This window comes from Notolepis coatsorum (assembly GCF_963971535.1).
Source record: "Notolepis coatsorum genome assembly, chromosome: 5".
Taxonomy (NCBI): Eukaryota; Metazoa; Chordata; class Actinopteri; order Aulopiformes; family Paralepididae; genus Notolepis; species Notolepis coatsorum.
The window spans coordinates 184562587-184686919 of record NC_140169.1 but is presented as its reverse complement, the minus strand read 5'-3'; the positions used below and the strand labels follow the sequence as shown (position 1 = coordinate 184686919).

The 124333-nt window shown below is 43.8% G+C and overlaps 3 protein-coding genes across 7 annotated transcripts; 1 reads left to right on the top strand and 2 right to left on the bottom strand.

Moving 5' to 3' along the window:
• Positions 1-6237: 6237 nt before the first annotated feature.
• On the top strand, positions 6238-21748 carry LOC311228562 (protein-lysine methyltransferase METTL21C-like; the record flags this gene model as incomplete). The annotated part of the gene is made up of 3 exons (XM_084314467.1): positions 6238-6378; positions 6471-6588; positions 21351-21748. The coding sequence occupies 3 exons, from the start codon at positions 6238-6240 to the stop codon at positions 21746-21748; spliced, it is 657 nt and encodes a 218-aa protein (XP_084170593.1).
• A 1087-nt stretch (positions 21749-22835) lies between these two features.
• Positions 22836-35062, bottom strand: LOC311228821 (rhodopsin kinase GRK1-like; the record flags this gene model as incomplete). The annotated part of the gene is made up of 7 exons (XM_084314775.1): positions 34358-35062; positions 33503-33630; positions 32435-32592; positions 32241-32324; positions 31645-31769; positions 30614-30824; positions 22836-23125 (listed from the first exon to the last, which is right to left on the bottom strand). Exons 1-7 carry the CDS (start codon positions 35054-35056, stop codon positions 22836-22838), a joined length of 1695 nt encoding a protein of 564 aa, XP_084170901.1. The 5' UTR covers positions 35057-35062.
• Positions 35063-36681: 1619 nt separating this feature from the next.
• LOC311227896 (transcription factor Dp-1-like) lies at positions 36682-113959 on the bottom strand. 5 transcript variants are annotated; one of them, XM_084313746.1, is made up of 12 exons: positions 113890-113959; positions 111767-111873; positions 111085-111151; positions 110184-110305; positions 81148-81269; positions 78318-78483; positions 49043-49189; positions 46409-46477; positions 44479-44630; positions 42998-43164; positions 38376-38454; positions 36682-37918 (listed from the first exon to the last, which is right to left on the bottom strand). In XM_084313746.1, the coding sequence occupies exons 2-12, from the start codon at positions 111794-111796 to the stop codon at positions 37780-37782; spliced, it is 1260 nt and encodes a 419-aa protein (XP_084169872.1). In that variant the 5' UTR covers positions 111797-111873; positions 113890-113959; the 3' UTR covers positions 36682-37779. The 5 variants fall into 5 exon arrangements, with proteins under 5 accessions (XP_084169872.1, XP_084169871.1, XP_084169873.1 ...); XM_084313745.1 differs by lacking the exon at positions 113890-113959 and adding an exon at positions 112710-112774; XM_084313747.1 differs by lacking the exon at positions 113890-113959 and adding an exon at positions 112491-112684.
• Positions 113960-124333: the final 10374 nt, after the last annotated feature.

The window sequence follows — 124333 nt, the reverse complement described above, 5'->3', positions numbered from 1 at the left end:
TGTCTATGGGATACACACACAGGACTCTGAACACTCTGAACATTCTGAACACTATACTTACATTGCATTCTTGTGGACCCAAACTAATCATTCAAATGACACGATAATCCCTACTCCTGAGAAGTCAACAAATGTCAATAGAATTTCTCATATAAATGGTAAATGGTAAATGGACTGCATTTACGTATATAGCGCTTTTATCCAAAGCGCTTTACAACTTATGCCTCACATTCGCACACCGACAGCAGGTGGGTTAACCCACCAAAAGGTTAACCTTCTGTAGTGTGGTAGTGAAAGGTTAACCTTCTGTACTGTGGTGGTGAAAGGGTTAACCTTCTGTAGTGTGGTAGTGAAAGGTTACCCTTCTGTACTGTGGTAGTGAAAGGTTAACATTCTGTAGTGTGGTAGTGAAAGGGTTAACCTTCTGTAGTGTGGTAGTGAAAGGGTTGACCTTCTGTAGTGTGGTAGTGAAAGGGTCAAGAAGAAACGTACACTGAAACGGGCTAATATCTCTATCATGCTCCATGCGGAGAACAGGGTGGTGGGAAGCAGGGGTCAGGCCTGGGTCAGCAATACTTGACCACACCACAGCTAATTTCATCCATCCATGGAAGATTGCATAACTGCCTCCTGAGACCTTGTCCACAAGTAGGATACACAGATCGGACTGCGCTGGGATCTGCATGGTCGACTAACATGATGCAATAGTGGAGCTCAGCATACTTAGCATTCATGCTCACTAGTGTACAGGTGTCATACAATTTATAGCTCGGCATGCGTGCTGATCAAAGGAGATTGGTGGAACAATGAGCTGGTATGCCTGGACTATGAAAGACAAAGGACCGCAGACTGTCTGTCCACATAGTGTATGTGCCCTGTACTTCTAGACTACTGTATGTGAGAGCCTTAACCCTAACCCTGTACTTCTAGACTATGTGAGAGCATGAAATATCATGGGATTTCCAAAAAAGTACGATGGTATTTGACCAAAAGATGATAGAAATGCCATGATATTACCATTGGTATCATGCGTATTATATCATGGTAAATTATTCATACAATGGCCGGGACTATGGTAAAAAATGTAAATGACCATCAAACTACCATGATACTTTTTTTTTGTAAGGGTGACATCAGGGGCAGTTTAAAACCCTGTTGTGTCATCAAACCCAAGATCAAACATTCACTAGCAACTAATAAACACATCTCCGTAATAATAACAGGGACTTGTACTGGCATTTATTTATCTTATGGGTGAGATCTGGGATATCTGAATGTGTGAATATGTAGCTATGGGGACGTCTGGTTTAAGCTCAGGGTCTCTACTGTTGCTTTGGTCCGTCTCTCTGGCTGTCGGTGCCAGCTCCATATTTGAACCCCTTCTCCTCCAGGGGTGTGTCATGACACAATATTGACTTTATAAACGCAATACCAGAACAGAGAGACATGAGACAAACGGAAACGAAGCAGCGAGTGACAAGAGACCACTTTGCACAGGTATGTTTCATATCCTCTGAACATTGATATTAAATACGTTATTCAATACGTTAGGAGGCCGTGCAGTTTAGTTTAGTTTAGTTTAGTTTAGTTTAGTAGGATCCCCAATTAGCTACCATACAGCATTGCAGTAGCTATTCTTCCTGGGGTCCACAAAAAACGTACATTGTGACCGTGCAACATAATACTTACATCATAACATATAACATTACAAGTAAACATGACAAAGGACTAGAGACTTGGACTAGTACACACCAGGCCACGTGAGCGGATCGGCGCGGCCGAGAAATCCGCTCTTCGCTCTTTAAAGCTTGGTCCGCTCCGCTAATCGATCATGTTGACCCCGCCCCCAAGTCGCTCTCCGCTCGCTCCCCGCTCACCTTGAATCGAGCCCCGCGCCAGATCGCTCGGCAGATTTTTTTTTTTTTTTAGAGCATGGTGTAAATCAGCTCAAACTACAACAGTCTACACCCCCTGGGCCCCTTAACAATTGTTTGTATTGAGCCGCATTGTAATTGTACCCATTCTGCAATGTTAAATAACGTTGTTTATCCATCCACTAGCTCTATTAAGCGATGATAGGCTAGCCGAGCCACAATGCTATGGTCGCTGCCATTAACGTTAGCATGTAAGCTAACGTCAACAACAATGGCGTCGATACGTTTTCTATCAGGAGTGAGTGTGGGCGTCTCTACAGTGACAAAGCCTGAACCGGATATCACAGGTTCACCCTTCTCATTGGTTGAAAATGGCCTTCATGTTTGTACATCGCCATCTGTTGCTTTGGCATTGTACTGCATGTATATTACATCAACAGTGTTAAACCACTGTGAGCGACCTGGAGTGGATTGGAGCGGAGGAGAACTCTCGCTCCGGACGTCGCGCCGACCCATTTTAAAACCCACTCCTCGCTCACGTCAAAACCGCCCGCTCCGCGCCCCGCGCCGCTCACGCTCCGATCCGCTCACATGGCCTGGTACACACACACAAGACAAACTCCAATATACAATAATGCAATATGTAATAATCAAACTATGTGAAATAGCTAAGGATACTTAACTGTACACAACTATATGCCCACACGTTTTTTCATACATGCGTAATTTAACAGCTAACTTAATTTATGTTGATAACATAATGATGTTGTTGCAATGCATAAGTCCCAGTTCAGAGTATTTTACCTCATAATTGTAACTCACCTTTACAATCATATTTGAAAAACAATAATAAAAAAAAACATTCATACATTTCTATAGATTCTACATTTGTTTAAAAAAAAATATGTAATGGTATTTTACTGTTTTATTGTGTGATATGTCTAGGGAGTGAATTCCATTCATGCATAGCTCGGTATAACCATTGTTTGGTTGAGTTGTAGTCAGTAATGTAGTTACTATACTTGTAATTTAGAAGAAGAAAAGAAGGGGGGGCTTTGTAATGTTTGAATAACGTCACAAATGTTAGAAATAGAAGTGTGATATGAATGAGAGATGTTCTAATGGCTTGTTGGCCGAGGTACCAGTTATGAATAGTCTCGCTGGGTTCTGACCCAGAGACTCAGATGGATTCCAACGTAACCCTCTGAGACCCACGTACACAATATTTTTTCTTGTTTAGGGGGTTGACCTTTAGGGAGAGATAGCAGGTCAACAGTAGATGCCACATAGAGGTGATATACATCATCTGAACGCTGGAAACCTGAAGATTAATTTGAGATGAAGCTCAGCACTCTGTTTCAAGTTTTTCTAATCATGAATCTGTAATAAACACTGTGTTTTGGTTAGGCGGCCATTCAAATTGGGAACGTTTAGAGTGTATAAGGGCTTAGAACATTATGATCGAAGCGTATGATGGCCATTCTCAGTTATGTCTCGTAAATTACACAGATTTTGTGAAAAATTTTACACAAAAATCCCTTCAGAATACCACAATAAGACACTTGGACCTTGAGGAATACCATAGAAATGCATGCTGTGATTTGGTATCAAAAACGTTTGACATTAGGAGATTTCTGTAAAAATTGCATTTTTCTGTGATTGGATGGAGCACTTCTGTTCTAAAGTATCAGAGGCTCCCCCTTCGAACCAATCAGACAAGCTCAAAGGGAATTTCATTGGAAGCACAGGAAACATGTTAGAAACAGGTTCCAACCACGAACAGGGCGGGGCTTATTTCAATGGACAATGATGGAAAAATGGATGCATAGGTATAGCAATGACAATAGGTTAATTTCCTGAGCTTAACCTTTCGGGAACTTACTTGAACGTTTCTGACCCTTTGCAGCAGGGGCGGGGCTAGGGGGTGGCTACTTGGGCTCAAGCCCCGAATGTTTTCTGAAAAGCCCCGAATCTATTTAAAAAATAAAAATAAAAAAAATAAAAAATAATTATTTTTTTTTCTTTTTTTTTGTGACAATTCATCATTGTTACATGAAAATATGTTTGCACCAGATTTAGCAGAAGCTAATTTCCATCTGTGGTCTATCCAGCTGCTAACTGTATTTGAGTGAGTTAAGTCTTGGTGTCATGGTCAGTGATGCCACAGATTACTTGTAAAAGTAATATGATTACTGATTACTGATTACTCCTTTAAAAAGTAATCTTAGTTACTTTACTGATTACTTGATTATCAGAGTAACTTAGTTACTTTGAAAGTAACTAGGTTACGAAGTCGTCCCCCCTGCTGCTGCCACAACATAAGAATGACAAAACATTTTTAGTAAAATGTACTCAATTTGAGTAAAATGTACTAATAGGGCAGGTATGCCTATCTTGCTATCTATAGATCTATAGATTTCACAAAAGATAAATGGTCAATAACACCACATGTAGGCTGATATGTAGCCTACCTTTGAGGCCTGCCCCATTCAGATATGGTTCTACGTTATTATTATTTATTATTGTGTGAATGAATGAATGAATGAATGAATGAATGAATGAATGAAAACTTTATTTAACAGATTGCAGAATGGGTACAATACAGTACGGCTCAATACACACAATTGTTAAGGGGATGCAGACCAGAGAAAGACGTTTGTCTTGTTTCCATCAGGGTCCCCCATTTTCAATTCATATAGACATTTATGACATACACAACATACATGACATTTATGGCATAGGGACATATAGGTATTTAGTACTGATACATTTGTGACATAAGCGGTATTCAAATATACAGTACTGTTACCCCTAGATCCTGACAGAGTATATACATATGATGGGGAGGGGACTGTACATTAGGAGGGGGTGGGTGGGTGGGAGGGAAATATATATACGGCGGGGAGGGAATATATATACTGCAGTGTTGTCAGTGTGCTACTGACAACCTACATACTGCAGTATGGTGTTCCATGTTCATGGAATAGTGCAATGCAAAATATGTTTAACACAAAGGTGGAACATACTGTTTGGCTGGTGGTGCAGCTCCGAGTCCTGTAGAAGTCGATGGTCGTGCTGTGCAGCTGCTGTATATTCCATATGCGGTAGACAGTATTTTGTTTCCTCCGCAAAGTGAATGTTTTTTTCACCCGGCTTAACAAACGTTAAGTAGACTAGTGAACTTCCAGTGCTGCAAGAAAGCGTTACGAGCGCGAGCTTCTCCCTGCTAGCGCGCAGTTTAGGTCAGGCTGAAAATAACAATAACAGCCGCGCCCACCAGCATGGATCAACACGCGAGGTTACGTGCTCAGACACGCTTTGAAAACGTGACATGTGACGTCACTCCCAAAGAGAAGTAAACAGCTCTAAGCGTATTTTTGACTGTCGAAAACGAAATAAAATACTGTATTCCGCCTGCATTATGAATTTATGATGAGATAGTAACGAAATAGTAATGCACAGCCACTTGGACAAGTAACTGCAATTAGATTACTGGCTTTTAAAGATTAACGCGTTAGATTACCATTTTCGCGGAAAAGTAATCAGATTACAATAACGCGTTACTTAGTAACGCGTTAGTGGCATCACTGGTCATGGTAGACTCAGACCTAAGCTTTAAATCACAATCAACAAGTTGACAAAAACATAATTCTTCCACCTTAGAAACATAGCTAAAGTACGGCCATTTATAAATCAAAAGGACGCTGAAAACCAGATCCATGCCTTTATCTCAAGCCAACTTGACTACTGTAATGCACTCCTTACCGGCCTCCCGAAAAAATACGATGATAACTATTTTATTGCAATGTACTATTGCATTATTTTACTAACTATTTTATTGCACTGCACTATTTTACGTGAATCATAGACGCCTGGCCATAAGAGCATTCGGAGCATCTCTGCTCTCCCACTATTGAACTTGGGGGAGCAAAGGTATGCTCTTGCTCCACCACTTTTTGAACATATGAAGAATATGATATACCCCCCCCCCAATATATAAATCTGGTTAACTGAGTTTTATAGTGAAAAGAGCAGCTTTATTGGTCAAGATTGAAGGCTCTATATTGCAGGAAATTGCACGTACAGGTTAATTAAATTAAAAAAAAATCTGCTGTGGAGGGGCTCGTGCCTGACCCCTCCAAACCACACCTTGCCTGCAAAAAAAAAAAAAAAAAAAAGAAAAAAAAAAAGGGGCACCTATCTGGGCTAAGCCCCGGATCTCCTATAATCCTAAATCCGCCCCTGCTTTGCAGCCCTTGTCCTGACTCAGAGCTATATGGAGGTCATCGCTGTAAGGCCTCTAAAGGTGTGTGGTTATAACTCAATCTTCTCCTCTGTAGTGGTGACTGACTGTAACCTGATGATGGCAGGAGAGACATTGGATAGGCGGAACGCGAAACCTATTGTTTACTTCAGACTGGGAAACGAGTCCTTCTTCTTCGCTGGTCACAATATTAGCATCCGCGAGTCCCTGGACACGTACGGCGCTCTCATCTGGCCCGGGGTGAGTTCAGCCATGGCTGTGTCCACTGGACTAAAATTCAGATATTCGCGAAACTAGAGATGGTACCAAAGATATTAATTTTGTTCGTGCAGGCAGTGGCTTTGTGCCAGTTCTTGGAGAATAACCAGCAGGAGGTGAACTTCATGGACAAAGCTGTGCTGGAGATCGGAGCTGGGACTGGTTTGCTGTCCATTGTAGCCAGTCTACTAGGTGAGTCCGCAAATCAAGTCATCCTGTTGATCAACAGCCTTATCACCTTCAAAGCCCTCAACAACCTGGCCTCCTCCTATACCTCTCTGACCTCCTTCTCCACCACACTCCTGTGTGACAGATCGTAAGTGACTCCTCTGCGTTGTGTATTAAATGTCGATGCCCCGAAGGAGAGTCGAACACGGGTCTCCCACGCCGTGGGCGACAACATAGACCGCTGCACTAAGAGATGAATTCACTCCTGGCTGCCGTATCTGTGTCCTGTTATCACTTTGGTTGCCTTGGGTTAAATTAATGATATACCATAGATTGCCAGCGCTATTTGTCTATGGAGAAAGTCCCCTTCTTTGCAGGGCTATAACTTTTTAAATTCTATTGCTACATTGCCATTATTAGGGCCCATTCAAAGTCCTATATGTATTGTTCATTGTGTAGCAACGTTAAACTTTTTCATTCACATATTCATAGTAAAGTATGGTCTAATGTATAAGTATGTTTTCATCTCTTTCTGCAACTTTCTCCAGAACGTGATATATAGCCCCAAATGCATTATATTGATGATGAAATACAGTTTGATGGCAATCAGCGCGATATAAAAAATTCCAACTAGACGTACTTCTAGAAGTTACTACACGTCATCTGATGTTGACCGGATGGGCGAGGGGGCGTTTATAATTCCGTGGGCAGCGTTATACCAATCATCTAATGTGGGTCAAATGTTGATAAAAGCAGTTAGTATCGAAGATGGTAACGTTACACGCTGAAACTCACCCCAGTCTCCGCGCGCCGTTGGGCGATCATCGTCGAGTAGAAATTGTATCATTATGGGATATATTATTACCCGGTCCATCTCCAGCTTGTATAATGGTATATACGTCCAAATCATGTTGTTTATCGAGTTATTGGCAATCGATCGCTATGTAGAGTGACGAGCTAGAGTGCCGGAACCTATACCGAGTGGCCGGAAGTAATAGGGCCGACCAGCAAAACCTCTACTGCGCTTCCTGTTAAGCGGTTGCGCCGATCGGCCACCAGATGGCGCTCCTGAACCGCCAGAGAGCTCAGTGGGTCCTGCTGGTGGATATCAGGCCAGCGGAGGGGGAATATGAATCCGATTCCAGATTTTTGAAATATTGATATAAGGACGCTGTACAGCGTCCCCCGGCAACTTTAGCATGGCCAGCAATGACGCTGTAAAGCGTTTTTAGGCAGTCAAAGTGTTATGGGGAAGTGAGTAACTCGCAGCCCGCTTAATGCCACAGTCACTTCTCAACACACGCGTTTATCGTGACTGTGGATATTACTCACGGACAGTGTTCATTTTGGCAGCTATTTTCATTTTAGTTTTAGTCTTAGTCATGTGTCAAGTGCTCCTTTTTCGTTTTCATCATATTTAGTCATCTTCATTTATTTTTCGTTTAGTCAGTTTTAGTCAACTAAATGTCTGAGCATTTTAGTCTTAGTCAGTTTTTGTCTAAATTTTGTCTTTTTTGTTTTAGTCTAGATTTTGTAGACGAAAACGGATGACATTTTTGTCTATTTTTAGTTAATGTACTAAATAAATTTATATTATATAAATTATTAAACCTTTTTTTTCCTTTTCTTTTTTTTACAGCTACTGTTTTATATATACTGTTTTTTAGTAATAACTAGAAAGTAATGGCATTATTTATTCAACAACAGGTGATTGTATAGATTAGTATTAGTATCATTAAATGACAACTAGCTCAACTATGCTTCACCCACGGAAAGGTTGTTGGCACATTGGTTCCACATGGACATTATACGTTGTTGCGCACATCCTCCTATCCAGAAGGCGTGTATACCAAACCCAGCCAGACCCGGCGCCATGAGCGGGCATTAGGGGTCCGGGCCCGCCCACAGAGTCAGCTGTGCCTACCCTGGTAAACATTATTTTTTTTTTTTGGTCAATCAAAGTCAACTAGTGTTACGACCCTGGCTCAAAGGCACGCAACCTATGTGCAAACCGACACCAAAACCCGTGTTTAACTCAAAATACTACTCTAACAAGGAATTACTGGTACAAACTAAAGAACAAAGAATAAGAGAACGTGACAACTCTCTGCTTCCACACTATTCTCCAGCCACCGTCAGGCTGCATGTGTGACTGAGAGACTAGCTTTAAGCTGCCAGGCATGTTTCCAATCAGCAGCAATCAGCTAATTAGCAGCCATCACCTGCCTGCAGTGACACAGGAGTAATCAAGCTCATGGTACATAACACCTCCCACACCAAAATGGTTGCCCAAGAGGCAACCACTACACACCAAACCCGTAAACAAAACAAAAAAAATATATACCGTGACCCATTAGTTGTCAGGGCCCCTACCACAACAGCGATAACGGGCACCACAATCACCGGTACTATGACCGTGAGAGGGCGTCTGCCAGCACGTTGTCCCTCCCACGAATGTGGCGAATATCCAAGTTATACGCTTGGAGGAACAAACTCCATCGCATCAAATGATGGTTCGAGTTCACCATGCTGCGAAGAAAAACCAAAGGGTCTGTATACACAACAAGGGGCAAACTGGACGATCCAACGTAAACATCAAAATGGTTCAAGGCAAGAACCAAAGCGCGCGCCTCCTTCTTTATAGTAGAGTAGTGCAGTTGATGCTTGTCAAACTTTTTAGAAAAGTAGCACACTGGATGCTCTACCTCTAATGCATCCTCTTGCAGGAGGATGGCTCCAGCACCGAGGTCACTAGCATCTACTGCTAACTTGAAAATCAGGAGCTGACAGAACTGGAGCACTAATCAGAATGCCCTTGATGCTCTCAAAAGACAGGTCTCAGTCCACACGAAAGGTACCTTAGGACTGAGCAGATTAGTCAGAGGGGCAGCAACAGAAGCGAAGTTCCTACAGAAACTCCTATAATACCCTGCCATACCTAGGAAGCGCTTCAACTCCCACCTGGTGATGGGAGCCGGGAAGCCCACTATAGCCTCCACCTTAGCTGCAATGGGGCACACATGCCCACGTCCAACCACCTTACCCAGGTAGGTAACCGTGGCTTGTCCAAACTCACATTTTGCAAGGTTAACTGTCAAGTTAGCTTCACCCAACCGCTTGAACACTTCCGCCAGATGCTCGCGGAGTAAGCGGAACCTGCCAGTATCCCTTTAGCAAATCCAATTTACTTACAAAGGCTGCTGAACCCACCCGATCGATACAGTCATCCATCCGAGGAAGAGGGTACGAGTCCGGCTTGGTTACTGCATTAACTTTACGGAAGTCAGTACAGAACCGATGAGTGCAGTCTGGCTTATCAACAAGCAGGCAGGGGGAGCTCCATGCACTAGAACTAGGCTCCGCAATGCCATGTCTCACCATATAGTCTACTTCCTTACTCAAGATCCGTCATTTTTCCGGATTCACCCTGTAGGCATGTTGCTTAATTGGCCCTGCACTACCAACATCAATGTCATGCTCGAGCACATTAGTACGACTAGGGACATCAGAAAACAAATGTATATGCTGTCTAAGTAGGCGCACCACATCCGTACGCTCAGGAAGTGGCAAGTACGACAGGTGGGAGTCCAAGTCACCTAGTATCTGAGTGTTTGGCAACCTGCCCTGAGAAATCTCCTTCGACACAGAACAGTCGGCTACAATAGGAGATGCAGAAATCGTTAGAACAGCCACAGGCTTGACCTCTGACTGGTCAATCTGAGCCCTATCATTGTACACCTTCAACATATTGACGTGACATAATCTACTCTTGCGCCTGCGGTCGGGAGTCTTAATGAAGTAGTCGACCTCACCAACTTTGCGCTCAATTGAGTATGGCCCACTGTATTTAGCCTGTAATGCAGAACCAAGAATAGGCGAGAGAACCAACACCTTGTCTCCCGGTGAGAACACCCTATGATGGGCTTTTTCAAACTCTGTACAATATGCCCGCAGCATTGTTTTGATAGTCTGGTGGAATCTCTCCAGCGCCCCCTGGGATGGTAGGCAGAGGAAGGGCAATGCTGGATGGACAACTGTTGGAGGACCTGAGCAAAGAGACGGGACATGAAATTAGACTCTTGATCTGACTGAATAACTTTCGGTAGGCCAAAAGTCGAAAAAAACCTAACCAGAGCCTTGGATATAGCTGGGGCTGTGATCTTGCATAGAGGAATGGCTTCAGGGAAACGGGTCGCTGCACACAAAATAGTCAAAAGGTACTGGTTTCCTGTCTTAGTTCGAGGGAGGGGACCAACACAGTCAATGAGGATCCGCTCAAAAGGTTCCCCAACAGCAGGGATAGGCTGCAGAGGAGCCTGAGGAATCTTCTGGTTTGGTTTACCAACAACCTGACACACATGGCACAAGCGGCAATATTGTGCCATATCTGACTTTAAACCAGGCCAACAAAAATGTCTTAGCACACGATCATAAGTCTTCCTGACTCCCATGTGACCAGCAAGATCATGATCATGTGCTAGATGCAGTATATCAGGACGATACACGGCTGGAACAACAATCTGAAACACACTGCCCCAGTCATCCAGACTGGACAGGTTAGGTGGTGTCCACTTTCTCATGAGCACGTCATTGCTAACAAAGTATCCTTGAGACGTATCTATCATTGCATCCTCTAAAACCGCCTCTTCAAAGAGGGACGACAAGGAGACATCCTTGTTTTGCTCTAGTACTAGCTGCTCATGAGACGGTATCACCTTACCAAAACCCTCATCAGGGCCACTTTTCAACTCAACAAAGAACGTGTCACTAAGTGTCATATCACAATCTGAGTTACCAACATCATGGTTGTCACATTTGACCTTTGACATTGCACGTGTTACAGCACACACAGGGAACACTCCTGGATGTTTCTGTGCCAGCTCATCAGGAACCTCAGAAACTACAGGGATGGGAATTACAACTGGAGTAGCCAGCACTTTGCCACCGGCCAAATCGTTCCCTAGAATAAAGGACACACTTTTTATGGGGATGTGAGAACACACTCCTACAACAACATTGCCTGATACCAAGGGAGAGTTTAGCGAGACCTCATGCAAAGGGGTATTCACAAAGCCTCCTCCAAAGCCCTGAACAATGGCACCAGAATGCAATGAAGAATCTTCCGAAAATGGCAAAATCCCATCCAGAATGAGAGACTGAAAAGCTCCTGTATCTCTCCATATTGTAATAGCCTGCTTTGACCCTAGTGCACCAGCCAGGGAAACAAATCCATTCATCATAAATGTTGAGGAGCCCTCTAGCTCCCTGTCTGCACCTTTGATACTTCGCACCCCACCCTCTAATGCCGGCATAGGTGTCCTGCCGATGGCTTCTACCAGAGCCACAGTTTTTACATTTTTCTGCTTAAGCACAGGGCACCCAGCAACGATATGACCAGGCTCCTTACAGTAAAAACATATAACCCCATCTGGGAATGCACTAGCAGAACCACCTTGCCTAGGAGTCGAAGTAAACCGACCAGCAGACACGGGTGCCGGGAAACGGCTCCCCTGAAAAGGACGCCTACCCCTGGACTCAACACGGCCCTCCTCTACAAAGACAGATTTGTGTGTCAATACAAACTCATCAGCCAAGACAGCAGCGTCGCCTATCTTCAATACCTTACGCTCATTTAGATGCGTGGAAACGGTATCAGGAACACATCTTTTAAATTCCTCTAGGAGAATCAACTGTCTAAGCTGCTCCCTTGACTCTGCTTTCTGAGAGGTGCACCACCTGTCAAACAGGTTCTCCTTCTCTTTTCCAAATTCAACATACGACTGTCCCTCCGACCTGCGATAGCCTCTAAAACGCTGACGATAGGCCTCGGGGACTAACTCATAAGCCCTCAATATGGAAGCTTTAACAAGCTCATAGTCAGCACTTTGTTCAAGGGACAGAGCAGTATAGGCTTCTTGCGTGCCTTACCAACAAGAACACACTGCAGCAGCAGCGTCCAGGCCGTATCAGGCCACTTCAACGTGGTTGCCACCCGTTCAAAAAGGGGAAAATACGTTTCCACATCCTTCTCAACAAAAGGAGGCACCATCCTAATATTTTGCCGACATCAAAACCGAAACGCGACTCTGAAGATAGATCACCCGCCTGCAAGCATGCTTATATTCAAGCTCCTTCTGCGCACGCTCGTGCTCCAGCAACATTTGTTTCTCCTTAAGCTCACGCTCATCTCTCCTCTCTTTAAGCTCACGCTCCTCTCTCCTCTCTTTAAGCTCACGCTCCTCTCTCCTCTCCTCACGCTCTTGTAGTAGCTGTCTTTCCTTAAACTCCAACTCTCTAAGCCTCCACTCACCCTCCGCCACATCAGATAGTAGCGGAGACGCGTCAGACAAAAGAGGCTCCTCCACCCTCGCCGCAAGCACCTGCTCCCTAACGAGCAAAGCCCTCAAAGCACCCAAGGCAGTCGGTTTCAAACGCTTCTCACTGGCAGTAAGCTCCACCTTGTAGTGCACAGCAAGCTCCAGAAGCTGTTCCTTGGAAAACCTTTCCAACAACTCATCAGAAGGGTGATCAACAAAATCCTTTATGGAAGCCATCCCTACTGCACCAGCGCTCACTCTAGAGTCACCAAAAACACCCTAGCATACACACAATTTACCTGAGAACCACTGAAGAACCACGAAGAACCACTGAAGAACCACTAAAGAGCCACTAAAGAACCACTGAAGAACCACCAAAGAACCACGAAGAACCACTGAAGAAACACTAAAGAACCACTGAAGACCGCTGAAGCACCGCTGAAGCACCGCTTGATAGCGTTAGCATGCTAATGCCAATACTAATAACTACAACTATAACTACTGAGCGCACCTTTCTAGTTTGCAAAAAATAAATAAAAAAAACAACCACCCTGAAATAAATAGATGTGTCATACGCAGTGTTGGGCAAGTTACTTTTAAAAAGTAACTAGTTACAGTTACTAGTTACTTCTTCCAAAAAGTAACTAAATTACTTACTCAGTTACAAATTATAAAAGTAACTAGTTACTTCAGAAAGTAACTATTGCGTTACTTTCAATATTTTTTTTTTTACATAAACAACATACACAAATCTAAACTATTTTAATGTTGCTGTGGGACAAAGTGAGACTAGCCTCCAATCAAATGCCATGTATGTAGATATTATAATTACTATGTTTATATAGTGGATCATACAAATACAATAGATGTTTTGGAACTTTTGATATGTATTGCCCCTCAACAGGCCACAACTGGGCAACATTAAATTATGCTTGTTAAGCACTATACCAAAAATAAATAACAAATATATACTGATTGATTGAACATTTTAATTAACAGATTGCAGAATGGGTACAGCAGTACGGCTCAATACACACAATTGTTAAGGGGATGCAGATCAGAGAAAGACTTTCGTCTTGTTTACATCAGGGTCCCCCATTTTCAATTCATGACATTTATGACATACACAACATACAGATATAAGAATCTAATCGAATCATTCTAAACCAGGGGTCTCAAACTCAATTTACCTGGGGGCCGCTGGAGGTAGAGTCTGGGTGAGGCTGGGCCGCATCAAATATTCCACAAAAAAAGGGTTTAAAGTATTCAAAAAAAAAGTACAACTGATCCAATCTTCTCACAAACAAACTCACTAAAACCTCACAAACACCAGCAACTGAGCATTCTCAGTGGTGTCAGTGGACTCATCCACAGCTATGGAAATGCATGTGCATTTTTTTAACAATAATTCTGCTTGCAGCTTGATATGATTTCATTCCATTTATTTTTGTGGTTCTTAGCACTGAATTCTGAGGAAAGACTGCATCAAAATAACTGTGTTTTGTTTCATAGTGGCTTCAAATTGCCACTCTTCACAAGAGCTACCGTTTCTTGGTGCTGGGAGGATGCACGCATATTCTTTAGTCCATGCACCATTGAATTGCAGCGATTTTCACTGTCGACTTTTCTTTTACTTTCTTTGAACATGCCACATTTTTCTACTAACTGCCTGCTGGAGAAACTAGGCTACTAGCTACATTTATCTCACGGGGATACAACTGGGAATGAGGTTACTAGCTACAGTACCTGCAGATTAGACAACCTGTCGATGCGCTGTCAACTCGCTCTGACTCGGCCCTGCTGAAAGACAACTTGCATTCCGTGAAGACCCGCCCTACTCTGCTCTGATTCGCAGACTGTGGGTGGGGGGGATACACGCTGACGGGACGCTGAATGTGATTGGACCAGAGTAGACAGACAGAGACAGTGGAGCAGTGCTTGCAGAGATGAGTGGAGAATTTGCGCACTAAACAAGGAAGAACATATTGCCCCTCAGCGCAAATATGTCTGATGAAAGAAACAGGTTCATTCATAGTAACGCGCCGCATTTATTTGCAGTAACGGCAACAGCGTTATTGAGATTGGAAGAGTAATCCGTTAGATTACTCGTTACTTAAAAAAACGAATGCCGTTAGTAACGTCATTACTTATAGCGCCGTTATTCCCATCACTGGTCATACGCGCAGGAGGTCAGGTGCTAACAGGTAGGCTAACCAAACACTCAAAACAAACAAAATAAATACAACAAACAAATTCAAACAGGTGCCCCTTATAACCTGATACGACTACTTACGCTTCTACATCTAAACTGCAGTCAAAACGGCCCACCACATGTCTACCCTAAGAAACACTAAATCAGGCCCTACCACACTACCTGTGTTTTCTGGCCTCCTATTCTACCTACCCTTAAGCTAATGCCCTGTAGACCTAACCCTCTTCAACCACACCTGCTACCAGCCAAAGATCATATTGACCATCCACCCGTCAAGTATATGGTATGGTACAAGACAAGTAGATGGTGCTAATCACTTCTCTGACTGCCCCAGGAGTATGTGGTGCACAGGAAGCTAACAAACAACCAGAAAATAATGTCCCTACCTACATGTGGTGTGCACTAAACTATATATTTTAACAGCATTAAGTAGTCACATCAAATTACAAACAAATAAGGGCATACTCACCTGTTTGATGAACAGTTCAAGCCCCCACGTTACACAACATGTAACGAACACCACCCACACTATAGCACCACGACACACCATGCAAAACAAAAAAAACACCAAACAAATTCTAGGGGTATTTCCAAATTCACTCCCGGACGAGCGCCCAACTGTTACGACACTGGCTCAAAGGCACGCAACCTATGTGCAAACCGACACCAAAACCCGTGTTTAACTCAAAATGCTACTCTAACAAGGAATTACTGGTACAAACTAAAGAACAAAGAATAAGAGAACGTGACAACTCTCTGCTTCCACACTATTCTCCAGCCACCGTCAGGCTGCATGTGTGACTGAGAGACTAGTTTAAGCTGCCAGGCATGTTTCCAATCAGCAGCAATCAGCTAATTAGCAGCCATCACCTGCCTGCAGTGACACAGGAGTTATAAAGCTCATGGTACATAACAACTAGCCAAATCCTTAGTCGGGGACAGCCCTAGTGGGCACTGATGTCAACAACAACACTACTGAAGCTAGCACGGCACTCTGTGAGAATTCGTTTTCTACCCTCAAGAACGTCTTTACAGAACATTGCCTTAGTATGCTTCATCCACGCAAGGCCAATTTAATTCAGTTGGCATTTGAGAAGGACTTAACAAAAAAGTTCAGGAATGAGTGCAGGGACAGTGTTTTAAGAAGATTTCACTCTGTCCCCAAACGCCACTTGCCGCTCTACTAACGATGGTGAGTAGCATGTGGAGAAATTTTGTTTGCTTTTTTATGCACCTTATTTTTGTCAGTTCAGTTCAGTTTGTCAGTGAATTCAGAAGTGTTGAATAAATGGAGACTTTTCAAAGATATAGAATAGAATAGAATAGAAATGTATTATCCTGAGGGAAATTTGACACTGCAAATCACTCAACATTAAACATTTAGACAGAACAAGTCACGAATAAGAATAACAAAACAAATGGCCTAAGAATAGAATAAAATGAAATTGAATAAAAATAGAATAAAAGATACAGTAAATAAATACAGTAAAAATATACTGAAGTCTACAGTAGGTGTAATATTGCACAGTGCTGTTTAAAAAGTAAGAGTCCAGGAAGATGGTAACTGTCACTCTGTGCTCAGTGATGCAGTGAGGCACAGTGATGCATTGTATAGTCTGATGGCTGTCGGAATGAAGGACTTCCTGTGCCGTTCAGTGCTGCATTTAGGTAGTGTGAGCCTATAACATGCTCCTCCTGTCAGCCAAGTCTGTGTATAGTGGGTGGGAGGGGTTTTCCCTGATGGCCTGGAGCTTAGCAAGGTTCCTCCTCTCCGCCACCCTCGCTAGAGTCCAGCTCCACCCCAACCACGCTACTGGCCTTCCTGACCATCTTATCCAGCCTGTTTGTGTCCCCTGCTCTCAGTCCGCTGCCCCAGCAGGTCTGTTATATATATCCGTTCAGTCTGTTTTTGTATAAGTGAATGTTCTTAAGATAGAGAGAAATTAGATTTTTCAATTGCCTCTCTGCTGTTTAGTTCAGCACCGTGGGCAGCGCCAAGCAAGCCACAGCGCGGCTGTCCCAGCTGAAATGTATAAAAGGGAACCTGTGTTGAAAAACCATTGTGCCCCCCCCGAGAACATTTTATGCCCCCCCACTAATTTGTTTCTGCAGCCTGGTCTGAACCCAGCCGCATTTCTCTGAGACGCTCTCTGATTGGCACTGACTGTATCGGGGAAGATACTCCAGTCCTTCTACTCAGGAGCTGTAGAGAGCATCCTGACCGGAAACATCACTGCCTGGTATGGAAACAGCACGGCACAGGACAAGAAGGCCCTACAGAGAGTGGTGCGCTCAGCCGAGCGTACCACAGGTATTGCACTACCCCCCCTGCAGGTTCTATACAACAAGAGGTGCAAATCCAGAGCCTGCAGGATAATGAAAGACCCTCACCACCCCAATAACAGCCTGTTTCAGCTGCTGAGGTCAGGGAGACGCCTGCGAACCCCAGCTACTAGGACAGAGCGGCTTAGGCTCAGCTTCTTCCCCCAGGCCATCAGAGCCATGAACAATGAACATTGAGTGCTCAGAACATTGAACTGTCCACACACAAGCACACATGAACACACACACGACACGCACACTGTGCACGCTCACACACGAGCAGCCACTTAACACTTTAACATGAGCGGGCACACACTCATGTCGCACACACGCACACTTATGGCCAAAGGAAAGGACACTTTAAATTAGAATAACAGGAACAGTGTATTGCACTACCAAAGCTAACTAGCATGTCCCACATGCTCTGTAAATAACTATGTACAGATACCGAGATGTCACTCCATGTTACCTGCTACCTGTTACTGCACAATGTTGTTTCCTTCTTTTGATTCTATTATATGTACCACTGTATTGCACATCGTTGCGGGCAAGACCACCCGCATTTCATTGTATACCTGTATGCCGTGACAATTAAAACTCTTGACTTGACTTGACTTGACTCACGCTCTCTGATTGGCCACTGACGCGTTTGCCCAATCCGTGACGAGCTGTGTCTTTGCCCATTTCCACGTCAAACAGCCTGCAAACTACCTGGCGTTCTATCGCCATGCTCTAGTCTAAGTCTTAGACAAACTCTAACCTTAACCAACTTCGAAAGAGTGCCTAAGCTTAACCGTCGAAAGAACTTGCCGTCACGCTCTAAGACAAACTCTAACCTTAATAGGGCTGTCCCCGACTAAGGATTTGGATGGTCGACTAGGATTGGCCAACATTTGCCGTTAGTCGACTATTGGTCAAAAAAAAAAAAAAAAAAAAAAAAAAAGTATAATATTTTTAAACTTTTCTTTTTTTTTTTACTTTTTTATCATTCCATTTGGGCTGTGGGGGGTGCTTAATGTCTGAAGGAGTCGACTGAAGGCTTCTTGTGCTCTGCAAAAGCATGCAATTGGTCCACTGATGGATACATCTTGATATTTGTATAGTTTGTCTAGTTCATTTATTTGCATTTATTTTAAATTTGTTGGACCTTATGGTGTCCTTGTTCTGTTCTTGACTTATTGTTATGTTTTCTTCTTGACTTGTTTAAAGAAGACCTGTACGGCCCATGGGGACATTAACGTGTGTTGTTTGGCCTTATGCGTGCCATTAGCGTTAGCCACGCTTCTAGGCCTCTTTTCTTTTGGAAAGAATGAAAAAAATAATAATTATTATTATTATATTATATTCGACTAAGAGGTTGGCCAGTCGACTACGGCTCCTTTCGACCGATTAGTCGACTAATAGATTAATAGGGGTCAGCCCTCTTAACCAACTTCGAAGAGTGCCTAAACTTAACCAGTGGAGAAACAGGCGTCGGTCAATCAGAGAGCGTCTCAGAGAAATGCGGCTGGGTTTGGTATTCACGCGTCCCGAAGGCTCCATTTAGGTTAGCTACTGTAGTAGCAGAGGCTCTGTTGTGATTTCAAATGCACAATAAATATTCAACATTCTCTTTTGAGACTCCGCCTCAGACTCTTATCATTTGGCACTAAAAGCTAAACATTGTCACCGGTATGGCTGTCCGCAACATGTCATTAATTGTGTGCGAAAGGTCGATCAGTTAGCCACATTAGCGTGAGCTAAGTTAGCTACTAGCTAACGCGAGCTAGATGGGAATACAAACAATGTAACGTTACTGGTGAAAAAGTGATTTACCTTGGAATACTCCTTTGCCAACATGCTGTACTTTGCTTGCAGATCTGCAGCTGGATTATGAATAGTCCCAACTTTAGCCAAGGTAACGTTAAGCTAAAACTAGCTTTTCAAATAGCTCTTCAGCTAATGCTAATAACACAGAGCTCCCCGTCACACTGCTGTCGGGACGATGGCATTAAGAAAAGTTATAATTATTTTGTCTCGTCTTGTATTAGTCAACAATATCAACATACATGAAGAGAAATTTCGTCCTGGTTTTTGTAAATAACTCAGTTGTGGTCAACGATATTTAATAAACTATTTAGTCTCGTTAGTGTTACATGGATTCAATAACGTGACGTCACGTCTCGTTGTCGTCATGAAAAAACCTTTGTTGACGAAGATCTTTTGTCACCATTTTAGTTGACAAAATTAACACCCGCTGCCTCAGATGCTAACCTCCTCCAACCCATCAGAACTACTAAGCTCCGGACCTGGGGCGACAGGGCCTTCGCTGCAGCTGCCCCCACCCTCTGGAATGCCCTTTCCAACCATAACCGTCATGCAGACACTCTTGCATCATTCAAACAAGCCCTCAAAACCCACCTTTTTACCCTTGCTTTCAACCCATGAACTCCTTACTCTCTCACTTTTTTTTTATCTCTACTAAAACTGCATTGTATTGTATTGTTTGTTTTGTTAAAGTGTCTTGGAGCATTTGGAAAAGCGTTATATATAAATCCGATGTATTATTATTATATATTTCTTTGATCCACTTTTTCTCCTTATTTATTTTTTTTCTCCCATCCCAATTTCATGTATCCAATTCTCCCCTCCCCTGTCTTGAATGTTGCTCGACTATGCCCCCCACTGGTTGGTTGTAGAGAGGATAGAAGCCTTGCATCACGTGTTCGCCTGCCAGCGCGGACTCTCATTGGCGAGGTGTAACGCATGTGAGGCTCACACTACCCCCGCTACTTCCTGTCTCTGCTGTGCAGGCATCGCCCAACCGACCTGTAGGGGTCGCTGTTGATGAAATATGACACGTATCATGTAAATTAATAGCAGAGACATTCTCCCATTATTGTACTATGCAAAGCCTAGTCGGTTCCCTTAGATTCTCTCCCTCTGGCCCAGCCAGAGCACTCACAGATCCTTATCAGTGACCTGTGCTGACCCTTGGTGCAGGCCATACACACACTTACACATAGGACAAGCACACACACACACACACATCTCCCCCACAAACACACACACATACATACACCCTCGCTCTCACCGCGCACACAGTGACTCCTTTGGTGCTGAGATCCCACCAGATTAGCCAGATTGAGTAAATTCAACTCATTATGACAAAATACCACAAGCCAACTAATATACGACCAGGTCATCCAGTGGTCACATATTCCAGTCTCCATTAATCACAGATCGTTAACATAGAGACACACACGCACAAACGCGCATGTAAATGTGCGTTCCACGCACTCATGCACGGCGGACATACAGGCTGACCAATAGACACAGACACACAACGTGCACTCAGGAGAGACACCACGTACACACACTGGACTAGGGGACCAATAAAACACCCTGATAGAGAAACCACTGGACTTCACTTCACTTCTTCTTCTTCTGCTTTGACTTCGACTGGACACTGACTGGACTGGACGGACGAGACATGCTGGACTGACCCACAAAGACTTGACTGTTTCTTCTTTCTTTTATATACTCGACCGGCCGGTTGTAACAATCTAGATTTCAATTGTACCTTGCTATATTCACCTTGTATAAATACTTTGCTTATTCACTTTTATATTACAGTGCTTGTTAACTTTTTATAATAAATACTTTCAAAAGTGTTTCATCTCTTATATTTTTAAATATCTTATTACAACTTTCACGTATGGGTCTAAAACGTGACACTGTCCACAACGTCCAATCCCCACCCATCGACTCCACCCGCTGACTCTGCCAAATGAGCCAGTATGACGGCCGGCCCAAGCCGAAGGCAATGCTGAGACTGGGATTCGATACCCGAGTCTCTTGCATTGGTGACGAGCGCAATCTCCGCTACGCCACCCAGCCGCCTTATTATTATTATTATTATTATAACAGACTGTTGCCATGTGCCCTCTCTCCAGGTGCCTGGGTAACGGCCACCGACCTGCCAGACATCCTCTCTAATCTGACCTATAACCTCTCTCGGAACACCAAGGGCCGCTGCCGCCACGCGCCTCAGGTCGCCGCGCTGACCTGGGGTCAAAGCCTGGAGCGAGACTTCCCCCGCTCCTCCTGCCGCTACGACTATGTGCTGGCGGCGGACGTGGTCTACAACGTCGGCTGCCACGAGGAGCTGCTGGCGACTCTGCGCCACTTCTGTCGACCGGGAAGCGGAACGACCGTGCTGTGGGCCAATAAGGTGCGCTTCCCGTCGGACCTGAGGTTCACGGAGAGCTTCGAGAGCCGCTTCGACGCCACGCTGCTGGCGGAGATGCCGCAGCAGGAGGTCAGGATTTACCGCGCCACCGCCAAGGAGTGAAGGAGGGAGGATGGGAGAAGCGACGGAAGTCGAGAGACACCGAAGAGGATGAATCGAGACGTGCTTGGGAGGAGTAGGAAGGGGGTGTGTTTATATGAGAAGCGGTGGATTGGTATAAATGAAGAAGAGGTTGTCATGTGTGAGAGTGATACAAGGATGAAGAACAAAGGGGAATCAAGCATCCTGATTATAATGAACATATAGATTTTAATCAATTATAGAAATATAGTTGATTTGTTTAACTTGCATTCCTCTGGGCCATACTAGAAACGCAGTCAAGCGGAAATCCACACAATGAAAACAAAACATTTTCAAAAAAGCCATTTTATTTACCAGTATTTCTTCATGCACTTGTTATTTCTGACATTATACTGCTCTTTTATAAATACATTTGCTTTGCTCTAAAACAATGTATGTCAAATGTGTGCATTTCTCCTAAGTTGTCGCCATTAATGGAATAAACTCTATAATTGAAAGACGTTAGGGTAATAAACACTTGCATGGCATGTTGAACCCAGCATAATGTTTGTCACTTAGCACCGCAGTTAACACATAACTACATACTGTACCTGCTACTGTTTCAAGATTCTGAAAGCATGACTATATATAGACAAGTATATGGACATTTATCACCACTGCCTGCCTCACTCACTCACTCACTCTCACACACACACACACACACACACACACACACACACACACACACACACACCTAGATACAGAAGAATGTACATAATTCTCACGTTTCCATAATCTAAGACGACCCACGAAAAGTTGCTCCACGTTGGTAATCCATCTCCATGCATCTTCTGCTCCGCGGTGTCCCCAGAGCCACAAAGCATTTTCTCTTTTCAGTCTGAAATAAATGTTTATATTTTCAAAAGATTTAAAACCTCAGAAAAAACGTCCTGGTGCCCTGAGTATTGAAATGTTTGATTGTTGTAAACACCTGAGTGCCAGTAGAGGGTGGTGTTAAATGTGTTCTAAACACCCTGAGTGCCAGCAGAGGGCGGTGTTGAGTGTGTTCTAAACACCCTGAGTGCAGGCAGAGGGGGCCGAGTGTCGAGTGTCTCCAATGTGTTCCTCTCTATGACATACAGCAGGTGGATGACTTGGGTTGTTCCAATATGGACTCCCTTCGGAGGTCGTCCGGAATGGTGCCTGGAGGACCCCAGACATTGAGTTCCGCGAAGATACCCATTTCAATCATCTCATCCTGCCATGGGATGGGGATGCTCCCTGAAGAGAACTCGTCGAAGAAGATCTTGTCGGGCTCATCCAGGCCCACTCCCCTCACAGAGGAGAACGCCCCGACGTCATCCAGGCTCTTGGCGTAGACCACTCTGGGGTCAGGGACAAAAGGGGGAGGGAGCATGCCTAAAGAAGAGACGGGGATTAAAGACCACCCCAGTCACTGGTAAGAGGATTGTAGGCATCATCCCGGAACGCCTTAAACCTTTCACTACCACACTACAAAGGGTTACCACTTTCACAACCACACTACAAAGGGTTAATGATTTCACTACCACACTACAGGAGGTTAACCCTTTCACTACCACACTACAAAGGGTTAACGCTTTCACTAACACACTACATGGTTAACCCTTTCATTACCACACTACAAAGGGTTAACACTTTCACTACAGGAGGTTAACCCTTTCACTACCACACTACAAAAAGGTTAACGCTTTCACTACCACACTACAAAGGGTTAACACTTTCACTACAGAAGGTTGACCCTTTATCTACCACACTACAAAGGGTTAACACTTTGTAGTGTGCTAACGCTTGTCAGCAATGCTAGTGGAAGTCAAACGGGGAACCCAAACCCAAATCTCTGAAAAATAAATTCACCTTTTTATATAGTTTATCATGTTGTGAATGTTAAGAATGTGTTTGGAAGGTGCTACCTGTGATTTGGTTGGTTGGTCGGTCGATCCACAAAAGTGTCCCCACCTTCTAGCGGACAGTTTTTGCCCTGGGAGGCTGAAATGAGGCGTGGAGGTCAAGTGTTTGTATGAGGGTGTGTTTGCATGGATGCATGTGCGTATGCAGCTATTGCGGATTTGCGCTTCGAAATGGTTTGACCCATTGACTTCCACTAGTATTTACTACTTCCAATGGCCCTGAATGAATGAATGAATGAATGAAAACTTTATTTAACAGATTGCAGAATGGGTACAATACAGTACGGCTCAATACATACAATTGTTAAGGGGATGCAGACCTGAGAAAGACGTTTGTCTTGTTTCCATCAGGGTCCCCCATTTTCAATTCATATAGACATTTATGACATACACAACATACATGACATTTATGGCATAGGGACATATAGGTATTTAGTACTGATACATTTGTGACATAAACGGTATTCAAATATACAGTACTGTTACCCCTAGATCCTGACAGAGTATATACATATGATGGGGAGGGGACTGTACATTAGGAGGGGGTGGGTGGGTGAGAGAGAAATATACATACGGCGGGGAGGGAATATATACATGCGGTGGGGAGGAGACTGTCTATTAGGAGGTGGTGGGGGTTTTGGGCATTTACGGTGGCCAGTTTCGAATTGCAGCCTCCCGTAGGTGCTCTTTAAGAGCGGTTTTGAATGTGGGTAGGGATTCACATTCCTTTACAGCTTTGGGTAGGGCGTTCCACATTGTTGTGGCATAATTGCGAAACGTATTTAGTCCCTTGTTTGAGCCGAATCTGGGTTTAACATGATTTGTTGAGCTTCCTCTGGTGTAGTGGTTGTGGTATTCACTGACCTTTGGGAAGTATTTTGACATGTACATGGGTACCCGGTCGTATAGTGTATCTTGTAGACCAGGCCCATTGCAAGTTGCTGTACTCTGTCGTCTACTCTAAGGGGGCTTTCACACTCAGCCTTTTGTATCGAATCACCGTCCCGGAGCACGGGGGGCAGTGTTCTCACTCACCACTTTTGGGGTGCGAGTCGGTGCTGAATCGTTTCACCCCCCGCTGAACGGGATCAGCTGGCAGAGGTGGTCTCGGGGTCGGTCCCGGGAGAACGGGGGGTGTGGCTTTGCGAGCTTGTACCTTTTCACGGGCGTGGCGCCTGGTGCTGACATAACGTCATAAATTTTGTTTGCCATTGCTATGTCTATACATTGTTTGAATGCATTTATTTCTATTAGACCAGTGGTGCCCAACCAGTCGGCCGTAGTCGACCAGTAGATCGCTCAAAACGCTCAAAAGCGGACTCTACAACACCATCCATTCGTGATAAAATATAACTTCATATTTATTGGCAATTTGTTCATTTTATATCAACATCCAGAGTCCGCAGTTGTGTTAAGACATTCCCGTTTACATTTAATAATAATAATATAATATAATATAATCGATGCGAGCAATGTTACTAGTATGTTGCATGTAGTAACGTTAGCGTTAGCCGTTAGCTTAGCGTTATTGTTAACCCTGCAAAACGATCAAAAGCGGACTCTACAACAGAGTTCCATTCGTGAGAAAAGGGGGGTGGGTTATATTGACAAGGCTTGACAACAGAGGTTCAAATATAACTTCATATTTATTAGTTATTTGTTTCTTTATATCAAGATCCATTCTCCAGTCTCCGTGTTCTGTGTTTACATTTCGAGCGTGACATCATCGACTACGGCAAGCTTACAAGCTCAAAACGCAAACCGTAAACAAAACCCAGAGCGTACCCAGACTGAAGTGTGTACACAAACTAGAGGGGGGAGAGGGGGGGGGGGGGGAGTTCGGCACGGAACTCGGAATGAGGACGGCACGGAGCTGATTTCGACCCCGATGTTGAGTGAGAAAGCCCCCTTAGCCATCCTAGGTTGTCAAAGTGGGCAGGGGTGAGGTGGGTTCTGGGGTTCAGGTCAAGTAGTAGTCTGACCAGTTTGTTTTGTGATGTTTGTCATTTTGTTTTAAGCGCCTTTGAGGTGCTTTGGTACCATGAGGTGCACGCATAGTCGTAGTACCCTTGAATGAGTGCTCCTGCCAGAGTCTTCAGGGTATTCTTGTTTACCAGAGAGGAGATCCGGTACAAGAATCTAGTTCGTTGGTTGACTTTTTTTATTACATTGGATGCCATTTTGTCACAGGAAAGATTTTCCTCTAGGATGGAACCCAGGTAGGTAATTTCGTCTTTCCTTGTGACAATATTGTCACCCACTGTAACTGAGAAGCCGTCGGTCTTGCTGAGTTTGTTATTTGAACCGAAGAGAATGGACTCTGTTTTGCCCATGTGTAATGATAGTTTGTTATCAGCGAGCCATATGCAGATTTTGCCTAGTTCCGAGCTGAGGGTTTTTTCAACCTGCAACTTGTTCTTGTCAGAGACCAGCAGGGCTGAGTCGTCCGCAAACAGGAACAAGTTGCAGTCACAGGCTGACGACATGTCATTTGCATAAATTAGGAAGAGTAGCGGTCCTAGTATGCTTCCTTGTGGAACACCACAGCTCACTGTGAGGGGGGGGGATAGAGTACCGTTTACCTCTACCATCTGTTCTCTCCCCTCCAGGTAGGATTGCATCCAGCTCACTGATAAGCTATCAAAACCAATTGCTTTTAGCTTGTCCATCAGAATGGAGTGATTGACAGTGTCGAAGGCCTTTTGTAGGTCCAGCATGACCATGCCGCAGTATTTGCCTGCGTCCACCTCTTGTTTGATGTGGTCGTTCAAATAGAGGAGGCATGTGTCAGTGGAGTGGGACGTTCTGAAGCCAGATTGGAATTCGTAGATTAGATTTTTTTCCGCCAGGTACTTTTCGACCTGTTCGTAGACTATTTTCTCCATGACTTTCGAGATGGAGGTAAGAATAGAAACAGGGCGGTAGTTGCCTGGGTCTAATTTGCTGCCCTTTTTGTGCAGAGGGGTCACTCTCGCAATTTTGAAGTCCTTGGGGACGTGTCCCTGTTTTATAGAGAGGTTTATTATGTGTGTGATGACTGGGGTGATGGCGGCTGCTGCGTCTCTGAGGAACCAAAACACTGAAGATGGTCTGAAATTATCTCCATTTTGTGATTTTTTTTAATGGGGGTAATATCTCTTTAAAGTCTGGGTAAAGCCAATTCTGAGATTTATTTCTAAACACATTAGAAACATGTTAGAAAATTGTTGCTGAAAACATGTGAAAAGACTGTGAACTATGTAGTAGTGAATTGGGGAGTTTTTTATTGATTGATTGATTGATTGATTGATTGATTGATTGATTGATTGATTGATTGATTGAACATTTTATTAGCAGATTGCAGAATGGGTACAATACAGTACAGCTCAATACACACAATTGTTAAGGGGATGCAGACCAGAGAAAGACTTTCGTCTTGTTTACATCAGGGTCCCCCATTTTCAATTCATCATAACATATATGACATACATGACATACAGGTAGACAGTACTGTTGCATCTAGACATGTATGACATACCAGATCTACAAAATATACAGTACTGTTTATGTGTACAAAAGGAGTCTAAAAAGAGAGTATATACATTTGAGGGGGAAGAAACTGTACATTGGAGGAGGTTGGGTAGGCGGGGTGGGAAACTGTACATTGGAGGTGGTTGGGTGGGTGGAGTGGGGGGGGGGGGGGGCTGGGTAGGCGGGGTGGGGTGGCGTGAATATTAAAGGCAACCAACTTGTGTTCAGCTTTTTTCTGATTGGCCACGACCCCACGCCGCTAGCCCGCCCCCTTTTGCCGCGAGCGCGGCAGGAACCTTCAAGTTCCCTGGTGCAAAATAAATCTGGTAGTTGGTTTATGATGTTAATTAATAATAAACACTGTTAGGACTCTTAATAATAAACACTGTTAGGACTATCTGACTCTTAATAATAAACACTGTTAGGACTATCTGACTCTTACTAATAAACACTGTTAGGACTATAAACACTGTTAGGACTATCTGACTCTTAATAATAAACACTGTTAGGACTATCTCGATTCACGCGTTACTACTGTAACTAGAAACTCTGGGTGTCACTGTACATCAGTGTGGAGGCTGACGCCTGACTGATTAACACTTTAATCGCCGGAGACGCTGTTCAGCGTCTTTCCCCGCCATGCTTATTCTGCCAAAGACGCTGGACAGCGTCTTTGATATCAATATTTCAAAAATCTGTGATCGAAATCATATTTCTCCCCCGGAGACATTATATGTACTGGTGAGCCCCTCTCAATTCTCCAACGGTTCAAGAGCGCCATCTGGTGGCCGATCGGCCGCTCGCCCAAACGGGAAGTGATGCGGATGAAGTGGTGCTCACCCATATTTCGTCCGGGCACTCGCTATCATTAGCAGGACTCCATCTTGACACAATGGATGTCGATCGGTTGCAAATAACTCGATAAACATGATTTGGACGTATATACTATTATACAACCTGGAAATGGATCGGATATTTCGACATCCCATAATAGAAACATTTCTGTTCCACGCTCATCTCCCAACATCGCGAGGAAGCTACGGTGAGTTTCAGCGTTATTTTTTAATGTCTTCGATACTAACTGCTCTAATGATCATATCACCCACACTAGATGAATGATATAACGTTGCCCACGGAATTATAAACGACCCCCCCCCCCCCCATCCGGTCAACATCAGATCATACGTAGTAACTCCTAGAAGCACGTCCAGTTGAAATTTTTTATCTCGCACAGATTCCTACCAAACTGTATTTGATCATCAATATAATGCATTTAGGGCTATAAATCAAGTTCTGGAGAAAGCTGCAGAAAACGATAAAAACATACTTATACTTTAGACCATATTTTAGTATGAATATGTGAATGAAAAAGTATAACGTTGCTACACCCTGAACAATAGATATAGGACGTTGAATGGGCCATAGTAATGTCAATTTAGCAATACAATTTAAAAAGTTATAGCCCTGCAAAGAAGGGGAACTTCTCCATGTTAAATAGGGCTGGCGAGGGATGGTAAATTATGAATTTAACCCCGGCGATCAAAGTGTTAACTAGAAACTGTACGCTGTAACGTTATATGTTATTTCGCGTTTTTAACGTCAGTCACTGTACATCAGTGTGGAGGCTGACGCCTGACTGATTAACTAGAAACTGTACGCTGCAACGTTATGTTATTTCGCGTTTTTAACGTCAGTCACTCTACATCAGTGTGGAGGCTGACGCCTGACTGATTAACTAGAAACTGTACGCTGTAACGTTATATGTTATTTTGCGTTTTTAACGTCATAAACCAACTACCAGATTCACTCGTCACTGTACATCAGTGGAGGCTGCTGAAGCGCCAGCGGGGCGATGCGGTGGTTTCTCCCCGGCTTCCGTGCGCCGCCGCCGGCTTGACTCGGTCCAGCCCTTTCAATGACGGAGCTCTCATATTTTGCGAATGCATAAACTATATCTTAAATTATGGCTATGTGTCTAATATGGCTGTCGCTTATCAATGACTTCGCGACAGCCATATTAGACACATAGCCATAATTTAAGATATAGTTTATGCATTCACAAATATGAGAGCTCTGTCATTGAAGTGGGTGGTGGCAGCGTAACAGCGTTCACCCTGATGTAAAGTAGCGGTTTTTATTGTTTTGTCATGACAAACCAATTACATAATCCCAACATATGTGTAAAGAAACAACATATTCCAGTTAACGGTATATTTTTTTAATGATTCATTATGGTATAAATTAGGTTAACTGGAGCTGCGTATTGCTGGCTCTCATATTTGCGAATACAACAGCGTTCACCCTGATGTAAACAATTCTACAACGGAAGACGGCCGCTGCCGCGGGCGGCGCAACTCTCTGCCGCGCGGCAGCGCGGTCACGTGGCCAATCAGAGAAACGCTGAACGAAAGGCTGAACACAAGTTGGTTGCCTTTAATATTCACGCGTGGGGTGGGGGAAACTGTAGATGGGAGGGGGTTGGGTTTGGACATTTACAGGGGCCAGTTTCTAATTGCAGTCTCCCGTAGGTGCTCTTTGAGAGTTTTGAAAGTGGGTAGTGATTCACATTCCTGTACAGCTGTGGGTAGGGCGTTCCACATTGATGTGGCATAATTGCAAAACGTGTTTAGTCCCTTGTTTGAGCCGAATCTGGGTTTAACATGATTTGTGGAGCTCCCTCTGGTGTTGTGGTCGTGGTATTCACTGACCTTTGGGAAGTATTTTGACATGTACATGGGTGTTAGACAATTTTCTGCCATTTTTTTGTTCAGGATCTTTTGCCTGAAATCATGGCTCGATGACACACTGCAGCCATCCTTAGCATAACCCCTCCCCTAACACTATATAAAAACTAGAGCGCATTAGCATGGTTCTCCCGGGATAGTAGCTCAAAAGTGGAGCATAGCTAAGCTAATGCTAACAGTTTCATGTATGTGAATGGAAAATGTTAAGACAATTAGCGCCATACTTCGGTATGTTAGGTATAGCTTAATCATTCAAATTTGGCTGGATGGTTAATTAAAATTAATTCTGTGGTGTGACAAACACATTTATTTTCACTTTACCCCAACCTTAAAGCTGCACTGTGGAAAATTGGCACCATTTGGCCGTCAAAAGTAACCTTGTCTAAACATGGTAAATAAAACAAAACGGCAACAGCAACAACAACAAAATTCTTCAAGCAAGGCACTGTGTTACATTTGTGTCGTTCACATTTTATGCTCTAGAAGTGTAATCATAGCCTTGTACAGATTTTGTAGCACTGGTTGTGCCCAACCAGGAGAGCTTGTATGGCCAATGTCACTGTTGGGAGGGTTTTCTCAACCCAACTCCATGATTTTGCCTGGTAGAGTAGCAATATTTCTTCATGAAAGAGTTCCATAGTGCAGGTTTGAGTCAACTACTGAAAGATAATGTGGGGGTAGGTTAATGACTTGGGGCACAGTACCTGCGTTGAGTTTCCTCCAGTTGATGTCATTGAAGAAGGGATGTGCTCTGAGCTCATCACAGCTCTCGTTCTTAAAGCCCATTCTCTTCTCAACCTCTTTGGCCAGCAGCGCATCACAGAGGGACTTTGCATTCTCACTGAAAACCCTCTCCCCTACATCATATTCCACTGTCTTAGTCAGCATTCGTTCCTTTAGCACGTCACGCTCAATCTGGAAAGGAGACAATAAACATGAACCCAAATTTAAAGGGCCACTTCGCAGATTTTCAACTTTTATCCTACCATTCTGTCATGGGAGTGGAAGTGATTATTTGGATGTAAAACTCACCATGTTCTTTTTTTTATCCACTTTTTCTCCTTTTTTTCTCCCATCCCAATTTAGCCGTGCCAATTCTTCCCTCCCCTGTATTGAACGTTGCTCACATATGCCCCCCACTGGCCGGTTGTAGGGAGGATAGAAGCCTTGCATCACGTCTCCTCCGATACATGTGGAGGCAGCCTGTCACATCTTTTCACCTGCCAGCGCGGCCTCTCATTTGGCGAGGAGTAACGTATGGGAGGCTCACACTACCCCCGCCATTTTCCTGTCTCTGCTGTGCAGGCGTCCCCCAACCGACCTGTAGGAGTCGCTGTCCACAAGGACCAGATTACCACCCATCGACTTCCACCCGCTAACTCTGCCAATTGAGTTAGTATGACGGCCGGCCCAAGCCGGAGGCAACACCGACAGCCGGAGTCAAACCCGGTGTCTCATGCATTGGTGACGAGCGCAATGTCCGCTGCGCCACCCAGCCGCAAAACTCACCATGTTCTGTGTCTTGAGAGCTCGGCCGCATCACCCCTTCAAGAAACTCTGCCAGTTGATGGGGGGCTCTCAAGACACAGAACATGTTGGTAGGTTTTATGTTAGATTATCACATGTATCACTCCTCACAACAGAATAGGATTCAAGTTCAAAATCGGCACCTTTAATTGATCAATTCCACTCAATCATTTCACTATTGATTCATGCTAAGCGCTAAGAACAGCACCTTTTCGCCTCGGTTTCTGAAGGGGTTCCTGGCAGCTATGAACTCATACAGCGTCACCCCCAAGGTGAAGTAGTCCACTGAGGTATCGTACTTTTCTCCTTTCAGCATCTCTGGTGACATGTAACCTGGAGGAGGTGAAGTGAGATGTTGTCAAAGTCTGCTATATCGTTTTTCTTTTTTAAACAAATACACCAAACTTTTAAAGATCATCATAAACACCAACTATTGTCAAACCACACCACCAAGAGACTTAAGGAACACACCAACATTTTGGGAAATTAGCTTACCGTCTTCTCCAGAGCGAGACAAGAAGAACCTAGCTCTCTGCATGTTAGCCTAGCTTTGTACAATGAATGGAAGCGGACATGGCCGGTTAGCCTTCGGGAGAGGTGTTAGTTGGACAATGCCTAGGCTAACCGGCCATGTCTGCTTCCATTCATTGTGCTAAGCTAGGCTAACATGCAGCCAGATAGCTTTCTACTGAACACACAGAGAGGAAACTGGTATCTATCTTCTTTTAAGCTAATTTCACAAAATGTTGGCGTGTTATTTTAATATTGACTATTAGCTGAGTGGATGTTGTAAGTGTGATGCACCTGGAGTTCCAGCATAACCTTTGGTCTTCTCTTTGCCTTCCTTCAACTCTATAGCAAGACCCAGGTCCGATATACGCACGTTCCCTGGTGGGAAACCAGGACATCTTCATCAGCGATTATCAGGAGACATACAGTACATTATATACTGTATGAATGCAATGTATATGTTTCTATATTTGCTTCAAGATATGTACCTTCATTATCTAGCAGCACATTTTCTGGTTTGAGATCTCTATAGATGATTCTCTTCTTATGGAGGTGTTCCATGCCTTGAATGATCTGAGCGACGTAGAAACAGGCTCTAGGCTCATCAAATCCTGGGTTATTCTCATTCACCAGGTATACATGGTACCTGAGGAGGTGCAGGGGGAAATAGGATGTGTACATTGGATCTCAAACAGACAGGTTTATAATGTACATAACTACACATGTTGTTTGTGTATGGCCAATACATAGGGGTGACCAGGAACAGTTGGAACATCTCCTGTTTCTCCAAGCTGAAGCTAGCTATAATTCATCTTATTTCATACTTTAGACATGAATTAAGAAGTGAATTCAAATATTGTATAGGGGTTCATATTATGTAGCTTTTCAAAAAAAAATTATACGACTTCTTTGAATCTGAGGAACATGTTTTTTGTTTTTGGTGGAAGTAGCATGTAGTCATTACAAATTATTTACTTCCTTAGAAAATAGCATTCTGCAAGAAAACAAGACGAAAACGGCCATCGGTATGTTATTTGTCCTCAGCGCCTGAGTTAACATGTCAGACTGCCGTACCCATAGAGACTAGGTAAAACATTTGCCTTTAATATCTTTGTTTCCCTGTGTAATGCACATAAGTATGCATGAATTCAAATATGCAGAAAGGCAACTCACAATTTCTCATCATGAATTGTCATGGTTTGGCTGTTAATGCATACCGGTAATTGCACAATAATTACAATCTAATGATGAATTAATGTTGTGAGAGCTCAATTGTTTTGCACTTTTGCCAATGTTTACAATTAGCGCCAAGAGGTACCGCAACTCACAATGGTGGTGGGATAGAATGAAGCTATGAGACTAATGTACATTCTTGGCAATGCAGATGTTTTGTTAACAAAGAGATGAAGGTGCGATGTGGCGAATCTGGAAAGCACTAGGGGGATATGATGACCGACGTGGAAATAAAACAAAAGGTGTTACAACTGTCCCCTATCTCGCTTGCATGGCCCTTTGTGTTTTGAGATGTGTAAGTATGCATCAGACAGTGAAGTTACTTGAGGTCTCCTCCGTTCATGATGGTCATAACCAGACAGACCTCGTCCTTGGTCTGAAAGGCATATGCCAATGTAACAATGAAGCGGCTATGCACCCTGGCAAGGATATCCTTCTCCACCTTTGCCCCCTACAGGAGAAAAGATGGTCACAGCACTAAACACACTGTACTTAGTCAATATGCACTGTTAGCAACTCACAGGTTAGTTGTAAGTGAAAAAACGAATATATGGCCCTTCACTTCCATTGGGTTGGTATGCATATAATTATGTAAAATGCTTGCCCCTTCATTCAGGAAAAAAAACATGCAGAGGTGAGGATTCATTTTGAACGGTGAACCCAGACAAGCCAAGGGCAAGATGCAGCTTTTCCCTAAAGCTCTCAGTAATCGCTCCATCCCTGTCTCAGTGTTTATTTAATACCATGGGCTAAGGCCAGAAGAGACAGAGGCAGGGACAAACATGATTAGCCCCATCACAGGGCTCCTGCTCTGGAAGCATAAAACTAGCTGAACACAGACCAAAACTTTACCAATCAAAACATACTTGCATAGGAGCACTTGCATCCAGGAGAAGACATGACCTATACTTCACTCACATTGCAACAAACTATATAAAACTTCTTCCCACTCCTTGTTTTTGGCTACTTGTTTGTGATCCAATAATTTAATCTTGGCTAAAGGGTACAGTAACCTAGATATCCTCAAATATCAGTGGTGCAAATCCTCTTATGGCAGATAAAGGTACATAGGCACACTGCATGTGGCGAACATAACTACACTCTTTACCAAAGTTTACAACAATCAGCATTTCTGTCAAAATCTAAAATAATTCAGTCAACCCTATCGCTTTCCTCACCTCGTAGCCCTTCCTCTTCTTCAGCCTCTTCTTGTTGAGCTTCTTACTGGCGTAGAGCTTCCCCGTGGCCTTCATCTGACAGGCAGACACCTCCCCAAAGCCCCCTTTCCCCAGCACACGAAAGTCCAGGAACCAGTCTGCATCCATGGGCTGCATCTCCAGCCACTTCCACTGCAGGAACCTCTTCAGATAGATGCTCTCCAGGAAGAAGATGAAGGGGGCCCCCTGGAGGTAATCCAGAACAGAGGCTAATGCCAGGTCGTACAGTCCGTCCCCGGCCTCCTGCATGCCTTGCTTCACCCGAGCTATGATGTCCTCGGACAGGAAGGGGCAGTAGTGCTTGGCGGAGGGCTCCATGTAGCGCTGGACAATCTTGACTGCCTTCCGGGCCCTGTCGGAATCCTCTGCCACATCATAGGTGTTGATATCCTTCCACAGTTGGCAAGGCCCGTGGTATTCTGGACAAGCATCCAGGAACTCCCTGAAGAGGTGAATGCCTATAGGCTGCTCCACACAGATGGAGTCAAAGGTCAAGTCCAGGGTGTTCCTCAGGTCCTCGCACACGGTGATGTGGGGTAGCTTAAGGCGAGAATGGTACTTCTTGTCCCGCGCTCCGGTCGAGGCGGATCCGTCGATGCTCCCGCGGGCATTTATGTAGGCAGAGTTAGCGACCACCGTAGTCAAGCCGCCAATATCCATGTCGAGGGCGGGTAGCGGTCCAAGCGGCTCAGACTGAGAACATGGCGAAAATAGAGCGAGAGAGCGGAGGAAAGGGTGGACTGGTATGTAATGGCAAGGTGGTCCAAGCAGATGGGAGAGTGAGACAACAGAAGCTGCAGCAGGAGGTAGGAGAATACAATGGAGTGACACGTATGGAGCGTGTGAGAGAAATGACACACATGCAACTAGGGTCTGGACTAGATCCCAGCACACATAACTCCCTCCTTCACACATATATGGACACACACACCTGAGTCAACACCTTTCAGTAATCCACTAATACCCTAATGCCCCAGAGACAATAGGCAAGCCTGTGCTGGGATCGGCCCATGTAGCTGATCTCAAAGGCAAAATCACGAAGCTTGTGATAGCACAGGAGTCTAATTAGCATCAGAGCTTGACACGGTGAGAAATCATTTCAACTGGGCAGAAGTGGTGCGGATCCGTTTCATCAGTCTAGAGGCATTTAAAAGGCAGAAGACAGTAGTTATGGACTAAGGATTGGTTAACTTGTGGACATGTAAAATGATCGGCATACACTTTGTACTTTCACACACCTCTCCCCTACCCATTGTGGGATAATGACCCCCTCCCCGCCCTCAATCTCCCAGTCATGTTCCAACCCCCACTCCCATTACCCTCCCCCATCCATTCACCTTTTGTCTCTCACCTTCAACCCTATCCAGCCCCCAACCCGGTCCCCCCTCCTCCTAACTCACCCCCCGCCCCTCGACTCCTCCAATCCAATAGTCTCTCTCACCTAGACACACCCATCTTCTATGACCATGTTCAGCGTTTTCCCTATCCCATGGAGCCCGTTATGAGACCCCCCTGGGCAGGGGTTTCTCAAGCCAATTCTCCTGGGTTGAATAAACCTTGCTAACTACTTCTACTTTTGTCTGAGTACATCCTTACTCATATTATATTCCTCCACACCATTTACATTATTCACCCCATTTCTATTCACCCCATGTTACACACTCTGCACTTTCACACACCTCTCCCCTACCCATCTACATCACTCACCCCATGTTACACACTGCACTTTCACACACCTCTCCCCTAGCCATCTACATCACTCACCCCGTTTTACACTGTACATTCACTCCTCTCCCCTACACATCTACATCAATCACCCCGTTTTACACTGTACATTCACTACTCACCATGTTTTACACTGTACTTCCACCTCTCCCCTACACATCTACATCACTCACCATGTTTTACACACTGTACTTTCACCCCTCCCCTACATCACTCACCCCATATCGGTCATACTTTATCACCTCTCCCTAATCGGTCGACGCCACTCTACCCCGTATCTGTACAACGCACCCACTCAGTTTGGTCTACTCCCCCATGTAAATACATTGTTATTCTAGAGAGCCAGGGTAGCACTGTCATTGCCGTACCCTGAATCTCTCCACGCTGCAACATGTGCTTTCATCAGATTCCACCCTCAACCAAAGACTCTACTCCGCCTCCCGTGAATAATCTGTTTAGGCTTAACAAGATTACTCCCCATCAGTTGCCTTGTTTCACAGTATTTGGCAATAACACAAAGATTATAGAGACAAACTTATTAAAACAATCTATATTTAATTTGCAAACTTATATTAGATTACAGAAAAGGTATTTGGAAGAGTCAGGTCATGTGTTGCCCAGTTTAAAAAGGAGATCTTTGAAGGGAGTACATAAAGACCTATACAACCACATAATTATTTGATACATCAATAATTGTTTAGGTCTATTTTTCACCACTGGCCTCTAAAAGGATACTATAAGCTACAATCATGATGGATCTGTATACGTACGTAACAAACAAAGCTTATTTCCTATAGGGAGCCTGGGTCATGGAGGTCTTTACCTTGCTGGTGTCATTCTTATGTAAACACTACCAAGGCAGGCGGGACAGGGTTGTGAAGGAGAGCTTCCCTAACTCCACAATACGAAAACAAAACAAGCAAACAAACATGATGAGGAAAGCAGCTGCCTACAGAACAGAAGGAAGCCAGCCCAACACAGTGGGGGATAAAAACTGCTTTAAATCATAGTCCAAAACACAAAAACAAAAAATATCCACACATTCGATGGCGCAGCCCCAACAACGAGGGTTGCCGTGGCAACTTTAGAGGCCATTTGGGATCCGTTAAGTCACACCGATGTAGCATGTCAAAGCAGACACTTTGGCGGCCATCTTGGAACATCGGGATCATGGTGAAATATGCCAAATGTAAATCGGAACATAAAACAGGGATAACTATTTCACACACGTTACACTATACATTCTCCAACAGCAGTGGGTTGTACAAAGGGTTGTTTTTGCTTTACTTTTCCAAGTGGGATGGCTTATTGAGAGGCGGAGTAGACACACAGAAGACATCAGCACGGTGCCCAGCCCATAGACTGCAGACACCCCCCCAGAGCTGCGGTACAGGCGCACGTGTGAATCAGGAGCCCCACAGAGAAAGAGAGTGGGTGCAACAGCCTCTTTATACCTCAATATTAATCTACACCCCTGAGAGCCAGGCTGCGAAATCTAGGAGGGGGAATAGAGAAGGTGTGGGAGAGGGCAGAGGGAGCACACACACACACACACACACACACACACCACAAGGGCTTGGAGCCTCTCTGTGATGGTAGTTTGAAGGACTGTGCTTGTTGGAGAGGCACGGGAGGGGGGGGGGGGGGGGGGCAGCAGGTTAATCTTCGTCGTCGTTCTCATCGTAGTCATCCTCGTCGTCCTCGTCGCCCATGTAGGACACAGGCGTCTCCACACGAGAGCCACTGTAGTGAGAGTCATTAGAGCTGGAAGCCATGGTGCCGTCAGCGCCGCTGTCGCTACGCAGAGGAGAGCAGGTGGGGGGGCAGAGACGGGTATTGAATTACATTTACATTTACATTTACATTTAGTCATTTAGCTGACGCTTTTATCCAAAGCGACTTACAAGTTCTGTACGACAAGCCATCAGGAAGGGCACAACTCTATCAGCTGAGCAACAATGTTCATCAAAGTGTTGAGTGCTACAGTGTAGGTTAGTTTATTAGGACAAGTGCATGACAGTACGGTTAGTTAGGGTTAGATTTTTTTTTTTTTTTTTTTTTTTTTTTTAATTCAGATAATGGTTGAAGAAGTGCGTCTTTAGTCGACGGCGAAAGATTGGACGTGATTCGGCTGTCCTAACTGGGGTGGGTAGTTCATTCCACCATTGAATTAATGTGAGGAGATAAAGTTTAAGGCAACGTTTTAACTTAATTTGTGTTTAGTTGGTTACGTTCACTTTCAAAAGCCACTCACCTGCCGACAGGATAACGAGCTCCGTTGGTGGAAGATCCTCCAGTGATGTAGACATTACTGATGGGACCCTTGGCCATCTCTGAAAGGAGAGGTAAGAAAGAGGTCTCAGTTCATCGTCTGAGGGACAGCAAACATGATCACAGCCTCTGCACACAGCCTGGGGTCTAGCAATGTGTCCTGGCACAGATGAATCGCATAGTCCTAGTCAATCAATTAGGAGTTACCGTTGCAAAAAAAAATGTAAAGTCACAATTTTCACATGGCGAGAGCTTGTTTGGGAAACAAGGGTGTTCATGTAAGTATCCCAAAAATACTGAAAACTGCCTCCCCCCCCCAAAATGAGTTCACAAAAAGAAGAAAAAAAAGCCACCTTTAGAAAAGAACATTTCCTTCTGATTCTAGTCAAAATAAAGGATCCATGAGGAGTGTGCAGTTTGCCGGCTAATCACTTATGCTAAATTGCTGCGGCATTGGGACTGCCCACCATTTCTTTTAGATGTCAGCAGTGAGATGCATACCCTAAACCTAGTAATTATTAAACTATTATATAGTCTATGCTGCATACAACATTTTCTTTAATACAAAAATGACAATCGAATCATTCCATCATTCCATTATATTGGTTGGATTGATTTGTGGAAGGCAATGCCATGCGCATTTACACAGGTAGGCTACTCGACGTTACACAGGTAGGCTACGCGACGTTACACAGGTAGGCTACTCGACGTTACACAGGTAGGCTACGCGACGTTACACAGGTAGGCTACGCGACGTTACACAGGTAGGCTACTCGACGTTACACAGGTAGGCTACTCGACGTTACACAGGTAGGCTACGCGACGTTACACAGGTAGGCTATGCGACGTTACACAGGTAGGCTACTCGACGTTACACAGGTAGGCTACGCGACGTTACACAGGTAGGCTACGCGACGTTACACAGGTAGGCTACGCGTACACAGGTAGGCTACTCGACGTTGCCTTGTGCTCTATTAATGGTTCTCATTCCGTCAGTGGCCCAGGAGGTAAAGCATGTTCGTCTGGTAATCTGGAGGTTCCCGGTTCGATTTCCGCTCCTCCCGGGCAGTGTGTCGAAGTGTCCATGAGCAAGACACTTAACCCCTAATTGCTCCTGATGAGCAGGTTGGCACCTTGCACGGCTGCCTCTGCCATCGGTGTGTGAATGTGTGAGTGATGGGGGGAAATGTGTGAGGAACTAATTGTAAAGTGATTTGGATAAAAGCGCTATATAAATCCAGCTATTTACCATGTTTTTGCCCAGATATAACATCGATGGGAATAATATTCATCTAGCGTTATGCTTTGCACCGGCTTGCACTCAAGTCTGTCCCAATATAGACCTATAAAACGTGACGATGCTTCATAACCAGGTCTATGTAATATGTAAAGCATTGTGCTTCAAAACCAGGTCTATGTAATATGTAAAGCATTGTGCTTCAAAACCAGGTCTATGTAATATGCAAAGTATCGTGCTTCATAACCAGGTCTATGTAATATGCAAAGCATCGTGCTTCATAACCAGGTCTATGTCAAGTCAAGTCAGTTTTATTTATATAGCACATTTCCAGGCAGCGGCAGCTGACACCAAAGTGCTTCACAAGCAAGTTGATAAAAACAAAATAGTGTGATGCAAGGCAGGGCTCTACAGTGTGACCATATTGCTCGCATATGCCCCTAAAAATAAGTGTGCGAACCTCAAAAACCAATTACGCGCACGGTGTACGAACTGCTGATGACAGCCTAAAGGCCCTCCCATAGTCGAGCAGACTGTACACAGAGCAGACTCCGCGGAGGTCTGTAGGAAATTGGTCCGCGGAGGTCCGCTCGACTATGAAAGCTCAAAGAGTCCAGTGGACCTCCGCTGAGTCCAGTCCGTGTACAGTCTGCTCGACTATGGGAGGGCCTTAAGTCGTACTTTTTATTTTTCCACTGAGAATAGTTAAAAAACTACAAGTCCCACATTGCACTCAAGCCAACGGTCCAATCACAGTAGAGTGAAGTGACTGGTTTCATGGGAAATAAAGCAAATGACCAATCGGAAGCTCTCATTTTGCTTGTTTACTTCCTGAAACTCCGCCATTGCGACCAGGGCTCTCGTTTTCCGAGACACTAACTTATTATAGTCTCTCTCTTACCAATAGCAATAGATTTTAGAACACCTAGATTTATCGATAGCAATAGTAATATAACGTTAATGCAACAAAACGAATGCCTTGCTTTGTTAATCATAACGTTGATGCAGTAGCGTATGTCGGTGTGTTGGCTGTAACGGACATGACAATAACATAACGTGTACACATTAAAATTGCGATAATCTATTCTAACATTTTCAAATCGATGCAGTTGAATTTCCCCCTTAGGATCGATGCATTGTTACACCCCTACACCAAAGTCACTGGCCCACTGTGTATCTGTGTGTATAATAACTTGGCTAGCGTTATCAACAGCAGAGGTGGGCAATGGGTGCAGCTGCAGCGCCGGAGTGCAAGCGATGTGATGTAATTGGCAGACTCGACTGTCAATCAATGGTCTACCACCTGACCCGCAAACTCAAACAATGTTTCTGTACTGGAGGTGTACAGTATTTCAATAGGCAACCCTGAAAGGATTATTTTTCTAGAAGAGCAACACAGCCTAAACATAAGCATTGTATGCATAAAAGGGGCTAAAGTTAAGTGACTGAACCTTTTGTAGCAGTAGTTTGATTTGATTTGAGTTTATTTGATAGGGACAGCACATGTTAATGAACATCAAGTACAAAATACAAAATGTAAACATGCAGGGTTGTAGCAAGAGCTAATTTACACACATGCACGCACAGTACAAATATACAGTTATTTAAAAAAAAAATAAACTCAGTTACTTGAAATATTTTCACTGTGCTCCTAAATATTTTTGGGTGCTCCTAAATTTCTTTGTCTGCTCCTAAATTTTTTCATTTAGGAGCACATGTGCTCCTTGGGAAAAAGGTTAGCGTAGAGCCCTGCAAGGTATAAGATTAAAAAAAAAACATAGCAAAGCAATGAAAGCCACAAAAACAAAACAATATGGTGCAAGATATAGGATTAAAAACATAATAAAGCAATGAAAGCAATCAAAACTGGTAGGACACAGTAAAACAAAGAGGATAGAAGGGCCAGAGGTCTAGTGGTGATTAAGTAGGGGGGAAGGCCAAGGAGAGCAGGTAGGTTTTCAAGAGTGATTTAAAAGCCTGCACGGTCTGGGCAGTCCGTACGAGGGGGAGGCTGTTCCACAATCTAGGCGCTGCGGTGGAGAAAGCTCCGTCTCCCCTAGTCTTGAGGCTGGTTCTGGGTACCACCAATAGCAGCTGGTCAGCTGATCTGAGGGATCGGTGGGGGGTGTGGCGGTGCAAGAGCTCGGACAGATAGGAGGGAGCCGTGCCATTTAATGATTTAAAAACATTTAGGGCTAATTTAAAATCGATCCTGAAGCTAACAGGCAGCCAGTGGAGCGAGGCCAAAACTGGGCTGATGTGTTCGTGTTTTCTTGTTTTAGTGAGGAGGCGCACGGCTGCGTTCTGCACCAGTTGTAGGCGGCGGAGGAGGGACTCGTCGATGCCCGTGTACAGAGCATTGCAGTAGTTGAGGCGAGTGGTGGCATGTATCACCGTCTCTAGGTTACTTTGGGAGAGGTATGCCTTTGTCTTCGCCAGGAGTCTAAGGTGGTAAAAGCTGTTTTTAACTACGGCGCTGACCTGTTTGTCGAATTTAAAATTGCTGTCGAAGAAGACCCCGAGGTTCCTGACAGAGGTGGAGAGGTTTGGACCCAGGGGACCAAGTGCGTCAATGAGGGGAGCCGGGGGGGCACTATTAAAAACAATGACCTCAGTTTTCCCTTCGTTCAATGTCAGGGAGTTTTCGGACATCCAGCACTTGATTACTGCCAGGCAGTCAAGCAGAAATGTAATATGTAATGTAATATGCAAAGCATCATGCTTCATAACCGGTCTATGTAATATGCAAAGCATCGTGCTTCATAACCAGGTCTATGTAACATGCAAAGCATCGTGCTTCATAACCAGGTCTATGTAACATGCAAAGCATCGTGCTTCATAACCAGGTCTATGTAATATGCAAAGCATCGTGCTTCATAACCAGGTCTATGTAACATGCAAAGCATCGTGCTTCATAACCAGGTCTATGTAATATGCAAAGCATCGTGCTTCATAACCAGGTCTATGTAACATGCAAAGCATTGTGCTTCATAACCAGGTCTTTGTAATATGCAAAGCATCGTGCTTCATAACCAGGTCTATGTAACATGCAAAGCATCGTGCTTCATAACCAGGTCTATGTAATATGCAAAGCATCGTGCTTCATAACCAGGTCTATGTAACATGCAAAGCATTGTGCTTCATAACCAGGTCTATGTAATATGCAGAGCAGTCTGCGTCTCTCGCCATCCTCTCTGTAGCTGGCGTTATGTCTTTGGTTGAGAAACAGGCGCTTGGCCTACTTTCCTCGATGAGTACTAATGGTCATCTCGGTTTTTGCCACACATTCATTTTGCTCGCTCATAGAAGCACTTCAAACACTTTCATTAACATCTCCTAAAATAGAGAAGAATGAGAGGGGCTCGAACCTGTGACGTAGGGCTCCAGGGCTTTAGGCACCAGGCCGCGGGCCACCTTCAGGTCCTCTGGAGAGCACTTGCCCACCTCCAGACCACAGGCCATGCCCATGCGCTTCAGGACCTCTATGTCGTCGTGGATTTCAAACATGCTGTCGAAGTTAAACAAGTACTCAAACCTGCAGGAGAGAAGAGACGTCATAAATAAGAGGTTAGTAAATACAGCCTGGAGGTCCGAGTCCAGTTGCTGTTGTTTTGACATTCGATTTTAAATGGAACAATGACTGAGGTTAAAGTGCCGACTTTCTGCTTTCATTTGAGGGTGTCTGCGTCGATATCGGGTGAACCATGTAGGAATTGTAGCCATTTTTATACATAATCCCCCAATTTTAGGGGACAAAATCTAATTGTGTACATTTAAAAACTTAAATAAAGTAATCTTAAAAAGGTATTAATTGGCTGAATCAGGTGTACCAAGGGTGGAATTCATCAAATCCTTGCACATGGTATGAACTGAGCATGGAACCAAACCAGTGTTCTTCTAGCCCTCTCACAAGGTGAAAAACCCAAACAATTCCTTATTATGGAATTAATGTGCGTTTCCAAGGTAATAAAACAGCCCAGATAAATACAAAAGCTTCAAACCAACATTCCTCAGGATGCCCAAGACGTGTGCAGTGTGCACAGTGCTGTATGTCACAGTGGCATTATGTTGCTTTGGATAACCTAAAAGGGGAACACCACCCAAATGAAGAATAGCAAAGTTACATCCGTGGCACAGGAAAGTTGAATTTAGACTTTTGAACATGAGCTACTCTCTCAAAGACTCAAACCTGTGATGTCATCGGGTATAGTCTTGAGCGGCTCCATTGACGATGAATGAGACAGTATTTGTGGAACCACCGATTTTTTTAAATTTTTAAATACACAAATCAGCTTTATTCTAAATGAGTGTTCTCAGTTCTGAAACGGATCGTTTCATAAATCTACCCATATACTCGGAACCTATTTGGAATCCTTACCCTCGGTGTTCTCATCGCCACCTTTCACTTCCACGGTCTACAGAGCACTTTCAGACTTTATTATATGATGACATCACTAAGTGGAGTTTCAGCACTGGAAGTGGTTTGTGGTCAAGACATTATTGGACCGTCCCAAAAATAAATAAATAAAATGGGAACAACATGTATAAATTCTTAAATTAGAGGTCGATTCCCCTTTAAAGTGATACTTCACCTAGCGCCAGCATTAGTACTATTGAGCACATTTACAGACAGTCCCATGAACGGTGAAAAACAGCGGCAGTGAGGGAACTGTGTCCAGTACCGGTCACTCTCCATTTCACTTCCATTGAATGAGTATCTAGTTTAACAAGCAAACTCAAATAGAGGTAATGTGCTATATACTATAGTGTTAATGTTATGGCTAAGGTGATTTGCGACTTACTACAAAATCTTCCAATAACTATAAAAAATAAACACACCAACACATACTTGTCATCGGAGATGCTACAGTCGATGACAGTCTTCTTGCTGGTGTTGACGATAATGAAGGGGAGGTGGATGACAGAGTTGGGAGGCGGGGGTCTGTTTGTCTGTTGCTCTGTCTGTCTGTTCCTTTGTACCAGGTTCTTGAAGGCTATTTGCTGGAAGAGAACATCGAGGATGGAGAAACGTCATTGGGGCAATTCAGGCAGGGCGATCACACATGGTCAATCATGGTGATGTGGTCACGTTATTTTACAAGCAAAGATCTCATCAAATGCAATTAAAATTCTGCTCGACTATGTAGGTGCAATAAGTTTCACATGATAGAGCCGGCATAGGAAATTGCATTACGGTGATGTCTTAAGCAGCACTCTGGACTTGGAACTAGATACATTTACATTGTCATTTAGACACTTTTAGCCAAAGCGACTTACAAGTTCTGTATGACAAGTCAGCAGGAAGGGTACAACTCTTTCAGCTGAGTAACAATGTTCATCAAACAGTGCTGAAACTTGGGTGCTGCAGTATTGAGTCCATAGAAAAGATATATATTAGTATAGTAGGAGGAGTGCATGGTAGTATATAAGACTGTACGTTTTAAAAACATTTTTATTTAGATATTGATTGAAGAAGGAAGTAGATAATTAACACTTTAATCGCCAAAAACGCTGGGACACGTCTTTCCCCGCCATGCTTATTCTGCCAAAGACGCTGGACCATGTCTTTGATATCAATATTTCAAAAATCTGTGATCGAAATCATATTTCTCCCCCGGAGACCTGAGATCTACTGTTGAGCCCCTCTCAACTCTCCAACGGTTCAAGAGCGCCATCTGGTGGCCGATCGGCGGATCGCCCAAACAGGAAGTGATGCGCCGGATGTGGTGCTCTCCCATATTTCGTCCGGGCACTCGCTATCGTTAGCGGGACTCCATCTTGATACACTGGACATCAATCGGTTGCAAATAACTCGATAAACAACATGATTTGGACGTATATACTATTATACAACCTGGAAATGGATCGCATATTTGTACATCCCATAATAGGAACATTTCTGTTCCACGCTCATCGCCCAATGGATTATAAACGACCCCCCCCCCCCCCCCCATCCGGTCATCATCAGATCATATGTAGTAACTTCTAGAAGCACGTCCATTTGACATTTTTTATCTCGTGCAGATTCCTATCAAACTGTATTTCATCATCAATATAATGCATTTGGAGCTATAAATCACGTTCTGGAGAAAGCTGCAGAAAACGATAAAAACATACTTATACTTTAGACCGTATTTTAGTATGAATATGTGAATGAAAAAGTATAACATTGCTACACCCTGAACAAGATATAGGACGTTGAATGGGCCATAGTAATGTCAATTTAGCAATACAATTTAAAAAGTTATAGCCCTGCAAAGAAGGGGAACTTCTCCATATTAAATAGGGCTGGCGGAGGATGGTAAATTATGAATTTAAGCATGGTGATCAAAGTGTTAATGTGCTCTATTCTCGATTGACTACAATATATGCACATTACCCCAGAATTCTGTCAACAAATTTTGTTTGAAATTAAACGTGCATCTCCAAGCACTCAAACAAGATTTAAAATGGATAAGTAATATTTTTACAGTAAATGCGTACAGTGCCATTTCCAGTCGTCAGACGTTTTCATGCACTGTGGACACATTCTTGATCATCTTGATTTTGTGTCATTTGGACAATCGTAGGACTAGTAGGGTTTGATTCGTTTTGCAGTTAAAAATGTCTAATAAACCAGTGGTGGAGTTTGGCATGGGACGTGCAGTTTTGTGAAATTTGTGAAGGCAGTTTACCTAAACATGAAGAATAACATTGACAACACAAGAGTCTGACCATAATTAAGACTGACATTAAACGGTAAACCCGCAGCCTAATGCACATCGAGGTCCCCTTCTCACCTGTAATATGAGCTCTTGAAGCTGGGACTGTTTCTGTTTGATGCGCTCCAGCCGCCGCTGTCTCTCCACCTGCGGTTGGCGAGATGGAAGTGTGATCGAAAATTTACAAAGACTGAAAAATCTAGGAATCATGTGGGGTACATGTGTGTATACCTCTAGGTGGTGTGTATACCTCTATGTTTTGGGTGGTGTGTGTATACATCTAGGTTTTGGGTGGTGTGTGTATAACACCAGGTTTTGGGTGGTGGCATTTGTGTATATACCTTTATGTTTTAGGTGATTGTGTGTATATCTCTTTGTTTTGGGTGGTGGATACTGTGTGCGTGTGTGTATACCCATTAGGTTCCGGGTGGTGTGGCAAGTGTGTATACCCATTCGGTTTCAGGTGGTGTGGTAGGTGTGTGTAATGTATACCTCTAGGTTTCAGGTGGTATGGTAGGTGTGTGTATACCTCTATGTTCCAGGTCGTATGGTAGGCATGTGTATACCTCTAGGTTTCAGGTGGTGTGGTAGGTGTGTGTATACCTCTAGGTTTCAGGTGGTATGGTAGGTGTGTGTATACCGCTAGGTTTCAGGTGGTGTGGTAGGTGTGTGTATACCTCTAGGTTTCAGGTGGTGTGGTAGGTGTGTGTATACCTCTAGGTTTCAGGTGGTGTGGTAGGTGTGTGTATACCTCTAGGTTTCAGGTGGTATGGTAGGTGTGTGTATACCTCTAGGTTTCAGGTGGTATGGTAGGTGTGTGTATACCTCCGTTTCGGGTGGTGTGGTAGGTGTGTGTATCAGCGTTTCCGTTAGCCGGTAATTACCGGTATTTGACTGGCAAAATATGTTGAAGTCCGAATATTTAAATATCTCCGGTCATAATGTCCGGTGGAAATAATTCCTCTAAGCACAATTTTATTATTTGAATTGTATTAAAATAGGCTAAAATTAAATAGCCTATGCGATGAACGAAACAATCATTACATTTGTTTCATTGTGCTTCGCTCTAATAAAGCGCGGATGGCGCCGCTCGGATGTGAATCTTTTTTTTTCTTTTTTTGAGCCTGTCTGGCCACCATAATAACGACAAACAGCTATACGAGCGAGAGAGAGAGATGGCCAAACAAGCTAAACTTAACAAATATTTCATGAAACCAAGCACAAGCAGGTCTAATAATAATGACATTGACAACGAAGACGAGTCTTCTGAAGTCACAGAGACCGCCGATGCTCCCGCGGAAAATAAACAAATGTCGAGCGTTCAGGCGGCGGCCCGAGTGGAAAGTTAAATTCTCCTGGCTGAGGTACGACATTATAGTCTAGTAGTCTAGCGTCTATGATGTACGAGAGATAACATTGATTGAACGTACACAAAGTACACTTTATTGATTGAACCACAAAGAGCATCCCCAGTCTGCTGCTACCGTTGCGAGCCTCGCAGAAGTCCACCTGTTCCAATGCAATGGGGATCTAGTCGCAGGTACAAAACGGATAGGCAGAACGAGACGGGGTGAGTAAGTGTTGACATTTTTTAATCATAATGCAACTGTTGGTTGACTGCCGTGTCACATAGTAATGCATATAATTGATTATAACTAAATGTAGGCTATAATGAAATCAACAAACGCATTACGAGCATGTGGCTCGTCCTCTCGCTCTCTGCATGCAAACGAGGCAATGTGATGATCAACTACAGTTTGCTGTGTGTGAAGTTGAACATTATGATATGTGTGACGTGTCTGATACAACGAGGTGAAGCGATGTCGACTCGAGATTCATTTGGGGGTGCGTGTGACAGCTGCTGCAGTGCGAGCCTGCGGCGCGGGAGCTTGATGCTGGATCAGCGTATCGCACTAACTTGGGAGGCGAGAGATAGTAATTTGATTCTGCAAATCAATTTCTCATTCTTCGCTTGATGTAATTAATACAAATGTCCAATATAACGGAATTCGTTAGCTCATAAAAATGTGATTATAACAGACTGCTGTTTAAAACTCTGACCGGAATTTCAGGAATATGTCCGGGGATAGAAATATTGCAGGACAACCAGACCGGCACGAATATGTTCTAACGGAAACGCTGGTGTGTATACCTCCGTTTCGGGTGGTGTGGTAGGTGTGTGTATACCTCTATGTTTCAGGTGTTGTGGTAGGTGTGTGTGTATACCTCTAGGTTTCAGGTGTTGTGGTAGGTGTGTGTGTATACCTCTAGGTTTCAGGTGGTATGGTAGGTGTGTATACCTCTAGGTTTCAGTTGGTGTGGTAGGTGTGTGTGTATACCTCTGTTTCGGGTGGTATGTTAGGTGTGTGTATACCCTAGGTTTCAGGTGGTATGGTAGGTGTGTGTGTATACCTCTAGGTTTCAGGTGGTATGGTAGGTGCGTGTATACCTCTAGGTTTCAGGTGGTATGGTAGGTGTGTGTATACCTCTAGGTTTCAGGTGGTATGGTAGGTGTGTGTATACCTCTAGGTTTCAGGTTGTATGGTAGGTGTGTGTATACCTCTAGGTTTCAGGTGGTGTGGTAGGTGTGTATACCTCTAGGTTTCAGGTGGTATGGTAGGTGTGTGTATACCTGTAGGTTTCAGGTGGTATGGTAGGTGTGTGTGTATATCTCTAGGTTTCAGGTGGTGTGGTAGGTGTGTGTGTGTATACCTCTAGGTTTTGGCACTCTTGGGCTGAGTTAGTGGGCAGACCGATCCACTTAATTTCCTTCTTCTCTTTCGAGATGATGTTCATGGCCATGAGCACATTAAGTGCATCATATACGCGCCGTCGGATATTCTTCTGGTCATACACATGCTGCATGGGGGGGGGGGGGGGGGGGGGGGGGGCGTGACCAAGAGGGATTTAGTCCACATAAATGGTCACCGTTGCAAAAATCTGGGGGTAATATATTACACAAGAGGGTACTGTGATCACTTGCATGTGTGTCTCTCACCGCGGTAACTCCGACACTTATACTGCTGTATCAAAATGATATAATACTTTTATGGTATCAAATTGCTTAAATTCTATCGATACCCAAGTAGTTGATTTCATCAGCAAGCCAATAAGCATGTTTGTTTGGTGATTGGCCGCTTCCTCCGTTAAACCAATCCAAAATTAAACAAAGCATGACTGGCTCATACAGTACTTAGTATCAATATTAACACCGGTATTGCAAATGATAACAAACCCTATGTATTTCTCATGTGACTTGCTTCAAACTTGGTGGATAGGTTGACCTGGGCCTGCACTATTGATTCAAGGTCCAAGTTTCAACCATCAGTGGAGACAGTACCAGTGGTCATGGGACGGAGTTGCACGCCGTTCCACCAGGTCTTTGAGCAGGTGCGCGCGTGCACACGAGAATGCGTTCCACTCCACTCTGCGCCAAGTACCCACCTGGCTACTTTACATAACAATAGCTCATGTCGCCAGGTGTGTTCAAATACTACAGTTGGACCATTCACACAAAACCTGTGAATGAAATGAGTTACATTCAATTCCTAGAGGCAATTAGGCATTGTCTTTATTCACGAGGGAACATTTATGTGCATGCGCGGGAGCACGTGCACGTGACGTCATTCAAACATAGTGCAACCAGAGATAAAATCACCACTGCACAGTACTGAGGACCAATATGGTTTTCCAACTGAGGGATGACAGGTGGGTAGAAAACCCAGACCTCAATATTATAAGGAGCCTCCTTAGTGTAGCAGCCTGAAAATATTGTTTATTATTACATGGCGTTTTCGCATTCGCCGAAATGCTTGCTTGTGATTGGTCAACAGCCCCCCGACTGAGATATATATATATTATACCGAGATTTTTCAATAATGACCGCAGAGCGCAGCTGTTCGCAATCAAGCCCACTGACACACTGTTTCAGTGCAATTAGACACTGCCGTGCCGGCGATGACAGGGGGCGGAGCGACGAGAGATACTATTGGAGACAGAACACAGCGGAGCCAGAACACAGAGGCTGCCCGCGATAATAATAATCACTTTATTTGGGCTGACAGAGCCACAGAACAACTGCGATTTGTCAAATGAATTAGGTATATTGTTAGTAAGTTAGCCATGTAATAAGCGGGATAATGTATAGCGCTGCACTGACAGCGGAGCCAGAGGCTGCCCGCGATAATAATAATCACTTTATTTGGGCTGACAGAGCCACAGAACAACTGCGATTTGTCAAATGAATTAGGTATATTGTTAGTAAGTTAGCCATGTAATAAGCGGGATAATGTATAGCCTACTCGGTCATTGTCGCAAAATAATTGACCTTCACTACGTTTAAAACACCTCGGCGCGGCGCCTCGGTATTTTAAACTCCGTGTCGGTCAATTATTTTGCGACAATGACCTCGTAGCCATACATTATCCCTTACTTATTCAGAGCTGCTGACTTGCCTTTTTATCTTCCCTTTCTGCACCAAGACATTCGAACTAGTTTCATTGATATTCGCACGAACAATGACACAAGCGTCTCCTTCCTTCTATCACTGGAATATGGATTATAAACAACATTACTGGATCATATTCTACAACGCTTTTCCCTGTGGAGCTAGTAGGCGACCAGCAGGGGGCGGTAGCAGGCAGAGTGTCGGAGAGAGTTGGGAGGAGATATATGGAGGAGAGAGACGGAAGACGCTCTCTTCGGCAGTGAACTTGAACACGAACAGTCGCAACAGACGGGTGCTCGGGAGAGCACTGTTGCAGAAGTTATGTTGGAGGGCCCCGTGGAATAGTGACGGATGATAGGAAGTACTTGCTAGTGGACGCGATATCCTAGAAGTACCAGCGATAGTGTGTGAGCAAACGGTACAGAACAAGGTACTAACACTATCGGGTTATAGTGGTTACTGTGTGCGGTATAAGTAGCGTGCGGCTAATACCATATCTGAGTCCTCAGTAATCGGGTTATAGTAGTTACTGTGCCGGTATAGAGTGCGAGCCCCGAGACGCGCGTTGGACCTACAACCAGTCTGCTCCGGCTGCCTGCAATCAGTCTGCCCCGGTTACCTGCGACCAGATCTGCACCCGGCTGCCTGCAGCCTACGGGAGTTCGTCCCGTCCAGCAGGGGTCGTCATCGCCCAGCACACGCTCTCAGCCGGCGCTGCCTCTCTGCCCCAGCTCCGCCTGCTAGTGTCCTCGCAGAGAGTGCTCGACGCCATCTTGCCTCCCGGACAACAGTGGCGCGGCGAGGCGGCCATTTTAGATGAGTATAAACGAGCGTCTATGCTCCGGAGCCTTACACCGTACACAGTGTGGTGCAGCCCGCGGGCGAGTTAACGTTGCTAACTACAGTTCATAAGGGGAACCCCAGACAATATATGCCGGCATTAGAATAGGACTTTTGCAAGGTATTAGTGGGCCCACACTTTTGTTTTCTTTCCTTTCCTTTAAGTGTGATAACATGTGTGTTTAATAATATTTTCCCATTCAATTAACCCTTTCCCTGTGGGGAAGTTACAGACCTGGTGCATTATAATTAAAGCCTTTTGAGGTATTATTCTGGCCGTATAATTAAAGCCTTTTGAGGTATTATACAGGGTGAAGACCCAGACCAGCGTTTCCGTTAGCCGGTAATTACCGGTATTTGACTGGCAAAATATGTTGAAGTCCGAATATTTAAATATCTCCGGTCATAATGTCCGGTGAAAATAATTTCTCTAAGCACAATTTTATTATTTGAATTAAAATTTAATTAATTAATTAATTATATTAATTAATTTAATTAATTAAAATAGGCTCAAATTAAATAGCCTATGCGATGAACGAAACAATCATTACATGTTGCTTCACGCTGATAAAGCGCGGATGGCGCCGCTCGGATGTGAATCTTTTTTTCTTTCTTTTTTTGAGCCTGTCTGACCACCATAACGACAAACAGGTATATCAGGCCCGAGTGGAAAGTTTAATTATCCTGGCTGAGGTGCGACATTATATCCACATTTTCCAGTTCACTGATCCAGCCAGGGTTACCAGTGACACAGTTCATTCTGGAACCTCAGATCCCCGCTGATCATGGAGTTCTACAGTATCGCGTTGGATCCATACACGTATCGATTTTTTCGAATGGTGATCAGGAATTGGAATATACCAGTTGGATACCATCTGATGTCAGGTAAGGACTCTATGTTATCAGTGTTAGGATAATCAGAGTAAGTTTGATGAAGTTATAAGCTGTTTTGTGAAATGTCTCCGCGGTTTCACTAAAAGTCCGAGAGGAAATCAACGGGGCGATTATCCGCGCGCGGCCGTAATGTGCTTGCGTGCACGTATAATATAAAAATATTGATCATCTAGCGTTTATTTGAAAACTATTCATAAAAAGGCAGACGAATATCAACGTTGTGGAATATTCCACTAAAAGACGATTTTCATAGAATGCTCCAGAATGAGCTGTTTTTTATATCAAAACGGGGGCTTTTCGAACTGCTCTGAAACGGAAACGACGCGATAAACAGCCTTGACAGCACTGACTGGAAAATAGTCTTTGATAATGCGATGGGCAGATTAGACACATAGCCATAATTTAAAACATAGATTAGGCGATATTAACGTTAACATTGGCGCCGATGGTGGCATTCAGCTGGTAAAAAGGAAAACCAGGCTGACCGGCATTTCTCGAATATGTCCAGGGATAGAAATCTTGCAGGACAAACAGACCGGCACGAATATGTTCTAACGGAAACGCTGACCCAGACGTGGGTGATGAGTCAAACACAGTGAAGTATATTATCCCTGATATTAACCCAGAGGTGGGTGTATAATATACGCAGGGATTAAAGCAAAAAAAATTCTCCTGACTTAACTTTTTTTCTGGCCAAGTCATATTCTTATTTTAACCTCCACTGTATTTTTTTTTTTTTTTTTTTAATAGCGTTAGCGTTTTAAGGGAGCCTACTTGTAGAGCAGTGGTCACCAACCTTTTTAAGCCCAAGATCACTTTTTTTTTTTTGGTGAAGGCAAGATCTACCTATTGAAGCGTTGAGAGAAAAAGACAGCCAAGATTGTACTTTAAACTAAATTACTTTTATTTGCCTGTATTCTAATTACATGCAATGCTTTGGTCCAACATTAAAACGTCAAAGTAGAACTATTATGTACTTTCTCAGTCAGTGCTAAGTGCAGTCATCTTATGCAGCATCACTTTTCACATCAAAACAAAAGTAGAACTGTAATGTGGACTTTCTCATATTATTAACATTGACAAACATATTTACAATTAGCATTTTATAAAGTAGAACTGTAATGTGTACTTTCTCAGTCAGTGCTAAGTGCAGTCAGTGCTAAGTGCAGCATCACTTTTCACATCAGAACAAAAGTAGAACTGTAATGTGGACTTTCTCATATTATTAACATTGACAAACATATTTACAATTAGCATTTTATAAAGTAGAACTGTAATGTGTACTTTCTCAGTCAGTGCTAAGTGCAGCATCACTTTTCACATCAAAACAAAAGTAGAACTGTAATGTGTACTTTCTCAGTCAGTGCTAAGTGCAGTCAGTGCTAAGTGCAGCATCACTTTCACATCAAAACAAAAGTAGAACTGTATGTGTACTTTCTCAGTCAGTGCTAAATGCAGCATCACTTTTCACATCAAAACAAAAGTAGAACTGTAATGTGGACGATCAGGGTAAGATCTTAAAAAAAAAAAAAAAAAAAAAAAACATTTTTTTCAATTTTCATGGAAAGATCTACAGGGACAGTCTCAAAGATCGACCAGTCGATCAAGATCGACGGGTTGGTGACCACTGTTGTAGAGCCTACTGTCCTGACTGTGACTATAGACCCTACTGTTGTGGTTGTTGTGCCAGGCAGGGAGGCTGTGTGCTGGAGAGTGTGAATGCAAGTCTTGTGGCTAGCTTCTGATTGATGGCGAGATAGCACCCTTTTCCCATTACTTTGAACCATGAACTAAACGGCTTGTTATCATACAAACAAGGGACTAAACACGTTTCACAATTATGGTACAACAACAATAGACAGTCTCCTCCCCACCGTTTGTATATCTTTTTTACCACCCACCCACCCACCCCCTCCTAATGTACAGTCTCCTCCTCATCATATGTATATATTTACTGTTAGGATCTCTGGGTAACAGTACTGTATATTTGCATATTGTATATGTGACAAATGTAACAGTACTATTACTATATACCTGTAAGGCATGCATGTCATAAATGTCATAAATGTCATGATGTCATGTATGTTGTGTATGTCATAAGTGTCACTATGAATTGAAAATGGGGGACCCTGATTGTAACTGTGGCCATTATATGGTTTCATCATTTATGTTATTTCAGTTTAAGTGTAATATTTGAGAATGTATTTATGTTTCATTTCTTATTTTCTTTATTATTTAATTTGCTACAATTTATAATATATTCATTTTGACGTCTGGTCATATGTGGTGTCCCGTTAGGCTGCTGTTGTGTTGTTACATTTGGGTCTGATTAAGACACCTGCGAGCAAGCGGCAGGGATGTTGGGAGACTGGGACTCATTAAAACACCTGCGAGCAAGCAGCAGGACAGAGACGAGTTGTACAGGCTCTCTAGATTCGAAGAGTGTACGACTATGTGTAGTGTACCACTAAGACTGTTACCAAGAACAGAAGAACAAGACCCCTTTTTTATGTAGCATGCAGCCAACGAGTTTTCATGGTGGATTGGAGGACCAAGCCTTGAATAAACCCGTTGAAAGGAAACCACTTGTGTCTGCAGTGCTTGAAGGAGTTATAGTGAAAACTCGACTGTTCATCGATGCAAGTGGGCGATGAAGCAAGTCCAAGTTTAAGGCCGGCGTCCAGCGGATCTTCCCCGACAATTGTTTGCTGCGCTGCCGGCGCGCCGACATTAAAGGACAGATGAGTCACAAACAATACGCACTACACGCATAAACACAAGTAGTAAGAAGATGCACACAGTATAATGAGCAGCGTTTCAAGATAAAGCCATAAAGGACTTGGACATTATAAGTTAAGAGTGGTCAGGTCAAGAAGAGTGCTTTGTAAACGTTTCTATAATATATTTGACTGCGAATTCTAATTACTGTGGTGTGCGTGCAAAAACGTTTTGACTTATTTGCCTATATAATTTAACTGAAGCTAACCATTTGTACACACATTAAGGTGTCAACGTTAAAGTATAAATATGTTTTCTGATTGAACACCCATTTCTAATTTAAAGTGTGTTTTGGAAATTGTAACCTATAAAAAGCACGTATAATTTATAGGTGAAGGCTATTATTGGCATCTAATATTTATGTTCCTAAGCGTTCTGAAGTGCTTAATATATATGTGGAGGTTATTTTGAAAGCCAATTGAATTAAGCAATTTGATTTGCTCGGAGAGTACTGCATTTAATTCAAATTTGAGTACAAAACAGGCTAAAGGTTTAAAGGTGTATTTACTATTTTTTCTTTACAAATTTTGGTCAATTTAAAGTAGTGATTTACAATGACAGAGCCAATTAGGCCTGCAATTGAAGTAGGGGACAGTGTTAGGGATAGTGCAAATTCCCAAGACCGACCTGAAGAAGGTCAGGAAGAAGGTGCTGAAGCCCAGCAAGAGGTACCAAAACGATCTCAAAGAACCAGAACTCTAACAGAGAAGGGTAAAGCAATGCAGGAGGATAAGATCAAAGCGCTTCAACAAAGATTTAATTACATTTACAATAAATGGAGGACACAAGTTAAATCTTCTAAAGGTCCGTTATCACAATCAACAGAACATTTGTCTAATGAGCTGCTTACTGATATCATTACAGATGTCACAGGTCTTTCTAATGATGTGCAGCATATTTATGATGAACTACGTGACATCTCAACTCCAGACCAGGACACGCGTCTAAGAGTGGATCTGTGTGCAGGGATTTCTGAGATAATTGTGTCCAGAGCCACATTTAGACTGGGGGGAAGTGTGTTAGAAGAAGGAGAGAAAGAGTGGCCAGAAGCAGGCTCTCTCTTTGACTCAAGCACCTATAAATCTGGTTCTGCCACTTCTTCCAGGAAAAGTGCTTATAAATCTGGTTCTGCCACTTCTTCCAGAAAAGGCACCTCAGTGCATTCAAGCAGTTCTTCTGTAAAGCGACGAGATGCTGTCGCTGATGCTGCTGCAAGCCAAGCTGTTCTGGAAGTGTTAAAAGAACAAGAAAAAGAACAATTGGAAATGCAGTGCCTAGAAGCAGAAGCTAAAAAGAAGATAGCTGAGCAAGAGGCAGCAGGCATAAAGCGTCGTTTAGAGCGTCGTTTAGAACAAGAGGAAGAGGAAGCTAAAATTAAAGCTCAACTGGAAGAAGAACATGGAGCTATACAAAGGACTCTGGAGGAAAAGCGGAGAAAGATACAGCATTTGGAGGCAGTGAAAGGTCTTAATGCAGCACGAGCAAGAATCCTTGTGTACGATCAAGTGGAGGCCACAGAAGAAGAGCGGAAAGACGTACTAGAACATGAGGGTAGCAGACAACAAAGTGCCTGCTCCCACAAGTCCTCTGTCCCTGTATACGTCTCCCGTACCACAAGTTGTGACCACCTCCTCAAATGACAGTACAGCAGAGCTTGTTAAGATGCTGGCAGGTGCTTTAAGTGCCAACAGAATTCCAATTCCTGAACCTTCATCATTCAGTGGGGACCCATTGAAATACAATGACTGGAAACTTTCCTTTGAAATACTGATTGATCAGAAGAGCATTGAAGATAAGGAGAAGATATACTACCTCCGTAGGTATGTAAGTGGACAAGCTAAGAAAGCACTTGATGGCTATTTCTTACTCGGAACCAAATCTGCCTATGTTGCAGCATGGAAGACTTTGGAGGAGAGATATGGTAATCCTTTTACAATAGCAAAAGCATACAGAGACAAGCTCCAAGCATGGCCCAAGATGGGATCTAAGGACAGCTTTGAGCTCAGAGAGTTTGCAGACTTTCTCAGGAGTTGTGAGGCTGCCATGGTCAACATCAAGGCATTGGACATTTTAAATGACTGTAATGAAAACAGGAAAATTCTTTTAAAGCTGCCTGATTGGCTAACAGCGAGATGGAACAGGATGGTTATCCAAGAAGAAGAAGAGCGTAACCAATTCCCCTCCTTCAGCCAATTTGTAAAGTTTCTGACAAGAGAAGCAAAAATTGCCTGCAACCCTGTTACATCACTACAGTCACTGAAACAAGGTGAGACTGAAAAACCAAAATGCCCAAGATATCAAAGCTTTGGAGCAAAGACACTAACCACAGGTTCCAATGAAAATACTGTTATAACATGCATTTTCTGTGAGAAGTACGGGCATACTTTGCATAAATGCAGGAAGTTCATGGAGAAACCTGTTACAGACAGAATCAAATTTGTTCAAGCTGAAAAGCTATGCTTTGGTTGTCTCAAGTCTGGTCACTACTCAAAGAGCTGCAACAGTAGGAATGTGTGCGACGTGTGCCACAAGCAACATCCTACATGTCTGCATGAGGAGCGAGCCAAAGAAGGACAAAGACCACCACAAGCCAAGCTAAAGCTAAATGAAGAAAAGCCAAGTACAAGTCAACAATGGTACAAAGAAAGACCTCAATCGACACAATGCAAAGAAACAACCACAAACTCTACTTCACATAGAGTAATACTTCATGAAGCTAACACACAAACGACTGCAATAATTCCTGTCTGGCTTTCATCCACAGATCAACCAACACAAGAAGTCCTTGTTTACGCTCTGTTGGATTCTCAAAGCGACACAACCTTTGTTATAAGGGAAGTAGCAGAAGCGTTGGAAGCAACCAAAGTCAAGGTCAAAGTCAAGCTCTCTACTATGACCTCAAGAACGACAGTAGTAAGCTCTGAAAGAATGGACAACTTACAAATCCGTGGCTTTTACTCTGGTAAGAAGATATTGTTACCACCAGTCTATACTCGGGATTTCATTCCAGCCAACAGAACACACATACCAACAGATGGAACTGCAAAAGCGTGGTCCCATCTAGAGCACCTCCAAGGAAAGATTGCACCTATGCAGGACTGTAAAGTACGTCTGCTCATTGGGTACGACTGCTCACAAGCCCTGCTTCCAAGGGAAGTTGTGTCTGGCGAAGAAAGTCAGCCTTATGCACAGCGTACAGACCTTGGATGGAGTATTGTTGGCCATGGGAATCCCTGTGTAGACATCGGAATCAGCCATCGCATAGTATTGAGACGAGTAACAGCAGGTGTGAAACGTTCTGTTAATCTCAAAACTGAAGTACACTGTGTGAGCCGAACCCAAGTAAAAGAAATGACTCCCTCAGACATAAGAGTTCTTGAACCAGACTTCTCAGAAAGAACTGGAGAACATGACCCTGTGTCTCAAGAACATATCAAGTGCCTGTCGAAGTTGAGAGAGACCATCACGCAAAAGAACAATGGTCACTACGACATGCCGTTACCATTCAAAGAAAAGGAAAAGAAAAGAAAAAGAGAAGAAAAAAGAAGAAAAAACGACCTGTCAGAGAACTCAAGGTGGGAGAAATTAAGGAAGATGATCCTGAACTCCACAAGGCTTTTGTGTGCAACACTAAAGCAAAGGAAAACAGATCATCATTGGATCGCCTACAGAGATTCTCGGAATGTGTCAAGTGTAGAAAGTACAGAAGATGTACTGAAGGACAAAGAGGGGGTGACTTACCACAAGATCGGAAGCAACTCCACCCTTCACTTACGCTGGCATAGACTGCTTTGGTCCGATCCATGTTAGAGAAAGAAGGAAGGATCTCAAAGGATATGGTCTCTTACTTACATGTCTATGTTTAAGGGCCATACACGGGGTCAGATGGTAGGGTGAGAGAATTTAAATTGCTGGTGAGTGACACCACCTTAAAAGGTAACCTATAACTAAGAGTGTTCCTTGATAGACCTGTACAGAAGGTTGTAACGCTACACGAAGCAGACTAATTTAATGTTTTGCCTAAAACTTATGTTAATAATGATACTTACATTTAGTCATTTAGCTGACGCTTTTATACAGGGCGACTTACAAGTTCTGTACAAGTCCCCAGGAGGGGCACAACTAGCAGCTGAATGACCACAAGAAATATTTAATTTAGAAGATAACCAAATTATGTTCAGAGAAATCCCACGTGTGTGCGATTTGGTGGGAGTGTAACTGTGGCCATTATATGGTTTCATCATTTATGTTATTTCAGTTTAAGTGTAATATTTGAGAATGTATTTATGTTTCATTTCTTATTTTCTTTATTATTTAATTTGCTACAATTTATAATATATTCATTTTGACGTCTGGTCATATGTGGTGTCCCGTTAGGCTGCTGTTGTGTTGTTACATTTGGGTCTGATTAAGACACCTGCGAGCAAGCGGCAGGGATGTTGGGAGACTGGGACTCATTAAAACACCTGCGAGCAAGCAGCAGGACAGAGACGAGTTGTACAGGCTCTCTAGATTCGAAGAGTGTACGACTATGTGTAGTGTACCACTAAGACTGTTAACAAGAACAGAAGAACAAGACCCCTTTTTTATGTAGCATGCAGCCAACGAGTTTTCATGGTGGATTGGAGGACCAAGCCTTGAATAAACCCGTTGAAAGGAAACCACTTGTGTCTGCAGTGCTTGAAGGAGTTATACTGATGATGTAAACAAGACAAACGCCTTTCTCTGGCCTGCATCCCCTTAACAATTGTGTGTATTGCTACTGGATTTACAAGATCCAGAGTGAATGAATGAAAACTTTATTTAATACACGAGACCCTCTTCTTGGGACCAAGTAAGGTTGTCAATAATCCAATGTACAGTTACAACCCCCCCATCCCACCTCCAATGTACAGTTTCTTCATCAAATGTATATACTCTTTTTAGACTATTTTTGTATCACAAACAATAGGCTACTGTATTTGTAAATCTGGTATGTCATAAATGTATAGATGTAGCAGTATTGTCTATCTGTATGTCATGTGTGTCATATATGTTATGATGAATTGAAAATGGGGGACCCTGATGTAAACAAGACGAAAGTCTCTCTCTGGTCTGCATCCCCTTAACAATTGTGTGTATTGAGCTGTACTGTATTGTACCCATTCTGCAATCTGTTAATAACAATCAATCAATATTTAACAGATAGCAGAATGGGTACAATACAGTACAGCTCAATACACACAATTGTTAAGGGGATGCAGACCAGAGAAAGACGTTCGTCTTGTTTACATCAGGGTCCCCCATTTTCAATTCATAGTGACATACATGACATACTACAGGTATATAGATAGTAATGTTACATTTGTGACATATATGATATGCAAATATACAGTACTGTTACCCAGAGATCTCCCGGACAAATGGTAGAAAGACGTTTATTGAGCTTAAAAACAATTGATAACGCAAATAACGTTCTGATTAACAAAGGCATTCGTTTTGTGGCATTAACGTTACCTAGATTTATCAACATTCACATTTATCATACACGGAGGCGCAAGCTCACACACGCAACACCACCACCACCACCACCACCACCACCACCAACAACACACTGGTTGAACTTGTCGCGTAAATAACGTTCTGATTAACAAAAGGCATTCGTTTTGTGGCATTCACGTTACCTAGATTTATCAATAGCAATAGTAATATATATGTTTCTTTAGACTAGAATAAGTCAAATGAACTTACTGTTTCGGAAAAGTTGCCGCATGTTGATGAGTCAAGTTTACTCTCGAGTAGAGCTAGAGAGCAATGGCGGAGTTTCAGAAACTCAAAACGAAAAATGGCCGCTTCCCATTGGTGCTGAGCACAGCGGAGGCAGGTGAAAGGAGTAGGGGGTATCTGCAGAGCCGCAGAGCCAAATGACTGTTTGGTGCGGCCGCGGTAGGGGAAAAAATGATATTTGACGCCTCTGATTGGCTCAGGTTAAAATCCGTCACGACTCCGAATCAAATGACGGAATCTCCAAATCAAATGGACTGATATCCGTCCCAAGACGGAACGCTTTAATGCCTGTATACGTGTTTATGAGGTATTGAGTTACACACAGGAGCTATAGTAGGACTTCAGTCCATTCGACCACTCCTATTAAATAATGGTAACTGAACAGTACAATTAATATAAAGACTTCAATGGGGTTCTGTGTGCGTGTCCATTCCTGTGCCCAGTATTAACTCTTTTGGTGTGGGTAACGTTAATGTAATTAACCCTTTCCTATTCCACCTTTCCCTCTTCATTGTAAGGTTTCTAGGGTCATTGAGGGAGGGTACCGCTTGCGGGGGGAACTCAGTATTTAATTACAATTCAGTCACGAGGTGTGGGAGGGTTTAAGGAGCAACTGGGGGGAGTGGGAGCGTGTTGGGGAGTACTGCTGACCGCCCTGCTGCAGGGAAGAAAGACCAGAGTACCAGACCAGGTTGGTAAATCCCGGGCCCCATCCACTCACACTACCAGCCTCCAGTCGACGCCCCAGGCCCAAAGACGAGGGTGCAGTCAGACAGAGTTCTACTGTGTCCAGCAACCTCGTGACTGCCAGCAACCGTTCCCACGAAGCAGGGATAATCCACCCTGCTACATTAGTCTACTAGGTATTCATGACTGGAGGGTGGGTTTAGAGGCTGACATGTACTGCAGATCTTTGTCTTTGATTGCCAGTCTAGTTAGCTTTTCTTTGAGTGTAGTTGCAGAATAGTCGCAATTGAATCATAGCTTGGAAATAAGTCAAATATCCTGCCAATGCAGAATGCAATTGTAGAACCTGTGGCACATAGTAGACCCCATTACTGGCTGGGCTCATAATACAAAGACCAGGAAGGAGGGAGTAAGTAAGTATTAGGGTTGGGTACCGAACTCTGTACTTTTAAGGGTACAGATTGAATTACTGAGTACCAATTCACGCTAGATCAATCGGTACCTTTACATGTTTAGTATAAGAGTGTAATATGAGGGGAGCTCCAGTAGCTCACCGCATATCTCGGCGCTATTTCTGCGTCGGGGAAAACCGTGCTGCGTCACGGATCTGGTGGACTCCGAGTTCAATTCCCGGACCCGCCGTCATTTGCCAGAATGTCTTCCCCTGATCTATATCCCGTTTCACCCTGTATCTGTCGGTCATGCTTGACCAGAAAAGCGATAAACGCTAAAAAATAAAGTTTAAAAAAAAAAGAGTGTAATATGCTAGATAAGAGTCAGTCAGCTTTATTGTCGCTTCTCATAATGTGCAAGACATACAGAGAAATTAAATTGCGTTTCCCCCTTCCCACGGTGTATATAAAACAAAAACTAATATAAACATGAAGTAACATATAGGACACCAGGCCACGTGAGCGGATCGGCGCGGCCGAGAAATCCGCTCTTCGCTCTTTAAAGCTTGGTCCGCTCCGCTAATCGCTCATGTTGACCCCGCCCCCAAGTCGCTCTCCGCTCGTTCACCTTAAATAGAGCGCTCCCCGCTCCAGATCGCTCGGCAAATTTTTTTTTTTTTTTTTTTGGAGCATGGTGTAAATTAGCTCAAACTACAACAGTCTACACCCCCTGGGCCCCTTAACAATTGTTTGTATTGAGCCGCATTGTAATTGTACCCATTCTGCAATGTTAAATAACGTTGTTTATCCATTCACTAGCTCTATTAAGCGATGATAGCTAGCCGAGCCACAATGCTATGGTCGCTGCCATTAACGTTAGCATGTAAGCTAACGTCAACAACAATGGCGTCGATACTTTTTCTAACAGGAGTGAGTGACAAAGCCTGAACAGGATATCACAGGTTCACCCTTCTCATTGGTTGAAAATGGCCTTCATGTTTGTACATCGCCATCTGTTGCTTTGGCATTGTACTGCATGTATATTACATCAGTGTTAAACCACTGTGAGCGGCCTGGAGTGGATTGGAGCGGAGGAGAACTCTCGCTACGGACGTCGCGCCGACACATTTTAAAACCCACTCCTCGCTAACGTCAAAACTGCCCGCTCCGCTCCCCGCGCCGATCCGCTCACATGCACTGTAGGACACTAAACATAAGTAACTATGGGACACGATGTACACACACTATACAGGACTATATATACAGTATAAACGGTGGCAAAATTGTAGATGTCCTGAGGGAGGGGAGGGGGGCACCAATGATCTTCTCAGCTGTTCTGACCGTGTCAGCTGCAGGGTCTTGCGGCAGGATGCTGTGCAGCCGCCGTACCACGCGGTTATGCAGCTGGTCAGGAGGCTCTCGATGGTGCGCCGGTAGAAGGAGCACAGAATGGGCACTGAGGCTCCAGCTCTTCTCAGTTTGCGGAGGAAGTAGAGGCGCTGTTGAGCTTTCTTCGCCAGTGATGCGATGTTGGTGTTCCAGGAGAGGTCCTCTGTGATGTGCACACCCAGATATTTGGTGCTGCTCACTCTCTCCACCACTACAACGTTGATGGTCAGCGGAGGGTGCTGGGTGTGCGCTCTCCGGAAGTCGAGAACAACCTCCTTTGTTTTCTCCACATTGCGAATGAGGTTGTTGTTCCCGCATCACGTGATCAGTTGGCTCACCTCGTCCCTGTAGTGAGACTAGTCATTGTTTTTAATGAGCCCCACCACAGTTGTGTCGTCCGCAAACTTGACAAAGAGGTTGGTGTTGTGTATTGGTGTGCAGTCGTGGGTCAGTACTCAGTAGTGTGAAGAGTAGGGGGCTGAGCACGCATCCAAGAGGGAGCCTTTTCCACAAATGTATATATTACCGTCTCGTCTCTTTGGAAAGACCAGAGGAGTTTATCAGGATTGATAATATTTACGTAGGATGGCCAGATAATGTTATTACAGAGAGAGTCAAGTACCAAAAAAAGGTACCGTTGGGTACTGATACCTAATTCCAGGAATTGGTACCGGTATCGGTTGAAATGTGAACAGTACCCAACCCTAGCCAGTAGGGGTGGGAATCACCAGTTTCATCCCGATACAATATTGATTCTTTGGACAACGATACGATATTTGCCGATATCACAAAGTCTGCCATATAATTGTTAGACTAGAAGTCTTTATTTGTCATGCAGTTTTAACACACACACACACACGAGATGGGCGACCCACAGGAACACACACACACATGCACCGAGTCGCAGATGAAATGTCTCTCTGCACAAGGACGCCACAGCGTTAGCGATCTGTTACGTATCGTATGATACGATACGATTCAGGTGCCTGCGATCGATATGAGACGATATTATGTGCCCATTTAACACAATGAGTCACATTTAGATCAACTCAAAAAAGGCAACGGAAATATCAATTGACGTTTTTATTATTGAGCTCTTCCAGACATTTAAATGAAAAACAATCTATTGTTTTTAATACAAATAGACCTCCTGTTCACTGTAAAGTGCCACGTTTTTATATATCGAGCTTTAAACTTTAAGTAAAACATTTTGGAACACGCAACCTAAAACCCCTCCCTCTCCCAAACTGTTACTACAATTGTTTTATGTTGCATGATGATCATGAATACATTTATTATGTATTGTATTTTTTATGTTTAAATATCAACATTATCTGTCCATCCTCAGTAAATACTATCAATATAATAATACTCCTGACTTCATCTAGTCTTTTCAAACGCACACAGAATGCCCCTCCCCCAGTCCCCTATCCTGTTCTCTCTCAGGGTTAGCTGCTTAGCTTAGTTAGCGTAAGCAGCTAACGTAACGATAATTTCGGTCTTTAACGCGACGTGGGCATAAAGGAATGGCGACGATGCAAAGCATGTTAGATGCATTTGACCCGTTGTGGGGAAAAAACTGCACAGACTTATATCGGGTCGCAAAATAGGCGCTCTGTAGCCCTGCTCTGCTGTACAGAGCTACACAGCGTTTCACACTACTGGGCGGACACTACTCGCCGGATTTTCAAAATAAGAGTATCGCAATATGAACCAATCTTTTTACGTTGCATCAATCCTATTTGATTATTGATAGATCGATATATCGATCTGGATAGATCGTCCCACCTAGCCAGGATACAGATGTTGGTTGCAAACCTAGCCCCTTTCGTGACTGTGATGCACGCAACGTTTTGGCCGAGATAACACAGTCACTTGCTCCTCTATGATATCAAGGAATGTTGCCCATGAAGCACTGGTTTTGGACGAACGGTTCATTATACAAGTATCGCAAAGAAATTTCAAAAGTACACACAGTTGCACAAGGGTTTCACACAAAAATACGGGATGGTTTGAAAGCTCGGCGTTGCTAATAAACATTTAAAATATTTTTTATAAACATGTAAACATCACCGAGATCAGTGTTGCATCAAAATGGCTTACTCTTTTTCTTCCGCATTGTGACATGCCGGAGTGCTGGGATCAGGGTTAGAAATTAAAATTTTTTTTCAAGGGCTTTTTTTGCCCCCCTTAATTGATTTTCGGGGGCTTTTTTTTGTATTTCGGGGGCACTGAATTTTTATGATAAACGGTAGGGGTGGGACGGTTCACAAAATGGACGGTTTGGTTCGTATCACGATTTTAGGGTCACGGTTTTCAGTTCGATATACGTTAATTTTTATTTAAAAAAATGTAACACTCAAATCTAAACATGCTTCTCATTTATTAAAAATAAAATAAAAGGTTTACAGTGTTTACAGCCTTAAATAATGTTTGGCACACAAAGACCGAACTGACTGAAAAATATAGGCTACATTTGTCAAAGTATTAACTTAGTGCAAACAAACAATATGCTCAGCCAGCACTAGACTTTCCTTTCTTTAATTAATATAAACACACAAAAACAATAATAATAATAATAATAATAATAATAATAATAATAATAATAATAATAATAATAATAATAATAATAATAATAATAATAATAATAATAATAATAATAATAATGACTTGGATTTATATAGCGCTCTTCATGAGACCCAGAGCGCTTCACAGAGTCCATTATTCATTCATACACAGTCATACCGGTGGTGGTAAGCTACAATTGCAGCCAGAGCTGCCCTGAGGCAGACTCACGGAAGCGTGGCGAATAATCATCGCCTACGGCCCCTCCGACCACCACCAACATTCATTCACATGCATACACATTCATACGAGGCAAGTAGGTTAAGTGTCTTGCCCAAGGACACAACGGCAGTGGGATGGACATGGGCTTGAGCGGGATTCGAACCACCAACCCTTCGATCATTGGACAACCCGCTCTACCCCTGAGCCACGCCGCCCAATTCCCTGATTGTCAGTTCTTAATGGAAAGATTCATTTTCTGCTTGAAATTATTATGTTTCTGTCATTACATTTATTTAGACTAACATTATTTAAATATTGAGTGCAACTGTGGTGGATTAAGTAATTCGGTGAGTTGGAACTATCTATGGGTTGGCGCCGGGTCCCCACGGACATTTTAGCGTGTGGCACCTTCAGTTCCGGTCACGTTCATAACATCAACAAGCAGCGCGAAAGCGGCAATAGTCCCGGTTGGAGTTAGTAAAACACAGTTGTATGTTAGCCTTCTTGGATGTTGAATAAACGCCTATCATTGTCTTTAAACACCCCGCCTCTCAGACTCCCATTTCCTCCTCTGCTACAGTAGCTAGTAGCTACGGTGACATTTCATTGACTGTACAGTATTAGCTTGCGGGCTGCGTCGGGCTACCATAGTTAAAACGTGCGTTGTGTTTACAAACTGCTAACGCTATGGCAAGATGTGTGTAGGCCTATGTAATGTTAATGGCTATGTTTTTAAAGTCGTAATGAAGATTGATTTATATTGTGCGTGCCATTTTTACACAAACTGACTGCTGCTGCTGCTGCCTGCAGCCAGTGCAGAACACAGGCTCCGCCAAATGATTTTTTTTATTTGCGCGTCATCTGAACCGTACGATACAGACGCTCCATTACCGGATAAATATATATAATTAGTAAACTGTCGGGGGCATTAAGTGCCCCCCTTAACTGGTTTTCGAGGGCATTTTGTCCATTTTCAAGGGCATTATGCCCCAAGCCCCCGTTAATTTCGAACCCTGGCTGGGATTGCTGGGCGCACCAGGCATGTGACAAAGCAGAAGAAGAGGAAAAAGCCAATCACAGCGCTCCGGCATGTCACAATGCGGAAGAAAAAGAGTAAGCCATTTTGATGCAACACTGATCTCGGTGATGTTTACACGTTTATAAAAATGTATTAAAATGTTTATTAGCAACGCAGAGCTTTCAAACCATCCTGTATTTTTGTGTGAAACCCTCGTGCAACTGTGAGTACCTTTGACATTTCTGTGATACTTTTATAATGAACCGTTCGTTAAAAAACCAGTGCTTCATTCCTTGGTATCCTATAGAGGAGCAAGTGACTGTTATCACAGCCCAAACTTGGCGTGCATCACAGACACGAAAGGGGCTAGTTGCAAACCATACATAACAAAGGTTACAGTACCTTTCATAGGCCTTGTGCTATCCAAGTTAAGTTACATGCGTAACTGGTCAATGATGAGGCCGCTGGGCGCAGTCATGAGCAGTCGCATTACAGAGAGCTCTCGCCAAACAAACAAATCAACAAGGTTTTGTGGACATTTTCTACTCCTGCTAATATGGATTACGGACTTATACCTCAATTCAGCAATGAAGAAACATCAAACAGAAGTGGAGAGAAGTGAAAACGGATTTAACGAGACCCAGTGACTTCTACCTTCTCAATGGCTCGGAAAAGAAACACATAGACGTCGGAACAGCGGCTATACACACGCTACTAACAGCGAGCCCTGTACGGAAAAACTTACCCCCGACTGGCAGATTGGGCCGTAGGACCATGATCATACTGGTTCTGCTACTTTCGGGAGACATTCATCTAAACCCAGGCCCGGTTTTGACCAGAACTCAGGCTAGAAGACTTGGTCTGGCAGCGCAAGAAGCGAGTTTGGTTACCATCGCGACCAACATCAACAACTCAACCTGTGGCTACATCCACTGCGCGGACGGCAACTCTTCCCCAATGACGCCGCAGCAGACGAGCACACGTGAGGCAGAGACGAGAGGAGGTGAACAGAGGGTCGAAACCATGACGACCATCCCGACGCGGGATTTAAACATCTCAACGCCCGATAGCCGGCTAGCCAGCGGAGCTAACGACGAAAACATCCAGGAACAAAGGACTCTGGACCGAGTCCTTTGTTGTACCAGCACGGCGCGGGTCCCGACCCCCCCCTCCCCCCTTCCCACCCACGACAACAAAGCCCCCCCAACCGGCAACCCCACGGACAAATCGCCTGATAAATTAGCCAACCTAGCCAGGCTGGCTATGTTTACCAGCCCAGGAGAACAAAGGGTTGCCGCCAGAAAAGACAGGACAAAGGAACCCCCATCCCCACACACCAACACACAGACCTCACGGAGACAACAACAAAGCCCCCCCCCTCCCTCCCCCACAGCAGCACCAGAAGACAATTACCTGGAACTTGAAGACATCAATAACACAGCTAATAAAAACGGACTACACATCTTTCACCTTAATGTAAACAGCATTAAGCATAAGCTGGACGAAATAAGAAACCTGTTTATGAGCGGTAAGGTAGACTTAATATGCTTTACTGAAACTAAACTTGATCCATCTGTAACAGACCCTGAAATAGAAATAGAGAACTATACTATAGTCCGTAATGACAGAAACCAGTATGGAGGTGGTGTTTGTATGTACATACATAAGGACACCAAATTCATTACCCGTACTGACCTTCATCATGAGACAATTGAAACCGTATGGGTGGAAATTTTATTTGAAAGGGCAAAATCTGTTCTAGTCGGCACAATATACAGACCGCCAGATCAAACTGGCTTTTATGATACTCTGGATGTGTGCTTAGCTGGAGCTGAGGATGCGGAAAAAATTCGTATTGGGGATTGGAACACGGATATGCAACAAAAAGATGCACCCGTCTTCAAATCCTTCAATAGGTTTTGTGATCTGCACGGCCTCAGCCAACTAATCACCCAACCCACAAGGATATGTGAATCAACTCAGACTACCATTGACCTCATACTGACCTTTGACAAGTCCAAGATCTCTAATAAAGGGGTTATAGCATGCGGGTTAAGTGATCATTATATGATATTCTGTACCCGCAAAAAGCTAAAACTAAAGGCTGGCTGTCACAAAACAGTCACATCTAGAGACCTCAAAACCTACTCTAGCGAGGCCTTTAACCTTGAACTGGAGAGTCTGGACTGGTCAGATGAACTCAATGGTACACTGGTTGAAGAAACTTTGCTTGGCTTCAAAACCAAATTTTCATCAATACTAAACAACATGGCCCCCCTAAGAACCACCAGGGTAAAAAATCGCGCTGAGCCATGGATGCACACTGAAATACTGACCGCTATGAAAGCCAGAGACAAAAAATGCTCTGAGTTTCGTAAAAGTCAGTCAAAGCTTACCAAAAGCACGAGCAGTGAACTCCAAGACCACGTGACCGAACTCAAACTAGAAAGAAACAGACTAAGAAATGACGTAAACTCCATGATCAAAACTGCTAAAAAAAATGTCATCAATGACAAAACCGAGGAAAACAAAAATAAACCACGTGAACATTGGAAATTACTCAACAATCAACTAGGCTGCAGTAAAAAACTCAAAACCAGGTTCTCAAACATAAACATAAAGATGGACAACACGCTCATCACAGACAAGCTGGATGTAGCCAATTACTTAAACACTTTCTTCACAAACATAGCCACAACACTGGTAAACAAACTACCCTCCCACTCAGGGCAGTATGGGGTAGAACACATAGTAGCATACTACAAGAACCTAGGCGTCCACAAAGACGACTTCAAACTGGAAATAGTAACTACAGATGAGGTACTCAAAAAACTGAGCGCCCTCCAACCAAACAAGGCCACTGGCCATGACAACATCCCCTCCAAATTCCTCAGAGACTCAGCAGCAGCCATCACCCCAGTCATCACACACATAATAAACCTCTCCATAAAACAGGGACACGTCCCCAAGGACTTCAAAATTGCGAGAGTAACACCCCTGCACAAAAAGGGCAGCAAATTAGACCCGGGTAACTACCGCCCTGTTTCTATCCTTACATCCATCTCGAAAGTCATGGAAAAAATAGTATACGAACAGATCGAAAAGTACCTCGCGGAAAAAAATCTAATCTACGAATTCCAATCTGGCTTCAGAACATCCCACTCCACTGACACATGCCTTCTCTACTTGAACGACCACATCAAACAAGAGGTGGACGCGGGCAAATACTGCGGCATGGTCATGCTGGACCTACAAAAGGCCTTCGACACTGTCAATCACACCATTCTGATTGACAAGCTAAAAGCAATTGGTTTTGATAGTTTATCAGTGAGCTGGATACAATCCTACCTGGAGGGGAGGGAACAGATGGTGGAAGTAAACGGTACCCTATCCCCCCCCCTCACAGTGAGCTGTGGTGTTCCACAAGGAAGCATACTAGGACCGCTACTATTCCTAATTTATGCAAATGACATGTCGTCAGCTTGTGACTGCAACTTGTTCCTGTTTGCGGACGACTCAGCCCTGCTGGTCTCTGACAAGAACAAGTTACAGGTTGAAAAAGCCCTCAGCTCGGAACTAGGCAAAATCTGCATATGGCTCGCCAACAACAAACTATCATTACACATGGGCAAAACAGAGTCCATTCTCTTCGGTTCAAATAACAAACTCAGCAAGACCGACGGCTTCTCGGTTACAGTGGGTGACAATATTATCACAAGGAAAGATGAAATTACCTACCTGGGTTCCATCCTAGAGGCTAATCTTTCCTGTGACAAAATGGCATCCAATGTAATAAAAAAAGTCAACCAACGAACGCGATTCTTGTACCGGATCTCCTCTCTGGTAAACAAGAATACCCTGAAGACTAGCAGGAGCACTCATTCAAGGGTACTACGACTATGCTTGCACCTCATGGTACCAAAGCACCTCAAAGGCACTAAAAAACAAATTACAAACATCTCAAAACAAGCTAGTCAGACTACTACTTGACCTGACTCCTAGAACCCACCTCACCCCTGCCCACTTTGACAACCTAGGATGGCTTAGAGTAGACGACAGAGTACAGCAACTTGCAATGGGCCTGGTCTACAAGATACACTACGCGACCAAGGTACCCATGTACATGTCAAAATACTTCCCAAAGGTCAGTGAATACCACGATCACAACACCAGAGGGAGCTCCACAAATCATGTAAAACCCAGATTCGGCTCAAACAAGGGACTAAACACGTTTCGCAATTATGCCACATCAATGTGGAACGCCCTGCCAAAAGCTGTAAAGGAATGTGAATCATTACCCACTTTCAAAAACACTCAAAAAACACCTACGTGAGACTGCAATTCGAAACTGGCCCCTACAAATGTCCTAACCTAGTTGTACAGTAAATGACCAAGTAAGGCTTTGTCAATATTCCAATGTACAGGGTAAAATGTGTGTGTGTCCCCTACCCTACCCAACCCCCCCCCCCCCCCCCCCCCACCTCCAATGTACAGCCCTCACCCAACCCACCCAACCCCACCCCACCCAACCAACCTCCTCCAATGTACAGTTTCTATGCCAAATGTATATACACTCCTTTTCTGGACACTTTTGTATCACAAACAGTACTGTATTTTCAAATCTGATATGTCATAAATGTATAGATGTAGCAGTACTGTCTATCTGTATGTCATGTATGTCATATATGTTATGATGAATTGAAAATGGGGGACCCTGATGTAAACAAGACGAAAGTCTTTCTCTGGTCTGCATCCCCTTAACAATTGTATGTATTGAGCTGTACTGTACTGTACCCATTCTGCAATCTGTTAATAAACTTTTCAATCAATCAATTCAATCAACTTTTGATGCACTGCAGGGTTTGAAATAATTTCCTCAGTTAAAACATAAGACACATTTGGCAAAATACATAACCATAGGCTTGGGGTTGTTTATACTGAATGATAAGCAGCTCATTGTAGTAGTGCTTGGGCCACAACTATTCCCCCTCATAGTCACTTTAGGAACAAGGTAATCCCAATCTTGCATAACTGGTCAATGAAACTTTTGATGCAATGCACGGTTTGCAACCATTTCCACAGTAACACATATGAAGACACATTTGATTACACAGAGTTTCCCGTTTTGGAAAAGGACATGAATCATGTTTTTTGAAGGCTAAAACATTTTGGACTGGAGCCTGGTGAGAGGATGCAGCACATTGCTCAAATATTTCTCAATACATAAGTGAATACATAAGTGAACATAAGTGAAATTAAGGTGAAATTGGCCTGTACTAGTCAACATCATGCCAGTCAATATGTTTGCCTATTGACATGAAATGGGCTACAGAATGTAATTGGAATAGGAAGAAGACTGTTAATTTAAGGCTTACTGAAGAGACTAGAGATACAATAGATAATGTAAAAGATCTGAACTGTTCGGTCCACCGACCACAGTTCAGGACACATAGAAACCTTCCATTTACTGTCTAGACACTTAAAAAGAGGAAATACATTTTAAAACTACATTTAGTAAGTTAATAACTAGAACCTGTGGGTGGGAATGTGAACATGATACCTTTAACCTCTTAACACATTGGGTGCCATGCAGTATGCCCATATTTTTTTTTTATCCACTTTTTCTCCCATTTTCTCCCATCCCAATTTCGTATCATCCAATTCAACCCTCCCCTGTCACGGACGCTGTTTCTTGCCTCCCACAAGCCGGCTGCAATGTGGACTAAGTCATACATAGCACAAGTCCCCTCCGGTACTTGAGGTAACAGCAGTCGCATCTTTTCACCTGCGCAGCTCGATCTCTGTGGCGAGGAGTAACGCGTGGGAGGCTCACGCTGCCCCCGACACTTCCTGATTCTACTGCGCAGGCGCACCAACCAACCTGTAGGAGTCGCTGTCCACAACGCCCGATCCCCACCCATCAGTTTCCCACCCCCTAATAGGGCCAATGTGTATTAGTACGGACGACCAGCTAAACTGAAAACAAATGTGGAGAGCGGGGCTCGAACTGACGAGCCCAGCGTCTCCAGCATTTCGTGGCGAGCGCCTTGCCCACTACGCCACGTAGCCGCCCTGCAGTATGCCCATCTTTACCACTCTCTGCCAGTGCTGTAACCCTATAGAGTGGCTCACCTTCTTTGCAGGGCTATAACTTTAATATTATAGCTATATCGACATTACTATGGCCCAATCAACATCAGGTATCTATCGTTCCGGATGTGGGAACGTTATATTTTCCCATTCATACATTGTCGTGATAGTACCGGCGAGAATATAAGTATGTTTTTAGACTGTATAGCAGTAATTCCTAGAACGCGCGTTATAGGCCCAGACGCGTATTATACATTATCGATTGGCGTTTCGTCCCTATACACGCTATATAAAACATTTCAAATGCATATGATCGCTATACATTATGCTCCATCATGCGTGAAGGAAAGGGGGGGGGGGGTCGTTTATGATTCCTTGATGGTCACTAACGGCTTTCTTTAGTAAGACACCATACGTTGATCGGACAGATTGCAATGAAATAAATGGACAATCGAGCTGGAAATAACGTTAGATTCCTCTTACCTCTGCGTCTGGAGAAAAGAAATTCCAATTATTTGACGTCGATCTGCTAGATCCATTTTCCGTTTGTTTGACGCAATAAACGCCGAAAGCATATTGATTCTTGCGTCTCGAAAGCGATCCAATGCACTCTGTGTGTATCTTGATCCACATAACAAGATATCTATGGCGGAGCTTTTTCCCCGATGCACAGAGCGCCATTTCCGGTTTAGAGTAGAGTGTAACTCGCCCGAAATCCACCAGGCGGCGGTATTGAGGCGTTGCAATAGCAGACAGTATACTCGTTATTGGCAATTAATGTGTTAACACTTTCAGTGCCAGCAGGGGGCACACGATTTAGTGCTTGAATGTCCATCATCCACTTCAATGTTAGCGTTAATAACGCCAATCTATGTTTTATGTATGTGTCCACATCTGCCCGTCGCATATCAATGACTCATTTTCCAGTCAACATTGTCGAAGCGGATTGTTTTTTTATCGGTTCATTTCCGTTTTATAGCATTTTGAAAAGCCCTCGTTTTCAAGGAAAATAAAAAGATTCCATAATAAACTCCCTGTACTGGAATATTCTAGAATACACAAAAACTGTAATTTTTCGGCCTATTTATGAATCGTTTTCAAATAAACGCTAGATTATCGATAGTATATGTGTACGTATGCATGCTGGGGTCGCGAGCTGAAAATCGATTACCTCATTTGCTCAACATCACACACACGGCGAACTGTGTTTTAATTACTGTACTATGTTTTTTAACTGAGGGGTTGTATTTTAATGTATTTATTTGTATGTATTTTAGTGTATTGTAACCTATACTGATTCCTACTGTGTTTTAATTATTGTACTATGTTTTAATTATTGTTGTGCTCATGTCACCTGCCCCAGAGACTACAGTTGAAAATTAGCCAACTTGGCTAAACTGGCATATTTACAGTCAAATGTTCCTTAATATGCACTGTCTCTGTATTTTAAACCAATAAATACAAATACAAAAAACAGAGCTCCGCGAATACAACTCTGATTATCCCAAGACTTGTAAAATAGATTCCTTACCTCAGATAAGATGTTCTCCAAAAAGATCATTCCAATTCCTGATCGCCATTCCAAAAATAGATCGCTTTTATTGATCCAACGCTGGGTGCTCGAAACACATTCCACGCTGTTCTGAGGGACCAGAATGACTGCAATCGGCTCAGATTACATATGCCTGAGAAGTAAAATGTGGATTCCGGATTTTTCTTTTCTCATCCATTTTCATTGAGTCCATTCCAAAAGGGTGCATTACCATCTGGGAGACGATAGGGGGCGCTTTTTTCACATCTGAGCTCCTGATGGGGCTGGTTTCCCAACGAGAGACTCTGTTGATGAAATATGAATTCAGATCGCTAATAAAAAAAATAACACGCGAATTGTCGTGGTGGGCATTCAGGGTGCGGGCTGATAACACGTGTTATGTCGTGGTGGGCTCTCAAAGTGTTAACACTTTGACTGCCGGGACACGTCTTTTCACGTCTTTGCTGGCCATGCTAAAGTTGCCGGGGGACGCTGTACAGCGTCCTTATATCAATATTTCAAAAATCTGCGATCGGATTCATATTCCCCCTCCGCTGGCCTGAGATCCACCAGCAGGACCCACTGAGCTCTCTGGCGGTTCAGGAGCGCCATCTGGTGGCCGATCGGCGCAATCGCCACACAGGATCTTGAATAGAGGTCGTCATGACGACCGTAGTACTTCCGGGCGCTCGCTATGGTTCATGGGACTCTGGCTCGTCACGCTACACGGTGATCGATTGGCAATAACTCGATAAACAACATGATTTGGACGTATATACCATTATACAAGCTGGAGATGGACCGGGTAAAAATATATCCCATAATGATAAAATTTCTACTCGACGATGATCGCCCAACGGCGCGTGGAGACTGGGGTGAGTTTCAGCGTGTAACGTTACCGTCTTCGATACTAACTGCTATTATCAACATTTGACCCACATTAGATGATTGGTATAACGCTGCCCACGGAATTATAAACGCCCCCTAGCCCATCCGGTCAACATCAGATGACGTGTAGTAACTTCTAGAAGTACGTCTAGTTGGAATTTTTTATATCGCGCTGATTGCCATAAAACTGTATTGCATCATCAATATAATGCATTTGGGGCTATAGATCACGTTCTGGAGAAAGCTGCAGAAAGAGATGAAAACATACTTATACATTAGACCATACTTTACTATGAATATGTGAATGAAAAAGTTTAACGTTGCTACACAATGAACAATACATATAGGACTTTGAATGAGCCCTAATAATGGCAATGTAGCAATAGAATTTAAAAAGTTATAGCCATGCAAAGAAGGGGTACTTCTCCATAGACAAATAGAGCCGGCAACCTATGGTATATCATTAATTTAACCCAAGGCAACCAAAGTGTTAAAAAGAAATGAAAAATTATTTTATATAAAAAGTTTTTTTTTATATATATATATATAAAATATATATATTATATAATTAGACTTGTACTTGTATTATCTGCGAGACATCGCCACCACGTTTAAGTCAAAATGCTCGCTATCTGCAAACAGCTCCACTGTCTGTGTGTACTCTAGTAGCCTCCAGCTCCAAAAAGGATTCTCCGGCGCTGCAGCGGGACCCTATTGGTAACGTTATGGTTCTTTGGTCATTTCACATTCAGCAAGCCCTCAGCTCGAATACGCATTAAATCAATGTTATAAGACATTGATATCAAGAGCTATCTGTAGCTACTGCTAGCCGGCTAGATGACGTTAAGACAGAACTTTAGTTCAATGGGACATTTCGTTTTGAACAGTAAACTAACGTCAGCTAACGCAAGCTAACGCAAGCTAACGGAGGTATGAACATGGACTACTAGACTTTCTGGATCATTTGTTGATATCAGGAGCTATCGGTAGCTAGCCGGCTAAATACCGTTAGACAATGCCTACTAAACGTGAATAGTTGACTGGGTAATTTTGTTTAAACAGTAACGATAGCTAGGTAGCTAACGTTAGCTCAGGTCGAATGCACTACAGACTCGAGCAGGGGAGCCTCCTCTCAGTCCTCAGTGTTTACAAACTCTACACGGGCCGTGCGGGGCTAGGGAGGAGGAGCAGCGACAGTTTGCAGGTCCTGTGTGTCTGAGACAGACAGCGAGTGAGAGCTTCGCTTGATCGGTTTCCGCTATCGGCGAATATGACTCATTATCGGAATTCACAGATTGCATATTTATACTGAGTATCGGCCGATAACGATCGGTGGCCGATCGATCGGGGCATCCCTACTTACTACATATATCTATTCTATTCACATATATGCTTACCACTTGTATCTATTGCTATGTCCGCCCATCACAATCACACAAACTGTCTAACGCCTGTCCGTCTCCCTGTGAGTGGCTGTCTCGTAGGGATGACCGGAGTGTTGGACGTCCCGTGATGATGACCGGGAGGATGAGACCCTCTCTGCGCCACCCCCTTGACTTAAATAGATCGGGCATCGATCCCCCCTTGAACGGCCCTTCTAAGGTGTCTCTCCTTTTTTGGACTTAAGGTTTTTGTTTTGTTCTTGATTTATTGTGATGTTTCTTCTTGACTTGTTTAAAGAAGACATGTCCGGCCCATGGGGACATTAGCGTGTGTTGTCGGGCCTTACAAATACATTTGATGTGATGTAACTCGAGAACCGAGGCACGGATTTGGTCAAGTGAGGTGGCGTTCGAACGGCAACAAATAGACCTTTCGAACGAATTTAAACAACCTCTCCATGCAAATGCAGGCAGGGCGAAAAACATAACCATAGCCTTGGGGTTGTTTATAGTGAATGATATGCAGCCCATTGTGGTCGTGGAGAGTTTGTTATTTCAGTAAATTCAGTGCATTATCTGTTGCAGACAGGCCTCCCTATGACAGCCACCTAGAATTGACAAATAATTTATAATACACAAGTATGTGTTCCTTATGCTCCAAGTCAGCATAATAGCCTACTTATTTTTACCAAATACTAAAGGGAATTGGCAATGCACTTATTTTCCCCTGCGGAACTGAACAGAAAACCCCCCAAAATCTGACGGGAACGGAACCATGGGTTTTGTGAAGAGAAGACCTGCACTACAGCCCGTCAGGCAGGTCACCACCAAACATGTTCAACTGGGCTATAACCAGTTTCCTTTGACACAGCTGGCTTACAATTGACACAGCTGGCTTACAATTGCAGCCTTCCACCAAAGGGAGGGATTTGTTAAGTTAGAACTATAATCAGTTATGTCACAAGATGTGATAATGAACAGCTGTGTCACAGTGACCTCAAAACAAAGAATTCTGACTATTCAAAAGTTCTCGTTCTTACGGCGTTCTTAAGATTCCGAGTAACAAGTGAACAGGTCTATTGTGGAATTCTCACTCACCGAGTCGTTGGGCGACATGTGGTTGTCTGCGGAGCTGAACTCTGCAACCAGCTCGTCTGCCACCTCGTTGTAGGTTGTGACTCCTTTCTTCTGCACCTTTTCACACACCTTCATGGAGAAATGCCTCAGGCCCTTCCCATTCTTCTCGCCTTTCTTACCACGTTTCCTGTGGACAGAGGACCACTCACATGAACAATATGCCAGAGCACTGGACAGATCAAATTAATGAAAGAACGGACATTCATACACACAGCAAGGTGTCAAATCAAACCATTTGGGACCTGCATGACACGGCATGGTGGTGTAGTGGTTAACACTGTCGCCTCACAGCAAGAAGGTACAGGGTTCGATTCCCGCTTGGGGACCAGGTTTCCATGATGCCAGTTACCCAGGTGGGGTATCTCCCAGGCCTTTCTGTGTGGAGTTTGCATGTTCTCGCCATGCTCGCAAGGGTCCCCCCCCCCCCCCGATAAGATAAACCCAAAGGAAAAACATGCACAACAACAAGATCGCTAACGCTGTGGCGTCCTTGACGAAGACGGACAGGAGCACTTGGATTGGTCCCCTGGCGCAGCTCAAGTTGAGCCTGTCTGCTCCCGGCTGCCCTTGGGGGGGCGGGGGGGAGGACGACGGGATGGGTTAATCGCAGAGACAAATCGCATGCATGCCGATTAATGACCTCTGAGCAGGTCCTAAATTATTATTATTATTATCTCTTTCATTATTCAATATCAAGAAGTTTTACCCCCGAGGGATGATTTACAATAAAAAGTGCTGAAACAAAAGATGAAAAGTAGGCTACTTATATTATTGACGCTAGAACTCGTTTTTTTTTCATAACAAAAGAAGGTAGGCCAGCTGTATTTTACATAGCTTGCATACAACTTTGTCTTGAGGTTCAACAAGTTTATGAAAATCTGAAGTATTTCCAAACAGGGCTTTTAGATCGCTGCTCAGATCGCAAATCACCCGAGTTGGGCTCTGAACTCTCTGCTATCATGCCATGTGGTTGTTAGTAGTACAGACACGTTCTTCAGCTCCACTAAATGAAAGTGACGTCGCATGTCTCCTTGTCCGTCATGCAGCTAATTCAGTCCCACGCGAGAAGTTGAGGGGAAGACCGATGCTCTTCATAATCGAATGTATGTTTTATAAAAAATCTTTTTTTTAATAGAATTTACATGTCAATTATAAATTAAACTATAGAATATTCGTTGACAGCCCTACAGGGCGGTTGATCCGTTTATATATATATATGGGTTGATCTATCCATTTTGCTGGTAGGCACTGATATGGCGGAGATGGACACAGCATCAATCCTGACCAACAAACAGATAGTCCTCACTGATAATGAATTGAAAACAAGACCGACACAATAGATGAATGTAATGTTAGCTGCAGCCTAACCTAAGGTTAACATAAAGTAGTGTAGCTCGTCCGGTGTACCTCATACTTGTTGTTGCCTCACTGAAATATCGGTTTGTTTATTTTCTTTTTTTGGTACTGCTGCCCCCAACGGTTTCCACATGTCCCTCTTCATTGTTAACGTTAGTAGTAGTGGGGGAATGTCATATAAAAGGGACGTCTATTTTCTGTAGTCTAACGCAACCATAGAACTATATAAAACCGGGCTGCAACGTTGTGTTTTGCAATAGTTGTCGAACAGGGCAATAGTCTACTATGTATTCAGTAAACCACAGCTTCCACACTAACGCACATTCACTCACCAGTGATATATATATATATTAATCAGCCACGGTCGCTGGCAAGATTTATATTTGCCAGCCAATTGAAATTCTAGACAAGCGCTGGCCAGTATTTGCGGGCTAACGGAATCCCTGGAAAGTATCCGCAGATTGCAAATATTGTGTATTATTTAGTAGATGAACGTCCACAGATTGCTTTTAACCTCTTAAGCCCTAGCCATATTTTCAGAAATGTCCCCTAAAAGTACATACCCAAGATGTATCAGAAATATTGTGTCTGTTACTATGCTTGAGTAAATTGTAATGAACCAACGGAGAACATAAATTATTATTAGGTATTTTTTCCATCTTTGACGGTGAATAACACCATGCCAACATTGACCAAAAGCGACTGAGCTCATTCAGCAACTTCTTGAGATCAAGTGTACTAAAAATCTAAGCAAATGAACAAAGCCATGGGCAGATTATTTACATGAGTTTTTGTAGATACTAGATACAGTACTGAATTTTGCCAACCAAATTAAATCGTATGCAATAATTTACAGCTTGAACTGTATGAAGTAAATTTTTTATATAAATCTTTTTTATTTTTATAAATACAACATTTTGACCCTTCCCGAATCGGAATAGTTCAAATCTAAAAGATGCCCAAACCTACCCGTTACTACAAGTAACGTTAGCTTCATCCCTTTTTTTGTTCGTCTTTTCACATTTTCTCCCATCCCCAAATTAGACTGCTACATGCCTCCTCCAATACATGTGGAGTCATGGAGCTTCTTTTCATCTCACAGCTAGGAGTTTCACTGGGAGAGCATAATGCATGCTCCCCCAGACCCCCTCCCCGCTTAACAGGCGGCCAACCAGTAGGAGTCGATGTTGCAATGACCCGGACCCATACCCCACCAGCATCCCACCCAGAAACAGTCAATTGTGTTTGTAGGGATGACTGACCATGCCGGAGGTACCGCTGCCGGGAATTGAACCCGGGTCTCTGCGGTGGTACTTCCCTTTCAAGGAAGTAGAGGCTGCAACATGCCACCTTTCACACATCAGCATAGAATAATCTACCTATCCACCCCCAGAATAACATACCAGGGTTATGGAGGAACCAGATGAAGACTCACCCCGAGGACCACGGAGAGGCATCTGGTGGTTGGCTCTGAGTGAGAAACTGGGAGCTGGGTGTGTGTGGGCTGTTCACCAGTATGGTATTAGAAACGGTGGGTCTCTGAGGTGTGCCAATCACCTACAAAGCAGGAGCAGGAGGGAAAGGGGTGGAAAATCACATATTTTAAAAACTTGCAACATTTCCTCAATTTCTCCAATGCAGAAAATTAACATCACAGTTGATTTTCATACAATGGTATAGGAGTGGGAGAAACAAATCAAATCATGTAATGAAATCACATCTTCCTTTTGCAATTCGACATCTGGAAAATACGGTCAGATTTTGTGTCCAGTTTTCTGTCAATTGAATGAGCAAATGTTCCTAGCATTGTGCTCTAGCTTACACATCATCTAAAGCAGACAGTAGGCTGATAAATGATCTTCACAAAAAAGAGCCACTGGCAAACATCACATCGTCGTCAGTATACTCAATATGAACCGCATCACTTCGTTTTATGTCACACCGCGGCACTGGAGGGCGCAGACGCAGAGTGAATACAAGGCAGCTATAGAACCTTTTCACGGCAGCCATTTTGACATGCCATCACAGGGTAAACAAACACAGGTGTAAATAATAGCCATTCCAGTGAGACAGCGTGGATATACCAGAGCACTGGCAAACAAAAGACATTGCTGGAAAAAGTTAACTTAATCAAATACTAAGGTTGCAAATTGTAAGCAACATCATTGATAACGTTAACGATCAATTAATTATAACTACAAATACCAAATGTATTAGTTTCCTCGATCAAAAGGTTTATTTCCACAGTAGCGACATATTGCATTCTCACTGTTAGTCTACTATAAATAAACACAACGTTTATCTTCTGTTAACTTGGTTTATTTGATCAACTTGCAAACACCAATACAGAGCCATTAACGAACAGTGGACCTCATGCTCGTGGTCGACACAGACTAACTGCGCATGCGTTTCACAGCCTCCAGAGGGCAACCTAGACTACCGTATTGCCAGTAGTATACAGGCAAAGAGATTACATGTTAACAATCTCATTCTATCTTTTTAAAGAAATAAACAAAACAAAAATAACATTACCTTGCATGAATCATAAAACAATCACACAGTGACTTAAAACAAAAATGTTTAAATTCCCTGAGTATTAAACATAAATTTGGGAAACATTTTTAGAAATAAATACATAAACAAAAATGTTTTCAATGTTCCATTTCAAACAAACACTTTAACCCAGATCCCATTGTCCTTCACCGAGTGCTTTTAAGAGCACAAGAGCCGAAGCTCCCTTTTTTTGTGAGACAGTCAGCGAGCTGAGATTTTGTGTCTGACCAACGCACCTGCCTGATGCGCTTGTTCTGAATGAGCTCCTTAATGCTACTGATTTCCAACCTGAGTCTCTTTTCTGTGACTTGTTTCGTGGACTTGAGCGCATCGAACAGAGAGTGATTATCGGTCACACAGATTACAGGGAGTGTATTCAGTCCAGCATTTCCAGTAGTGAGCTCAGAAAATAGTGTGGCTAGAAAAATTGCATTGTCTACCCCATCTGACATGGCAAGGGTTTCGCCTGCAAGGGTACTGCGAACCACACGTCTGATTTTCTTTGAATGCCAACAGAGGGGGGAAAACTTCCCTCTTTCTCCCATAAGTGTTATAAAAGTACCTCCCTGTGTACCTCCGTCTGGGAGGTTTCCAAATGAAGCATCACTGAAAACTATCAAGTTCAGAGCATCACTGTTTCCCAGATGTTGAAATCTGAGTGTCACCTTTTCAGACTTTAGCTTACGGATTATTTTATTGGCATCATGAACAGACTGTACTGTTGACCCTTTTATATTAGAAGCCAAACAACATGAATCAAACATTACATCAGGTCTCGTCTGTTTAGCAACCCATAGGATCTGTCCTATTTTTGATCGTAGCTGCTCTCTCTCAATTTCGTTGAGGGGTTCATTTCTCTGTGTGGCCCGACTTGCTTGTATGGGAATAGGCTCCAGGTTCTCAATGTAACTTTGTTGATGTACCTGAACTTCACCTTTAACAGTTACAAAATCCATTCCTACATAGGAGAACTTTTCATGCTCCTCACGCCCAACCTTAAATGCAGATTGCAGTTGGGGAATCACATTGGATGAAAAGTTAGATGAGCCTGCCCAAAGAAAATCATCTACATGACATGCAAGCACCCCAGTGACCTTACATTGCTCATCCAACCAGTAAAAGACTGCCGGATCCACCTGTGAGACTCTACCACCAGTACTCAGCATGATCTCCTTCACGTTGTTGTACCAATATAGTGATGCATCTGCAAGACCATATACACATTTCTTTAGTTTCCATACAACATGTTGACATCCTGCCTCTAGAGGGGGGCGGATATAAATATCCCTGGATAGCTCAATACCCTGCAAGAATGCAGATTTGATGTCCATAGAATGGACTTCCCACTGGTTGACATATCACTGATAACATAAGTCTAAGTGAATCTGTGGCACATGTGGGGGAATCTTTCGGTAACTCTTGAATATTCCGCTCTTCAAAACCTCTGGCAACCAGTCGGGCTTTAGGCACGATACCCTTGGGAGTGTCTTTAAGACTACAAACCCATCTGGTGGAAATGCATTTCTGCCCTGCATCTTCAACTTCCTCAAATACATTATTATTGTGCCAGCTCTTTATTTCTTCCTGTTTAGCTGCATCAAATGAAATGTCTTTGGTTACAAGTACATCAGCTTCTCTGTCTTCTGTTTGAATGTTGAGATCATCAACCTGTGAGATATCAACTGCTTCCTTTTGCCCATCACTACCATCATTGTCTAGATGTTGCATGTTATACCAGGTTTTATATTTCCCCGTAGCCTTGCCAGATCTCCCTAAGACTCTTGCCTTAAGTAGAGTGTTGTCACCTCTGTTCATATATGTTACCGTCTGTCCTGTTTTTAAACTCACACCTGCAGAAGGGGCAGGATTATTATGGGCATTAGGCCTATGCTCCATTTCAGTTAGAGTTACACCACTCAAAGTGTTTGGTGGATCGATAGCTTCACTTGTACTGGCTTCTTGTTGTTCATGTTCATTCTCTGTATTTTGCTCACTGTCTAAACTACCAGTTGCATTGTTTATACCTTGCTCACTTCCTGCTTCTGTGTCAGCATCAGTTTGTACCATGTGCTCTTCACTAACCTTTGTGTTCACCTTAGAAAGCCTAGAGTGATGCACTCTCACTAAGCAACCACCATGCCCCACAAAAACAACAGCCCCATCCTGACCAATAACTATCCCTGGTCCTTTCCACTCAGTGCATTCAGCTCGTTTGTAATAGACCTTGTCACCCATCTCATATTTCTCATCTGTGGGTCTGAGCTGCTTACGTAGTGCTCGTCTTATCCTTTCTGAGCACTCTGCTTCAGTAAATGCTTTTCTAGAGGCATGCAAAGCTGAAATGTGTTCTCCTACTCTAGCACTCATCGTGGTACCTTCTAGCGCAGGTGGTTTATCAACCAGTACAGAAGGTAAGTTGGGGTTCTGGCCAAACACCAGTTGATGAGGACTGTAGCATACTGTTCTTAGCCATGAGAGCCCAGTCCAGGGCTGTTTGCCAGTCACATCCATTTTCCCGTCTGACCTTCAGGATGATGTCGGTGAGGGTCTGATTATGTCTCTCCAGTAGCCCATTGCTCCAGGGGCTGTATCCTGCCGTGGTTTTTGTCTCAATGTTAAAGTTCTCTGCCATGTCACGGAACTCCGCATTGTTGAATTCTCCTCCATTGTCACTGTAAAGTCTCCGTGGCGGGCCATGAACGCTGATCCATGTATGAAGAAGAGAGTTCACTATCACAGAGGAGTTCTTTGTTTTCACAATGCTTCCAGCGCTGAAACGTGTAAACTGGTCAATGACGTGGAGATACCATAAACTTGGTTCCAACTCGTGCAGGTCCACTGCCACCGTTTCATTGTACTCTGAAGCCAGAGGCAAGCCCACAGCAGGCTTCGGCTTGGTCTTGCTGTACCTCTGGCATATGTCACATTCCTGTACTATTTGTTGTAAAATAGTGTCACAATCTTTGTCTTTATTTCCCGAACTACGGAGGAGTCGCTGTAGTCTTTCTGCAGAGGCGTGACCAAACTGTTTGTGTAGTTTCAGGAGAACTTTGTGTTTCTCATTTGAGGTCATATTTTCTGTGACTAAGGACCTCATCTTCATCCTGGCTGTTTTCTGTGACTGTAAGGACCTCATCCTTAATCTCAATTTGGTTCATTCCTGTGTCCTTGTCTCTGATATCTATACAGTAGTGTCCTGAACTGGTGAGTTCAAGAGGGATATTCTGTTTAAACATCACAGCTCTATCATTCTCCATGTCCAAGATGGTTCCTGCCCTTTTCAGTGATGTCTTACTCAAAAGTAGTGGGATATCAGCTTTGACTACTTCAGTTTCCACTCGACATTTTGTCAGTCCTATTTTGGCAGGCAGTTTCAGTGTTCTGGAAGAATGCACTATATTTCCATCTCCAAACCGGAATGGCCTGGAGCTTGGAGTTTCACTTTTTACCATCTGGTTCACTTGACTTTGACTGAGATCAGCGACGAAGCTGTCCAACCATTTTTCTCCACACACTGTGCGGGTACATGCAGTGTCAATGATAACAGTCCCTAAGGACTCAGTTAGGAATACCTCTGTTTCAGACAGTACAGCAGTAAGCAGTGTGATGTCACATTCCTCTACCCTTGTTCGATCGTCAGTTAGCTTCACTTGCTCACTACTCTTGTGAGGACAGTCTTTAGCCCAATGGAACGTGCTCTGACATATAGCACATTTTGATCTCTTACCGAACCTATCCAGTGGGTTGGTACCCTGTGACGTTTGCCTTTGTTGTCCAACTTGTCCAAACTGCTGCGTCGTTGGACGTCTGAATCTTCCTTGTGAGCGTTGCTCCGTGAATAACGCTTCATCGTTAACGTGTATTCCGTTTGATGTGCCGCCGTGCACTCTCCCCCCAAAGATCCTCTTCAGCGCGGACTTCATTGCCGCAAACGTTAAATCTGTACACGCAGTCAGCGCCATTTGTCTATTTTTCTCGTCTAGACAAGCCGTGTCTAAAAGTTTAAAAGCTAACACGGCGTCAGGGAGAGTCATGTCGTACCTTTTCATTCGGTTGTAACATTGTTCAAAGTCAATCACATAGTCCGCCATGGACACGGAGCTCTCCTTTTTGATACAGTCAAAAAAAGAGTATGCATCGTATGCGCGGTCTCTCTCTTCTTTGAGAAATATGCCATCTAGTTTTCCAGCCCCAGGACAACGGCGAGGGCTTGTTTCTTCTTATCAAGTTCAGTAACCAGCTTCCAAATGGCGATCTCATTTTTCCAACACTCGTATGGTCGAGACTCGTCGAACTTCGGTGGAACTTTGTAGTTAGCAGTAGCCATCTTCTGCTAACCATCCTCTGCTACCAATGTTAGTCTACTATAAATAAACACGACGTTTATCTTCTGTTAACTTGGTTTATTTGATCAACTTGCAAACACCAATACAGAGCCATTAACGAACAGTGGACCTCATGCTCGTGGTCGACACAGACTAACTGCGCATGCGTTTCACAGCCTCCAGAGGGCAACCTAGACTACCGTATTGCCAGTAGTATACAGGCAAAGAGATTACATGTTAACACTCACAACATTGCATGGCAGATGAAGGGCCATATGAGGCCTAACACATTTATATCGACTTCAAGCAGACAAGCTGCATATGTGGCTAAAACAAATAAAAACCTCACTTGCCACTTAATAAATCAAAAGCATGTATTTAACACTCAAATTATCTAAACACGGTTTTATATTAACTTAATAAATTTTAAAAATCGACTTGACGAAAATGTCTAATAACAGTAACTAAATAACAGATTACGAGCATAAAACGCTGAAAACAACCAACTGTACTAACGAGGGTATTTTTTAAGAGATTATTATTATTATTTTGCCCGTCTCAGACTGACTCACATGGTCAGGAAAATCAGCATGTTGACATGGTCGGGTGTCAGACGGGAGCGCATGCAATCTGGTCACAATCAGTCCAAAAACACTCTCTGGATGGTAACAATGTTGTGGTTATACAGAGGTACTGGCGTGCCAGCTTTGCCAGCCTGGGGAATCTCCCCGCATTGACTTTCCACCAGTGAGTCGGATTTTTATCCAGGGATGGGGAATGGCTTCTTTTAACTGTTACGCAAGGTGGTCTGTCGTATGCTGACCCGGCAAACTTCTAGTTAGCAACACCACAGTGGTGACTCGCCAGTCCTCTGTGATGTAGTGGCAAGTGATGATAACGGTAACATAGCTTTTGGTCGTCAGGGCAGTCCAGCAGTCTGTCGTCAGCAAGCAGTCCAGCAGTCTGTTGTCAGGACAGTCCAGCAGTCTGTCGTCAGGGCAGTCCAGCAGTCTGTCGTCAATGCAACCTTGCGAGCAGCGGTAACGTTAGCTAGCTGCGCTGGCAACTCGGAATTAGAGTAGCTCTTCTCGATGAGCGAGGTGGTTGTGCCTCAGGATGAGATATCGCCGTCAACCATACCGATCATGTCGTTTTCGATAAATGCGCTGACTGACTTGGGTTATTTTTTTCTAAATCAACACTTCTCAAATTTTGCAAGTTGCCGTCGCTCATGTTTTTTCAATCCTTAATGATCAATCAATCAATCTTAAATTAATTGTTAACATCCCTATCAAATACTACTACATTATTATGAATATTAATGCAAATTAGTTCTTTGATCCATGATGCAGTGTCGAGATTTTGCTGGGGTGGCGACCAGGGCATGGCCTGACAATGTTGAACTTGAGTGACAGAGTCATGTCTAACTAAAGTAGTGTAGTGTCCGCCCAAATTTGGAATATTTTAAAGTCTCTGCGACCAGAGCACTTTGGTAAACTGGAGCATACGATCTGCGATCACACGTACAGAACGAGACTACAAAAAGGGCCAGATGATGAATCCTTGGAATACTTGAGAAAACCATTTTCTTGGGCGGCTAGGTGGTGCAGTGGGCAAGGCACTCACCACCAATGCTGGAGACGCTGGGTTCGAGCCCAGCTCTCCACATTGTTTTCAGTTTGGCTGGTCGTCCGTACTAATACAATTGGCAGTATTAGGGGGAGGGAAAACTAAGGGGTGGGGATCGGACGTTGTGGACAGCGACTCCTACAGGTCGGTTGGTGCGCCTGCGCAGTAGAATGAAGAAGCGATGGGGGCGGCGCCCCTCCAAAAGCGCAGACCCCTGACGCTGAAAGATCGCACTGCGCAGGTGAAAAAATGCGACGGCTGCTACCTCGAGTATCGGAGGGGACTCGTGCTATGTAAGGCTTCGTCCACATTGCAGCCGGCTTGTGGGAGGCAAGAAACAGCGTTCGAGACAGGGGAGGGTTGAATTGGACTATACGAAAAAATTGGGATGGGAGAAAATAGAAAATGGAAGAAAAAGTGGATAAAAAAAGAAAACCATTTTCTTGGATATAACACAGACAGACGTGTTCAAATTCTAAGCTAGTCAAAACGCACACGACAACATTTCCAGGACATCTCCTGTCATTCATAAAAAGACATGAGCGAGGTGGGATGAAGCATTTTGAATAGATGATCGTGATGCGTCTATACAAATAGTAGCTCTAGTTCTGCAGACCCCTCTCTGATTGGTTGAGCTCCATTTCTGCAGCCCCTCTGCTGGGAGCTGTCGCACGGAAATAGGCTGTCTATTGCCATTCTCTTTGACAAACTCTAACCTTAACCAGCTCCTTAACAGCGCCTAAACTTAACCGTTCTAACCTTAACCAACTCCGAAACAATGCCTAACCTTAACCTTAACCATGCCTAACCTTAACCATAGAAAGAATATTGCCATTCTCTTTGACAAACTCTAACCTTAACCAGCTCCTTAACAGCGCCTAAACTTAACCGTTCTAACCTTAACCAACTCCGAAACAATGCCTAACCTTAATGTAACTGAGGGGTACAATTCCCTGACTGTATTGATAAGTATGGTATCATTAAACCACTACCGCTTTATGTACTTTAATGACTGGCCATACAGTACACGATATATGAATATGATGAACACTTCCCACAATGAAATCGGTTCCAAACAAAGGTATAATCAAGTATTTAATGGAGCAAAAGGTACATAGGATACTTTACATTATTCTTTGAATGCACTTGTAAGGCAAAGGAATGTGCGTAGGCAAATCAACAACGAATGTCCATTCTCTGGTTACGCAGGAGGTAATTATACAACCTGAATCTTAGGGAATTATATCTATGGTACACTAGTAATATAGCGGGAGATACTGGAAGGGGTTCCCCCTGGTTGTAAGCCAGCAGGGGTAGAAGATCTGTCGGTAGTAGGACGTCTGGTCAACGATGACTAAGGAGACTCCAGGTACAGGAGCCGGTGCAATAGCCTCTTGATCCACAGACGAATACAGCTATTCTCCGTAGACTGTAGCTCCACAGTGAAGAAAGCTAGTCGGCCTCAGGCTCTCTGAGGCGCCGACTCGACTTGACTCCTCGCGGAGTAAATCCAACACGTGCAGGCGTCGGCGATTATCCGCTCCATAAATCACAGGACCAAAGCAAATATATTCCAGCCGCAAAGGGCTATGTAGTCGTCGGGTAGATTAATCCAGTGTACATGTCCATACGGTTCTCGTCTAGGTCTCCTCGGGTGAAAGCGCCATGTGGTCAGCCCAGCCTGGATAAGAACTCTAGTTAATACGAGGAAGCGTTGGAGATGCTGGTCACTGTAGAACTTTAACCGCACGATACACTATACTCAAATAGACTATTAATGACTTAATAGAAATATGTCGCACTCGACGGTATAGCGCCAAACTCTGACAATTCAGTTATTAATTCGCACGCGGTCTCAATGCTCTATTCTGGGGCCAAACAGGCCATACTTCACCGCACGTTGTATCGTGGGTGAGGCTTCAACTTATTGGGTAACTTACTAAGGCTAAGAAGGGGCTTCTATATTCACCTGCGCCGTATTTATACGCACGGTGAACAAACTAGTGCCAATCTCATTTCTGTCGCGTATCCCTGGGCAAGGCCGGGCATGTCCAGACACGTCTTGACGGTGACTTTGAACCTGACTCCGGAGGCCGGTCCCTGGCGCCGGTGGACCGCTGTCCAATAGGAGAATGAACTATTATGGTCTGGGCTAAAGGGATATTCCGTGTATATGTACAAGGAATATACAGGGGATATCAAACGATATACAAATACTATGCAATATATATCAATAAATAAATATATATATTCGGTTTAATCTGATCCTTTGTAACACTTAACCGTAACCTTAACCATGCCTAACCTTAACCGGCGAAAGAATACACGTTAAAAAAAATCACGTTAAAAAAAAATATTTGATGGGATTCGAACTCGTCAACAACGGACCGCAAGGACCGCAGGACCGCTGCTCTGCCAGGTGAGCTGAAGCGCTGAATGAAAATCATGGCAGATTCCGCGATAAGCACCTCGATAACCTTACGCGCGAGGGGCTTCGCTCAACCAATCAGAGAGGGGGCTGCAGAAATGGAGCTCAACCAATCAGAGAGGGGGCTGCAGAAATGAAGCTCAACCAATCAGAGAGGGGTCTGCAGAACTAGAGCTACTATTTGTATAGACGCGATCGTGATGGTGTGTTTATATGGCCGTGTGTAAAGAGTATAGAGAGAGACTTAACTATTATAGCTCTAACACTCAATCAAATCAACCCCCGAAAGTCACCAAAAGTCAGTGTTAAAACGGTCTTCACGTGTGAAATTCAGCGATGACCTACTGAAACTGCACACCGAGATTAGAAGCATTAGTCTTTACTGAAGCTACCAGACGACATTTAGAAGGTAGCGTGAGACATTAAGAAGGTAGGCGATCTATTGTTTCGGGGTAATGACTAAGCCGATTTCCATATGTACATATTCCAACCATGTATATAATGGGATGATGAGTAATCCTGCTGACAGTGGGACTTTATCAGTTTAGGATTGACCCACCCCCTTGTTCCGGTCACATCACAATGATAATGGAGGGGCTTACACAAGTAAGACACAAAGAGGAGGAGAAGCTCTGCAAGCAAACATTAGAGCTGTCCCCGAATCCCATTTGTGTGATTTGAAATTTGGCAGGGTGTTTCGAACGGACGTTCAAACCATCGTTTTTAATCATGCAAAAAAATTTGCTGCCAAAAAGAAAATCTGGTGAAGTCGGTTCTTGACATTTATGCATATAACGGAACATATGCGCATCTTGTTTTGCGGTTATTAAAAGTAGTAGTACCTACTTACTGGTCACGGGAGGCTTCAATAACGTTTGGATGGTAATCCATTTTGTGAATACATTTGTTGAAACAACATCTTTGTTGACCGACGGCTCCTGCTATCTTAACGTTAAGCCAGAAACGTGCATAGCTTAACACTTTCAATGCCAACGACGCTATATGTCGTTTGTTCATGTCGACCGTTTATTGCCAACGACGCAATATAGCGTATTTTTTTTTATTAGCGATTTGAATTCATATTTCATCGATCTAGTATCATGTCAGTGCTGCAAACTCTCAGAGCTCCATTGGGAAAATAGCGCCCCCTATCGTCTCCCGGATGGTAATGCACCCTTTTGGAATGGACTCAATGAAAATTGATGAGAAAAGAAAAATCCGGAATCCACATTTTACTTCTCAGGCAAGTAATCCGAGCCCATCGGACTCATTGTGGACTATCAGAACAGCGTGGAATACATATTTCCAGTACACAGTGTTGGATCAATAAACGCAATCGATATTTGGAATGGCGTTCAGGAATTGGAATAATCTTTTTGGGGAACATCTGATCTGAGGTAAGGAATCTATTTTACCAGTCTTGGGATAATCAGAGCTGTTTTCACAGAGATATCTTAAATTTTTCTTAACACTATGGGTGCCGGAGGTTAAATTCATGCTATACCATGGGTTGCCAGCTCTATTTGTCTATGGATAAGTACCCCTTCTTTGCATGGCTATAACTTTTTAAATTCTATTGCTACTAGGGCTGACCTTCGAAGCTTTTTTTGGCAATCGAAGCTTCGGGGCCGAGCTTCGATTTTAATTCGAAGCTTCGAGAAAAAAATAAAAATAAAAAAAACTTTAATTTTTTTTTTTATCTTATGTTGTGGGACTTGTACAGCACTTTCGTAAACTTTGTTGTTTTTAAATGTGCTCTATAAATAAAGTGGGTTGGATTAATTAATTAAGTAGCCCCTTTCGTGACTGTGACGCATCCAACAAGGTTTCACTCGGCTGTGTGATTTAATTCAAGGTGGATCGCTGTTGTCGTTTGAACAACTTCAGATTTCATGGGAACTACCAATCCCCCAAATCAAGAATGTTTAAGATGAATGAAGTAAGATTTTGATTATTTGAAATATGGCCTGTGTAGACTAAACTATGCACAGAATTATGTCAGTCTACAAGGTCCGGATTCTACATGGTCCGGCAATGTAGACCTTGTAGACTCCACTACAGACCAATTATCAGTGAATGTTCATGCATTTTTAAGAAGGGCAACTTCCACAAAAAAAACAAAGAACTCACCAAAACATCTCAGTAGCACCTTATCTAAATGTTATATTTCATATATGGAGATTCATATTTATTTATGTATTGCATGCATTTCTACATTTTATTTCCTATTTTGTATTCATCCCAGTATCTTTCTTTCTTATGTGTGGAATTCTACAAGGCGCGCCCACACACACACACACACACACACACACACACACTTACATTTAGTCATTTAGCTGACGCTTTTATCCAAAGCGACTTACAAGTTCTGTACGACAAGACAGCAAGAAGGGTACAACTCTATCAGCTGAGTAACAATGTTCATCAAGTGTTGCGTGTTACAGTGTAGGTTAGTTTAGGACAAGTGCATGACAGTAAGGTTAGTCACGGTTAGATTTTTTTTATTTTTATTTTTATTTTTTTTAATCATTTCAGATAATGGTTGAAGAAGTGAGTCTTTAGTCAACGGCGAAAGATTGGACGGGATTCGGCTGTCCTAACTGGGATGGGTAGTTCACACACACACACACACACACACACACACAAATTTTGAAAAAAAAATTGAAAAAAAATTACGTTTTTATTTTTATTAAACTTTTTTTTTAATGTTCAAAGCTTGTGCCATCGAACGAAGCTTCGAGGCTTCGAAGTATTTAAGACAGCCCTAATTACTACATTGCCATTATTAGGGCCCATTCAAAGTCCTATATGTATTGTTCATTGTGTAGCAACGTTAAACTTTTTCATTCACATATTCATAGTAAAGTATGGTCTAATGTATAAGTATGTTTTCATCTCTTTCTGCAGCTTTCTCCAGAACGTGATCTATAGCCCCAAATGCATTATATTGATGATGAAATACAGTTTGATGGCAATCGGGGCGATATAAAAAATGTCAATTGGACGTACTTCTAGAATGATCTACGTATGATCTGATGATGACCGGATGGGCGGGGGGATCGTTTATAATTCCGTGGGCAGCGTTAGATGATTCCTCCAGAGTGGGTCATATGTTCATCATAACAGTTTATATGGAACACGTTCAAGAATAACGCTGAATCTCACCGGATCTTCCTCGCGCCGTTGGACGATCAGCGTGGTGTAGACCGTTTTCGATTATGGGATGTTTATCCTGATGAACCATTTCCAGCTTGTATAATACTATATACGTCCAAATCATGTTGTTTATCGAGTTATTGGCAATGGATCGCTATTATATTGTGACGAGCGAGTGCCGGCAGCCAAACCGAGTGCCCGGAAGTAATATGGCCGACCAGCACAACCTCCATAGCACTTCCTGTTTGGCGATTGCGCCGATCGGCCACCAGATGGCGCTCCTGAACCGCCAGAGAGCTCAGTGGGTCCTCCTGGTGGATCTCAGGCCAGCGGAGGGGAAATATGAATCCGATCGCAGATTTTTGAAATATTGATATTAAAGACGCTGTAAAGCGTCCTTCGGCAACTTGAGCATGGCCGGGAATGACGCTGTAAAGCGTTTTCCGGCAGTTAAAGTGTTAACATTTATAGACAAACAACACTTACACAAAAATGGAACCCATAATACAACATTGTTAACACTTTGGGTGCCGAGAAACGTCTTTTCACGTCTTTCCCGGCCATGCTCAAGGTGCCGAAGACGCTTTACAGCGTCTTCGATCTGTTTACATCTTTTTTCGATTTTCCCCGTCTGAACTTCACCGCCGAGCTTTTGGCAGAAAATTTGAACCGGAAACTGCATTTCCTCTCAAATTTCACTAGGTGGCAGTGTCCCCCTATTTTCTAACACTATCACAAGAGGGTGAATATTGTACCCCACAATGAATCTGGCATTTGATTGGCCAGCATACCTGGCCAATGTAACCACAGGTATAAAACGTTTGCGCGATCCCAGAATCGACGAGGTCTTGGAGGAGAGAGAGAGAGATAGATAGAGCGATAGAGAGAGAGAGATTGAGAGAGATATTTGAATTGAGAGCAGCCTATAGTCTATATTTATAGTGTTATACAGTATAGTGGTAGTATCAGACTAATTGTAAGGTTTCAGCTGTGCTTTAGAAAGTACTTAGTCGTGCTAAGTAGTAGTACTATTGTGAGGGATTAGTGTGTAGTCTAGGTAGTCTATTTCAGTAGTAGTAATAGTAGTTTGATCAGTTAGTAGTTTCATTTAGATTATTAGATCAGTATGAAGAGACGTAGTGTAGGTAAGCGAGGGGACAATCCGGCGGCGGGTCGCTTTGTTCAGACGAAGCTGGCGTTTGGACCCGCGGTTGTTCAAGCAGCAGCAGCACCAACGTCTTTGGTAGCTCCAGCAGCAGCAGCACCAACGTCTTTGGTAGCTCCGATCGGAGAGAGCCGTGAGACCGTTGCTGGGCCCAGCAACGCGTCTCGCCCCGGGACCGGCTCACCCCGACGCAGTTCGAGGAAGGCTGCGGTGCTCAAGCCCATGTCCATCCCACTGCCGTTGTGTCCTTGGGCAAGACACTTAACCTACTTGCCTCGTATGAGTGTGTATGCATGTGAATGAATGTTGGTGGTGGTCGGAGGGGCCGTAGGCGTTGATTATTCGCCACGCTTCCGTGAGTCTGCCTCAGGGCAGCTCTGGCTGCAATTGTAGCTTACCACCACCGGGATGACTGTGTATGAACGAATAATGGACTCTGTGAAGCGCTCTGAGTCAGAGAAGAGCGCTATATAAATCCAATCCATTATTATTATTATTATTATATCTTCTTCATCCGAGTCAGGGGACAGCGATTCGACCGCCCACGAATCTGATGGGAGCGCCGATTGGGAACCACCAGGTAATTACACGGTCTTATATATATATGTGTGTGTGTGAAACGTGTATTTGATGATTTACCTAACGCTTATTTGAATCATTGTATACTGTGACTATGTAACGTTAGTTCGCCAAACCAACGCCGATATGCATGTGATTGTGTGTGTGTGAAACGTGTATTTGATGATTTACCTAACGCTTATTTGAATCATTGTATACTGTGACTATGTAACGTTAGTTCGCCAAACCAACGCTGATATGCATTTATTATATTCTAGCTCCGGAATCATCCGACGATGATCTCGGCTTGGGTCGGAGGTGTTATGGGTCTGATTCATCACACGAGTCAGACGTGGGACGACGTGGTGGTGGTCGACGTGGTATGTCATGTTGCAATGTGAATATTGTTTTATGTTCAAATCGATATAGTTGATGACCATGTGCTGCTACACGTTAGGTTGCATGGCTGTGTGTGTGTGTGTGTGTGTGTGTAGATGCCAGCCCTTTGAAGTTGTCTAGCTTTAGGTTGCATGGCTGTGTGTGTGTGTGTGTAGATGCAGGCCTCGCCATACAGTAGTTCAAAGGTGTTGGCGATGGTACAAGTCTTTGATGTGTGTGTGTGTGTGTGTATGTGTGTGTGTGCTGTAATCAATGCTATCACGACTCTGATATGTACACACATGCATGTTCAAATCGATATAGTTGATGACCATGTGCTGCTACACGTTAGGTTAGAGCTGCCGCGGTATTGCTGTTTTCCTTACCGCACAAATTTGCGAAATATTTCCTACCGCTGCGGTAATAACCGCACACACACAAAAAAAAAGTTTGAATGCATTTTTTTTGTAGTCTACTCTTTATAGCATATAGCCTGCCTCTAGTCTAAATGTCTATCTTTAGAGGATGACTTTGCAGCATGAATATTGTTTGGGATTCGGCAAGCACGCATTCGTTAAAAGTGAAACACGGATTCGAAGTATCCCCTCTGTGTCGCGGGCAGGTTACCCCCGACCCTTTCTTCTTCTTATTATTATTATAACGTTACTACTTATGATTACAAAGGCATTCGTTTTGTGGCATTACGTTATATAGTTACACGTTCGTATTTACCGGACCATAGCAAGGCACAAGCGTTACTCAATTCATATCTCAGTTCCTTTCTTTGCTCAGAGCGTGCAGAGTTGTACCCATTCTGCGGTCTGTTAATAAAGTTTTCAATCAGACAAGTGTATAGAACGAAGGGCTTTTATTATAACATTTCGTTGCAGTAAAATCATTATGCCTCGTTCCCTGAGGAGCGACGGTACGTCGGTAATCCACTCCGGTCTCCGGTGGGAGCTAACGTATATTAGCCGTGTTGTGACTGAGCTCTGATCAATGGCTGAGATTCAGGAAGTAAAAGCACTGCAAGACGATCCAACGTGTGAAGCGTCTCTCTTCTGACCAATCAGTGGTCTGCAATGTTTCACATGACTTTTCTGGTACCCAATAGGGTCGCTTGGAACCTCGATAGAGGAGTAGGGTATATCTGCAGAGCCGCAAGCCCAACGAGAGAAGGGTATTTTATTATTATAAAAAAAAAACAGCGACGCGGTATTCAGCCTACTCTTGCGGTGGGCGTGATGTAACAGCGATACCGTGGTAATGCGGTAATCGCGGCAGCTCTACGTTAGGTTGCATGGCTGTGTGTGTGTGTGTGTGTAGATGCCAGCCCTTTGAAGTTGTCTAGCTTTAGGTTGCATGGCTGTGTGTGTGCGTGTGTGTGTAGATGCAGGCCTCGCCATACGGTAGTTCAAAGGTGTTGGCGATGGTACAAGTCTTTGATGTGTGTGTGTGTGTGTATGTGTGTGTGTGCTGTAATCAATGCTATCACGACTCTGATATGTACACACATGCATGTTCAAATCGATATAGTTGATGACCATGTGCTGCTGCTACATGTTAGCTTTAGGTTGCATGGCTGTGTGTGTGTGTGTAGATGCAGGCCTCACCATGTGCCCATGCCCTTTGATGTGTGTGTATGTGTGTGTGTGTGTGTCAGGGCTGTACACTGCGGTATCGTCGCGAATTGCCCCTTTAATTGGCCGTTGCGATTGGTAAATATTATCTGGGGGCGGGCTTGCGAGTAGTGCTTTCAAGCCTTGGATTCGCATTTCACTCCTAAATTATCCAAGGCGTGTGATGACGCGATGACGTCACTCACGCGAGCTGAGCAGTGAGCACTCAGCAGGTATGATCAGCGGGAACAATCGACTGAGCACTCACTCTGATAGACTGGCTGACTGTCTGATTTAGCTATGAAGAAAAGTAAAGTTAGTATTGCTTCATATTTTCGACGCGTTGTTCGACCTCCTATAGTGAGCCGAACTGAACTGAACTCAGACACACGGAGAGAGATGTGGCATCTGCTCCTCCTCCAGCCCTCTCGCACCCGTGGCTGGGGACCTCGGTGAGCCTGCCAGCCGGCTAGCTACTGATAGCTATCAACAAATGCTCCAGTAAGTCTAGTAGTGCATGATAGCTTGCGTTAGCTTACTGTTCAAAACGAAACGTCCCATTAACCTGTTCCACCCCACGGCCACGGTACCGACCCCTTTTTGACATTATTATCATATATTAGTATTTTTATGAGTGATGCAATAATTTAACGTTTTTAAAATCAAACGTTTTCAAGTATTATTATCACTACTATGTCACAAATACATGTAGAATGTAAAACGTTAGGTTGGCAATAGTTTAGCAATAGGTTAAAAGTGAGTTTATATCATTTTAAGTTTTTATTTTTCACTCGCGTTTTTGACGCTGAAGCGTAAATGGAAATGTTGAACCATGGGAATTGTAGTTTTTTTGCGGCCATTTTGAAGAGCGCCTCGCCAGCTATCTGCCAGCGTCGGAATTTCTCAAAACTACACTTCCCATGGTACGCTATGGTCGTTCAAAGTTCGGCATTCTGAATGAATCATATCAATAATTGTTATGATTCGCGATAATAAGCTACAAAGGGTAACGTTTGACAAATATTGAAACGCAGTCAGTTTCTCCACACTATTGTAATCATGTAGGAATAATTAGATCTGAAATTAGTTACAAAATGATTACACTGTGGGAGAAATAAAAAAGTACAGTCGATTACATTAAATATCTGTATATGTTATTAATATACATGCCTGGTGATACTATATCCAAATTGAACTCGGCCATTTGAAAGATACTATATGTATATATATATAAATGTGCGAATTGGCTATAATAAGGTAATGTATAAGCATATATTCTATATTCTATAATAATATTTCAAATTGCATTGGTCCGGATGGGAGAATTCAGTACTGTATATACAAAACCTTCAATTTTATCATCTTCCCTTTATTAATTTCCTTAGATCTTTTGTACACATGATCTCAAGAGGGTACTGAATTAGCTCAGTGGCAGTTTTTTAAGTTTGGTCATTATTATCATGGTTTTATTCACCGTCAAAGATGAAAAGAAAAATCATAATTCATATTTTCCTTTGTTTCATCAGAATTTAAGCAAGCCTAGTAATAGACACAATATTTCTGACACTGAGAATACATTCATTGAGGTCCATAGATGTTCCTAGATACCAAGAATATGCAAATAGCCCTTGTAGAAGTGGAGCAATATTCCATTTACCATAGGTATACATTTTATGCAGATTTCACCTGGGGTGGAACAGGTTTTAAACTAAATAGTTCAGATAGCTCCGTCCTGATATCAATGTCTTATAACACTGAGTCGATGCGTATTCGAGCTGAGGGCACGCTGAATATAGTCAATAGGGAGCAGCTGCAGCGCCGGAGAATCCTGGCCGTAGCTGGAGGCTACAGTATAGGGCCCAGCTGCAGCTCCGGAGAATCCTGGCCGTAGCTGGAGGCTACTCAGTACACACAGACAGTGGAGCTGGTTGCATATAGCGAGCATTTAGACTTGTTGCGTGGTGGCGATGTCTCGCAGATAATACAACTACAAGTATGATTATATAATATATATATTTTATTAAAAAAAAATTATATAAAAACAATCGATATAAATAATGGTAAAATTGTTATTTAAAAATTTGCCCCTAAAAAATATTTTTTGCCCCTAAATTTCTCATTTAGGGGCAAGTGTGCCCCTAGTGAAAAAGCTTAGCGTACAGCCCTGTGTGTGTGCAGTGTGTGTACACACACACACAAGATCAAAAGGCATGAATCCTCTCCAACACCTTTGAACTTCGCAGTACATGGTGAGGCCTCTATATGCAAATTCCATTGATTACAGCACACACATACACACACACACAAGGGCACATGGTAAGGCCTATATTTAAATGCATGGTTGTGTAGCATATGTAAAATTCCATTGATTACAACACACACACATGTACATGCTTTGATGTACAATGGCCGCTGATTTATTTTGTGTTCATACAGGCTCAGACACCGAATCCGGGGCCAATACACCAACATGCTTGGGTATGTACTAACTACATTTATGTATGTGTAAATGTATTACTATTGTGTTTTATGAGACTTACTTACTGAATGAATTTAATCCAATTCAGATTCTGGCGCAGACCCTGCAGATAGTGACGCTGAGACTGGCAACGACATAGGATCACATTCTACTCCTGCAGGTAATTGTACATGGTGGTGACTGGCTGCTGCTAGAGCCTGGGCCTGGTGGTAGCTGGCTGCTGCTAGAGCCTGGGCCTGGTGGTGACTGGCTGCTGCTAGAGCCTGGGCCTGGTGGTGACTGGCTGCTGCAGGGCCTGGTGGTGACTGGCTGCTGCAGGGCCTGGGCCTGGTGGTGACTGGCTGCTGCAGGGCCTGGGCCTGGTGGTGACTGGCTGCTGCTAGAGCCTGGGCCTGGTGGTGACTGGCTGCTGCTAGAGCCTGGGCCTGGTGGTGACTGGCTGCTGCAGGGCCTGGCCTGGTGGTGACTGGCTGCTGCTAGAGCCTGGGCCTGGTGACTGGCTGCTGCTGGGCCTGGCCTGGTGGTGACTGGCTGCTGCAGGGCCTGGCCTGGTGGTGATGGTGGTAAATACAATGACAATACGTTGCCCTAGTGTAATGTATTACATCATGTGATTCTAGAACTGGATGCTAGTCTGGACATGCCGGAACCCGTTGCAGGGCGGAAACGCACATCTAAGAGCGGTAAGTTGGCCTCACTCTGCACACCACTTCCAGCTCTGACCTCTGACCCCCACACCACGTCCAGCTCCGACATCTGAACCCCACACACACTCACTCATACACAGTTTGTAACTACGTGGCATATGAATGTCTACAGTAGGGGTGTTATAGTATATTTGTATAATTGACAGGTCGTGGCGTGCGACGCGGAGGAGCGAAGAGCAGGGCTGCGATCCGCCAGGAAGAGGAGAATGCCTGGTCTCGTGAGGGCTGGGTGCCTCACAGGATCCCCTTCACAGCCCAACCGGGGTTGCTCCAGGACGCCAAGGCACTCAAATCTTACCGGCCTGCGAAATGGATGGATCTGTTCCTGACAGATGCTTTTCTGAACTCCATTGTTGCCCAGTCCAACCTCTACGCTGAGCAGTCCATTGCCCGGCTGGACCCCACGCTAACCAGTAGCAGGGCACTGCTTTGGAAGCCCCTCACATTGAAGGAGCTGAAGAAGTTCCTTGGACTCAATTTCCTTAGCAGTGTCCTGCGGAAGCCTCGCATGGACCACTGACGACATGATGTACACACCGTACTACTCTGAGACCATGCCACGCAACAGGTTTCAATTGATCTGGCGATTCCTCCACTTTGCGGACAATACTTCCCTGGAAGTTAGAGACAAATTGTGCAAAGTACGCAGTGTTGTTGACCATGTAAACGCGAGGTGCAAGGAGCTGTACCAGCCTGAACGCGAGCTCGCCATTGACGAGGGGGTGATGGCATGGCGAGGCCGCCTGACCTTCCGGGTCTACAACCCAAACAAGCCCACCCGCTATGGTATCAAGTCTTACTTCCTGTGCGAATCTCGCACAGGATATTGCTTTTCATTTAAGCCATATTGTCGGGAAGGCTCGCTCCTGGGGGACACGGTCGTCGGTCTGCTTGGACGTCTGTCTGGGGCCGGCTATACGCTCTTTATGGACAACTTCTACAACTCGGTACGTATGTCCGCCAGGCTCCGACAGTTGAGGACCGACGTCTGTGGTACCCTCAGGAAGCACCGGGGCGAGCCAGCCATCATCAAGAACGTGACCAAACGTGACATCGGTGTGGGGGAGCGCATTGCGGTCAACAACAAGGAGGTCCTGATCGTGGCATGGCGCGATAAGAGAATCGTGAAGACCATCAGCAGCTTCCACGAGGACACCATGGAAAAGGCGATGGTGTGGAAGAAGCAGAAGAAGGGCAAAGCGCTGAGGGTGGAGATGCTCAAGCCATCATCAATCATGGAGTACAATAAATTCATGAACGGCGTCGATCAGCTGGATCAAAATATATCGTACTATCCGGTTACACGTAAGACTGGAAAGTGGACCAAAAAGTTTGTGATGTATCTGATCCAAATATGTATGTTCAACGCTTTTGTCTTGTACAAAAAAAAGCACCCACAAGGGCATTACTACAACCTCTTCCGGTTCACCAGGGCTGTGGCGCGGACCTACACAGACGGTAAGGAGAAGAAGATTCCTGGGGTGACAGCGGAGATGGAGGCGGAGGCAGGGGAGGAGGCAGGGGAGCCTGTAACTGTTCCGCAACAGTAAGTGACTTCCGGGGTAGGCCTGATTGGCCCCGACAGGCACGTGACGCGGCAAACTCAGGACGCGCAACGAGGCTGCTGAGAGCTGTCGTGCGGAAATAGGCTGTCTATTGCCATTCTCTAACACAAACTCTAACCTTAACCAGCTCCTTAACAGCGCCTAAACTTAACCGTTCTAACCTTAACCAACTCCGAAACAATGCCTAACCTTAACCTTAACCTTAACCATGCCTAACCTTAACCGGCGAAAGAATACACGGTAAAAAAAAAATCACGTTAAAAAAAATAAATTTGATGGGATTCGAACTCGTCAACAACGGACCGCAGGATCGCAGGACCGCTGCTCTGCCAGGTGAGCTGAAGCGCCGAATGAAAGTCATAGCGGATTTGGACGGTTACATCATTCCGCAAGCTCTGCCGCTCCGCGGAGCGGAGCGTGCCGCGCGGCAGAGAAAGTTGCGCGTCACGTGCCTGTCGGGGCCAATCAGGCCTACCCCGGAAGTCACTTACTGTTGCGGATAAGCTATAAGCGGCAGGGGAGGAGGCAGGGGGTGGGGATGAGGAGGAGGCAGGGGCTGAGCAGGTGGGGCGTGTCGACCCTAGGGCCCCACAGAGCAGATTAGTGGGTGGCTTTGTGAAGCATGTAATGGTTGCATACAAAGCCACCCCCAAGAAAAAGCTACCGTGTAGGAAATGTCGTGTCTGCAGTAGGCGTGGCATCAGGAGTGAGACCAGATATTTTTGCACATCGTGCAAAGTCCCCCTGCATCGTGACAAATGCTTCACTCTGTACCACACAAAGAGGGATTTCTCTAAATAGTTTCTTTATTAGTTGTCATACAGAAGTACAGACTACTTCTAAATAATCCGGCACACAGAAGTACAGATTACTTCTAAATAAATTGTGTGATGACAGAACCATGTGTACCGGTACATAGTATAGCTAGCTGAGTGTAGTATAGTATAGTGTAGTGTAGTATAGTATAGTATATTGTAGTATAGTATAGTATAGTATAGTGTATGGGTAGTTGCACTGTTTTCTGTACAAGACAAATGCGTTGAACACATGTATTTGGGCCACGGTTGTCGATATTGCATAGGCATGTTTGGACCACTTGCAGATGAGATGTTATGTTAGCGATCTAGCTGTATCGACTCCATTCATAATTTGCATTGTGTGTGTATATAGTTTTTTTTTTTTTATCTTTTTCCCCCCTCATTTTTACCGTTTGCACAGAACCAATGGTTGCTGACAGTCACCCAGTTTATAAAAGTATATACTGTAGGTAACATACCACACTTTTCTAATGCAGTCCATTGGCCTATTATTTATATACTTTGGAAGCATGGGTTAGAAATTAACATTTCTTTTTCAAGGGCTTTTTTTGCCCCCCTTAATTGATTTTCGGGGGCTTTTTTTTGTATTTCGGGGGCACTGAATTTTTATGATAAACGGTAGGGGTGGGACGGTTCACAAAATGGACGGTTTGGTTCGTATCACGATTTTGGGGTCACGGTTTTCAGTTCGATATACGTTAATTTTATTAAAAAAAATGTAACACTCAAATCTAAACATGCTTCTCATTTATTAAAAATAAAATAAAAGGTTTACAGTGTTTACAGCCTTAAATAATGTTTGGCACACAAAGACCGAACTGACTGAAAAATATAGGCTACATTTGTCAAAGTATTAACTTAGTGCAAACAAACAATATGCTCAGCCAGCACTAGACTTTCCTTTCTTTAATTAATATAAACACACAAAAACAATGTCAACCATGTTTAAATTCCCTGATTGTCAGTTCTTAATGGAAAGATTCGTTTTCTGCTTGAAATTATGTTTCTGTCTACATTTATTTAGACTAACATTATTTAAATATTGAGTGCAACTGTGGTGGATTACGTAATTCGGTGAGTTGGAACTATCTATGGGTTGGCGCCGGGTCCCCACGGACATTTTAGAGTGTGGCACCTTCAGCTCCGGTCACGTTAGGAGCAGTTCATAACATCAACAAGCAGCGCGAAAGCTATAATAGTCCCGGTTGGAGTTAGTAAAACACAGTTGTATGTAGAGCTGCCGCGGTATCGGTATTACCGCGGTATCGCTGTTACATCATGCCCACCGCAGCGTTGGGCTGAATACCGGCATAACAGCTGTTTTTTATTATATTATTATTATTATTACGCTCTCGTTGGTCTTGCGGCTCTGCAGATATACCCTACTTCTCTGTCGAGATTCCAAGCGACCCTATTGGGTACCAGAAAAGTCACATGAAACACTGCAGACCACTGATTGGTCAGAAGAGATACGCGTCACATGCTGAAGCATCTTGCAGTGCTTTTACTTCCTGAATCTCAGCCATGAGCCATTGATCAGAGCTCAGTCACAACACGGCTAATAGTACGTTAGCTCCCACCGGAGACCGGAGTGGATTACCGACGCCGTCACTCCTCAGGGAACGAGGCATAATAATTCTACTGCAACGAAATGTTATAATAAAAGCCCTTCGTTCTATACACTTGTCTGATTGAAAACTTTATTAACAGACCGCAGAATGGGTACAACTCGGCACGCTCTGAGCAAAGAAAGGAACTTAGATATTAATTGAGTAACGCTTGCCTTGCTATGGTCCGGTAAATACGAACGTGTAACTATACTAACGTTAATGCCACAAATCGAATGCCTTTGTAATCATAAGTAGTAACGTTATAATAATAAGAAGAAGAAAGGGTCGGGGGGGTAACCGGCGGGCGCGCCGCTACCACCCCTGCTCGCGACACCGAGGGGAGACTTCGAATCCGTGTTTCACTTTTAATAACGAATGCGTGCATGCCGAATCCCAAACAATATTCATGCTGCAAAGTCATCCTCTAAAGATAGACATTTAGACTAGAGGCAGGCTATATGCTATAAAGAGTAGACTACAAAAAAAATGCATTAAAACTTTTTTTTTGTGTGTGTGCGGTAATAACCGCGGCGGTAGGAAATATTTTGCAAATGTGTGCGGTAAGGAAAACATCAATACCGCGGCAGCTCTAGTTGTATGTTAGCCTTCTTGGATGTTAAATAAACGCCTATCATTGTCTTTAAACACCCCGCCTCTCAGACTCCCATTTCCTCCTCTGCTACAGTAGCTAGTAGCTACGGTGTTAGCTGTTGTTGTGAAGGGCTAGCTAGCTAACAGCTACAAACATTGTACAAACTGCTAACGCTATGGCAAGATGTGTGTAGGCCTATGTAATGTTAATGGCTATGTTTTTAAAGTCGTAATGAAGATTGATTTATATTGTGCGTGCCATTTTTACACAAACTGACTAGCACCTGGCTGGCTGCAGTGCTGCTGCTGCTGCTGCCTGCAGCCAGTGCAGAACACCGGCTCCGCCAAATGAATTTTTTTATTTGCGCGATACACAGACGCTCCATTACCGGATAAATATATATAATTAGTAAACTGTCGGGGGCATTAAGTGCCCCCCTTAACTGATTTTCGAGGGCATTTTGTCCATTTTCAAGGGCATTATGCCCCAAGCCCCCGTTAATTTCGAACCCTGATTTATTGGATATTTTTTGGTCCACAGATCATCTGGCGCTTCATCCATTTATCAATGGACAATGCAGTCATCGATGCGAGAGACCAAGTAAGATATGCCCTGTAGTTCATGTGACGTGAATGTTACCAGCAAACTTCTAAATGCACTGAAACAATGGTTGGTTATCCTCCAGTGTTCACTTTTTATAAGGTATTGTCTTGGTAAATTACCATAATCCTATACTGTGAATGTTACCAACAAACTCCTAAATGCACTGACACAATGGTTGGTTATCATCAGCCAGTGTTCACTTTTTATAAGGTATTGTCTTGGTAAATTACCATAATCCTATACTGTGAACAGGGGAGGAAACTAACTTTTTGGCTTACCAGCCAACTGGCGAGTATCTGATTTTTTTTACCAGCCAAACTGATTTTTTACCAGACAAAAAAAATCGCTAATTGTGATAATTACTTCTTTGTATGTCAAGCCGCGTCAATGTTGTGTATGCATCTGGGTAGGCACACTGTGCCTTTAAGACAGCACGGTGGTCTTACGACAGTTGGGTTGGTGTGCTGTTGTGCACAGTGCACTGGTTGAGCTAGCTCCTTTCGTGACTGCGATGTGCAAGCCAGGGGCTTTTGAGCATGAAATAAAATGTCTAACCTTACGTCGTAGTCCGGTGCTTTTTTGGAAACATTATAGTCATAACAGATACACCTAGCTGGCTGCTTTGAGCACACAGGGCTAACGTTAGCTAGCAAGCAGCTATAGCTAAAACGCTAACTAGAAGCTAACCACTGTATACAGTTCCAGTAGACTAACATTACACCTCTGTGATTTAAATGTGTCCTTAGTAACTTATACTCAAGGGTTGTACTAGGGTTGGATGCAGTTGGTCAGTCTGTCTGTTTTCCATCTTCTGCTGTGTTTAACGTTATGTTTGCGCGTGCTCCTGATGGCTAGCCTAGTACCGCGTGACTTTTATTATATGTCCGCGGGTTGGCCAGTACTGCGCAAACGTTTATTAAACATTATATGTCCGCGGGTGGTCTTGTGCAGTGCTCTCGTGGCACTGTCAACTAAAGCGAACACTCAGAAGACGCGCACCGTTTGCCAGTGCAGTGATTGCAGAATGTTTTATTTTTTTGTATACTCGCCAGCAGGGGAGGAAACTAACTTTTTGGCTTACCAGCCAACTGGCGGGTATCTGATTTTTTTTACCAGCCAAACGTAAAAAATACTAGCATTTGGCCAGTAAAGTGGCCTAATTTCCTCCCCTGACTGTGAATGTTACCAACAAACTCCTAAATGCACTGACACAATGGTTGGTTATCAGCCAGTGTTCACTTTTTATAAGGTATTGTCTTGGTAAATTACCATAATCCTATACTGTGAATGTTACCAACAAACTCCTAAATGCACTGAAACAATGGTTGATTATCCTCCAATGTTCACTTTTTATAAGGTATTGTCTTGGTAAATTACCATAATCCTATACTGTGAATGTTACCAACAAACTCCTAAATGCACTGAAACAATGGTTGGTTATCATCAGCCAGTGTTCACTTTTTATAAGGTATTGTCTTGGTAAATTACCATAATCCTATACTGTGAATGTTACCAACAAACTCCTAAATGCACTGACACAATGGTTGGTTATCAGCCAGTGTTCACTTTTTATAAGGTATTGTCTTGGTAAATTACCATAATCCTATACTGTGAATGTTCAATCAAACCAATCAATCAATCAAACCAATCAATCAATCAATCTATGAATCAAACGACCAACAAAACAATCAAACATTCTATCAATCAAACGACCAACAAATTAATCAATAAATCAAACAAATCAATCTATGAATCAAACGGCCAACAAAACAATCAAACATTCTATCAATCAAACAACCAACAAAGTAATCAATCAATCAAACAAATCAATCTATGAATCAAACGATCAACAAAACAATCAAACATTCTATCAAGCAAACGACCAACAAAACAATCAAACATTCTATCAATCAAACGACCAACAAATCAATCAATCAAACAAATCAATCAATCAAACGACCAACAAAACAATCAAACATTCTATCAATCAAACGACCAACAAATTAATCAATCAATCAAACAAATCAATCTATGAATCAAACGATCAACAAAACAATAAAACATTCTATCAATCAAACCAATAAAACAATCTGTCAAACAATCAATCAACCCATCCATCCATCCCAGTCTAAATTGCTTTATAACACGTTCAGTACCTATTATCACCCCGCCGGCACACCGTTCATAAAAGTGCCTGTAACTCCTGTTCTAAAGAATTTACCTGTATTTTTATCTTTTGTTGACGTTTTTTAACTTGTAATTGTGAACGAACGAAGACATGCAGAAACAAACGGTTTTTTGCATTGTGTACATCAACTTGTCGTCTTCAAATGAGCCCAACCATTTCCCCATAGTTATAATATAAAATATAGAAATAGCTCCGCTAAGATCATGAGATATGCTAGAATCGTCCAGGAATCCTGGCAACCCACAGTCATTTTCCGGATTTTTGGCCGGCACCCAAAGTGTTAAACAGACATAAATAATAAAGTACAAAAAATATAATACAATTGTAATACCCAAAAAAAATAAAAAATAAAAACTAAGTCAAAAGTGTGTGACATGGGTTCAGAGACCCTCCTTGAACCCCTTTCCTCCTTTACCCTTCGCCCTCTTGTGATGCATTTGGTTCTTCCTCTGTGATGTCGTTTTCGTTCCCCTTGTAATCCTCCCACTTTCCCCATCTTTCTCCAAATTTCTCTTCATGTAACCTCAGTTTGTGTGTTATCCTCTCCATATCCTGTATCTCCTCCACTATTCCTACCCATTGTGCTATTGTCGGTGGGTCTTCTTTGTACCACAGTCTTGTTATTGCTTTTCTGGCCGCTATCAACATTATCTTTATTAAATATTTGTCCCCCCCTCGTATTCCCTCGTGTGTCAGGTCTCCTAAGTAGAGCACCAGTCCTGTTTGTGGTAACCCGTATCCTAATATTCTGATCATTGCCTCCCCTATCTCCTCCCAATACCCCTTCAGCTTCTGACATCCCCAGAATATGTGTGTGATTTGCCCCCTCCTTCCCACACATCCTCCAGCATGCTCTTTGTGTTGGTGCATATTTTCCCTTCAGCTCTGGAGTTATAAATAATCAGATTATGTTTTTCCATCCAAACTCTTTCCATATCCTCGATCCTGTTGTTGAATGTTGCACCTCGCATATGTTCCCCCATTCCTTCCCTGTTATTCCTATCTCTAGTTCTCTCTCCCATTTCTCCCTTATATAATCAGTCGTGTGTCCCTTGCTGGTCATTATAGCCCGGTACAGTGCTGATATTACCCTTCCTTTCCCTCCTTCGTATGCCCTTACTATCATCCTAATTATTCCATTCTGTTCTTCTTCCTTGTCTACAAAGTTTTGTGTATTCCAGAATATTCCAGTAAAGGCTGTTTATCACGGAATCTTTATATTTCCCCGAAACTTAAAACACGAGCGATTTTCAAAATGCTATAAAAACGGAAATGAACAGATTAAAAAAACAATCCGTTTCGACAATGTTGACTGCAGACAAGTCATTGATAAGCGACGGCCAGATTAGACACATAGCCATAATTTAAAACAGATTATGCGTTCACAAATATGAGAGCGCCATCACTGAAGTGGGTGGCGGCATTCAAGGGGGTAAAAAGGAAAACACGGCCGGCACGGAAAGTGTTAATTAACGTGCATAACATACCTGTGTAACGTTAAGTAACCTGACGCTAGGAAAGTTCAGCATCACTGCATAGTTACACTTGGTTTAATCCAAAGGTCCATTCGGAAACGTTTTATTATGAAATAAGACGGGTGAGTGAGTCTCTCTCTCTTTTGCATAATCTCGACTAGACTGTTCTGTCTGTGTTCGTGCCTGACTTTCAAATTATTGTAAGCACAACATAGCACTGTGAAATTCTGATATATATCACATTCTGATATAGCTTTTTCATGTAAAAATGTATTAATTAATAAAAAAATCATTTATAATTAAGATTAGAGTGCCAACGTAACGAACAAAGGTCCGACATACACATATTTGCGATGGTCATGGGGCTGTCGGGGAGTGATTCAATTCAGTCACATCTAGTGGAGGGGGTTTTAATTAGGCCACCCAATTCAATTGATGTGCCAATGACAGAACGCACCCAAGTGACCATATTCACACTGCAGCCGTTTTGCTCGTGTCATGCTCGGGTTGTGTTCCCGGGAGTAGGGTGGAAAGGAACACGACTTGAGCATAAGTGCAAAATGGCCACCATGTGAATACGGTCCATTATGACTGGTTTGGAAAGCGTGTGGAACGCCACTCACCATGTGAGGCAGGTGTTGCATGTGTGGAGCAATGTTGACATTGGAAGGACCGAGGGTTTTGGGAAGTAGCTGTTTGGCCACCGGGAGAATTGTAGGCTGGACAGTAACCAAAGACAGGACACCTGGTAGAAAATAGAGCAATACACGTGGTGAGACACAAGGCCTCTCTGAAAGATCATTGCCCCCTGCTGCCTAACTGCAGTCTCACAGGCCTAGACCTGAAGAAATAAACCAGAGCTTGTTTGTGAAATGCAGTCAAATGTAAGATAATAGGGGTGTGTGATATGGCCAATGTATGATATCGTGATTTATTTTACACATGTTCACAATTTATGATATGCGTTGATATTTTTCCCTTTGCTTTTCTGTGGCCATTTACAAACAGTACAATCCACCCGTTAAGAGCACTACGCAAAGTGACCTTTTAAAGAACACTCCCAACTATTTAATCTCTGCAAGTCCAGTAGCCCCAAAGAGAGGTCCAGGTGCATGCTAGCCTAGCATAGGACAAAGATAGGGAGGAGCTAGCTGAGCTCCGTCAAAAGTGAAGAAATACAACTTCCAACAACTCCAAAACTGACGCACAGCAATGAAATTGATATCAATCTTCTTGTCCGACTCTGGTGAAGATGGCGAATAAGTGCATATCCCAAAATGTTGAGTGTTCCTTTAACAATACACTACTCCATATGCAGCATTACGTATAGGTAACATAAGTAAAGGTATCAGTATCAGAGGAGCTATGGCCAAAGGTATAAATAGAAATGAAGTATGGATTGTGCAAGAATATAGTATGATGTCCCTGTGGATGCATATCATGATGAAATATTAACCAGTTGCGACAGCCATATCGGCCATCCATAGATGTTCACAGTAATCGATGTTCACCAATAACTTCTACCTTTGCTGGGGCTCAGATTCTGATCAATGAAAACCTTCAGCTCTCCATTCGTTTCAATCAGACCAACCTGTGGAGGATAAGAGCTCAATATCAACTCTGTTAAAGTCAAATTTTTCCTAAACTTAAAAATGGGAATACCACTCAAAATTCTAAGATGTTATTTCCATGGCCTAAGACAGTTCAATCAATATTTGTGTACACAAGCTACTCTCCCAGAAACCAGAGAAGTAAGAATCAAACTTGTGATGTAATCAAGTATAAAGTCTGGAGCTGCTCCATTGACAATGAATGGGATGCTGATTTTGTGGACGACAGAATGTTTGTTTGTATTCAAATGAGCTTGAGAATGAGAACATGAAGAAACAGAACATGTACATACTGTATACGCACCTGTGAACATTCCCCTGGGTGCTCTGTGTCATCTATAAAATATTGTCTATGAAGCAGCTTCAGACTAGATGACAACACAAGTTTTAGCACTCTAGTTTGGGGATTTCAGAGTTTCTCTTAATATTTTTGCTGTGACCATGTATGATATGTATACATTCGGAAATTGGACGTAGTTCCCCTTTAACTACACTGTGATAAATGAGGCTGCTCAAGTTGAAAAAACAAGTATATAATAAAGCATTTCACATATAACAAAATATAGTATACAATATTTTGAGTAAGCCATACTCACGTGTGTCGTCAAACTTGCATCTTTAGCCATGATCCCAAAGGACCGGTGAAGTAGAGCTTCAGGCTGAAAAGAAGATCTTCCTCTATTTTGTCCAACTAATCAAGCCCCTGAAACAGAGAACAGAACATGAAATGGTGACTAGACAGTGAGTGTAGTCAAAATTGCACCCTAACAATATTATTTGTGTGATGGAGGATATGATATAAATACCAGTCCTCTCGTTATGAACATGAAACCACATGCCTCATAATAACATACGAATTAACAACACAATACCACATGTTATCGAGCAAGGCCCATAATCTTCTACTTGCAGCAAACACACATTGTACAAAGCTACACCACTAACGTTAGCTTAGCAAGCATTCCTGTTGTTGAGACCAAAAACGGTTGGAAATATCCCAGTGAAGATCCATCTAGATCGAATTGTCGGTCGCGCACATATCCATAGGGAATAATAACCCTGACATTTGACGCTACAAAAGATGCTCACAACTTTTATACTTGACCACGTTCACTGTACAGTAAGGCCTAGTTTAGGTGTATTGACCACCACGTCCGGAGATGATGCATCGTCGAACTTCAGCTACAAGTTACAGCAGGTCAAGCCAGATATGCTAACATTAGCTGATCATAATAAGAAAAAATCTGCTAGATTCATATAGAAACAACACAATGGTTGCATTAGCCAAAAAAACAAACAAACAGCATCCGTATAACGTACGGTTGATCTGAGCAAAGCTTTTGTTGGGTTCAACTAGCCTCTGCTAGGTTTAGGGTTAGCTAGTAGCTAAATAGCTAGCCTTCTGCACGTTTTGGAAGAAAAAAAGATCTGGCCAAAATTGAGCGCTTATTATTGATTTAATAGTATTGATCAAAGTAGTCCCATTTCATTGGTTTGACATTCTAGCAATGTGCGTGTGCGATTTGCACGAAAACTAACGTTAATTTGCGTTTCTAGTGGTCAGTGCACTTCTCTCGTCTCTGCTTCTTCGATGGCTGTGTTTGTTTCTGCATTAGAGAGGAGGAGGATGGAGGAAGAGGAGGTCTGATGCCCCACCGCCGAACAGGAAACTAAACTCTGATCTTTTTAAGTCATTTATCATCAATTCAGTCATTTCAGGTACATAGTTGGCTTCTTGTAATGTGACATCGAGTTTCGGCCAAAGTGTTTGGGTTCAGTCTGCGTTGATGTTAGAACTCACAGGTACATTTGGACTGTTGGTCGAAATGTTATGATAAACAACTAGGACTATTTTCAACTCAAGAAAAGACCAAACAAGGTGGGTTGCAATTCACGTTTGCTCAACATCAGATCATTTGCATGAATGCATTCCCAACCCAATATAACTGTACTCGTATAATTATCCAGGTCAGCTACCTAAAGTTACACGTTGCTATACAAACAGTTTTTAGTTGGTTTATTTATTCCGATCCATAGTAAACACATCAACCTAATTGCAGGCCACAAACAGCTCTAGGGTTAAGTGATGCCGTGTGTTTTGCAGGACACACACAAGTCCAATGAAAAGGTGACTAAACGTAGCTAGCTTGACTTTTTGGCTGAACAAATGTTTAAACGGGTCATGTTAATAATAGCTAACCTAATAAGTAAGCTAGCCAACGTTGTGTGGAATGGAAGAAGAGTAACCTAACTTAACTGGAACTAACGTTAGCTGTCTTATTACCTGGAGACACATTGACTACATTATTGTCCTCAACGTTAGCTAACAACCCATTCACCATTAACCCTCGCTATAATAATAACAACATGATAGCTACTTGAGCAAGCCAACTGTGGAATGTGCTGTTGGCTATTTAACTAGCAACCGACGTCCGTGCTAATGTGGATAGTTAGTTACAGCAGTCCTGTGTGATAGAAAGAGGCAATATCAAAATATCTTTGGCTTTTTATGTTTACCAAATAGCCCATTAGCTTACTGGCTAAAGGCCGACTAGCTAATCCACACAGCTGGCATAATAACACTTCATTTTACACCATTGGATTTGATGTGTCGTCAAACTAACTAACGTTTTATTAAGTACAACCTTAGGTGTATGTGTTGGTTAACTATCGTTAGCTGAGTCGATAGTGGTTATACAGCAGACTGAATGTGTCTTACCGGTGCAGTAGACAGGTTAGCTAGCAGGTGTTAGCCTCCACTGTAGCCTCTGCTCTCAGGACCGCCGTCTCACAAACTGAGCTTGGCGGTGTCTGGCGTGCGCGCGGTGTGATTGGACAGCGTCGACGTGACGACACGTTTCCAGTCCCGCCGCTACCTCTCGGTGGTTGGTTGGCGCGCTGATAGTTTATAATCACACGTCTGCGATTGGTTAGTAATGTTTTGGACCCCTCCTCCCTAGAATAGAATGCAATATGACGAATGATGAATGAATGAATGGAAACTTTATTTAACAGATTGCAGAATGGGCTCAATACACACAATTGTTAAGGGGATGCAGACCAGAGAAAGACGTTTGTCTTGTTTACATCAGGGTCCCCCATTTTCAATTCATAGTGACATTTATGACATACACAACATACATGCCATCATGACATTTATGGCATAGGGACATACATGACATACAGGTATATAGTACTGTTACATTTGTGACATATACGATATGCAAATATACAGTACTGTTACCCATAGACAACCATAGACAACATAGATCGATTTCATTGAGACACATTGATCGGTAAGAGTCCTTTCTCAACACAGTCCGTGCTGTTCCTCATATATTAGCACCGATAGTTGGCCACAAACCAATACAAATTCAACGGGGTCACGCTGCTACTGTCTGTATATACGCTTTTAGGTAGCTTAATTCATGCTAAATTGCTCATTGTCAAAATGTTGACTGAGCCATCCATGCATGGGGCTGTCTGCCTCGGAGACTGGTCTATGGTATTCTGCCTGCCTAGAAATCATATTCCATGGCAAACTGTATTGTGTACAAGTGTATTGATGACAAAACAGTGTGCAAATAAAAATCCATAATTTTGCGTTGCTAAAATAACATTTATAGAGAAAAGTTCATTTCGGTTTGATTGATTGAAATTTCTATTAACAGATTGCAGAATGGGTACAGTACAAGACAGTACAGCTCAATACACACAATTGTTAAGAGATTGCAGACCAGAGAAAGACTTTCGTCTTGTTTACATTAGGGTCCCCCATTTTCAATTCATCATAACATGACATACATGACATACAGATAGACAGTACTGCTACATCTATACATTTATGACATACCAGATTTACAAATACAGTACTGTACAAAAATAGTCTAAAAAAGAGAGTATATACATTTGACGAAGAAACTGTACATTGGAGGAGGTTGGTAGGTAGGAGCCTAGGCGGTTAGTAGGTAGGGTGGAGGGGTTGGGTAGGTGGGGTGGGGTTGATTGATTGATTGAAAACTTTATTAACAGATTGCAGAATCGGTACAATACAGTACAGCTCAATACTAACAACTGCTAAGAGAATGAAGACCAGAAAAATATGTTCGTCTTGTTTACACAAGGGTCCTCCATTTTCAATTCATCAAGACATTTATGACATACAAATATATGTTGAATTAATGATAATGAATGTATTAATGCTAATATCGGTTCTCAAAACAAGACATCGTAATTGTAGTATCATAGTATAAGTATCAATACGACCATATGAGTCAGTTTATATAACACTCAATGTATCAAAGAATTAAGTCAATGGCTAAATCAAATACTTATTTTACTGTCTGAAACATTTTATTTTTTTACACCATTAACTAATTATTAATGGATTAGTGGATTAAATGTTCAAAGGATAAATGTCCTTGTGTTTGGAAATTAGCCCATGTTACTCTTCATACATGATAGGGTGATTTAAATCATTACTGCCCAATTTCCAAGCTACCATGCTTAGCCAAAATCTGAGTCTGAGGTAAACAATCAACTCAAGTCTTTTCTCTCAACTCACTCAGCTTAAGTCCACACCAATCTGGATTTAGAGCTAATCATAGCACTATTTCAGCTGTTACATTAGTTACAAATGACATTATATATGTGTGAAGTCCATAAATGCCAAATCGGAGTTTGTGCAAATAATAAAGGGTTCAATTTTAAGTCTAGTCCTCTGTACCATTTATATAAATTATCCTCATTGAAAGGTTGCCAGGCCCATCTATATGCGGACGACACAATCGTGTGCAGACTCAGTTCAACCAAAATTCATGCAATTCCCTAAATATAAACTACAGCAATTTGCACATTTCTACTGTAAATTGTTCAAATATTGAAGGCTCCACAACCAATTCAAATTTAAGCACTACATCTGGAGTTTTGTTAACAAATTGTGACAAAAGATTGACTTTTTGTATAGAGTAGACTATTATGGAAGTTCCCTTTAAAGCCTCTGTTCACACATACCCCCCCCCCCTCTGTATCCTCCCCATACACCTGTTGGTGTGTGATACATCCTCCTCTCACCTGTTTGTCCCTCCCTTTTCCAAGAAAGCATAGAGGCAAGCTCACATGGGGGCCAAAGAAAGTCAAGTCCTCTACTGAACTCCACTTGTTTTTTCCCCCAATTGTCACCCATTGAAGATCAAAATTGTATTACAGCCAAACCATATTGTGTAGGTTCATAATCTTTGATGGAGGTATATATTATTTAATTGTTATACTGTTACAACCAATAAAAGTAAATGTTTTAACTTAATCTTTCAGAATATGTGTTTTATATTGTAATTTTTACTCGTTTCCATAGTAATTACTACAATACCCATAGGCATCACCAGTCTTTTACAGTCAATGGACCAATCACAAGAGCACAACCACTCAATGTTTGTATTGTACCCCTTGTCATGCTTATTGGTTATCGAGGCATTCAAATCCATCTTTGTTTTCATTGAATCCATGAATAAAATGCACAAAACATGAAAACCACAGCATTTAAAAACAAACAAGTCAGGTAATCATGAGTATATAATTCCAATAGTGTACAGTATTCTGACTGGTTTTCTGGAGCAGCTTCAAGTACCTGGGGGTCCACATATCAGAGGACCTGACATGGACAACACACATAGACTCAGTCGTAAAGAAGGCGAAGCAGCGCCTCTACCACTTGAGACAGTTAAGGAAGTTCAGAGTATCGGGAAAGATACTCCAGTCCTTCTACTCCGGAGCTGTAGAGAGCATCTTGACTGGAAACATCACTGCCTGGTATGGAAACAGCACGGCACAGGACAAGAAGGCCCTACAGAGAGTGGTGCGCTCAGCCGAGCGTACCACGGGTATTGCACTACCACCCCTGCAGGCCTTATATAACAAGAGGTGCAAACCCAGAGCCTGCAGAATAAGAAAAGACCCTCATCACCCCAACAACAGCCTGTTCAAGCTGCTGCGGTCAGGCAAACACCTGCGAACAACAGCAACTAGGACAGAGAGACTTCGGCTCAGCTTCTTCCCCCAGGCCATCATAATCTTGAACACTGAACTCTCCACACACAAGCACACATGAGCACACACACAACACACACACTGTATACGCTCACACAGTAAGCAGTCACTTTAGCATGAACACACACACACACATGCTGCACACGCCCACACTCAACGGACACCTTACACAATGGAAAAGGTCACTTTAAAAAATAAGAACGGAGAGGTTTTTGTATAGTAAACAGAAGGATATAGCAAGCTAGCATAAGGACACATATAACTGTAGATTGTATAGTATAGCATGTATAGTAGTGTACATAAGACCCAGTGCCTCATCCGTAGCTAACTGTGTATGCACTATCGCAGGACCTTAGCATGTCTTACTGTTGTGAAGGATCAGATTAAACCGAATATATATATTTATTTATGGATATATATTTAATAGTATTTGTATATCGTTTGATATCCCCTGTATATTCCTTGTACAATATACACTGAATATCCCTTTAGTCTACTAACAGCCCATAATAGTTTCATTCTACCATTGGACGAGAACCTGGCGCCAGCAGCCAAGCCCCTTGGTTCAAGTTCAATCGTGCCGACGAACATGTCGTTACAAGCCCGGTTCCGCGTAGGAATACGTCTGGCGAAATACGAATGGTACTATTTGTTCACAGCGCATATATATATGGCGCAAGTAAAGTAGAACTTTCTTTTAGTCCATTAGTCCTTTACCCTCCAACCTAGTAACAGACGTGAAGCCTCACCCACGACGCACGTGTGGTGCAGTATGGCCTACTTGGCCTCAGAATAGGCATTGAGACATCGTGTGGATTAATAGTTGAATTGTCATAGTTTGGCACTATACCGTCGAGTGGGACGTATTTCTATTAAGTTAATAATAGTCTATTATGTATGGTGCATCGTTCGGTTAGAGTTATAAAGTGAGCAGTACCCCCATCGTTCCTGACGTTATCTGGAGTCTTAACCAGGCTGGGCAGACCACGTGTGGTGCTTGCATCCGAGGAGCTCCGGGCCAGGACGAGTGGACCTGTACATTGAATTACTTCACCCGGACGACGTCGAGCCCTACACGGCTTGGATTATCTACGTGCTTTGGGTGCTTTGATTATGCCATGGATAACAGCCAACACTGCTGAGTGTTGGAACTACCCCCCCGAGAGGAGTCCAGGTGAGACGGCGCTCTACCCCGAGTGAGGTCGCCTCACGTCTCTTCGTTGTGGACCGGCAGCTACCGTCCACCAGAGGGCCCAGCTGTATTCATCTGCGGACCGAGGTTCTGTGGGCACCGTGTTCAGCACTCTGAATTCTCCCAAGAAATCGTCGGCCAGATGGGATACCGCCAGCGGCTCTCCTAACCCCCCCCCCCTACTGACTTACAACCAGCGGGACCCCCCCTTTAGTGTATCCAGCTATAATCATTTAAGTACCATCGCTATAGTTCCCTAAATAACCAGGTTGTATACTTGCTCCCTGCGTAACCAGAGATTGGACATTCAATGTTGATTTACCTACGAATACTCATTTGCCTTACAAGTGCATTTCAAATCATAAATGTCATTAAGTGAACGTTGTATATACCCTTTGCTATATAAAATATTCGATTTATACATTTGTGTGGACTTCGTTTCATCAGGTGGGAAAGTGTTCATCATATCTACATCATGTACTGTGTGGCCAGTATTCAAAGTACATAGACGGTAGTGGTTTAATAATACCATACTTATCAATACAGTCAGGGAATTGTACCCCTCAGTTACAATTGGTCCTTCGAGCCGGAGGGTAACTAGTGTAATATTAATATAGTGTTATTAATATTGAAATGGCCTATGATGAACACTCCACGAAACGGTCCTCCTAACGTAGAACGCCCGCAGCGCAGACGACAGCCACCTCAGTACTTAGAGGATTACGCTGTCAGTCAACTACCTAGCCTTCGACAAACGGTAAACGCGGTAAAAGTTGAAAGTAAAATTATGTCTGACCTTAACGACCAGGTTTCCCCGACCACAGAGGCCCTAGTGGGTTCTAATGTAACTGACCAAGCTCACGGTGGGGACCAGGAGGGAGCTGACATGCCTTTACCCCCCGCCAATACCGAAGAAGTAGTCCCCGACCAGCCCCGGGAGGAAGACAACCCTACAGAGAGAGAACTCTGCACGGAAGAAGAGGAGGAGAGCGCCGAGGAAATAGAGCTCCAGGACTCCCCAACGAGTACGGCCAGGAGCGGCTCACCCAGGAGCGGCTCACCTCTACAACCGTCTTCCCCCAGCGAAGCGGAGAGGATGCTATCACAGGCGTTCCTCGTCAGCCTGACAGCCGCTACTGAACGCGATCGACTTCAGGGTGAACGCGATCGACTCCAAGCACAGATGCTTATCGACCGCGAACAACTCCAAGGGCAGCAACGGAGCGAAGAAGAGCGCATACGCCTGGAGATGAGACGCCTTCAGACGGAAGAGAATATGGCAAGAGACCGGGCCGACGCCCAGCGCGCCGCTGCCGGTGCCCAAAGAGAAGCAGATCTCACCAAGCGCGAAGCCGAGCGCGACAAGTTACAAGCGCAACTAATGGAGCAGCTGATCCTCAAGGCAACACCCTCTCCCTCCGCCAGGGGTTCAAGGAACTCGTCGAGACAACAGTCAAGGGCAGCGTCTCCTAACCGAGCAAGCGACCCTGAACTTGACCAACAGACCAAGCCTATACCCCCCGCAGACCCCCTTCCCAGACCGGTCCAAGCGAGACCCAGCTACAAGGAAGGAGCGGCATACACTGCGGAGAAGCTAAATAAACGACTACAGGATCTAGAGGACCTGATAGAAGAAGAAGAGGGAGAGGAGGAGAACCAAGCCCGACGACAGCACAGTACTCCACCGGACCAGGAGGTCTAGTACAGCCCAGGCTATACCCCCGCGGCGCTGCGCTACAGACCCCCGACTCTATTCACGGGTGAGCACGACGCACGACCAGCCCCGAGGAATAGCACCTGGACCAGCGGGCCATGGTACCCTGCCGGTACCAGCCCACAGAGAGGCGCAAGAGGAGACTCGCCTAGGAGGTCTCTCCCCCAACGCTCGCCGATGTATCAGCCATCCACGGCGTCATACATTGCCACGCCGACGTTTCCAGACTTCACCTATGAGAATCGAGCACAGTACACGGAGCTCCGGATGTGCTTAGAGACAATGATGGTGGATGTCGCTGATGAACGCCACAAGTATGCAATATTACTGAAGCACCTGAAAGTACCGCGAGCGCACAATATAGCGCTAGCCTATGCCACCTCTACGACCCCATACACCGCGGCTCTAGCAGCGCTGGACCAGAGATATGGACGTATATGGGATTACGTAATCCAAGAGATAAGGCATATTGATCGCCTACCCCCAGCAACAGACAATCGCCCATTAGACGACCTGTCGATAAAAGTGCAGTCCCTGGTAGGGATGCTGGGAGCGCAACGGGAAAAGGGCATGCACAAGCTATACGCCAACTCTAACGTCGAGAGGATTTTAGAGAAGCTGCCACCCGCAAGACAAGAGCGTTTTAGGCGGCAGAGAGACCACCGTGATCCTAACGGTCCCGAACCATCCCTCCTCGATCTAGCCGACTTCCTGGCGAGAGAAGTCAGCAGCTTACGACTGGATACGTTCGTGCGGAGCACGCCAAGCTCCAGAGAGGGACCCAGGAGAATAAACGATGGAAGAAGATCGGTGACTGTCATGCACCAATCAGAGTCAGTACCGAGCAGTAAGAGCCACAGTACCCCCTCGAGAAAAGAGAAGTGGAAGATGGTGTGCCCCTACTGTGAGAAGGAACACTGGCTGTCACAATGTGACCTGTTCACAAAGATGAATGCAGAAGAAGTGAGTCAATGGATAAAGTCCAACAGGCGCTGTTACCGATGTGCGCGCAGTCACATGGCAGCCGAATGCCGCCTAAAGAAAAGGTGCAGTCGGTGTGACGGAGCCCATCTAGATGTACTACACGACAGTAACAGAAGAAGGCCTGCACCTGCACCATCGAGCAGCACCAAAGCAAGTGTCATGTACATTGACCCCGCCAGCAGCAGCGGCACCCAAGTGCTCTTAAAGGTAGTCTGTGTGACATTGAGCCACCAAGATAAAGTCATGGACACTTACGCCGTCCTTGATGACGGGTCAGAGAAGACCCTTCTGCTCGCGTCCGCTGCGGCCCAGCTGGGACTGCGGGGGAGCGAGAACCAAATGACGATTCGGACAATAAGAAGAGATTTAAAGACGATAAAGGGCGAGAATGTCTCCTTCACTATCGCAGCAAGCAGGCAGCCAGAGCGACGGTATAGGATTACAAATGCGTTCACCAGCCAAGAAATAGGACTATCGCAGTACACCTACCCCATCGCCAAGCTGATGGATAAATATGTGCACCTGCGTCAACTACCTATCCCGCTCATAGACGGCGCCACCCCGACCCTGCTGATAGGCTCCGACCATGCAGACCTCATCGTCCCGATAGACCGGGTCCATACAGGACCCCGAGGCTGTCCTGCAGCAGTCGAGACCCGCCTAGGGTGGACACTACAAGGCCCCCTCGCTAAATCTCTCAACCGAACAGCAGCCACTAGCTGCCTCCACTCCAGAACGACAGAAGAAGACACCACTCTCCTGCAGCATGTCGAGAGGCTATGGACACTAGAGACAATGCCCTTTAAGAACGAAAAGAAAGACATTCGTTCTAAAGAAGACATTTACGCCATCAACCTACTCGAGCAAGGGACAAAGAGAGTCACAGTCGGCGGAGTGATGAGATACGCAACTCCACTCCTGAGGCGAGAGGGAATGCCCACCTATCACGCAAAGAAAGACGCCACGGAGCGGTATCTATTGAACACAGAGCGGCGCCTAGCCAAAGACCCCGCTCAAGAGAGTGTGTACCGCGCTGAGATTGAGAAGCTAATCACAGCGGGACACGTGACAAAGATTGACATTAAAGAGGCCGATCAGACGACCGAATCATGGTACGTGCCGCACCACAAGGTCCACCACAACGGCAAGGATCGCATTGTGTTTAACTGCAGCTACCAGATCGGATCCCAAAATCTGAATAAAGAGCTCTTGCCCGGCCCCACACTCGGCCCCTCTCTACTAGGCGTGCTACTACGCTTCCGCCAGGACAAGGTGGCTATCAGCGGGGATATCAAAGGGATGTTCCTGCAGGTGAGACTAGTGGAGGAGGACAAGCCCCTGCTGCGGTTCCTATGGAGAGAGAGGATCGGAGATGAGAACCCAGCCATCTACCAGTGGGAAGTACTCCCCTTCGGAACCACATGCAGCCCGTGCTGTGCTACATTTGCACTACAGAAACACGTCGCAGAGGACCCAGCAGCAGATGAAGAGGTCCGACACAGTGTGAAGAACAGTTTCTACGTGGACAACTGTTTACAAAGCGTTTCGACTCAAGAAGAAGCCGAGGCTCTCCTAATCAAGCTACGCGCCTCCCTGATCAAAGGCGGCTTTGACCTCAGGCAGTGGGCCAGCAGTGACCCGCACGTATTGCGCAGCCTCTCCCCCGCGGACAAGGCTGCCAGCAGCGAGACCTGGATGGCGACCATCCCAGGAGAAGCCCAAGAAATGACACTAGGACTAGTCTGGCGCTTCAAAACAGACTCGCTCCACTATAGACACAAACCCCTGACCACGGAGCAGGGAAGGTCGACGGCGATACCGACCACCAGACGGAGTGTGTACAGAACACTCGCCAGACAATATGACCCGTTGGGATGTATTCTACCTTACACCACCAGGGCAAAGATGATTGTACGAGCACTATGGGACAAGGACCAGGGCTGGGACGACCCAATACCCGCACACCTTGCCTCCACATGGAGAGAGTGGGAGACGGAACTCCGCTCACTCCCAGGCGTCAATATACGCCGCAGCTACTTCCCACCCACGGTGAGGCCAGAGACATGCAAGATGGATCTACACGTCTTCAGCGACGCCTCCGAAGTAGCCTATGGATCGGTGGCCTACTTGCATGCCCAAGAGAAGGGAGGAGAGATACACACGGCTTTCATCCTGGCTCGCTCAAGAATAGCCCCACGAAAGCAACAATCTATCCCGCGTCTAGAGCTCTGCGCAGCCCTAGCAGGAGCGCATCTAGCCACGTTAATCCAACGTGAACTCACCATTCCGGTCCACAGAACAATCTTGTGGTCAGATTCCACGACAGTACTCACATGGATCAAGTCTGATTCATGCAGATACAAGGTCTTCGTGGGAGTCAGAGTCACCGAGATTCAAGAGTTAACAGAAGCAGCGAGCTGGCGGTATGTGGACACCAAACACAACCCAGCTGACGTCATCACCCGGGGAATGTCCCTGGATGACCTCACCCGTCGCAACATCTACAGTGACGGACCAGAATTCCTCAAGCTCCCGGAAGAAGAGTGGCCTACGCCCACCCCACGGGAAGCAAGTAAAGAGGAGGCTGAGAACAAGAAACCTATGTTCTGTGGACTGAGCACAGTCGCCTCCACAGACCCCAACATAGATGACTGCATTACCCTACAGAGTGCGCAGCTAAAGACATTCCTGTGGCACCACCCAGAGATTCAGTCCACCACTGACATTTCAGCAGCTGACTACGAAGAAGCAGAACTTCTTCTACTACAACGAGCCCAGAGAGACTCGTTCCCCGATGAGCTAGACTGTCTCCAGGGAGGAAAGCCCGTCCCATCAGACAGCAGACTGCTCCACCTGGCACCCGAGAGCGACGCCCATAATCTCATCAGAGTGGGTGGTCGTCTGCGGAGAGCCCCCGATCTACCGGATGACGTTAAGTACCCGATAGTCTTGAACAGCCGACACAAGGTCACAGAGCTGATCATAAAGAAATACGACGAGGATGTACACCACGCAGGAGCAGAGAGAGTCTTCGCGGAGATCGGACGTCGCTATTGGATACTTCAAGGAAGAGAAGCGGTGCGACGCTTCCAGCGAACCTGTCTAGACTGCCGAAAGTGGCGCGCGCAGCCCAGCATACCCCGGATGGCTGACCTACCTCCCTGTCGCCTCCGACTCGGCGACAAGCCATTCCACTCCACAGGCATGGACTGTTTTGGCCCGTTGTAT

Coding starts and splice junctions, on each gene's coding strand:
- LOC311227896 (XM_084313746.1), bottom strand. CDS start 111,796: ATGGCTAAAGATGCAAGTTTGACGACACAC. Junction 110,306..111,084: donor GAATCTGAGCCCCAGCAAAG/GTAGAAGTTATT, acceptor ATTTTCTACCAG/GTGTCCTGTCTTTGGTTACT. Junction 44,631..46,408: donor TTCAAGAGCTCATATTACAG/GTGAGAAGGGGA, acceptor GTTCTCTTCCAG/CAAATAGCCTTCAAGAACCT.